A 113,255-nucleotide genomic window follows, 5' to 3' on the forward strand; every position below is an offset into this window, starting at 1 on the left:
TGGACACTAATCTGGTGAACTGGATTTGTTTCCCCACTCCTACACATGAAGCCAGCTGGGTGACATTGGGCTAGTCACAGCTCTCTTAGAGCTCTCTCAGGGTGTCTGTTGTGGGGAGGGGAAGGGAAGGTGATTATAAGCTGGTTTGAATCTCCCTTAAGTGGTAGAGAAAGTAGGCATATAAAAACCAACTCTTCTTCTTCTACCCTAGTCGGTGGCTTCAAAAGCTGCCGGAGAGGTCCAGCAGAACAAACGGGCACGCTCGGTCTATCGCCTTCCAGATAAACAAACTATTGTCTGCCTCCGGTCTTGGAAGAGCATCTGTCAGGGTTGGTTTAGGTCAATGGAGAGAGTAGGAGACCCTTTGAGCCCTGTTGAGCTCTGCTTTGTTCTATTTTTCATGAGCTGGTGACACCTTTGGATCCCTTGGGGCATGCCAGGGCTCTCCGGGGATTAACCAAGGTCCCCGTCTGCAGTACTAGGCCTCAAAGGCAAAACAATCAAAGTAAAAAATGACCCCCAAACGATGTGCCTTTGTGAGCACGGGCAGACTGTGAGCCTTCTCAGCACCACTTGATAATTACATATGAAGTTCCCGATACTGACTTGGACCATTGGTCCACCTAGCTCCAAATCGTCCACTGGAGAGCAAAGTGTGGTGTGGTGGTTAAGAGTGGTGGACTCTAATCTGGAGAACCGGGCTTGATTCCCCACTCCTCCACATGAAGCCAGCTGGGTGACTTTGAGCTAGTCACAGTCTCTTAGCCTCACCTACCTCACAAGGTGTCTACTGTGGGGAGAGGAAGGGAAGGAGATTGGAAGCCAGTTTGATTCTCCTTAAAAGGTAGAGAAAATCGGCATATAAAAACCAACTCTTCTTCTTCTTCTGAGGAAAGCAGCTCTCCAGGTCTTTTCCAGGATCTTCCGTATGAGATCCTGTAAGCAGAGACATCAGTTCTTGAACCTGGGACCTTCTGCTTACAAAATAAGGACACTGCCATGAAGCCACAGCCTTGCCTCCAGATCCGTCACTGTCAATCTCCTCACATCTTGGGGACGAGAGGTTCTGAGGCAGGAAATCCCGGGTGGGCTCTCATTTTAGAAACCCAGGACGGCTTCTGCAGGAGTTTTCTTTGCTCCCAGTGCCCACTCATTTTGTCGTCTTGTCTCTTCCAGTGGGAGGGGATCCCCCAACTTCTTGCTGCTTCAGCTATGCAACAAAGAAAATTCCACGCCACCTGCTGAAAGACTACTACGAAACCAGCAGCAGGTGTTCTCAGCCAGCTGTGGTGTAAGTAAAATCATCATATTGTTTTAGGTGATGGAGAAGGGGGAGCCAGGAGTTCTCTCTGGTTTAGCTATATCTATATATCTATATCTATCTATATATCTGCCCTAACCTGGATGGCCCAGGCTAGCCTGATCTCGTCAGATCTCAGAAGCTAAGCAGGATCAGCCCTGGTTAGTATTTGGATGGGAGACCACCAAGGAATACCAGGGTTGCTGTGCAGAGGAAGGCACTGGCAAACCACCTCTGCTAGGCTCTTGCCATGTGTTTTATTGAGTCCACCTCTTGTTGTGTCTTCCTCTTTTCCTGCTGCCCTCAACTCTTCCTAGCATGACTGTCTATTCCAGTGACTCTTGTCGTCTCATGGCGTGACCAAAGTATGACAGCCTCAGTGTAGTCATTTTAGCTTCTAGGGTCAGTTCAGGCTTGATTTGATCTATAACCCACTGATTTGTTTTTTTGGCAGTCCACGGAATCCGTAACACTCTCTCCCCACAAAACCCCCCCAAAAAGGGGTCGCCATAAGTCGTCTGTGACTTGACGGCACTTTACACACACATCTATATATCTATCTATATCTATCTATTTATCTAGCTAGCATATATATATATATATATATATATATATATATATATATATATATATATATATATATATATATATATATATATATTGCATCTCCGCAAGGGCTATGTCTCTTGGAGTATGATGGTCAGAAATCATTTGTTCTTGAAAACATTCTTTTGCTCTGTTGGTGTGTCAGCTGGTTTAGCAGAAGTGGAAACGTTTACACCCACGTGTGTCAAAAATGAACAGATGTCCTTCCTTTAACTGCTTCCATGCACAGGTCCCTAGGCACTGCAGATGACTCTTCTGCAGAACTCTGGGAGTGGATCTCTAATTGGGGTTCTGCATAGTTTAAAAAAACAAACACAGCACTAGTCTACTCTCATTAATGTTGCAATGCTACATATCCACAATAGCCTATTTTCCTAAGAGCAGCTAAATCACAGAAATGCCCAGTTACATGGGGGGGGGGCAATTAATAAGAAAATGTTGATTTTTAAAAAATTAAGTATAAAGGAGACTGTTTCTGTGTTTGGAGGGAAGGGAGGCTGTGACACCAGGGTAAGAGGACGAGGCCCCAAGTCGGATAATTCCTCTGGCTCTTTTCTGGCAGCCCTGGACCTCCGATAACAAAGCCCAAAGCTTTTCGTGCTAGGGTATGTGATGGAAACGGCTGCAGGCCTCCCTGTGCATTTCCTGTTGAATTTCAGAAAGCAACAGGCTGAAATGCTTTTCAAAAGGACTCCTCGTTTTGAAGACACACACACCCCGTCACATTCTTGGTTGGGTTTTGTAAGCATATGCTATCCACGCAGCGGTTCGAAGAGAAGGACTAAATTGGGGGGGGGTGCAGATTGGTGGATGGGATGTCATTATTCCATGCTCGGCATTGCACATTTCTTTCATGCTTACCAAAGTTGTGGGGAGTGATAAAATAGGAGGGAAGGCAAGGGACGTGAAGATCTCCAAAGAAGGCGAGGATGCTGGAAATTCGCTCAGAAGTGCAACGGGTATCAAAAGAGAATAAGAAAATAATCTTGCCTTTTTTAAATTCTCTCCAGGTTTATTACAAGGAAAGGCAAGGAAATCTGTGGTGACCCCAAGGAGCAATGGGTCCAAGACCACGTGACTCACTTGAAAAACAACGCTGCTGTATCCGGATAGAGTCTCTTCCAGTGGGGCCAAAAAGGACTGCGAGCCCGCATGATTTCCTGTCAAGTCAAGCAAAAATATTCCCTTCAATCCGCATTACCGTTTTCCTGGTTGGGGAGGGGGGCTGCAGTTACATATCGACCAACTCAGGGATTTGTGATAAAGATTTAAGTTGTTTTTGCCCAAGCCGAGGCTAATATTCCTGTTAATTATTTTATTTAAGTGAGCAGACTTTTAAAATATCTTTTTGTATGTATTTATACTTGCGTGTGTGTTGTGTTGAACGGCATCAAAAGAAAACAACATTTTCCACAATAAATATATTTTTTTACTATATTGGTTTCCGAGGTTTGATGCGTTTCCCCCTCCAAAACTCTGTACCTGACAATGTGTGGCAGAATGGCTGCTTCTGGGACATAGAAGGGTGTTTCACTGTTCTCCTTCTGAGCAGCAGAGAGAGGGGGAGGTGGGGTTTAAAAAGAGAAGAGTTGGTTGAGGAAGGGAGGCTGAGGGTTCATTCATTCATTCATTCATTCATTCATTCATCACTCTTATATCCCGCTCTCCCCAGCAAAGCCGGACTCAGAGCGGCTTCATGGAAATGTGGGTTGTGAAGAAAAATTTGGAGGAAGAGAGAGGATATTCTGGGAGGCCATTTCAGATATTGCTCTGACCTGGATGGTCCAGGCTGCCAAATTCACCCAGGTCACATCCATAGATGTAGACAAGCTGGAACGTGTCCAGAGGAGGGCAACAAAGATGGTGAGGGGTCTGGAGACCAAGTCCTATGAGGAAAGGTTGAAGGAGCTGGGTATGTTTAGCCTGAAGAGGAGAAGACTGAAAGGGGATATGATAACCATCTTCAAGTATTTGAAGGGCTGTCATATAGAGGATGGTGCCGAGTTGTTTTCTGTTGCTCCAGAAGGTTGCTCCAGAACCAACGGGCTGAAATTAAATCAAAAGAGTTTCTGTCTAGACATTAGGAAGAATTTTCTAACAGAGCAGTTCCTCGATAGAACAGGCTTCCTCGGGAGGTGGTGAGCTCTCCTTCCCTGGAGGTTTTTAAGAAGAGGTTAGATGGCCATCTGTCAGCAATGCTCATTCTATGACCTTAAGCAGATGATGAGAGGAAGGGCACCTTGGCCATCTTCTGGGCATGGTCTAGGGGTGTGTGTGTGGGGGAGGTAGTTGTGAATGTCCTGCATTGTGCAGGGGGTTGGACTAGATGACCCTGGTGGTCCCTTCCAACTCTATGATTCTATTATTCTGTTATTCTATGGATGTGACCAGGGGTGAATTTGGCAGGCAGAAGGTGTCTAGCTAGAAGAACTGAGAGATGGGGAGGGGGCAGGCCATAGAGGGCTTTGAAAGTCAGGATCCTGGAGGACATAGCAAGCCAGTATAGCAAGATTATATGGGGAGGTGTTGTGTGTCAAAACAATGAGAAAAGGAGAAGACAGTCTGTGATGGTGCTGTTGGAGAGTACAGTACGGAGTGTGAGGGTTCCTGAGAAGGATAGGTAGGAAATATGCCCTTGAGTTTTATTTAGGCTGCAAAGGTTTCAGCCACACAGTAAGTGTGTCTTATGATGTCAGGGGTCTCTAGCTAGCCCTTTCTATGTGTTACAAGTTTGGTGCTCTTGTCTCGCATATCGGGAGAGCACATGACACACAATCCTCTCTGTATGCGAAGTTGCCATATTTGGTGCATAGGGCAACATGTTGTTTTCCGTATGCGCAAATGCTTAGCCTCAATAATAGAATCACAGAGTTGGAAGGGACCACTAGGGTCATCTAGTCCAACCCCCTGCACAATGCAGGAAATTCACAACTACCTCCCCACATACACACACCCAGTGACCCCTACTCCATGCCCAGAATATGGCCAAGATGCCCTCCCTCTCATCATGTGCTGTGTACTGAAACAGCAAGACATGCACACTGCCTTGCTCACACAAAATGGCGACTGCATATATTCAGAGGACTGTGCATAGTGCGCTGTCCTGGGACTGAAAAGGACTCTTGTACTCTGGGCTTCTTTTTAAAAATCCCTTCCTAATTGTCCCCAATATGCATGGGGCACAGAAAACACCTTTAAAGGTAGATTGCTAAAATTGGAAGGGTGGGAGCAGGCCAGGGGTTGGGGACAGAGATGCATGCTTTCCCTGTCACTGCTTGAACATGCATGAAGCTGCTTCTTCAGAGTCAAACTATTGATCAATCTTGTTGTCTCTTGCAGGCAGCGGTTCTCCTGAGGCCTGTCATATCACTGGCTCTCTGATCCTTTTAGCTGGGATGGAACCGAGGACCTTTTGCATGCAATATATGCATACCGGTGAGCTGTGTCCCTTCTGCCAGTTTCCAAGTGATGCTATCCTACAGTGCACACCTAAGCCTCTGACCACAAAACCCACAGGTCACTGTGAAAGATGGAGGCAGTGGTGGATTCTTATGCCGGCGGCAGACACTGAACCACAGGAAGAATGCTGACATCTGGAAGCAGCTGTCTGAGAGCGCCATCTAGTGGTTATTGCTGAAAACCTCCTCTTGCGGAAGGAGAGGGAGAAGAGCTAGGGTTTGTGATGTATGTATGTTCCCATTCAGGTGAAGGTTGCATGGGCCTTTTCTGCATGGGCTTTTTGTGCATGGCTGTTTCCCTTGCTGTCACCCCTCCGACAACTTGGGGTCTTTGTTTTGATTACGCATGCCGTTTCCAACCGTCAGAGGTCGCCTCGCGCTCCCCCTGCATTTCCCCGCATTTTGCCCGTGTTTTCAGACACCTGTTTTATCTCAAATTTGAAAATGCAGGCAAAACGCAGGGAAACGCAGGGGGAGAGCGAGGCGACCTCTGATGGTCGGAAACTATGCTTACAGTGCATTCCTAAGGAGAGTTACTCCAGTCTAAGCCCATTGAAATGAATGGGCTTAGACTGGAGTAACTCTCCTTAGGAATGCACTGTTAATCAAAGAAAATACCCTAAGTCCTCGGAGGGGTGACTGCGAAGGAAACAGCCATGCATAAAAGGTCCACAGACTCACATGGCTGGGAGAAATTCAAGGCTGCCCACTTCTACTCCCCCCCCCCCAGCCTGACAGTAGAGTCTTCTGTGCATGAATACACAGCCATACACCACAGAAGGATGCAGAGAAGGCAAAGGAGATCCATACCGATGGGGTCACACGTGGCCTGAAGTCCCCAACATATTAGTTCTTAATATTGTCGAAGGCTTTCACGGTCAGAGTTCATTGGTTCTTGTAGGTTATCCGGGCTGTGTAACCGTGGTCTTGGAAATTTCTTTCCTGACGTTTCGCCAGCAACTGTGGCAGGCATCTTCAGAGGAGTAACACTGAAGGACAGTGTCTCTCAGTGTCAAGTGTGTAGGAAGATACAGTCAGAAAGGGGTTGGGTTTGAGCTGAGTCATTGTCCTGCAAAAGTAATGTGCTAGTCATTGTCCTGTAAGTATCAAGATAATGTGCTAATGACGGTGTGGTGTGTTAATATGGAACCATTGTATCCTGAAGTGATCTGTTAATGTGTGAAGTCCAAAGCTAATTTGCATGGCTATTGTTGACTATAGTCTTTGTTAGTCTGGAGGTTTTTTTAAGAATGAATAAGGCTTGGCTTCCTGTCCTAAAAAACCTCCAGACTAAGGAAAGACTAAGGAAAGAAATTTCCAAGACCACGGTTACACAGCCCGGTAACCTACAAGAACCAATATTAGTTCTTGTTGCCAAAGGATAATAGGCAAACAAGGTTTTGCCTTTTGATCTGCATCAGGTCAACGGCTTAAAGAGTCAACTAGGAAGCCAGTTTGCTTATTTAGAAAATCGATGTTCATGGTTATTAATCATTATATCTCGACTCAGTTAATACTACATATAAAACTATACGATGCATTTAATACGTTAATATTTAAAGTACTTAAATACAGTATGTTATCTACTGACAGCATGGGGGGTGCAGGAAGGGGCCCCCAAGACTGTGATTTGCCCTAGGTTACTTCACTGACTGTGATTTGCCCTAGTTTACTTGAACCCACCTTAATAGTGCAGTCCTAAGAAGAGTTACTGCAGTCTAAGTCCATTCATTTCAATGGGCTTAGACTGGAGTAACTCTGCATAGGGCTGCACTGTAAATCACCTTCCCACACCCTACAGATCAACCACAACCTAAATTCAGAGTCTTGTGGTTCAAGCCAGCTGGGTGACCTTGGGCAAGTTACAGCTCTGTTAGAGCTCTCTCAGCCCCACCTACCTCACAGGGTGTCTGTTGTGGGGAGGGGAAGGGAAGGTGATTGTAAGCCGGGTTGAGTCTCCCTTAAGTGGCAGAGAAAGCTGGCATATGAAAACCAACTCTTCTTCTTCTAAACCGCCTAGCCCTAAAACAGCTTAGAATAGATAATGTTGGGGTTATTGGAAATGACTGCTAACCTTTGCTGGATTGTTCTGTGGAACTTCAAATACAGGGCAAAGGTGATTGTCAACGAACCAGAAAACGAATTAAAATAAAACAGCAGCAGTTTCCTTTTCACCCTGTTTCTCCTCACCCCCACCGCCCCACCCCAGTTTGCAGTGGTTTGCCAACCCAACCAAGGAAAGCCTTCAGGCCATCATATATCATTTGGAGACAATTTCTCTAGAAAGAGATGCCATCTGACCTCAGTGGCTGCCAACTTCCTTCTGAGGAAGCGTTGCTCAGCGTTCCGTATTCGAGAGTTGAGCTCATGCTACGCAAATGTTTTCTGTCATCACCAGCAGTACATAAAGTAGCATCTTAATTTAGCGGTTTTTCTTTCCTGATGATAGCAAGATTTTACTCCTAATGTTTGTTATGAAACACTTGCCAAGAAATGTCTGCAAGACGATAAAGGGTTTGGAGCATGAAATACACTGCCCGAGGCCAGATTCGTGGGAATCGTAGCCACGATGGCCACAAAGTCATGCTCCAGCATAGGGCTCAGTGGCTGTGGCTCAGTGGTAGAGCATCTGCTTGGCATGCAGAAGGTCCCAGGTTCAAACCCCCACATCTCCAGTTAAAGGGACTAGGCAAGTAGGTGATGTGAAAGACCTCTGCCTGAGACCCTGGGAAGCCGCTGCTGGTCTGAGTAGGCAATACTGACTTTGATGGACCCAGGGTCTGATTCAGTAGAAGGCAGCTTCATGTGACTGCCACTTTTTCTACCGGGCCTTCCGCCTATGCTTTTCATACCAGCATAGTCATACAGAAATCTAGACTGTGAAGATAAAGGTGTTTTTCTATATGGAAACAAGATTTCCCTGTTGCTGCTTCAACTGCTGATAAAGCGCAGCAACCTTATGGTGAAGACATGCCATGTTTCCCTGCATTTTCCATGCCTCCGTCTCCTGCAGCAGTGCTAGGGTTGCCAACTTCAGGTTGGGACATTCCTGGAGATTTGGGGGTAAAGCCTGGGGAGGGTGGGATTTGACAAGAGGCGGGACCTCAGTGGGAGCTTCGGAAGCTGCTTTTTCCTCCAGGGGAACTGATACCTGCCATCTGGAGCTCAGTTGTAATACTGGGAGATCGCCAGGTCCCCCGTGGAGGTTGGCAACCCTATGCAGCACCTGTTCCCCCTTTTTGTTCCATAATCGTGGGGCTGCCATCAAAAAGGCCCTTCCTCCTGCACCCACCAAACGAGCTTCTCTGATCGAGGGAATAGCCAGGAGAGCCAGTGTGGTGTAGTGGTTAAGAGCAGTGGTTTGGAGTGGTGGACTCTGATCTGGAGAACCGGGGTTGGATTCCCCACTCCTTCACATGAGCGGCGGAAACTAATCTGGTAAACTGGGTTGGTTTCCCCACTCCTCACATGAAGCCAGCTGGGTGACCTTGGGCTAGTCACACTCTCTCAGCCTCACCTACCTCACTGGGTGTTTGTTGTGTGTGTGTGGGGGGGGTGATTGTAAACCGGTTTGATTCTCCCTTAAGTGGCAGAGAAAGAAATTAGGCAGTATCCTAATTCTGTTATATAAATCTGTGGGGCATCCACTTTAGTCATACGATGAGCCAGCGTGGTGTAGTGGTTAAGAGCCGTGATTTGGAGCAACGGACTCTGATCTGGAGAACCGGGTTTTTTTTTGTAAATATTTTTATTGATTTTCAATAATAAATAGGGGTACAGAAGGGAAAAAAGGAAAAGGGAAAAAAACATTACATAAATATTGTTCAACATTGATATGCCTAGTACTATCCCCTTATAGAATATAGTAATACATTACCGTCATGATAGGAAAAGTTGAGGGCAGCAGGAAAAGAGGAAGACCCAACAAGAGATGGATTGACTCAATAAAGGAAGCCACAGCCTTCAATTTGCAAGATATGAGCAAGGCTGTCAAAGATAGGACATTTTGGAGGACTTTCATTCATAGGGTCGCCATGAGTCGGAAGCGACTTGACGGCACTTAACACACACACACAATACATTAACTTACTAGCAGAGTGGATTTGATCTCCAACTTAATCCTGCTGAGAACCGGGTTTGATTCCCCACTCCTCCGCACGAGCAGCGGAGGCTAATCTGGTGAACCGGTTGGCTTCCCCACTCGTACACACGAGGCCAGCTGGGTGACCTTGGGCAAGTCACACTCTCTCAGCCCCACCTACCTCACAGGGTGTCTGTTGTGAGGAGGGGAAGGCGATTGTAAGCCGGTTTGATTCTCCCTTAAGTGGTAGAGAAAGTCGGCAGATAAAACCCCCCAACTCTTCTTCTTCCTCTCTTCATTCCTCTTAGGCAGGACAAGAGGTGTCAGCCCAGTTCCCTAAATAGGATTCCTCTCTCCAGGCTTTCTTTCCCACCCAGCTCCTTCTCCAGCTGTCCTCCCTTGTTCACAGTGGGTAACTGTCTCAGTCTGTCTGCAGTAGTAGAAAAGAGCTGAGAGTCCAGTCGCACCTTAAACACTAACAAAAACATTTTCTGGCAGGGTATGAGCTTTCGTGAGCCACAGCTCACTCTCCTCTACTTAAAGACAGATGGATTCACATTCTAGCTGTATCTGAAGAAGGGAGCTGTGGCTCACGAAAGCTCACACCCTGCCAGAAAATATTTGTGTTAGTCTTTAAGGTGCTACTGGACTCTTGCTCTTTTCTACTCCCTTGTTCAGATTAAGCTAGGGAACGCAGAGGCTGAACTACTGAGAGTAGGAGGGACCTGAACGGGGCTCGGTGCCAGTAGCCTAGGGATGCCAGCTTTCCGCCCTCCTCTGATCTGGTGACCTGTTGCGCAAACCAGCGGACGGTATCCTGTTTTGAAGACGCTCGCTGCTAACGGCAAAGCAGGTATGCTTAAACCAGCGTCGTTTCTTAGCTTAGCAGAGATAATTGGAAGTTTTAAAAAGTTTCTCAACCTGGTGGCTGCAGATCTCCTGCTGTTACAGCTGATCTCCAGCCGACGGAGATCAGCGCACCTGGGGCAAATGGCCGCTTTGGCCATTGGACTCTATGGCACTGAAGTGCCTCCCCTCCCTAAACCCCTCCAGGCTCCGCCCCCAAAATCTCCCGGTATGGCAACCCTATGTGGGGCTGTGTTTTTAGTCGCCAGTTGAAAACTGTACAGAATTATTCTGGTGAAAGAGGACGACATGTTTATCTTTGGCAATGCTTAAAAAAGTTAAAGGTGGCTTTGATTCGGAGCCCCTTCCCTTAAAGTGATTTTGACTAATCGGTTTGTTGAAGCTGGGTCCAAAACTTCTGCATTGTTTGCTGGGAGCTCCGGAAGTAACGGGGAGGAGGCGCATAGTCCCTGTATTAACCGCTATTTCTTGCGAAATACAAGGCTTGCTAAATTGATGCACTGTATTAACCGCTATTTCTTGCGAAATACAAGGCTTGCTAAATCGATGCAATACATTTTCAGTAGCAATACTTGCCTAGAGATGGAACCCTATCATTTGGCTTCTCATCTGGTCTCTTTCCACCTTTTCATAAAAAAGAATGTAATGTTTGCGATCAAAGAATGGATGGCTAGGTGTTTTATTCACAAGTAAATTAAAAGAAAAAGTGTTTCACGGAAATTTAACGGGTGTCCTTGGGCCGGTCACTACGGTTGCCAACCTCCAGGTGGTTATTCAACCCTATGCAGTCACTATGGCAAAAAACAATATTAATATATGGAGAAATAACACCATGAACTCAAATGACAATTAATTGCTTAATATATTGTGTTATAGTTTCACACAATCATGTAAATAATTTTCATATATGTTTACAAAAAATAATTTTCATACACATTTGCAGCAGTGAAAACATAATATAGTACTTGTTTACTTCACAAGTTAAAGAGTTCTTTTCTTTTAACCCAAATAAAGAAAATAAGGTACTTGTTATATACACAAGTCCAAATGAAAGATTATTTTCTTATCAACCTCCAGGTGGTGGCTGGAGATCCCCTGCTATTACAACTGATCTCCAGCCGATAGAAATCAGTTCCCCTGGAGAAAATGGTTGCTTTGGCAATTGGACTCTATGGCATTGAAGCCCCTCCCCTCCCCAGACCCCACCCTCCTCAGGCTCCGCCCCAAAAACCTCCCGCCGGTGGCGAAGAGGGACCTGGCAACCCTACCAGTCGCATACGCGCAGCCTAACCTTCCTCACAGAGACGTTATGAGGATAAAATGGAGAACCATGTAAGCTGTTTTGGGTCACCATTGGGGAGAAAAACAAGTAAAATAAAATGAGGCAATTGGTCGGTTATGAAATTAGTTCCAAAACATATATATGCAGCCTAGGGTTTTCACCTCCAGGTTGGGAAATTCTTGGGGATTTTGGGGTGGAGCCTGGGAGGGAGGGGTTTGGAGAGTAGAGGGACCTCAGCAGGGTATAATGTCTCAGAGTCCCCCAAAGCAGCCACTATTCTTCAGGGAAAGTAAGCTCTCTTATTCTCACAACAACCCTGCAGTGTGAGTTAGGCTGAGTGAAAGTTTCAGTGGGGATTTTAACAACGATCTACCCAGATCCTAGTCCAGCACTTTAACCATTATGCCAAGGTAGAAAATAGGGGGGGGGGGACGACACTTAGTGGCAGTAAACAAATATCCTTGTACATTTCCCGTTGGAAGTAAGCAAAGTCTGATGTACAAAACGAAGAAGGCCCTTGTGGAGCAGCAAAGTAAGCGCTAGTCAGATAGGAAAGTAGGGTGACCACCTTCTTCCTTTGATAAATTGTCATTCCTTGTCAATAAATTGTCATTCCTTGTCTCCAGATTGCTATTATTGAGTCTATATCCTCCAACCGAACTCTCTTTCTCTCTTAGCTACCAGTGTAGCTTGGATCCCACCTCTGCGTCTCCTCTTTACTATCAAGTATGTTAGAAGAAGAAGAGTTGGTTTTTAGATGCTGATTTTCTCTACCTTTTAAGGCGAATCAAACCGGCTTACAACCACCTTCCCTCCCTCTCCCCACAACAGACACCTTGTGAGGTAGGTGGGGCTGAGAGAGCTCGAAGAGGACTGTGACTAGCCCGAGGTCACCCAGCTGGCTTCGTGTGTAGGAGCGGGGGAACCAACCCAGTTCTCCAGATTAGAGTCCATCGCTCCTAACCACGCTGGCTCTCATTGTTAGTTCCTCTCATATTAGTTCCTGAATAAAGCTTTTTCTTGACTCTGTAATCAGTGTTCGTGGTCACTGCTGAGTAACCCCTCTGCTAAAATTTCCAGCTTCAGAGGTATCATCTCCTTGATGTCAATGTACTGAACAGAAGATAACCAGCTTCCTAGGCAACGGGTCTTTTGGGCTTCACTGGGACGGATTTGTTCAATTAACTTACCATTAATCAACCAGTTCCTTGACCTTAAGGGATGAAGTTAGGCTATTTCCAGTAAAAACAGTTTATTTTGGGCCTTTTGAACGTTTCACTTTTCTAGAGAATAGTTCAACGTAAGAGGGCAGCAGAGTGTAATGCTGCATTTTCTCTCTTTCCCGCACACAAACACAAGTGGGACATTTGTTACGTTCGCTCCGCCTCCTTCCTCCTCTTGGAATTAAACTTTAAAGTTTTTGCTTGTCTGAACTGATCCTCTGTATGAAATTACAGAAAAACCTCGGGGGTGAAGGAAGCAGACCCTTTGTTCCTAGTTACCTGCTGTTCTTGCCTTCCAAGGTTTTGCTATTCCGTTTCATAAAAAATGTGCAGATGAAATTAGGTTGCCAAAGTGACCGATCTGAACAGTCTCCTGACTGGATTTCTCTGGGCCCCCCATTGGTCTTGGCTCAGTGGCAACAATGGAATTTGCAAAGGTCTTTTTAATTGGACTGGCACATTTGAAAGAAGAAGAAGAGTTGGTTCTTATACCCCACTTTTTCCTACCTTTTAAGGAGTCTCAAAGCGCTTACAATCAATCACCTTCCCTTCCTCTCCCCACAGTAGACACCTTGTGAGGTAGGTGGGGCTGAAAGAGTTCTGAGAGAACTGTGACTGGCCCAAGGTCACTCAGCAGGCTTAATGTGGAGGAGTGGAGAATCGAACCCGGTTCTCCAGAGTAGAGTCTGCTGCTCTTAACCACTACACTTTGCTGGCACACTAGCTGGGTATTCTTGCAGGGCCAGATAGTACACCGGGCGAATGCTGGCTTGCTATTGTCCGGTGACTATGATAGGTATGTTTACTCAATAAAGGGAAAGAAGAGACAGACATTGTTACATAGTGGTTAGAGTGTCAGCCTAGAATCTGTGAGAAGAGTGTTCAAATCCCCGTTCTGCCCTAAAATTCTCTGAGCGGGTCAGTCATGTTCTCTCTCAGCCTCATCTACCTCACAGGGTTGTTGTCAGAAGATAAGGAAGGACAGCGTGTGCTTTCTTGAGCTTCTTGCAAGAAAGGCGAGATAAAATAATATACTAAATAGGCTGAAATTTCACACACCTGCAACTTAAATAAACGCAGGGTTTTAATGTAACAATACCTATTCTTCTCATGCTCTGACCACAACATCCCCTTAGACTTACTTTTTAGCCTCAGCTGCTCTGAATGAAATATGCACGATTGTTTTCTCTTGGCATTTGGCGCTTTCCTTAGATTGTCAAGTTGGGGGATTCTGTACAGGAGAAGTCTGAAGGATGTCTCACCAAAAAACAGTGTTGTCTGGGTAGACCGTCCCCTCCTCACTTGTCGGGAACTGATCTGCTCTCTTTCCTTTCTTGCAATGAAAGGCGCCGATGTACCTCTTTACAAAATGATTCAAACACTTTCTCTGCTTTGGGAGGGTGATGAATTATTTTATTTTAATTCTTTTTTCTGCATTGCTTGAGGGTGCCATCAGCAGGAAACTCCGCTGTTTCACTTCTCTCTGGCCCCGTGTGTGTTAAGTGCCGTCAAGTCGCTTCCGACTCATGGCGACCCTGTGAATGAAAGTCCTCCAAAATGTCCTCTTTGACAGCCTTGCTCAGATCTTGCAAACTGAGGGCTGAGTCCTTTATTGTGTCAATCCATCTCTTGTTGGGTCTTCCTCTTTTCCTGCTGCCCTCCACTTTTCCTAGCATGACTGTCTTTTCCAGTGACTCTGGTCTTCTCATAATGTGGACAAAGTACAACACCCTCAGTTTAGTCATTTTAGCTTCTAGGATCAGTTCACGCTTGATTTGATTTATAACCCACTGATTTGTTGTTGTTTTCTGGCAGTCCACTGTATCCGTAACACCCTCCTCCAACACCACATTTCAAAGGGATCTACTTTCTTCCTATCAGCTTTCTTCTAGCCCTGCCTCTCTGTAAAGGAGAGGAGGGGGCCTAGAGCTTGTGGCAGACAGCAGAGCGGTTTCCAAGACAGCCTGATCCGGTCCAGCTTCTGTCACTCCGCTCCACCCACGAGGAACATGAAAGCCTACGCAAGTCTCTGCACCTTGGCGCTCCTGTTTCTACTTGCTGTGTGCTCCCGGAACTCCTCTACTCAAGATCAGTTGCGCTCCATCACAATTGGAGTGGATGAAAGTGAGATGGAGCCTTTTATATATTTTTTAAACTCTTTGACCAGATCTCTTTGACCAGGAACAAGCTCAAACACAAACAAAACCCTCAAGAGTGAGAGTTGTGAAGGTGTGTGTGTGGGGGTGTGTGAAGAAGAGTTGGTTTTTATATGCCGACTTTCTCTACCACTTAAGGGAGACTGAAACTGGCTTACAATCTCCTTCCCTTCCCCTCCCCACAACAGACACCCTGTGAGGTAGGTGGGGCTGAGGGAGCTCTAACAGAGCTGTGACTAGCCCAAGGTCACCCAGCTGACTTTGTGTGTAGGAGTGGGGAAACAAATCCAGTTCACCAGATTAGCCTCTGCCGCTCATGTGGAGGAGTGGGGAATCAAACCCGGTTCTCCAGATCAGACTCCACTGCTCCAAACCACCGCTCTTAACCACTATACCACACTGGCTCATGTATCCTTTTTATTATTATTATCTAAAATAATACAAACAGATAATACAACACTAAAAGTAGCAACAATAAAGTTTAGGAAATACAATACAGTAACACATGGAGATCTTATGGCGAATGGGCTAGATCAGATTTTTACAACAAACAAAATAATCAAATTGGCACAGAGAATATGATGAGCGTTGGCTGGTGTACTTGAAAAAACTGAGATATCTATTATCTGACATTTAAAGCCAGTGGCATACTGATCACTGACCTTTTCATTCAGGTCTCATGTTTCATTGTTTCCAGAACGGATAACTGCCAGAAAAAAATGCTCCCACTACCAAAATATACTGATATTGCATGAAATATAAGCATTTCAAAAAAAAAAATTCCATGTGATTATCTCTTCCAGTTAAATTCATCTAGAGAGATTGTGGGATCTCCTCGTTTAAGAGAATAACTTGCAAGCTAGAGAAAGACTCAGCCTCCCCCACCCTCAGATACAGAAGATGTCATAGGAGAGGAAACCTTGCCCTGTAATGAGCACATATTCATTCCCTGAGTATCTTTTCATGGGGTTTTGTAGTGCTTTTAAAACCTGCAAAATCTTTTTTGCCCAGAGGCATCAAGAGGACAGAGGGAATTAGTCGTCTGTCGCAGATAGCGATGCCACCATGACAGCACCGTGATACCCCGGCGTTCAGATGCACGCTGCTTGCAAACTCCGCCCTCTACACACCTTTTTAGATGTGACTGCCGGTGCTTACATGTCTTAATATCAACAGGGATCTGAACGCATATTTTTTGGGTTCGGGTTTAATAAACTGAAAATTTTTGAATTTTTCAAAAGTCCAAATCCATTATATTCGACTTTTTGGATTTAAAAAAAAAATTCCGAGTTTATTAAACCCAAACCTGAAAAATACACCACCACTCCCCAAAAAAGGTGCACAACCCTACTAGGGATTACAGAATCAGAGACAAAAGCAACCAAAAAAACTTTTTAAGGCAAAGTATACAATAAACAATACAAAGTGTTTTACAAGGTAAAGACAAGCAGGTAATACCTACAAAAAGCAGGTGATAACGTCATTGCAGTATCCCAAAGGTCTCTTCCATTATAATGGTGCCCTCCTGGACTGTTTCATTCTACTACAGTTCTAATCTCTTTATTTTTAAAGCCCTCTTGATTTGAACATTACCGTTAGGCGCATTCTGCAGGATGGTAGAGGTGTGGGGGCTTTCCTGACTTCTTTGAGTAGGCAATTCCACATGGTAGGAACCACCACTGAGAATGCACATGAACAGTCCAGTCTGAACCCAGGACTAGCTCTGCAGGCATTTCTTTGCTGCCACTCATTTTATTTCCTCTATTCCAGGGCCAGTTTCTGCCCAAAATGAGTGCTGTTTCAGATTTGTGTCAAAGCGAATCCCACTCTGGGTTCTGGCAGACTACTATAAAACCAGCAGTAGGTGTTCTCTGCCAGCCATTGTGTGAGTAAAACCATCATACTATTTTTAGTAAAGCAGAAGGGGGGAGACATATATGCTGAGGGTGCCCCCTCTGGTTTAGCTAAAATACCTACACACACACCCTTTTTGGGCCATGAGCTGGATGGTCCAGGGTAGAAGAAGAAGAAGAGATGGTTTTTATATGCTGACTTTCTCTACGACTTAAGGGAGACTCAAACTGGCTTACAATCACCTTCCCTTCCTCACAACAGACACCCTATGAGGTAGGTGAGGCTGAGAGAGTGTGACTAGTCCAAGGTCACCCAGCTGGCTTCGTGTGTAGGAGTGCGGAAACAAATCCAGTTCACCAGATTAGCTTCCGCCGCTCTTGTGGAGGAGTGGGGAGGGGAAGGGAAGGTGATTGTAAGCCGGTTTGATTCTCCCTTAAGTGGCAGAGAAAGTCGGTATATAAAAACCAACTCTTCTTCTTCCCACACAGCTTGCTTGCCTAAAAGCAGCTATGATAAGGAAATTATTAGTTAAATGTCCAGTTATCTGGGGAAGGGGGGGAGTTAGTATGAAACTGTCAATTTTTTGAAATTAAGTATAAAGGAGGCTATTTCTGTGTTTGGAAGAAAGAGAGGCTTGGACACCAGGGTATAAAGGAGTAGTCCCAAAATCAGATAATTGCTCTGGCTGTTTCCTGGCAACCCTGGTTCAACTCACAAGGGCAAAGCCCAAAGCTTTCCCTGCTGGGGTGTGTGATGGAGACAGCTGCAGGCATCACATTATTTCAGAAAGTAACTGGATAACATACTTCAGTATTCCATCGTTTTGAAGAGCGTCCCGTCCTGTTCTTAGCTGGGTTTTGTGACGATATGCTACTGATGCCAGGATTTGGGACCTATGATTTGCAGTGGTTCGAAGAGAAGACTAAGTTTTCCAGCAGATCGGTGGGTGGGATGTCATTATTCTGTGCTCAGCATTGCACATTTCTTTCATGCTTACCACAGCTGTGGGGAGTAATACAAGAGGAGGGGAAAGCAGGGAAATTGAGATCTCAGAGGAAGGGGAGGGTGCTAGAAATTCCCCGAAGCGCAACTGGTGGTGAAAGCAACAAAGGAAATAATACTGCCTTTTCTTGGATTTTTTTTTGAGGTTTATTACCAGGAGAGGCAAACACATCTGTGCCAACCCCACAGACCAGTGGGTCCAACACCATGTCAGTAGATTGGAGCTGAGCGGAGCAGGAATGGAGCCATTTCCGGTGAATCACACGATTTCCTGAGAACAAGTATTTCTACAATAAACAGTGGTGTTGTAGTCTACTGTCTTTTTAATTTTGACTTTTTTTCCCACTCCAAAAACAATGCAAAAGAAAATTTTGTACATGACCCCCACATCACAGAAGGGCTTCCTCTGGCACATTGGAACACTTCTCAGTACTCCACTTTTGAACAATGGACTCCCTTCAATGCCTCTATGGTTGCTGTTGATGTCCTCCCCCCACCCCCACCTCCACCCCGGTCAGGGTGCTATGCTGTTAATATGGCGCAAGAACAGATGTCCCTGCTCTGAGGAGCTGACAATTTATATGGGGTGGGAGGTAGAAGTGGGGATAAAGGAGGAAAGAGCCTGCATTCATTCTCTTAAACGTGCTCAGGCTTAGCTTTGGTGTCAGTTTTACCCTGTTGCCCTTGCAATTTGCAAGGGTTTGTCAACCCAAGCAATAACAGGCTTCAGGACATATGGAATCATTTGGAGAAGGGAGCAGGGTTGCCATCTCCAGCTTGGGAAATTCCTGGAGGTTTGGGGGATGGAGCCTGGGGAGAGCAGGGGTTGGAAAGGGGAGGGACCTGAGTGGAGTATGGTACCATAGAGTCTACCCTCCATAGCTGCTGTTTTTTTTTCCAGAGGAACTGATCTCTGTCATCTAGAGATCAGTTGTAATTCTGGGAGATCTCCAGACTCCACCTAGAGATTGGCAACCTTAGAAAGGAGCCAGCGTGGTGTCGTGGTTAAGAGCGGTGGTTTGGAGTGGTGGACTCTGATCTGGAGAACCGGGTTTGATTCCCCACTCCCCCACATGAGTGGTGGACACTAATGGGGTGAACTGGATTAGTTTCCCCACTTCTACACATGAAGCCAGTTGGGTGACATTGAGCTAGTCACAGCTCTTAGAGCTCTCTCAGCCCCATCTACTTCACAGGGTGTCTGTTGTGGGAAAGGGAAGGTGATAGTAAGCTGGTTTGATTCTTCCTTAAGTGGTAGAGAAAGTCAGCATATAAAAACCAACTCTTCTTCTAGAAAGAGGTGCTATTTGACCTTCTAGAAAGAGATGCTCTTTGACCTCAGTGGTTTTCAAGCGCCTTCTAAGGAAGTATTGCTCAACATTTTCCGTTAGAGAGTTGGGTTTCTACATTGCAAATGTTTTCTGTCATCACCAGCAGTGCATAAAGCAGCAACCCTATCTTTTTTCATTCCAGATGGTAGCAAGGCTTCACTCCTTCGGTTTTAATGTTTGTTATGATGCACTTTTTTTTTTTGAAGGAGCCCCGTGGCGCAGAGTGTTAAGCTGCAGTACTGCAGTCAAAAGCTCTGCTCACGACCTGAGTTCGATCCCGACGGAAGTCGGTTTCAGGTAGCCGGCTCAAGGTCGACTCAGCCTTCCATCCTTCCGAGGTCGGTCAAATGAGTACCCAGCTTGCTGGGGGTAAAGGGAAGATGACTGGGGAAGGCACTGGCAAACCACCCCGCAAACAAAGTCTGCCTAGAAAACGTCAGGATGTGACGTCTCCCCATGGGTCAGGAATGACCCGGTGCTTGCACAGGGGACCTTTACCTTTACCTTTATGATGCACTTGCCAAGAAAACTTTGCATGACAGTAACTCTCTGCAGAGGAAGGCAATGGCAAACCGTCTCTCCTTCTCACGTGCCCTGGAAGCCCCTTGCTGGGGTCATCATATGTCGGTTGCTGCTTAACAGCGCTTATGTAGGTACATAAGGGGTTTTGATAATGAAATGCAATGTGAGAAACCAGATTAATGGGAACTGTAGCCACAATAGCAACAAAGCCGTGGTCTGCGTAGGGCTGCCACTGAATCTCCCTGTCCCTCCTCCTTTGTCTTTCACTCTAGCCTAGTGATATTGAAATCTAATACATGTAGATAAATTCATAGGGCAGTTTTTACCAATGAAATTTCTACATGTTGTTTTAAGAAGGGCCGAACTGTTACCAACAAAAGACCGTAGTGAGCCAGTAAAAAAAGGTCCCCAGTGGGGGAGAATGGGATCTGAGAATGGGATCTGAGAATGGGATCCCACTGGCTGTCCTTCCAATCGAATATGGCTCTATGGCTCTACCTGAATGTAGCTACCTGTGACGTTACATCCTTGGCTGGAGGCCTTATCTGTGTGCCCATTTGTGACGGAAGCCTGCAGAGTGACGGAAAGGAGCACAATCTGAGGAAAGTGCAGATAGAGTTTATTAAGGAACTACATACTTTATCGTAAAGATCAGAAACAGAGATAGCCTCCTAACTACATAACTAGCTGAGAGAGCAGACAGAAAGAGAGATTTCCGAGCAGAAGCCGGATATTGTCCTCACGAGTAGCCATCTGGAGACAGACAAGGAATGACACTTAAAAGGAGAGAAGGTCCTAACCTCACTATCCTATCTAACTGTCCACTTGCTGCTTCCAACAGATTCTACTTTTCAAAGATGAGGCCCAGGTTGGTGGCGGTACCCATTTTTAAGGGAGTCAGCAGCTCAGGTAGTTGTCAAATGTGCTGTGACGTGATATATAATTTGGTAACAGCGGCAGCAGCAGCCAAAACTATATATGACAAAAAAATCTAAGCAATTATTATATATCAATATTTTCAGAAATTTAAATAATAATTATCCACAATAGGAACTGCAGGTAAGTACAATGTGTACAAGATGATTTCCAAATTGTTCATAAAACAGTCCCAATGTGTGTGATATGAATTCTTCTTCATCTGTACTGGTGTATCATTGGCTCAAATAACACCATCAAGGCTGATGAGTATAAATCTGCGAAGCCACCGAAGAGTCTGAGACGGGCATTCTAGGTAGCTTTCCCGTTTCACCTTGCAGGATAAAGCTTCCTCGGTCCAATCCACATGTCCTTATTTGTTATCCATTACAACATCATAAAGATTCTTTCCAAATCATTACTCAATATATTATTTAACAGGAAGGGACAGGGATGTTGAAAGAGTCATGGAGCAAGCTAGGTGTCAAGTGGTCCCCGTGGTGCTAGCAGCACTGCAGCATTCTCATGGGCTGGACCCAGGTTGTTGTGATGCTGACAGCAGATGTTGAACATAAGAACATAAGAAAGGCCCTGCTGGATCAGACCAAGGCCCATCAAGTCCAGCAGTCTGTTCACACAGGGGCCAACCAGGTGCCTCTAGGAAGCCACTAACAAGACGAGTGCAGCAGCACCATCCTGCCTGTGTTCCACCGCACCCAAAATAATAGGCATGCTCCTCTGATACTAGAGAGAATAGGTATGCAGCATGACTAGTATCCATTCTAACTAACAGCCATGAATACCCCTCTCCTCTGTGAATATGTCCACTCCCCTCTTAAAGCTCTCCAAGAGCCTGGAGAGTTGGAGAGCCTGCTCCCATTTTCGTGATGGCTGCAGACCGTGTCCAAGCTGTACAGACCCTTAGGCGTCACTGGCGCTGCAGGGGCCATTTAACTCAGTTTGCTGCTGGCTCCACAGCAACAGCCCACCAGGAACTGTCCCAGTCAAAGGGCCAGCCCACCCTGTTCTTTGAGCATCAAGGGATTGCATTGAAATCTGAGCATCAAGAGATTGCGCTGCAATCTGAGATGTATCTTTATAGCATAATTTTCTGCTTGGAGTTCAAACACCAACACTCAGACTCATCAGGGCGGGGAGGGTCAAGAAAGAAGAAGAAAATACCCGGACGTTTCTTCTCTCACTTGAACACTGAGAGGTCACAATGGATATTGGTTTGGGATGTGTGAAAGCATCAGCTCAGCTTCCTGCAGTTGTTTTCTTTCTCTTTGTTTTGACACTCAATCTGTATTAAACATTTCCCCCCAGATATAACCACAGCTTGAACTCAGTGTATAAACAAAACAGCTAAAAGAGGATATTCTATAAATGCTATCTTTTTTTCTGGATTGCTAGCCTCCAGTTTTCCCAAGAAAAACCACACAACTCTGTGTGTGTGTGTGTGTGTGTGTGTGTGTGTGTGTGTGTGTGAGGGGAGACTGAGAAAAAAAATAACACAACCTCTGCTGCAGAAAATAAAATCCTTGTACAGGTTGAGTATCCCTTATCCGGACATCCAAAATATGGAAAAATCCAAAATACGGACATTTTGAGACGACATGCAGACATTACTCACAGGCCCGCAGCGGCGCGCCAAGCTGCTTTATATTCAGACGATGTGTATAAAGTGAATATAAAACATAAATGAATTTCGTGTTTAGACTTGGATTCCATCCCCAAGATCTCATTATGTATATGCAAATATTCCAAAATACGGAAAGATCCAAAATACAGAACACTTCTGGCCCCAAGCATTCCGGATAAGGAATAGTCAACCTGTACCTTTCTGGATTAGAAAGAGTCTGCTTTTTACATTGATGTATGAAACGAAAAATAACCGCATTTCTGGGGAGCAGTCCTTTCTGTCCGCTTGCTATCTTAGTAGGATCAGTTCAGTTATTTCCTTTCCCTAGATTTAACAGCCACCACATCCATCAACCACTTCACACTTTAAAAGGGGGAGATGAAATTTGATTTTTCCTTGACACTATAAAGAGAAAAGTTGCCACATCTCTCATGCAATTGACTGATCTATTTGACAGCAGATAACGCAGTATCCGCTTCTCAGAAAGCGTCTTTTTATCCAGGGAGTGATATATTTACTTTGTGCAATATTATTTTGTGGACATGCTAAAACAATGTGGGCTAGGGATAGGGTTGCCAGGTCCCTCTTCACCACCGGAGGGAGATTTTTGGGGCGGAGCCTGAGGAGGGCGTGGTTTGGGGGAAGGGAGGGACTTCGATGCCATAGAGTTCAGTTGCCAAAACAGCCATTTTTCTCCAGGTGTCGGCTGGAGATCAGTTGTATTAGCAGGAGATCTCCTGCCACTACCTGGCAGTTGGCAACCCTAGCTAGGGGGTCTATTTGATCTGGACAAAATGGGCATTTTTGTACTTCTGCAGTAATTTTATTGTATCGCCCTTGCGTCTCAGCTGAGTCTAGGGCATTACATCTTGCCAATAAGAAAGCTCGTCTGAACTTATGAATTTCTAACCAGCGGAAATAGTCTGGCAAGGAGAAAGTTCTGTTGAAGGGTATCTGGAAGAAGCGAGGTGAACATTTACGGTATGCGTCCTTAAACACCAATCCGAGTTCTGTATTGATCACGAGCCCTTTGGATGCTGCTTGCTCAGTTTAACAGAAGGGGGCAGCAAAGGTTAAGGTGCGTGCACACTCTCTTTTACGGAGGGGTGTATGCCAGGTGCGCACATGCAAAGTCATCGCATGTCCTTTCATTTCACTCCTCCCTCTTCGTGGAATTAAATGCTTAAAGGTTTTTTTTTTTGTCTGGACTGATGCGATACAGTGAAAAATCTGAGAGGATGAAGGCGTTGAAAATGTGAACCTGAACCAGCACAAGGCCTCCGTTTCCAGCAACCCGCGGTCCTTCTCTTCCAACATGTGCTGCCTTTAGAAACAAACAAACTCATGCATGTGAGAGCACTGTCCTTCAGTGTTACTCCTCTGAAGATGCCTGCCACAGCTGCTGGCGAAACGTCAGGAAAGACAATACCAAGACCACGGTTACACAGCCCGGATAACCTACAAGAACCAATGAACTCTGACCATGAAAGCCTTCGACAATATTTTCATGCATGTGAAATTATGCTGCTTGTCTTAAATTCTCCTGGATTTTTCTGCCCTCAGTGATCTTGGCTCAGTGGCAGCGCTGAGTGTTTTGAACGTGGCAAAGTTTTAAATTGGACTGGCACACTAAAAATGAACTGGCGTTCTGGATCCGGGTGGGTGGGACAGGAAGCACATAGTACAAATCCTACCCAGTTATTAATGGAACCTAGTTACTACGGTAGGTATAACTGGTCAAAATGGGGAAAGGATGAAGAGTCAGTGTTGTTGTGGCTTAAATCAAATCCTCACTCTGCCATAAAGTTCCCTGAGCTTCACTATGCATGGGAGGTTTTGACTTGGATTTGCTGCTCAATAGATGCACATTTTCCCCATCCGAATTCTCAAAACTCAAAAATAAGCCCCTGTGCAGAGTTTTGAGAATTCAGATGGGGGAAATGTGCATCTAGAGAGCGGCAAAGCCAAGGCAAAACCTCCCATGCATAAATTGCCTGAGTGACCTGGGGCCGGTCACTCTCAGCCTAACCTACCTCACAAGGTTGTTGTGAAGAGAAAAAAAGAGAGAACCATATATGTGGCTCAAGCTCTTTCGAGGAGTAGTGGGGGAGTATACAATCTAAAGGCTGGCAATGGGAATTTTTAAATGATGATGAAGGGGTGGATGTGAGCAAACGCTGTTACTCTGGCTGGGAAGGAGGGCAAAAGCTTTGCAAAAGAAGGAAGTCCTGAGGAGGGATTTACAGGAAAGGAAAGGGGTGCCCCCTAGAACTGGCCCAGCACGCTCTCCCTTTTGGAAATGACGTGTGGCTTTGCCTTCCTTCCTCGACCTCCCCTTCCCGCAGCCCTCTGGAAGCTTCCAGCCTTTCAATTATTAATTGCCTGCTTTGTGCGGGCCCAGCTGTGGCGGCATTAAGTCCATTAGCCTCCGTCTGGAGCAGGCCCCAAACAAAGGGGGCAGCTTTCCAGCCAGCCCATTAGAGAGGAGAGGACAGACAAAGTGGCGAGACGAGGAAGGGGTGGGCAGGAGGTGGCCCTGGTGAGCTTGCGCACAGGTTCCAAACCAAGCCGATTACAATTTTGACTGGTCAGGAATGACCCGGTGCTTGCCCAGGGGACCTTTACCTTTATACTGATGGCTGGGGTGGAGGAGGAGGGAGGACGCGTCTCTATTTTTTCGTTTACAAAAGCTTCCTTGTCTGGTCACCTGGGAAAAGGTTCCTCAATACTTAACCAAGCAGTTAACTTTGCAAACTTATTTTGATGATGCGTAGGTCCTTATAATTTTAGATCACCAAGATTCACTCCCAAACGTGTACATATAGAGGAAGAATATCACACCCCTGCCTGTTTCTTTGTGTACATATACTAAGATTAGCAGAAGGATAAAGAGAACTCTTTTTAAATCAGCCAGGGCCCCTCTTCTTCCTGTCATGTGACTTTGGCATCATGTTCTTTTCTGCCTTGTGCTTGCAACTCAGTTGGTCCCATGGTACCACCTGGGGTGTTGAAGATGGTTCTCCAGTCTGGAATAAAGTAATAAAACTTATTTCTGTAACTCACTAACTAAATTAGTAAAATCCATTTTTGCCAGTTTATCCCAATATGTGACAGCCTTTACCCAAATTTTTTGAATTCCTCCATATCTTTTCCATGTAGGAATTCTGTTAATTTGGCCATCCTCATATACATCCATAGTTTCTCCCTCCAGTCACGAATTGAAGGTTTATTCACTTGCTTCCAAACTTTAGCTATTACAATTCTTGCAGCAGCAAAACTATATTGAATTTGGGTGGGGAAAATGGGCATCTAAAGAGCGGCGAATCCAAGGCGAACCCTCCCATGCACAAATGGCCTGTGTGCCTCCACGACATTTTCCACCACCAAACATGCTCTCCAGGGGAGTCAAACATTTCCCTTTTCCCTTCTGTGGGCGTGGCTACACTAGGGGGCGTGCCTAAAGTTCTTTCCAGCGGGAAAAGGGGGAGGAGCAATAAAGGTTTAAAGGCCCTCATTCAACAAGGGCAGCTCGTCTGCCCAATAGCGGCGAGCGACTCCCGCCATCGGCCAATGGGCGCAAAGAATAATTAGTGATTCGGTGGCGGGACGAGTCCGCCGGGGGCGGGGCTTGAAACCCCTCCTCCTCCTCCTCCTCCTCCAGTCCGTCTGTCCAATAGCGGCTCTGCCCGCGTGAGCGACAGCCAGCGCGGGCCAACGGGCGGTGAGAACCGCGTCGCCCTCGCGCGAGGCGCCCTCACAGCCTGCGGTGGCTATGGAGCGGTCGGGGGGCTCTGTCAGGCACGTCCCGAATCCGCTGTCTAAAGGCTTATTGAGCCGCCGCGGTCTCTCCGGGCCGGCTTCGGTCCCAGCCGGAGGAGGAGCCGTTGCCGCTGTCGGTGGGACGGGCTTGGTGGACGCCGCCGAGAGAGAGGCGTTCGAGAGGGGGCAGGTACGGGAGGGGGCGGCGCCTGAGGAAACTTCTGAGGGGACTTAGGGAGGGGGAGGGGAGACGCTGAGGGGGAGCGACGCGTGGTGACGTAGGCGCGTTTTCCTCTTCCGCCCCCCTCCCCGCATTCCAGAAGATGCCCGTTCAGCAACTGAGTTTGGAAGGCGGTGGGGGAGGGGGAGGGGGAGGGGGAGGCTCTGATTCCCCCTTTGGATCAGGACCCGATCCCTCCCTCCCCCTGAAGGTCGTTGGTGACCTTGGGGTCAGTCACGTGTTCTCAGCCTAACCTACCTTACAGGGTTGTTGTGTCGCTCAGGGCTTCTTCAGCTTTTCCCACTCGCGGCGCCTTTTTGACGTCGCCCAGGGCATATAGGTATATAAAATAGGTATACAAATCAAACATTAACTTTAAAAATATATATTTTAGCTTTTTGTAATTTTTTTATTGTTATAATATAAAACAAAATAAACAAATACAATAACAACAAAAAAATTAAACAGAAAATACGAAAGAGTGTCAATTATAAGTATGCAAAGTTATAAAATTCAACAAAGCAAAAATACCCTTTTGACCCTCCACCCACCTTAAAAAGGGACCCATCACCTGACTTCCGCAGAAGCGTCTAAACAGTTTTGAAAATTGTTAATAGTAATAATAGAAAAGTAAGTAAACTTGTTTCTATAACTCACTAAAATAGTTGTAGGTAAAGTGGAGGTGGTGAGGACCATATGTGGCTGTTACCGCACTAGGTATTCCCAGCGATGTATCAAGAGTTTGGAAATGTTATAAAAAACATCGCTTTAAAAGGGTTTTTGGATGCCACGACTATGGTTGGAAGACGTCTTCACAGCTAAAGGGGCCAAAGTGCGAACAGTATTTTTTATAACATTTTCAAGCTCTTAATACATCGCTGGGAATACCTAGTGCGGTAACAGTTGGTCCTGAGCTCCTTGGAGGAAGAGTACGGGATGAAAACTTCATTTAAATACTTTAAATAAATAAATTGATACTGTATTTCTATCCTGCTGATTCTCTCCATGAGGCTTCTTTCCAAACAAAATTGACAACTACTACAACCATCCTTTTTAAAACACACGAAACTAAAATGGAGAGACTGCCGCAATTAAAACGAATAAATTAAAATAACTGGACCATAAATTGCCTAGAAAACAGCATCACTAAATTATTTATTTGTGATTGTAGGAAGTGTTAAGTGCTTCTTTTTTCTGACAGTCTAACCACTGCACTGCCGCTTAATATATTTCTGTCAGTACACAAATAGCTTGAAGAGGGAGATAAAAATATCTTAAAGTATGCGTAGGAAAACGCATAGCTAACACCAAGCATTTTTTAGGAGAATAGTGTGGATTATTATCTGTCCTTATATTGAGAGAATCTTTCAGCACCTGCTCCTGTTGCTTGTATGCTTATGGGCAGATGAATGCAGAGGGAGGCCACTGGAGTGACTTCAGCATTAAAACTTGTTTCATTGTAGTTTGCTTCCTGATTGTGGATATACACACCACAGAGCCATGATTCTCTTTGACCTTGCTTATAGTGTTATTTGCACCATTAACAACAGCAATCTGAAAAATTTGTGGATGGCCCTAATTTATTCCAGTGTTGAAGAGGGAAATATTTGGATTAATGAACTGGCCCTACCTCTTCTAAGTATTTTAAAGCTTGGTCAGTGATGTTGTACTTTGTATTTTAAATAATTTAAAATTATGGGGTGTATGTTATGAATCTGAACCACTGAGGAAGGCCTTGTGGCCGAAATGCATTTGGTTTTATTGACATTTTTAAAACTATTTGTATTGTATTAAAGTTCTGCTAGTTTATCTTATGTAGCCCTTTGGTATTCATACTGTTAGTAGGCTGTTTGTCAGCCTTCTTTGATTACCAGATCCAGTAAGTTTCATCAAGGTTGCTGCATCATCTGCCTCTTCAGTCCCTACCCTGAAAGCCAGGACTTGTACCCACTTTACCTCCTACCCTGGCGAAAGCATTTATAAACTTATAAAATGTTCAGGTAGCCAGTGGAGCACAGATAAATATTAACTTTGTTTGTAAAGAAATGATTCGTGATTGGCTGCCTTCAGCACCACCTCTTGACTCACAGTAATTCAGATGACGAGAGCAAGAGATGAATATGTTCGGCTTGGCTCGGCCCAGCAGGCAGCATTTACTGTTTGAGTGCATGTGTATGTGTGTCCCATCAAGTCACAGCTGACATATGGTGAGCCCGTTGGGTTTTCATGGCAAGAAATGTTCAGAGATGGTTTGCCATTTCCTGCCTCCGTGTCACAACCCTGGTATTCGTTGGAGGCCTCCCATCCAAATACTTGCCAGGGTCGACCCTTCTGAGATCTGACGAGATCAGACTGGCCTGGGCTATCCAGGTCAGGACAAAACAGAGGGGAAAATGACCAAACAAAGTTGGGTTCCCAAAAGGTTGGTTGAAAGAAAATGCAATTAAACAATGAATTATATTCATTACAAAGCGCTGTGCATATATTAAAAACAAGCCCTTATGACAACAAATACAAGGTTGATAATCTAAAACCACATACCAAACACGTTTCCCCCCCCAGTGGTTTAATACAACATATTATGCACACAGAAACTTATATTAACAAATACAATGATTTTGTATCAGCTCGGGTAAGATGTATTCCAAGTGGACTATGCTACCAGAATGTTACTAAACTATGTCTGAATTATAAAAGCACACATCCAAGGAATGCAATTTAATTATTCTTTCTTGAATGGGCTGGCATTACATTCAATATGTGCATATCATTATCAACCCAGAAAGACAGACCCATAAGGGCTTGTTTTTAATATATGCATAGCGCTTTGTAATAAATATAATTTATTGTTTAATTGCATTTTCTTTCAACCAACCTATCCAGGTCATGGCCACGAAAGCTTGGTGGTGGAAAGTGACGTCAAGTCACAGCTGACTTATGGAGATCCCTTATGGTTTTCAAGGCAAGAGACGTTCAGAAGTGGTTTGCCATTGCCTAACTCTGCATGGGCTGAGAGAGTTCTGAGAGAGCTGTGACTGGCCCAAGGTCACCCAGCATCCTTCATGTGGAGGAGTGGGGAATTGAACCCGGTTCTCCAGATTAGAGTCTGCCATTCTTAAGCACTACACCATGCTGGCTCCCATTTACTGTTTACAACCATGCAATGGTGTGGCTGCTGTCTCTCTGTAGCTGTATGAAGATGAGAGGCAGGCCAGTCTAGCAAGTAGAACATGCTAAACAAACTGCTTGTAGCGGAGCTGTAATGTTGCTGTTTGTAGATATCTGTGCATATGCATGCTTGCACGCATGGCCCTTCTACTAAGGTGTTTGTACCTTACTGAAGCTAGTATATAAATCCGTGTTGGCGAATGTATGGCACGCGTGCCGCAAGCGGCACCCCGAGCCCTCTCTGTGGTCACGCGCGGAGCCGTCGTGTCTGCCTAGGGCTGTGCCGTGTTGCCGTGGTGCGGTGCTCCTTCTCCCCAAGCCCATGCTCTCCAAGCCTGCGCTGGCGCCCTCCCTCTCCTTGCACCCAGGGCAAGCCCCTCCCTCTCTCTCAGCTGAGCCCCCGCCCGTCTTCAGTTTGGATGGGGAGGCTGTGGCCCAGCACCTTGCCACGCCCCCCCCCCCCCCGCAGCTCAGCTGTTTGTCGGCCCACCCGTCTTCAGTTTGGGGCCCCCGCCCGTCTTCAGTTTGGGGCCCCCGCCCGTCTTCAGTTTCTTCCATTCTGCTTTCCTAGGTAGGTGTTACCACATTGATTGCTCTGCCTTTTTTCTTTTTATCCCTGCTTACTCTGTCAGCTTCTCATCATCCCTTACCATCCAACTGACTCTCTTCACCCCATTCCAACTGCCTTTTCAAACATCAACATTGTTTTTTTTCCCCTTACAGAATTTTAAGCGCCGTGCTGACTCACCTATATATCTAATTCTGAACTTGGTCCCAGGGTGCAGCTGTTTTAAAAAGGCCCTTTACAGAGACAACAAGGTACTAACTTCTCAGCTGAATCCTCCACACCAGGTACAATTATCTCCTAGCAAGGAAAGAAGACAGAAAAAGATTTGTCTACCAGGAACAATAGCCACCCAGTTGGGGAGGACATTTTTAATTGGGAAAATGAAGAAAGTTAATATCCTCCCAGCCCAGTGTGGTCTGTCCCTATGGCTGCATTTTAGGGTGAAAAAACCATGTGGAGCTCTAGTAATGGATCTTCAACCTAATGTGTGGTTTGGCCTTTAGTTCTCTTGGTTTCAGTCTGAGAGCTAAATAGAAGAAAATACTTTTCTCCCCTTGAAATCTATGGAATTCAGAAGTACTTGAGGAGCTGGGGGTGGGGGACATGGTTCAACGGTAGAACACCTGCTTTGCAGTGAGTAGACAGTACTGACCTTGATAGACAAAGGTCCATGAAGCTTCAGGTGCCTAAAAGAACACAAGGGATAGATATCTACAATGCTGTGATGGAGGCTTTTTTGTCACAAGACATAAGACCAGAAAAAGTGGTTTCAATTACTAGTGATGGGGCACCTTCTATGGTGGGGGCAGCATCTGGTTTCCTACAATTCTTTGTTAAAGAAACAAAACATCAAGTCATTCAGTTCTATTGCATTATACATCAAGAAGCTCTTTGTGCCAGGGGCAGCAGCAAAAAAATTGATGATGTCCTCAAAGATGTCACAAAAATGGTGAATTACATCATGGCTCGTGCTCTGAATTGTCGACAGTTTGAAGCACTTCTTGAGGAGGTTCAGGCACAGTATAATTGTCTACTTATGTACAATAATGTCCGGTGGCTGAGCAGAGGACGAGTCCTGGAGAGATTTGTAGCCTGCTTGGATGAAATTAGGCTGTTTATGAATGAAAAAGGGCAGAAATATCCACAGCTCACTGGTATGGCCTGGCTTATCAACGTCATGTTTTTTACAGATTTTACACAACACTTCAATGTACTGAACAAACAACTACAAGGCGTAGGGAAAACAGCAGAAAGGATGTTTTGTGATATCAAAACATTTGAGAGAAAACTGCAGGTTTCTGAAAGAGACCTTGAAAGTGGGCAGCTGAAATATTTTCCAAAACTAAAAATGCATTTAGAATATTCTACATTTGCAGACAATCCTACAAGCCATCAGGAAATCTACAAGGAATTTTCTAGTATTGTAGCAGCTGCACAGGTGAATTTTAGCAACAGATTTTTACAGTTCTGTAAGATGGAGACAACCCTGTGTTTTCTTACTTCTCCAGATAAAGCCAAATTTGAAGAACTTGATCTTTCCTGCCTACACTGGTTAGATTTAGAAAATCTGGAAATGGAGCTAATAGAATTTCAAGAAACTCTATCTGGAAAAATAAATTCTATGACCTGCGTGAAACACTTGAGAAGATAGAAGGGATGACAAAGGATAGCACAGTTAGTTCTGAAAATGAAATCCTTAAAGTGTGGAATTCTCTGCCAAATAATTTTAAGTCAATGAAAGCACTTGGGATTGCTTTCCTTTCTTTGTTTGGATCATCTTATGCTTGTGAGCAGCTGTTTTCAGCTTTGAATTATATCAAATCTGACACCAGAAACAGACTAACAGATGACCTGAGTGCTGCATGTGTTGCAGCAAGGGTGAGCCAAGGGTGGACAAATTATCAGCATGCACACAACAGCAAAAATCACATTAATTGTTCAAAAGCATGCCAAATGCAAACTTTTACCTTTCAATAAAAAGTTGTTTGTATCATTGAAAGCTCTGTTATTGTGTTTTTCTTTTAAAGGCAAAAGATGTTAACGTATGAGTTGTTTTTTCTAAACTAAAACCTCAGTATTCAGGTTAAATTGCCGCATTGGCACTTGGCGATAAATGGGTTTTGGGTTGCAGTTTGGGCACTCGGTCTCTAAAAGGTTCTCCATCACTGATATAAATCATTAGGGACAAGCCTGCTCCTCAAACTGACCTCTGACTGACATACATATTAGGCAGTCAGTACTGGCTATCTTGGGAAGGCCTTGGAAAAAAGATTTCCTAATGTGCAAATTCTCTTTCTAGGTCTTACCTTGTGTTTTCTTTGAAAAGTCTGTGCTTCAGAGGCTACCAACAGATTAAGCAGCACTAACTTACTTAAAAGCCTTAACCCCCTAAGCCACCTGTTCTTTATTCCCTGTTGAAACTGGTCTTCCACCAGTTTTGCTGAGAAGCTAGATTTGTACACAGGAAATAAGGTTCTCTCAAAAGTGCTGCAGCTATATTTGTTCTGAACAGCTATTTAAAGAATCACGTTGAGACCAGCGAAGACAAAAAAGACAAATAGATTTTTTTCACTGGCAAGTGATGACATGGGAAAGCTAGACATGTCAGCTTTTATTTTAGCTGGTGTGGGATTGGCCACCCTGCCTCACCCTGTGGAGGTGTCTGTCTTCAGGATGAGATCTGAAATGCCTGCAGTTGAGGTGGTGGGAAATGCTTGCCCTACAATCTCTGACTTTCTTGTTTCATTAACAGTTATGGCAACGGGCTAAGCAAAGCACTTTAATCCTAGAGATGATGAGGTGCAAGTCTGCTTGGTAAATATAAACTGCCTTCTGGGTCAGCTCAGTAGTCCATCTGTCTCTGTATTCTGTCTGAAGCAATGACTAGCCAGGGAAGCTCCCAAGAGGATGAGGATACTCCTCTTTGTTACGCCCCAGCATCAGGTAACTGGAGGGATGTGTTTGCTGATGCATGAGCATAAAATCTCCCCCTGAGGTGAATAACTCTACTTATGCAATTAACAACAGGCATGCATTTTGTTCTGCATCTGTTACTGCCTTTGGCAACTGGAAGGTGAAGAATTCAGTTCCCAAAGATGCAGAAATTATATGCAGCCTTTTCAGAAAATGTTAAAATCCAAAGTATAGCAGAGAGGATGGGCTTCAGAGGCATCAAACACGATGTCCTTTTAACAAGGTGTGTTGAGAAGTAAAATTTTTAACTGTATTTGTATCACTAACCCCAGTTTATTTTAGATTAGTCTACAATGGACCCAAAAGAGTTTCTTGTCTTGCCTCTTGTCTAGCAGTTACTTAACGATTCAGACCCAATGCCAGCTGACAGAACAAAGTGCCTGGAGTGCTCAGCCCGCCTTAACTTGGCACTCTGTACCATTTTTAAAAGGTAAAGGTAGTCCCCTTTGCAAGCACTGGGTCATTACTGACCCATGGCGTGATGTCACATCATGACATTTACTAGGCAGACTATGTTTATGTGGTGGTTTGCCATTGCCTTCCCCAGTTGTCTACACTTTACCCCCCGCAAGCTGGGTTCTCAGAAGGATGGAAGGCTGAGTCACCCTTGAGCCAGCTACCTGAAAATGACTTCCGAGGTGATTTAACTCAGGTCCTGAGCAGAGCTTTGACTGCAGTACTGCAGCTTATCACTCTGCGCCATGGGGCTTCTTCTGTATTATTTTAGAACATCCTTAAATTGGTGCAATATAGGCAGAAAGCTACAGCTCTGTGACAACAAAGGGATGTATGGGAAGGAGGCATGAGAACCAAGGGTAGGGAGTTAAACCTGAAGCTCTGCTTGCTCCAGAACTGAGAGAGGCAAGCGATTAGCATGGTCTTCGCCAGTGGTCTAGAACAGAAGCCTTAGATAATGGGCTTTGGCTGCAGGAAAGGATCTCTTGTTAAGCTCAACTAAAGAGGAGTTCTGTAGCACCTTAAAGATTAAAATTTTATTCTTGCATACACTTTCATGGACTAGAGCTTAGTTTTCAGATACTAGACGGGGTTATATATAAATGAGATTATGGAGCAAAGATTTTTGAACCATAGGACCAAAGGGTGATGAGATGCACAGGGCAGATATCATTATGTAAAATTCAAAGCCCACAAAATCACAGACCACTCAACAAAACAGTAATAGGAAATCTCCCTTTCTAAACTTGATATGAGACAATCAACCATTCAAGGAATGAAAGGGGAGGGCTGTGGCTCAGTGGCAGAGAGCTTGCTTTGCTTGCAGAATTTCTCGGGTTCAGTCCCTGGCATTTCCAGTTACCTTTACTTAGTTACTGAAGCTGGGATATTTTGAAGTACCGTAGCAGATGCTGGAAAAAAAACTTTCTGTACCTGAGACCCTGGAGACTTGACAACATGGGCTATAATGATGTTGGGTGGAGGTATAAGAAGAGATGGCATCTGCTTTATAACATAGTGGAAAGGCAGCAGAGATTCTCATTTGGGGTCAGTAGTGTCAACCCTATGGTGGTTTCTCATATTCTGTCCCTAGGGGTGCCTTTCTAATATGTGGATTTCACAGCCTGGCGCTTGCTGTTGCAGGATGACCTAATTCCTTTGTGGCAAGACTGCAACTCTGAAAGCCTGATCTGTAAACTGCTGTGCGAATAGCCCCATTATTCTGGCAGCTGGTGTCGGCAGCTATCAGTTCTAGCATAGCAGATGATGGCAGATTAAATATTTACAATACAGAAACGAGGCAATTTACAGTAAACAAAAATCAGTGGGGTTAGGAGAGCAACTTGTTTTAAAAGTTCTCTTTAATTTGACGTAAGTGGCTTTGCATTGTCTAGAATGTGCATGCCTGGCCTAAGTGGCTGGAAAACACTGAGAAGTGTGACTTGTAAAATTCTCTGTTCTGAGAAAGTAAGTACCGGTAAGCACTGTATCACAATAGGCAGCTTGTGGATGCTTAGTTTTTGGCCTCTGGGGATCATCACCTTGAGTGGTGTAGCTGCTTAAACTGAGTGGTTTCATTGTCTATAAACCTTGTTGGTCACAATGAAGAAGACAGAGTAGCATTGAGGTTACTGGCACACTGTCAGGTTGGTTCTTAATGAGACAGGTTTTTAGTATTTGGGATTCACGCTGGCCAGGCTTTACTGCATATGCAGTTGCATCTTAAAGAGACTTGCGGTACCTTAAAGACCCACACATCTTAATTCTAGCATAATAGTTCACGGACTAGAGTCCGTTCATTAGATGCAGGAACAAGAGGCATCTTGTTGGAATAGTAGTTAGGCTCGCTTATAAGTGTTCAGTCAGCTGATGGCCTGAGGACACTAATTCAGAGCAAAACTTCTTGTTGTGACTCCATGTGGTACCTGATGTTGTCCGGAACAAGTTCCACAATGTCCAAAGTTACAACTGGACTGATAGTGATGTAGGCAAGTTGTGGGTCATGTTTTAAGGCTTTGTATACAAAGCACAATTGCCTATGCGTTGAATAATGCTACAAGGAAATAACAATGCTCTGGCTCATCAACAAGTTGATTCTATTCACCAATATACACTTATAAGGAAGAAAAATTATAATTGGGTGTGTTCAGCTTTAAGACTGTATGAGCTGTGCTTTACAGACGGTCATTGTATTGTTAATTGCTGGTGCTTGTTTCGAAAGTGTATATTGGTGAATAGAATCAACTTGTTGAATGAGCCAGAGGTTGTTTTCTCATGTTTTAAGGCTACATAGAGGTCAAATCTGTCTCTCTCGCTTATTTTGTGGTGGTATCCCTTTGTCTGGCTCCTTAGCAAGAAGCTAGTTGTGGGCAAAGAAGGGGTGTGAGTGTGCCAAAGCAAGCAGCTCAAGACATCTAGGTGCCTGGAATTTTTATTTCTGGTCCAGAGCCATGGATCCATTATGTGCCCTCATTTGTTCATTCTTCTTATCTCTCTGCCTTGCCCTCCAAAGACCTCAGGGAGGTGTGCATTGATGGGATGTCCTATTCTTTTATTGATCACCACAACTCCGTGAGGTAGGTTGGACTGGGAGAGAAAGATGGGACCCAGGTTACCCAGTTTGCTTTGTGGCCAAAGTGAGGATTTAAATCTAGATCTCCCAAATCCAGCATTGTTATTTCTTAGCAGGAGTTGTTTCAACATGATTCTTACGATTCAGAGTGTAGGAAACCCAAAGTGTTTGGAATCGGTACAAAATTACTTAGCTTTTCAGGTTGATACTGTCCTAGTGGTGACTAGCAGAAATAATATTCTGATAATATCTGAGTATTAGTGCCAAAAGGACCTGTTTTCTAAGAAGGAAGGTCCTTGAGAGGTCCTTGGCTGAGACATTATGTCCTCATCTAGGGAAGATTAAGGTGATTACTTGAAGAAATTAGGATACAGTTAATTTGGCTAATGAAACAGCCAGCCTAATACCTAGGGCTCTGGTGTACTTTGAGGGGTCTGTTCAAGCAAGGGCTGCCACAGGCCCATCATTGTTGTGGCAGCCTTCACATACACAGTGTTCAGGGGAGTTTGTGTCCATGTGAAGTTCTCTGTAGAGCTTAGTGTGCTTCAGATCACAAAAAAATGCCTTCTTTTCAGTGAGCTGTTGATTGTGTCTCATCTTGCCAGCGATGTGTTTATATTTCTTCTGATGAAGGAGAGATTTTACAAGGGAGATTCAGACTCTCTAGACTTTCTGTCAATTTCCCCCAAATCATGCAGGCTTCTGAAACCCAGGGGCAGCTAAAAGAACTGGTGCATGCCACTACTCCTGACCCATAGAGGGAGGAGGGCAGAGATAAAACGTGGCAAAGCATGACCCCTCAAGTGCCTTTCTTGCAGTTGAAGCCTAACTCTGCTTCTTGAGTTAGCAAAAGAATCACTGTAGGGCTGCAAAGGTTCAGATGGTGTGAAAAATGGAATCTGGTGCTGTGGAATTTGAACTACTCCATCCTTTGTGGAGGACTGTAACTAAAAATCTGATGCTGGTTACCAGTATTTAAGTTGGGCACTCGGGAATTTGAAATATTTCCCCCATTATCTGTCTTTCAGTAGCATATGACTTGAGTGGGTAGTTAGAGGCCCCTGTTTAGAGAGTCACCCTGGCCTTTTCCAGTTCCAGATGACTGGCAGGCACCCAGTGCAATCTGCTTCTGAAAGCATCCTTTTTGTCATTTGCCCTGCAGAGGACAACTGGATCAAAGTGAACCTTATATGCAGTTTAGCTAATCGCATCATTTCCTGTCTCTTAGAATATTCTTGGTGCCTCTGCAGTGTGTTCAGTTTCCCATAGTGCTCATTACTGAATGACTGTCCGTAGGCCATAATGATTTGAGTGAACTTGTGTTCAGTTCTAGAAGGAGTCTCTTGGGGTGTAGGCGCTCTCAGCATAAGGGTCCTGGCTGTCCTGAGACTTCCTTCAGTCTAGCTGTGTGGTTCTGCTTCTCACCAGTAGAAGGCAATAGATGATTGCTGCTGATCCCCTGGCCCTGACTTGGATGGCCCAGGCTAGCCCAGTCTCTTCACGGAAGCTAAGCAAGGTCAGCCGTGGTTAGTATTTGGATGGGAGACCACCAAGGAATACCAGGGTTGCTATGCAGAGGAAGGCAATGGCAAACCATCTCTGTTAGTACCTTGCCTTGAAAACCCCATAAGGGCTCTCCATAAGTCGGCTGCGACTTGATGGCACTTTACACACACACACACACAGACAGATGCCCGAATTGGGGGCCATATTCCAGGCATCCTAGGATTCTCTGCTGAAGCAGCTGAACATACTGAAATGAGGTTCAGAACTTCTAATCTGGGAACAGTTGATCATGAGGATGCACAGAAAGCTTTAAATGGCCTTGTTATAAATCTTTTCCTTTCACAGTCTACAAATCCATGACTGTGATTTGCTGCTGCCCTTATAACTTTAGGTTTCCCTTTATAGCTGTACATATTTTTAAGTGTCTCTCTGCCTGTGTGGTACCTGTGTTTCTGGAAAACATAATAGGCTGCGCAGGATTAGGGCTGCATAAGTTTAGTGCAAAGGTCCCATTGCTTGGCACTGTGGCTTCTCTTGCTGAACTGCCTACCTTCTGCGCAAAGCAGACAAAGTTGTATGTCCTGGGATCGGAAATTGTTTGTGTGAACAAGCATGTATGACTTCCGTGTTCTTTATTGGATTTGGATTCTACATCTGGTATGTCTTTCAGATGAATGGGATGGGTGAAGACAGAGTAGGTCAGAGGGATGCGAGGGAATTGAGAGAGTTGGTGGCTGTGGAGAGGTATCTTTGCTTGCAGCAGACTTTCTGGAGAATTGTGATGTTTTCTCAAAAGGGAAGAATGGCCTGTTGACAGCAGGACTTCATTGGCCAAACAAAATCAGACTGGGTGGTTAGAAGATGAGGGCAGTGTGAGACCATCTATTGCCTTCAGTTACTGCAGGGCAGGGCTAGGTTCCTGCAGCGTGCAAATTGGGGAGGAAGAATTACAACCTCAGTAACTAATGGATCCCTGTAAAATGTTCTCGAAGTGAAGCTTGAACTTGTGTCTGGAGTCCTTGAGGGGGCCCTAGGGTTTTGGCTCTATAGCCAAGCACATCCCCTTCACGCACCCCGTGGAGCCCTGTTCTTGAGAGGATTCAAAACCACATAGAACAGTTGTCACTGTGCTTAGCATTGAGGGGTGCAGTTGCTGTGAGACCAACTCAAAACTTGGTTATTTAAAACAGTTGTATCTTATGTTTGTCACAAATAGTGCATGATGTGGTTCATAACATTAAAGTAAAACAATGTTCATAAAGCAGCAAATAAAATAAAGCAGAACTGCTACAACTCATTTCAGAGGGCCATGAGCAAAGAAACTTCACTAAAGACTCTAAAATAATCAATAGAGAGGTAACCATAACATTTTAAAAGGGCACGCAGCAGGGAGAAGATCAGATGGAAACATATAGGATGCTCAGAAAAAAAAGCACGAAGGGGATAGAAATATCAAAATAAAATCACATGGTGGCGCAACTAACCAAAGCCTTAGGAGAACTGAAAATATCTTTGTTTGGCACCTATAGCCATGTACTTGGCTGGGATTTGTGTGGTCATTTTGTCAGCAGTATTTCAAAGGGCAGGTCTTCATTCCCTGGACTGCTGTCTTGCGATTTCCTGTTTTTCCTTGCTGCACACTTGTGTACATTTCAGGTTAGGTACACTGAGATGGAGAAAGTATTAGATGAAGGGTTATGCATGGGAATGAAAGTTGCTACTAAGGCTAAGAAGAGATGGTTTAGACCAGTGGTTCCCAACCTTTTTTTGACCAGGGACCACTAGGACTTTTTTGTTCAGTGCAGGGACCCCAAGGTTCAAAATAAAAATTCTGAGAATTTGAAAATAAACTTTAATCATAACTGTTAGTTAAACATTAAGCTTAGAATAATATTTGAATATATATTTATAATCGAGAACTTTTAATTGAAAATATTAATTTATTATGGGTTTATAACTTTGTTTCGCGGACCTTAATTTAGTTCTCGCGGACCCCTGGGGTTCCACGGACCCCTGGTTGGGAACCAGTGGTTTAGACTCTCTAATCCAATGTCTGGATGCTGCAAAACTACCAATAGCAGTTGACCAAACAAGGTTTCCTTTATAAAACGCACTTCTTTGTCACTTGCTTTCTCAGATTATCTAGTGTTACTCCAGAGCATCTCTTTGGCATTAAGGAAGTCTCAGGTCTGTTTTTTCCTGTTCTAAGTAGGAAGGGAGTGTTTTATGAAAGGAATGTGAAGTGGCATTTGTCAACGGATAAGTTGGCTACTCCCTGCTCTGACCTCTACTCTCCATGTTTGTTTGCAAAAAGAATTATCAGGAGTTTTGTTGAAGGGTTCTGCTTCTGCAGTGAAGATGTATGCATGTAAGACACACTGCACCTATGGATTAATGAAACTGAGAGGGGTGTCTTCTGTTCTGCCCTGTGCCATGCACATGCTCACTTTGTTCCGTTTGAAGTTCTTGCTATCCTGCAACTGACTTGCACTCTGGCTGTGTGGATATTCTCAGAAACAGCTCTTCCTTTTCACTGTCTCTTAGATTGTTCCCAAGAGAAGGAGGCAGTCAAGAGTGAAATCAATTGGCCTGTTGAAAGAGGTTCACTAATGACAAACATGGATGGAGAAGGTCAAAACCCTTGCGATCTGGCCGCTTTCCAAGTATCTCTTCAGGGCCATGGAGGAGCAGGGAGCCTGTAGTGCATTAAATGTGTACAGCCACAGAGCACTTATCTTCCGTTCATATTGACCGGAATTTCTGGCTTGCTGCCGATCATCTTCTTTCAAAGTCAACAAGGTGCATTCTTCACATGAGAAGTAATGTTGTGTCTCTTCTCTTCCCCACCCCCCTAACATTTTTGCTGTTTCTGTATGAGAGGGCATGAATTGGAGCCAAGCTCCTTCAGGTTTAAAAGCCAGATGCCTCAAGCCTCCCTGCAACTCCTGAATTGTGCTCAGATTTCACTTTTGATGGGGTTTTCAGCCTATCCTGACTTCTTCCACTGGAGAAGTTGCTTCAGAATTGAGTCAAGAAGCCATTTTTAGCTGATGAATGGCTGGATAATGCTGCTTTAGGTGGAATTACAGTAAGCCAAATGGCTGATCGATGTGCATCATATACAGGCCTTGGAGAGTTATGTGAATGAAAGCAGTTCTGGAGACCTGCTGGAGTCTGAATCTGGGCTGGAAATCGATTGCAGACCATTAAAGACAGCAATAAGCATACAAGACAATTCCTGATGCAGCACTCCAATAAAATGAGCATGCCTAAAAAATGCAACAATTCAGAATAATCCTCTGAAGTTTCAAAAGCACTTCTTCCTGAAGGTCAAGAAGCCAGATCACTAGGTAAAGCTTTTCAGAGAGGGGCTGCTTCTAAAAAGTCCCTTCTCTGTACTTCCACAGATCTTCGATGAGGGAATCTGTAGGATGCCTTCCCTAGTTCCTAATGGATATGAGGACTCATTTGTGCTCCCAGAAGTCAAAGTTTTGAATTGGGACCAGAAGCTGGCAGGCAGCTGATGCTATTCAATGAGGATCAGTTGAATGTTGTCTCATTATTCCCTTTGGGAGAAGAGTCAACAGTGTTCTACATTTACAGAGGTGTTGGACCAGTCATGGAGATTACAGGAGCATAATGGCTGCAAGATCCTTGCATTCTTGGAAGGGAAACCATCTGAATGGACTGAAGCGAAGAAAATGCACTCCGTTCATACCCTGCGCTTGTGGATTCCTTAGTAGTGCCAAGTCTGGGAGACTCCTAGATTACAGACCTTTCACTGCTAGGGAAATACTATTTCCTCACAGCAAAAGAAGCGCTTAACCTTGAGAAGTGATTTCCAGAAAACTGGATTTTTTAAATTAAGTGACAGGGATCCCAAGGCTACATTGTCAGTGGCAAGATTTATTTCAGTCCTTATATCCCTCAGACATTGGATTTATGCTGTTCAAGATCAATGGATCAAGGAGCTTCTAAGGCAGTGATGGCGAACCTTTTAGAGACCGAGTGCCCAAACTGCAACCCAAAACCCACTTATTTATCGCCAAGTGCCAATGCGGCAATTTAACCTGAATGCTGAGGTTTTAGTTTAGAAAAAACAACTCATACGTTAACATCTTTTGCCTTAAAAGAAAAACACAATAACAGAGCTTTCAATGATACAAACAACTTTTTATTGAAAGGTAAAAGTTTGCATTTGGCATGCTTTTGAACAATTAATGTGATTTTTGCTGTTGTGTGCATGCTGATAATTTGTCCACCCTTGGCTCATACTTCGTAAGTTTGAGAGCAACACATGCAGCACTCAGGTTATCTGTTAGTCTGTTTCTGGTGTCAGATTTGCTCACAAGCATAAGATGATCCAAACAAAGTAAGGAAAGCAATCCCAAGTGCTTTCATTGACTTAAAATTGTTTGGCAGAGAATTCCACACTTTAAGGATTTCATTTTCAGAACTAACTGTGCTATCCTTTGTCATCCCTTCTATCTTCTCAAGTGTTTCACGCAGGTCATAGAATTTATTTTTCCAGATAGAGTTTCTTGAAATTCTATTAGCTCCATTTCCAGATTTTCTAAATCTAACCAGTGTAGACAGGAAAGATCAAGTTCTTCAAATTTGGCTTTATCTGGAGAAGTAAGAAAACACAGGGTTGTCTCCATCTTACAGAACTGTAAAAATCTGTTGCTAAAATTCACCTGTGCAGCTGCTACAATACTAGAAAATTCCTTGTAGATTTCCTGATGGCTTGTAGGATTATCTGCAAATGTAGAATATTGTAAATGCATTTTTAGTTTTGGAAAATATTTCAGCTGCCCACTTTCAAGGTCTCTTTCAGAAACCTGCAGTTTTCTCTCAAATGTTTTGATATCACAAAACATCCTTTCTGCTGTTTTCCCTACGCCTTGTAGTTGTTTGTTCAGTACATTGAAGTGTTGTGTAAAATCTGTAAACAACATGAGGTTGATAAGCCAGGCCATACCAGTGAGCTGTGGATATTTCTGCCCTTTTTCATTCATAAACAGCCTAATTTCATCCTAGCGGGATACAAATCTCTCCAGGACTCGTCCTCTGCTCAGCCACCGGACATTATTGTACATAAGTAGACAATTATACTGTGCCTGAACCTCCTCAAGAAGTGCTTCAAACTGTCGACAATTCAGAGCACGAGCCATGATGTAATTCACCATTTTTGTGACATCTTTGAGGACATCATCAATTTTTTTGCTGCTGCCCCTGGCACAAAGAGCTTCTTGATGTATAATGCAATGGAACTGAATGACTTGATGTTTTGTTTCTTTAACAAAGAATTGTAGGAAACCAGATGCTGCCCCCACCATAGAAGGTGCCCCATCACTAGTAATTGAAACCACTTTTTCTGGTCTTATGTCTTGTGACAAAAAAGCCTCCATCACAGCATTGTAGATATCTATCCCTTGTGTTCTTTTAGGCACCTGAAGCTTCATGGACCTTTGTCTATCAAGGTCAGTACTGTCTACTCACTGCAAAGCAGGTGTTCTACCGTTGAACCATGTCCCCCACCCCCAGCTCCTCAAGTACTTCTGAATTCCATAGATTTCAAGGGGAGAAAAGTATTTTCTTCTATTTAGCTCTCAGACTGAAACCAAGAGGACTAAAGGCCAAACCACACATTAGGTTGAAGATCCATTACTAGAGCTCCACATGGTTTTTTCACCCTAAAATGCAGCCATAGGGACAGACCACACTGGGCTGGGAGGATATTAACTTTCTTCATTTTCCCAATTAAAAATGTCCTCCCCAACTGGGTGGCTATTGTTCCTGGTAGACAAATCTTTTTCTGTCTTCTTTCCTTGCTAGGAGATAATTGTACCTGGTGTGGAGGGGAGGATTCAGCTGAGAAGTTAGTACCTTGTTGTCTCTGTAAAGGGCCTTTTTTAAAACAGCTGCACCCTGGGACCAAGTTCAGAATTAGATATATAGGTGAGTCAGCACAGCGCTTAAAATTCTGTAAGGGGGAAAAAAACAATGTTGATGTTTGAAAAGGCAGTTGGAATGGGGTGAAGAGAGTCAGTTGGATGGTAAGGGATGATGAGAAGCTGACAGAGTAAGCAGGGATAAAAAGAAAAAAGGCAGAGCAATCAATGTGGTAACACCTACCTAGGAAAGCAGAATGGAAGAAACTGAAGACGGGCGGGGGCCCCAAACTGAGGACGGGCGGGGGCCGCAAACTGAAGACGGGTGGGCCGACAAACAGCTGAGCTGCGGGGGGGGCGTGGCAAGGTGCTGGGCCACAGCCTCCCCATCCAAACTGAAGATGGGCGGGGGCTCAGCTGAGAGAGAGGGAGGGGCTTGCCCTGGGTGCAAGGAGAGGGAGGGCGCCAGCGCAGGCTTGGGGAGCATGGGCTTGGGGAGAAGGAGCACCGCACCACGGCAACACGGCACAGCCCTAGGCAGACACGACGGCTCCGCGCGTGACCACAGAGAGGGCTCGGGGTGCCGCTTGCGGCACGCGTGCCATACATTCGCCAACACGGATTTATATACTAGCTTCAGTAAGGTACAAACACCTTAGTAGCAGGCCCATGCGTGCAAGCATGCATATGCACAGATACCTACAAACAGCAACATTACAGCTCCGCTACAAGCAGTTTGTTTAGCATGTTCTACTTGCTAGACTGGCCTGCCTCTCATCTTCATACAGCTACAGAGAGACAGCAGCCACACCATTGATGGTTGTAAACAGTAAATGGGAGCCAGCATGGTGTAGTGCTTAAGAATGGCAGACTCTAATCTGGAGAACCGGGTTCGATTCCCCACTCCTCCACATGAAGGATGCTGGGTGACCTTGGGCCAGTCACAGCTCTCTCAGAACTCTCTCAGCCCATGCAGAGTTAGGCAATGGCAAACCACTTCTGAACGTCTCTTGCCTTGAAAACCATAAGGGATCTCCATACGTCAGCTGTGACTTGACGGCACTTTCCACCACCAAGCTTTCGTGGCCATGACCTGGATAGGTTGGTTGAAAGAAAATGCAATTAAACAATAAATTATATTTATTACAAAGCGCTATGCATATATTAAAAACAAGCCCTTATGCGGCCGCAGCTCAGCTGAGAGAGAGGGAGGGGCTTGCCCTGGATGCAAGGAGAGGGAGGGCGCCAGCGCAGGCTTGGGGAGCATGGGTTTGGGGAGAAGGAGCACCGCAACACGGCACAGCCCTAGGCAGACGCGACGGCTCCGCGCTTGACCACAGAGAGGGCTCGGGGTGCTGCTTGCGGCACGCATGCCATATGTTCACCAACATGGTTCTAAGGGATAAAGGAAAGAAAACTGGATTTGGAAAGGCTGGACCGGTCAGAGTCAGGATCACACTTGAAACCCATGTGCTTCTTTTTAGAAATCTCTGCTAGCCATTTGTCTGGCTGTCTTGTCTGGTGTCATAGGTCTGCTTGAACTATCCACTGAATTAACTTGAATTATTCCCATTAATCAGGGAGCTCCACCATTCTAGCTGTATCTGAAGAAGTGAGCTGTGACTCACGGAAGCTCATGCCCTGCCAGAAATTTTTTTAGTCTTTAAGGTGCTACTGGACTCTTGCTCTTTGCTATACCCTGAAATGTGTGGCAAGCTGAGGAGGGAAGCTTTTAAAGGAGAAAAAGGTAGATACACAAGGGTGCTCTAGGTGCCCCTTGTTAATAAAATGAATCACTTCCTGGAGGCTCAGGAAGGAGCCCTCTCCTTGATTCCAGGGTTGGAACTTCTTTGCCTCTCTGGTATGTGCAGAGTGAAAGGAGCAAAATTCCTGATTACTTGCTTACTGTGGAGAGTTGGTTCTCCATAGCTGTGTTGTCCAATTGAAACTGGAACGGATTGGCTTAAAGTGGAAACTCTGTTGAAGCCAGAAGTATGTCATGTATTTCCTGGAAATACTGTGCCCATTTGTTCTAAACACGTCATCCTGCAAGTTTTCCTGCTGGTAGAGGAGCTATAATGTTGGACATGGCAACAAATATAGCTGGTTGGCTATTGCTACTTAGTGTGGAATTAGACTCGTGACTCACTTGTATGGGCCACTCCAAGGTGTTGCCTAGGATTAAAAGGTAACGGTCCCCTGTGCAAGCACCGGGTCATTCCTGACCCACGGGGTGATGTCACATCCTGATGTTTTCTAAGCAGACTTTGTTTACGGGTTGGTTTGCCAGTGCCTTCCCCAGTCATCTTCCCTTTACCCCCAGCAAGCTGGGTACTCATTTGACTGACCTCGGAAGGATGGAAGGCTGAGTCAACCTTGACCCGGCAACCTGAAACCGACTCCCATTGGGATCGAACTCAGGTTGTGGGCAGAGCTTGGACTGCAGTACTGCAGCTTACCACTCTGTGCCACGGGGCCAACTGTTAAACTGGTCTTTGTAGCTGTCTCTTTAATATTAATATGATCAGCAAGCAATGGTCAGACAGTTTTATTTAACTTAATGCGATGAAAAGCTTCAGTGTCCATTTCAGTGCATTAAACCTCCATTAAAGGAACAAGACATCCCCCCATCCAGTTGGCAACCTTGGCAACCTCCTCCAGTTCTGTTTGCTTCCTGGAGACAGCTGAGTTCCCTTTCCAAGCCAATACAGTCTGTGGCCTCAAAAGCTGCATTTCAGGGACTTTGTGAGGAATTGACACTATTGAATATTTCCTGAATAATTCATTTGCTCTAATCCTATTAGGGAGGGTAGAGAAACAGAGCCAAATTGATTTGGTAGGGAAGGAATGGGGGAATTCTTTGGCCTTCCACGGCTCAGCTGGAGGGATCAAAGAGTCGTCCTAGCCGGAGAGATACTATAGCTTAATAAACCTGTATGATAGGTATAATGTAGAAATAGAGGTGGTGGCAGGTTTTGTGAGCATTCCACCTTTTCTCCAAAGAGCACTGTGACACACAGCAGCTGAATTCTGGAGTGACTGATAGCATTCCAAGAGGTTCTCAATCTGTGTGGATCAGGAATTTCTAATGGTTCCCAGGGCCAGTTCCAAAATCGCCATAGCATGTCTTGCATACCCAAGGAATGTAGTCATACCTCTTCAAATCTGTAATGCAGATGTGCCCCCAAAGTAGTCTGGTTGGTTTAACCATTAAAGCTCTTGGGATTGTACTCAAGGGCTAAGGGTCTCTAACAGCTCACCCTTCAAAAACTGTGACCCCCCCCCATAGTTCTTTGTGTGACTCTTCTGCTACATCATTAAGGTTTGTAGTGCAAGCATGCCTTTATGCTTCTGATTAAGTGCATAAGTTGCCACATGCTGGGTGTGGCCCATGTCTGAATCCCTCCGGATGTCTTCTGCAGAATAGAAATCTTGTAGGCATTTCTAAGTACTAAAGTAGTCATGGAAAAATGAGGCAGCTTCCATAATTTTATACTTACGTGGAAGTGCCCACAAGGGCAAACGTCCAGGGAAGAAATAAGAAATTTGATAGAGGAAGAGTGGGATTACTAGATCTTTAAGCACATGGTATGTTCTTGTTGATTCATAGGATGGTAAAAAAAAAAGTTATATCGGGTACATCATAAATATTTTCTGCTTAGGGGTGAGAGAATGTTGTGTGATGGCTGAAGTGTTAAACTTGGAAGTAGGAAGGCCTCCTAGATCCCCCCTCTGTCATGAAACTTGCTGGATGGCCTTAGGCCAGTTACTCTTTCTGCCTAATCTACCTCACTGGGTTGTTGAGGTGATATAAGGGGGAAGAGAGAACCATGTACACCACCCTTAGCTCCTTGGAAGAAGGGATGGGGTAAATAATGTGTGTGTGTTATCTCCAGAGTACAGAACTGAAGATCTGTGGGCGAGTAGAGAAATAAATTATGGGGAGCGACCACTCTCTTGAAACTGACAGTCTGTGGGTTTGGATCCATTTCACAGGGATTTGGGACCTTCTGGGACAACCATCTTTTTGATAGTTGGGTAGGGTGAGAATTTCAAAGAAATCCTGGTGGCAACAACAGACCCTCCCTCAGATGTATGTGCTTGGTTCTCTGCATCCACCATTCTGGGGGAAGAAATGGCTCTCTGCTTGTGAAATGGGAGTGGTAAAATGGAAGAGGAAGAGACTATGTTTACCTAGGATTTATTTTCCTCTTGCCCTTCAGTTCCCACACTACTTTATTCTTCCCAGAGAGGTTGTTCAAGCAAATCGTGCCTGAATCAGCAGCTGCTTCCTCTACATTGATCCTGTGCAAAACTTAGAATTGTGGCTGTCTGACAAGAACAGCTTGGGCAAAAGGAGGTTAAAAATAGCCAGGGATCAATAATTACAGCGTGAGGTCTCTGCTGCTCACTCTCCTTTCCTTTAAAAAAAGGCAATATGTAGATTTGACAACACAAACAAGGCAGATTTCTGCAGTGTTCTCATAGTCCAGGAATAGGTTCTCTGCTTGCCCTTGCTGGCAGAGAGGGAAGGGCATCCATCTTCATCTTTGATCACACAGATTGTTTCCAAGGCCTCTTAGCTTTCTCCTTGTTTTGTCCCTGTACAGTTTGGCAGTTCAGATGGCATCTTGACTCACAGAATCAGAGGCTTCTCTGCGTATCTGTAAAGCAAATGAAATTCCCTACTAAAGTATTTAGCTGAGAGCCAGCATAGTTGCACCATTCAGAGGGCTGAATTAAGACTAGAGAGAGACCTGGGTTTGAATGTCTTGTTCAGCTGTGAAGTTCACTGGGTGGCCCTGAGCCAGTCACACACACTCTGCCTAACCTAGAAGAAGAGTTGGGTTTTATATGCCGACTTTCTCTACCGCTTAAGGGAGACTCAAACCGGCTTACAATCACCTTCCCTCCCCCTCCCCACAACAGACACCCTGTGAGGTAGGTGGGGCTGAGAAAGCCCTAACAGAGCTGCAACTTGCCCAAGGTCACCCAGCTGGCTTCGTGTGTAGGAGTGGGGAACCAAACCCAGTTCACCAGATTAGCCTCTTCCGCTCACGTGGAGGAGTGGGGAATCAAACCTGGTTCTCCAGATCAGACTCCATCGCTCTAAACCACCACTCTTAACCACTACATCACGCTGGCTCCTATCTCACAGTGTGGTTATTATGAAGATAAAGTAGATGAGGGGAGAAGCATGCAAGCCTGCCTGAATTCCTCTGAGGGAGGGTGGGATTAAAATGTATAAATTTTAAAAAGACTTTTCTGTTTCTGATTTCTATATTGTAATGCCATTCCAAAGGAAAAGGCTGCACTTGTGAAAATGCAGTCATACTTTTGTGTGGGGAGAAGAACTGAGACACACACCCCCTTGGAGGATGGAGCAATTGACTAGTCAGGTGCTTTATTGGAACAAAAAATCAGTCAATAGGTTGCATACTGATGGTAATAATTTAAAATAGTTATGAAACAATGAAATATATAATTTACAAAAACCGTTAAACCTTAATAGTGTTTGGCAAAGCTTTTGTAAATGTGAACAGCAAACGGCTTGTCCTCTGGACACACTGCCTCTTCTGGCCTACCCTTGCCTGCTGAAGCTGTTGAATGGAACTTGAGCCTTGTATGTTACCTCCGCACAGAGCTATATGTGGTGACGGCAGACCCACAGATCCCTGCTAGCTTGTCCTCAACTGTAACACAGTTACTTTGCCAAGAGGAGGTTGCAGAGTGTTGGTGCTGTTCTTTATGGGGAATCCCAAACGTCTTCATCTCTGATGGGCCTTCTAAGGAAATCTTGGTAAGAGTATATTGGCCCATCTCTCTTTCCTGCATGTGCACTGAAGGACTGCTAGCAGGCAAACCTCACTGATCCTCAGGATGCATAATGCAAAAAGACCTTCAGTAGGGACGGGGCGGGGAAGAACAGATGTGCCGAGAGAGCGGCAGCTGTTTGGAATTGCTGTGAGGGAGCACTGGCAGCCTTCCACTCTGGGATTGTTCTGCATCCGTTGCTTCTCCTAGTCAGCTCAGCCACTGATGAAATTGTGAAAGGGGCAGAGGGCACTTCTTTACCATCGCAGTTGGTCCAAGCTTGCTTGACCATCCTGCTGTACTAAGATCACGTGGCGGGAGAACACCGTGAGGCAGCCACAGTAAGTGGGTCAGGGTGATCCTGGCCAGAGAGCTTTCCTTTCCTCTCTTCTGGGCATGGAAACATGAGGTTGTAGGGCACCCTATTTTTTTGTCTTCTCATCTTATACTTTCCCCTCCCTTTCATAAGCTCCTCTGCACTGATCTTTTCTAGACAAAAACAGTCACAGGGATGAGAGGTACAAAATCTTACTATTTACACTAGACTAGACTTGTCTCCTGCTTCCAGTTCACAGCTAACGCCTGAACAGATTGGAGAAAGTGCTGGGTTCCTAGAGACTGGATTTGTCACTTATTCTGCTGTTATTTTACTCGTTCATGGTTCCTGGGCGTCACAGCGAATATATGGCAAATCCAGTCTGCATTTGTGCAGAGTGGCAATTCAGAAAGCTACCTTTTTGGCACAAAGGCTCCCCCCCCCCAGCTGTGCATGTCTAAAGGGGAGAGCAGCACCTTCCCACTCAATTCCTTTACATCAGCAGCAGCACTGTCTCAGCTACAGCAATTGGACAGCATTCTACATGCCTTCGAGCTATTCTCTCAGGCTGGTGCCTTGGAAACTGGAAGCGTTACAGGGCTGGCACCTGTGAACCCAGATATTTTCCCCAGCCCTCGTGATGAGGTGTCTGCTACTGCTGCAAGCTGCTGAGGCTGCTCCTCAGCCCCCTTTCATGTGCCAGATTCAAAGCGTGTGCAAGCGTTTGTGCTGTTTGGTAGGTGTGTGTGTGTTAAGTGCCGTCGCTTCCGACTCATGGCGACCCTATGAATCAGAGTCCTCCAAAATGTCCTATCTTTGACAGCTTTGCTCAGATCTTGCAAATTGAGGGCTGTGGCTTCCATTATTGAGTCAATCCATCTCTTGTTGGGTCTTCCTTTTTTCCTGCTGCCCTCAACTTTTCCTAGTATGACTGTCTTTTCCAGTGACTCTTGTCTTCTCATAATGTGACCAAAATACGATAGCCTCAGTTTAGTCATTTTAGCTTGTAGTCTCAGTTCAGGCTTGATTTGATCTATAACCCACTGTTTTTTTTTTTTTTTTGGTTTTTTTTTGGCAGTCCACGGTATCTGTAACACTTTCCTCCTCCTTGGCAGGTAGCTTGTACAAAAACCTCTCCTTAAATGACTCCCCTACATAGGAACTTGGCAAAGGCTGTACTGATGTGGGCAGAAGGAGGGGAGTATTTTCCAGCTTCTGTTTGGGGAGGAGCTGGTTCTTAGCTTGCTTGAGATTTCATAGCAAGGGAAACTGCGTATCCACCCAAACTTGGCGTGGGCATGCTGGGAGCTTTCTGCTCTTGTTCCATGCTCCTTGCACAATTTGTTCCCTTCTTCTTCTCATTGTGGCTTCCAGCTATGATTTTTCTTAAGATGCCTACAGCGGGGGAGGGTGTGTGTGTCAGTGAACACCCCAAGACATCAGCTGTTGGAATAACGAGGCAGATATTATCCAACATGCTCTTTACATTTTAAAAGCTTGTTTCTGTTCCAGAGATGCTCTTTGATCTACAAATAACTGCTTTCAGCTGATGAGAGCCAGCGTGGTGTAGTGGTTAAGAGTGGTGGTTTGGAGCAGTGGACTCTGATCTGGAGAACTGGGTTTGATTCCCCACTCCTTCACATGAGCGGTGGAGGCTAATCTGGTGAACTGGGTTTGGTTCCCCACTCCTACACACGAAGCCAGCTGGGTGACCTTGGGGCAAGTTACAGCTTTGTTAGAGCTCTCTCGGCCTCACCTACCTCACAGGGTGTCTGTTGTGGTGAAGGGAAGGTGATTGTAAGCTGGTTTGTCTCCTTTAAGACAAAATCAGCATATAAAAACCAACTCTTCTTCTTCCTCCTCCTCCTGTAACTGGTGTCATGTATGCATTTCCATACCTGTGTGTTTATGTACATAACCCTTGTATAAGCATAGAAACATTCTGAAATTGCCAGGGGGCTTAATGGATCGTGTGGGGTTCAGTAAGCACCCTCCTTCTGTTAATGTGATCTGGCCAGGGCTCGATGGGCTGTTGCCCAAGAGGGTGCTTGAGCTGGCTTCCTGTCACTCATGGGAAAAAGTGCCGCATCAGCCTTTGTGCAACGAGGGCGTATTCTTTTCACCAGTTTCTCCTTCTATTGTGTCGGATTTTAGAGTGTAAGCTCTTCTGGGCAGGGCCCTGTTTTTCCTGCTTGTTGTTTTGTGAAGTGCTGTGCACATTGATGGTTACATGGAAATGATTAAGAAAAAGTATTGGGACCAATCAAATGGTAATTAACTATGCCAGGTCCCACAGGGCCTGGGTCTTACTGGATAGAGTTCCACCAGGCTGGGGCTGGAGCCGAAAAGGCTCTGGCTGAGGACAGCCGGATTCGTCTCGGGGCAGGGAGTACCAGCGAGTTGTTATTCGCTGAGCGTAACGCTCTCTGGGGGGCATACCAGGAGAGGCGGTCTCACAGATACTGTGGACTCAGAACCTTTAGAGCTTTAAAGGTTAATACCGACACCTTGAACCTGATTGCTTCCAGAGCAATCTCAAGGGCAGCCCTGCGTAGAGCGAGTTACAGTAGTCTAGCCTGAAGGTGACTGTTGCATGGATCACTGTGGCTAAGTCAGGGTGGGACAGGTACGGCACCAGCTGCCTAGCCTGGCAGAGGTAGAAAAACAGTACATGTACCTGTTAGAAAATAGGCAGCTGCATTATGCTCTAATTGAAATTTCTAGGATACATTCAAGGGCAGCTCCATGTAGAGCACGTTGTGATAGTCTATGAGTGGCTAATGAACAGTGTCTGTATGATTAGGCACAATACTACAAATGGAGCCTCTGTTCCGAATCAGGATATCCCGACGCTGTGAAGGAAAGGGTGTGTGTGTTCTGCTTATGAGCTTCTTTGTCACCTCAAGTTGGTGGGGAAGTGACAGGATACTTGACCAAGAGGGTGAAGAGAGAAGACGAAACCATTGTGCAATTTTGCAGGGCTGCTGTTTTTGTGCCATCTGTGGGCAATGTTTGCGAATGACTGTGAGGTGGGAGCTGGGGCAAGTGCCAGTTTGTGCTGTCGTGTTTGCAACTGCACACCAGCGGCTTATCTCAGGCAATCAGCTGGAGTGTCCAGTTGTCAGGTTGCTCTGGGTTTTAGAAGGCAAGTCCCTGTAATGCTAGGCTCATTTACACAGTGCTGTAGCCAGGACTGACCTTACACCAAATATGGTGCCCCAGGCAAAGCGTGTCTTTGGTAAACCCCCACCTCCATTTTGTTTAGCTTTTGAACACCTTCTTTTAAATTTAATTTGTAACCAGTTCCATGACCTGAAGCTGTCTTGCATGAGTGCTATCAGATAAATCTATAAAATCAGAGCTGTAACATTGTATTGATTTCTGCACATAAATTGTTTCTTGTAAACTTTGTAACTTTAATAAATGTATTAGCATCAAGAAGTCGAACTGTGTACCAATACTGCATGGGCCAGTACTGGATCAGGTTTTATTATGGTCTGCATCTTACTCCATGCTCTTAGCTTGTACTACTTGCTCCTGCTGCTGAGTGGATGGCTTAAGACAGGTTCTCTTCAAATCCAGCTCCTCAGATGCTCACCTGGGTCACCCTCCCTGAGTCTAGCTTTGGCAAAGCTCTGCCTATACTTCTCAGTGGGGTTTTGCCTCTGCATTCTGCCCTTTGCTTCCCCCTTTCAGCCTCCCATTATATAGTATATTTTTAATCTTGCCCTTAGGCAGATCATGAGAGGGAGGGCACCTTTCGCCATCTTCTGGGCATGGAGTTGGTTTCACTGGGTATGTGTGTGTGTGTGTGTGTGGGGGAGGTAATTGTGAATTTCCTGCATCCCAAGAGTCATAGACGTGGGCCTTTCTGAGAGTTACTTGCAAGGAGCACAGGATTGTGAGCCCAGGGCAAAGGCACAGGAGTCTCCTCTTTAGATGAGGCTTCTTGAGTACCTTGGCGCTCGGAGTGCTGCTTTTGGGAAGGATGCAGGAGGCAGGACATGACCCTATTGCTTGACAACCAACTATTTTCAACTGATGTAAAGCAAATACTTTTTAAAAAAAACCATGAAGGCTACCTACTATCTGCAGGGGGAGGAATCCGTAGTATCGAGGGTTGCCATCCTCCAGGTTGTGGCTGGAGGTCTCCCACGACAGAGATCGGTTCACCTGGAGAAAATGGCCGTTTTGGAAGGCGGACTCTATGGCGTTATATCCTGCTGAAGTCCTTCCCTTCCCCAAACCCCATCTTCCTCAGACTTTCTCCCCCAAATTCCTAGGTATTTCCCAGCAGGGAGTTGGCAAGCCTAGTAGTATCAGTCCGGGAGGGCGTGCCTGGCGATCAGCAGACCGTCCCCCGCCGCTTAGCCGCTTTGAATGGCGAAGAGGGGCGTTCTGCTTTCTCTCCCTCTCCTCCGTTTGCCACGTGCAAGATCCCAAGAGCGAGGGGGGGGGGAGGGAAAGGGGGGCGTTAAGCCGCGAAGCGCCTCTCCTGAAGGCTCCAGAAGCTAGGGAGGAAAAGGAAGGAGAATCCCCCCCTCCCCGCCGCAGGAACACCCCCTCCGTCCCCGTGACGGCCGCCGCGCCCGCCTTTGTGCCTCCCCCCCCCCCACCACCACCACCATCCCGGTCCGAGCATCCGCGCGGGGAGAGCCCTTTCCGTCCCGTCCCACCCCCCCCCCCGCGTCCTTCCGGGGAGGGGGAAGCCGAGCAGGAGGTTTCCAGCGCCAGCGGCCCTTTGTCATTCCAGGCACGCGCGCGCCCGCGCTCTCTCCCTCTCCCTCCTTCGCTGGCGCGGCGCCTGGGCGCAACCCCAGCCGCCGGGCGAGGAGCGGCGGCCTCGGGGTCGCCGGCGTGGCCGCTCTCGGCCCCCCGCTTTCCCTGCTCGCCCTGGGCGCGCGTAGCCAGGAGCTCGGCGGGGCCAGCGCCGGCCATGGGCATCTGGGCGCCGCCGCAGTAGCCGCAGGAGGGAGCCGCCCCGCCGCGCGTCCTGGCCGGGCTCGCCGCCTCCGGCCATGGAGGTGGGCAAGATGGTAAGGGTCGCGGGGGGGGGGCGCGGTGCCGTCTCCTCCCCGTCCGGCCGAGGCTCTCGGGGGCCGGGGCGCTCCGCGGGGCCGAGCTGAGCAAGGTGGGCGCGGGAGGTGCGTCTGGGGGCCGGAGAAGCTGCCTCCGCCGGCCTTTAAAGGAGGATCTCCTCTCCCCCCCCCCTTTTACGGTCGAATGGGAAGCTGTAGGGCGGCAGGCTCGGGGTCTTTTATGGGACACAGGTGGGCGGAGGCAGGGGCGGTAAACAAGCGCATTGTCTGCGCTCGGCGGCCCTTTCTCTCGAGCGGCATCGGGGCGTGTTGGTGGCTTGTGCTCCCAGGACGAGCCCAGCTGTCGAAGCCGCGGGCGAGATCTCGGGGCGCTGGGCTCTTTTGTTTCGGCTGATCGGTTCGAGAGGGAATCCCCGGAGGCGAGCTTTCCAGACGAGCATATGGAAGATGGCAGTCGCCGGCACCCCGCCTACCCTAGATCCCCGATAGAAAGCGTGTCTTCTGGTGCTTGCTTTTGCTACTGTCCTTAGCTGCGGTCGGTCGCCCTAACTGGTCAGTCTTAACCCTAAGTGCTTTGCACTGTGGAGGGCGGCTTGTGTAGCCATTCCCCCCCATTCTGGATTACGGTGTGTTCATCCGGGTGATGTAAAAGACTAGACTTTGCCACCTGTCTGCATGCACAGGAGTTGAGCCCTAACGCATGCACGCGCACATGAAGCTGTCTTATAGTGAATCAGACCCTTGGTCCATCAAAGTCTGTATTGTCTACTCTGACCGGCAGCGGCTCTCCAGGGTTCTCAGGCAGGGGACTTTCACATCACCTACCTGTCTAGTCCCTTTAACTGGAAATGCCGGGGATTGAACCTGGGACCTTCTGCATGCCAAGCAGATGTTCTACCTATGAGCCATGGCTCCTTCCCAACGCAGGGCATGATGACCTGTCTCCACCTGGGCTTTTTCTGCCTTGTGGAAAGGGGTAAAGTTTGAGTCCCGATGGGAAGGAGCAGCTGGTGTCTTCCTTCCTTTCTGCTCCTTTGTGTGGTTATGCCCATGGGGAGGTGGGGGCTGTACTTTCAAGCATCCCACACCCCAAGGTACAGATGGAGTCAGACTTGCTCTGGCTTGGGAGTATATCATGCAGATGCCAAGAGCTTCAGGTGGGGAGGGGAGGCTTCCCGCTGCTGCATTCCAGGCCCCAGGAGACTTTTTTCCATGCACTTGTCAGTGGGGCAAGGATGGGAGCTCGCCTTCCCCCTGCAGTCATAGACAGAGCCTAGGGAATAAAGCAGTCTTTGGAGGAGCAAAGAAGTCTGGCTTAGTTTTATATTTGGGGTGGGGGAGTGATAAGCTGTCGGTGACATCACATCATGTCAGCAATTAAGCCCTAATCAATGCTTTTTAGGATAAGCAGCCTCCTGGAAAAGGGAGCCGATGGTCCCGGGAGGGCATCTCGGCTGGAGCTTAATGGAAGCAAGCTGTTGCCGTAGGCGAGTTTCAGTGAGCTTGTTCTGACTAAAGATGGGACAGAGCGAGCGGAGGCAGAGCTAATGAAAGGTGAATCCGACACCTCCTCCCCTTGAAGAGGAAGCGTATGTGTGTTCTGGTGCCTGGGCAAGTGTAGGAACATGCCAAAAAATGCATATGATCTCACCACTTAACTTCAGCGGTTGAAAATTGCCTGCACGGAGAGGTCTTGGCAACGTTTCAGAAAGATACTGAAGGGGGCAGTGAGCAGCATGTGGGGGGTGGGTGGGGCTGATGTCAAGAAGGCATCTTTGTCACCTTCCTGTCTGAATGCAGGTGGCATCCTTCTGTTGATCTGAGAGACGAAATGGGCTCGTGGGAGAAAGCACTTCCTGAAGTATTCGAGCAGAAGAGGACTTCTTGGGTGAACGCAATTGCCTCGGCCCTGGAAAACAGAGAGTTAGCTCAGGGGTGTGTGATTTGCTCATGGCGTCCCGCTTATGTCCGGAGGCAGGCAGCTGCAAACTGATGGGCGTCTGAAAGCAGCTGGTGCACCTGGGCTGCAGTTACATTGCGAAGGTCTGACCGCTTATAGCCTTCCTCTTGTACCTGAGCAGGTGGTCATGAGCTGACCGCTTATAGCCTTCCTCTTGTACCTGAGCTGTGGTCATGACCTTCAGGACTATGGTGGTGAGGCTTTGGGCACCGGATCTCTGAGGTTTCTGGTCCTGTGCTCTGGGTATCGATTTTGATTGGGCCTTTTTCAGCGTTTTTAAGGAAGGCGCTGAGGTTATTACTCCCTGATCAGGGGTCTAGGAGAAGATGTTTTCTTGTTCAAGAGGTGCTTCATTAGGGAGACATCACGCTGATTCAGTCATGCTTTCTTGGTCTAGCAGTCTTAGCTCATGGGCATTGCTTCTTCTCCGGACTTGAAGGGCTTTGTGGTACAAGATAGGAACAGGAAGCATTGAGGGATGAACTGTTCAGAATTTTGCCAAGGGGCTTCAGGAATGGGTGCAGGTTAGTTATTCCAACAACTCCTGGAAGAACCTCTGCTTCAGAGCACAGTAGAATGCAACATGGGATTCTTCCTTTCCAGTTTGGCTCCTGTTAGGCAGCACTCTGAGGAAAGCGGAAATTGATTACTCTGAATGTTAACCACTGGAGGCAGTTTCATATGTTTGGGCTGTTGAAAGGATGACTTCATTTTCCCCAGGTTGTGGGGAAGTGGCCTCTTGCCTGGTGGCCTGTGGGAAGCAAAACTCTCCTTCAAGGGACCAGGCAGGGAAGGTGAGCAGGATCAGAGGAGTATGCCTATTATCCCAGGTGCATTGGCAGGACAATGCTGCTGCAGTTGTCTTGCTTGTGGGCTTCCTAGAGGCACCTGGTTGGCCACTGTGAGAACAGGCTGTTGGACTTGATGGGCCTTGGTCTGATCCAGCAGGGCTTTTCTTAAGTTCTTAGGGTCTCTTCCACCTTCCTCTGTATGATTGGAAAGCTTCTTTGCTGTTGGAGTTCACTGCCTGAAGCATCACTGTCATTGGAATCTCTCTTTTATGGTGTGTTTTTCAGCAGCTCATGGTGGTACTTAGAGCTTGCTGGAAGTCTGTTTTGGGGGAGTGAAGAGATGTGGTGTGCTTGGAGAGAAAAGGAGGATGGTGAGGGTGCTTTCGGGGTGTGTGTGTGTGTTTCTCGGGCTCCCCAAATGACCTGGTGCTGATGCAAGATTCCCCTGAGCTCCGCTTTGTTTCTTTCGGATGAAGTCTTGACGCGGTTGCTGATCGGCGTAAGCAGAGGGTCCTGGGTCTGATGGGAAGTTCTATGATTCAGACACGACGGTGGGCGAGCCAAGCAGGGTGTGCAACTGTGGTAGGTGCATAAAAGGGCATATCTCAGTTGTTCGTTGCACACACCCCTTACATCTCTGTGCCTCTTGTGGGAATCGCGATGTCACTCTGGTGCCTTGGGAGGTGTAGCTGTGCTGCTGCTGTCTTGTTTGCTGTCTTCCCATAGAGAATACAGGGAGCTGGAGCAGTTTGATTTGGGCAGCTGCTGTCTCCCTTCTCTGTTGGGGCTGAGTGGGGGGCCTGGAAGGATGGAGGCTTGGAAGGACGGGGGGCAAAGCATGTTTTCAAGAGGAAAGGTGACTCTAAGGCGGGTTTGGGAGCTGTGTTTGTGGACAGAAGGGCCACCCTCCACCCTTTCAGCAAAACTGAGAGATCGTCACACTTTTAAAACTTTCAGTGCAGCCAGACCCAGGCTTTTACTTCATAAGTGAAATGAGGAGTGGAAGGAGATGGTGTGTTGTTGTTTTTTAACTTCACTGGACTTCAGACTTGCACAAAGATTTTAGTCTATTATTTTGTTTCCTTTAGATATGAACACATGAAGCTGCCTCATACTGAATCAAACCCTCGGTCCGTCAGAGTTGGTGTTGTCTACTCAGACCGGCAGCGGCTTTCCAGGGTTTTATGCAGAGGTCTTTCACATCACCTACTTGCCTAGTCCCTTTAACTGGAGATGCTGGGGATTGAACCTGGGGCCTTCTGCATGCCTAGCAGATGTTCTGCCACTGAGCCACAGCCCCTCCCCAGGGCAGGGAGCGCTGGAGGACCTCATCATCCACCTAGAGGAGGTATAGATTTTCGATAATGGCAAGTGTATCATCCATGCCACCCTTCATTCACACTCCTGTCCCCAAAACAAAGAATTTATTATTGTACCTTTTGGGGACAGGAGGGTGAACGAAGGGTCAGTGAGATGCACTTGCCATAATCAAAAATATAGGCTGCGTCAAGGTGGATGATGAGGTGCTCCAGCGCTCCCTACCCTGGCGTGTGAGCGTGCATGTGTGTGTGCCTTCTGAAGGAAGCTGTGGTTGCTTTCCAAGCAGCTGGGGCAATGCCCACAAAAAGGAACTCATCTGCGGTGGGCTCCTTGCCAAAGAGGAAGCTTGCAATAGATGTCATGCGGCTGGGGCATGTTTAGGGCTGTTGGACTCTTCTGCTCTTCTCCCTCACAGGTGTGTCCGTGTCTTAGGAAGAGGATAGTGGCTCAGGTCTGTAGTGCTGGCCTAGCATTATGCAGGAAGAAGAAGAGTTGGTTTTTAGATGCCGACTTTCTCTACCACTTAAGGAAGAATCGAACTGGCTTACAATCTCCTTCCCTTCCCCACAACAGACACCCTGTGAGGTAGGTGAGGCTGAGGGAGCTCTAAGAGAGTTGTGACTAGCCCAAGGTCACCCAGCTGGCTTCATGTGGAGGAGTAGGGAAACCAACCCAGTTCACCAGATTAGCGTCCGCCGCTCCTGTGGAGGAGCGGGGAATCCAGGTCACAGTCCATCGCTCCACACCACTGCTCTTAACCACTACACCACGCTGGCTCTCATTAGGGAAACATCATGCTGGAGGGCCTGCAGGGAGTGGGCTTGTTCTGCGTGTGTACATAGATGGTCAGGGTCCATTTGTCCAGCTTTGTGTCTAGAAGTCAATCTTACTCTTCTTCTCTTGGTTGTGGAATGTGCCATCAAGGTCACAGCCGACTTACGGTGACCCTGTAGGGTTTTCAAGGCAAGAGACGTTGGGAGGTGGTTTGCCGTTCCCTGCCTCCGCGTGGGGTGAGAGAGTTCTGAGAGAACTGTGACTGGCCCAAGGTCACCCAGCAGACTTCATGTGGAGGAGTGGGGAATCAAACCCATTTCTCCAGATTAGAGTACGCTGCTCTTAACCTCTACACCGCGCTAGCTCTCTTCTTCTCTTACCCACATCCAATTCCGTTACCACTTAAGTGATGTTCCTGAGAATGCATTCTATATGATTTTCACCTGTGTTTAATTTTGATTGTAATTTTAAAATAATGATGCACTGTGTAGGTCCCTCAGGGAAGGAAGGTCTCCCTTGGAACTATCAAAGAAGCAAGATAAAGGAGTTTGTTTTTATAGGCTTCTGCAGTCAGACTAAGGTTAGACTAAACATTTTCAAGGTTGTTAATGCAATATTCCTATGCATCTGTTAGCAGAGCCTTTGATTGTCTTTTTTCCCCCCAGGGTCTCCTGTGGCCCAGACAAGAAATGAAGGCTTAAGCTGTGGCCAGAAACATTCAGGTTGGATGTCTGTACAGCCTTTTTGGCTGCAAGGGCAGCCAAGCACTAAAACTGGCTGCCAAGGGGGTAGAAAGAAGGACCTTCATCACTGGTGGGGGGCGGGGGCTTGGAAGAACATATTAGGAAGCATTTGGTTGGCGATTTGTGTTTTTCCAGTAGGGAATTGCTCTTGCATCTCGGAGGCATGTGTTGTTTGTATAAGCCCAGCCATCAAAGAAGCCCCCCCTGTCTGCCCCAGGAGGCTTAGCCAATCTGACTGTCTCAGCACTTCCCTTAGAACTGAAACTAGTCGAGCAGCCAGAGAGCAGGGAGTCCCTTGAACCGGAAATAATCTTTGGGATCCAGTGCCGAGGAGGAGGTTTTTATATGCCGACTTTCTTTACCACTTTAGTAAGAATCAAACTGGCTTACAATCACCTTTCCTTTCCCCTCCCCACAACAGACACCTTGTGAGGTAGGTGAGACTGAGAGAGGTCGAAGAGAGCTGTGACTAGCCCAGGGTCACCCAGCTGGCTTCATGTGTAGGAATGGGGAAACCAACCCGGTTCACCAGATTAGCGTCCACCGCTCATATGGAGGAGTGGGGAATCAAACCCGGTTCTCCAGGTTAGAGTTCATCTCTCCAAACCACTGTTCTTAACCACTACACCACGTTAGCAGTTTCCCTCTTGTGCATCTTGGAGTTGTCACCTGCTGAGTGGTTGTAGTTGAAGTGCACTTGCTCGTAAAGGGCTGGCAAACAGGACCAGGTGCTCTTGAGATGAGTCTCCAGACATGGAGCTGAACTAGAAATGAGGAGTCTCCATTCTCGAGGGTTTTTTATGCAACCCCCATTGAAATAGACCTCCTGTTGTACTGGGGGGGGGGGTCTGTGATCTGAGCATTGATCTGCAGGCATTCACCTGATCTGCGAATTTCAAAGGCCCTCTGCAGGAGTGCTCAGCCTGTTCAGAACTGCCTGTTCCCAGCTTTGGCCAGAGCGATCCCCATTGGTTTTTCTGTGGCTGCTGGACCTTCAACATTTGTATACGGCCAGCAATTCACGTTCTCCTCCTTGCTTTCCCCAAACACAACTTTACTTTCAAGTTAATCCATCAGTGAGGCAGCCATAGATGAGAAAGGCAAAAATGATTGTTCCTTTGTTGCAGGGTTCAGCGATGGTGTTGGGCAAGCAGGAAATAGCTACTGTGCCAAATGGAATGTGACTGGCAGTAGTGAGAGAACCACCCAGATTCCTTGGTCAGGTCCTGCAAAAACATAGTGGAAGTAGTTGAGAACTTAGGTGCTTGTTAAGGAGAAGGTAGAAGAAGAGTTGTTTTTTATATGCTGATTTTCTCTACCACTTAAGGCAGAATCAAACTGGCTTACAGTCACCTTCCCTTCCCCTCCCCACAACAGACACCCTGTGAGGTGGGTGGGGCTGAGAGCTGTGACTAGCTCTCTAGGTAGAGGCAGGATGCTGGCTTTTACCATGTAAAGAAGGGGTCAGCAATCCTTCATAATGAAAGAACCAAAGTACATTAAAATTTAGAATAAGATATCAAAATAAAGTAGGTTTAACAAAGCCCATTTGCATAACTGAATTCATACAGCTTGACTGTATGGATAATTAATGTGTTGATTAATAATCTATATTCTTTAGACAGTCTTTTGTTGCCTAGACAGTTTCTTGTTTGCATTGTTTCCTCACTTCTGTAATCTAGTCTTAACCCTTTGTACGCTGGAAATTGCTGTGTAACTGAGCTGTTTTTTATATTTTGTAACCTGCCTTGAGTCTCAAGTGAGAAAGTCTGGCTATTATCATCATCATCAAAGTTCTGCAGCCCCAAACACTGTTTGTTACGAGGCCTTTATTAGGAAGCGGCACACGCAAGGTCTCACAATAAGTAATAAATGCACACAGGAGCACCTTGCAGAATTGTTTTAGCACGCTGACATAGGTCCGTGCACATTTGAAATTCCTGGCAACAGTTCGCTTTTATCATTTGCCTTTCTATAAAACACTTGCTGGTAATTTTAGCATCCACCTACTCCAGCATGCCTTAAAGATTTCATTTCCTTTTTTTTTAAGAGCCATATTTGGTTCTGCACTGAGCAACGTTTGGCTCTGCCGTAGCTTTTGGATTCTTGCTTTAGAGCAGTGGTTCTCAACCTTTTTTGCTCCATTCCCCCATTTCACCATTGTTTAGAATATAATTCCCCCTTCCCAAGATAGTCTAACTCAAAAAAACAAACGACAATTTTACAGATTGTACATAATCTGCAGGACATCACACTTTGCTGAATAGAGGTCCCAATTCCCCCCTTGTTGAGAACCCCTGCTTTAGAGTTTGTCCCAGGGATTATTCCTGATGCTGGATTCTTTCTGATTTCCGGTCTCCCAAAGTGACATGCTTGGCTGGTCTGCCTGGTGCCCTATTACCTTTGCCTTGGCTGCCTGTTTTGGGGAGTGTGTGTGTGAGATGGAGTTGGCATTTTCCTGTGTGTTGCCCCTGATAATTGCCTCTCCGGAACCTGCCTCCGTACATAGTTGCTGGAGCAGGAAGCGCCGGACAATGCTGCTCTTTCAGCCGAGCGCTGACCGCTTCCATCCCTGGCGGCTCCAGGAAACCCTTGACCCTGAGAATGCTGAGTCCTATCGATTAACCTTCCGGAAAAGAGTGGGGCGGCTCTTGAACTTGAGCAGGAGGGAGGAAATCGTGCTCGAGAATTTTGCCCATACTGTCTGTTGTCGTTCCCCCCCCCCCCCCGGTCTTATGGCACCTTAAGCAGAGTGACTTCATTCAGGGCTTGCAGCTGGGCAAAGGCATCCTCAGAGGCACAGGCTTTTCAAAGCACTCTTGCTGGCTGGCAGCGCAGTTGGACTGTGAGACTTCCACTTCCTCCCTCTCCCCAGATGATAATGCTCCTTTGTGGAACGGCAAGGGAATTCTCACGTGGCATTTGAAGCAAAGGGACCTCTGTGGGTTTGGGTGAATGTCCAACTGAATCTGGTTCAAACGCACATTTAATGTGCCAGCTGGGAGTGCTGGAGGAATCATCTGGCTCGCTGGGAGGCAGGATCCTGCTTTCGGGGCCAGCATTGCAACAGATTCCTCAACACTCACGTTGCAGGTGATCATGTGCCTGGGAGATTCTGGAGGTGGAAGGTGCCATCAAGTTGAAGCCGATTTATGGTGACCATATAGGGTTTTCAAGGCAACAGATTAACAGAGATAGTTTGCTACTGCTGGCCTCTGTGTACCAAGCCTGGACTTCCTTGGGGAGGGGTTGTGGCTCAGTAGTAGAGCATCTGCTTGGCATGCAGAAGGTCCCAGGTTCAATCCTCGGCCTCTCCAGTTAATGGGATGAGGTAAGTAGGTGATGTGAAAGACCTCTGCCTGAGACCCTGGAGAGCCGCTACCGGTCTGAGTAGATACTGGTAATACTGACTTTGACGGACCAAGGGTCTGATTCAGTATAAAGCAGCTTCATGTGTTCATGTGTTCCTTGGTGATCTCCCATCCAAGTACTAACCAGGGCTGACCCTACCTAGCTTGCATTTGACCTAATACACTGCTTGATGTATCCACATCCTTAAGAGCCCAGCATACAACAGGTGAGATAGTGAAGCTAGGTTTTAACATATAAGAAGTAAAGAAATTTACAGGGAGCTTCACTGTACTAGAAGGGCTTTTAGATATTTCTTGCGGCCCGTTATGATATGATTATATTATTAGGATGTGTGATAAGTTATAATTTTATACTGACCACTGAGGAAGGCCTTTCCAGGCCGAAACGCATCTGGTCCTTTTTGGATCTCACATTGGTCAATGAAAGAATGTACATCACAGTTGTTCATGTTTGTATTTATTGAATGTGTAAGTTTTTGTCTGTACTAGGAGTTGTATGCTTTTAATCTATATGTGCACCTTGTTAAAATTTATATATTTGTAATTTTAGCATTTTTCAGCTCAACCTCTTTGGTTTGTAATCAGCATTTTGGTAGAGTTCCATTTGGTCCCCCCCTTTTTTTGGTGTTTTTCCTTGGTGATCTCCCATCCAAGTACTAACCAGGGCTGACCTTATCTAGCTTGCAAGATCTGGCAAGATTGGGGTGGCCTGGCCATCCAGGCCAGGGAGTTTTCTAGCCGTGCCTAAGTTGGATGGACTTCTGCAGGGTGTACTGTTACTTCTGCAGCACAATTGTGTTGAGGGGGTTGGCTTTCCTGCTTAGGCAAAACTGATTTGAGCCACTGAACAATTTTCCTGGATGGTGAAGGTGTTTGGGGGATCAAAGCAGGTGATGGTGGAGTACGTTGCACTTGTATGTGAATTTTAGCTTGGTTTTAATCGTTTCGGTGATGTGTTTTTGTTTGATTGTAATGTTTTCTAAGATGTGTTTTTATTGTGTACATTTGTAATCTGTTAGCTGCCTTGGTGGCCCTAATGAGGACAGAAAGGTGGGGTATCAGTTTTGGAAATAAATCAACAAACTTGTTTGACTGAAGGAGGGATTGTTTATTTCAACATTTCTCGCTTTCCCCTTGGGCATGGCTTGTTTGGCCTAGTCACAGGTATGGTTTGCTCTGCTTTTGGTAGTCGGATGTTAGAATTCCTTTAGAATGTTTGATGGTAGAAAAGATAACCATGGTGGCCCTCATAGTCCTAGCACCATGGTTTGATACTGTAATGGGATGGATGGCATGTTTGGCTCTCATTTAGCAAGGTGAAAAGTTGAGATGCTCCGTATAGCCCTGAGCTAGTCCACAGTGAAGTTTGGTTGGCTGGGAGTTTGTGGGAGGGCCCCTTTGGGGTCAGAGTTACCTGAAGGACTGTCTCCTCCCATACTATCCAGCCTGCCAGTTCGGATATGTCCCTCAAGCCCTGCTCTGTGTGCCCTCACCTTCAGAGGTGAGGCAGGGGGCTACAAGAAACAGGGCATTTTCTGTGGTGGCACCATCTTTGGAACCCCTCCCCCTTTAGGCCCATCTGGCACCTGTTTTACTTTCTTTGAGACACCAGGCCAAAACACATCTTTTTTTTTAATCTAGGTTTTTTAATTAGGGTTTTTTGATCTTATCGGCTTTTTAATGCCCTGCTTCTGTTTTATCGAATGGATAGTTCTTAACGCTGCTTGTGTCCAGTGGCTTGTGGTGATTTTAATTGTACGCTGTCTCAAGCAGGACTCTGAAGAGGCGGCTGAATAATATCCTAAGATAAATAAATTTGTGGAACTCCCCCCCCCCCCAGGAAATGTAACTGTCTTCATGAGCCAAAAGCATGTCTGTTTGTAGGAGGCCTTGGAGTGAAATTTGATGAGGTTTTAACACAGTCATTTTTTATTTTAAAAAAACTGATTTATTTTTTTTAAAGTTGTGCCTAATTACTGTTTAGCCCTGACCTGGATGGCCCAGGCTAGCCTGATCTCGTCAGATCTCAGAAGCTAAGCAGGGTCAGCCCTGGTTAGTATTTGGATGGGAGACCACCAAGGAAGACCAGGGTTGCTGTGCAGAGGAAGGCACTGGCAAACCACCTCTGTTAGTCTCTTGCCATTAAAACCCCCCAAAAGGGGTTGCCATAAGTCGGCTGCGACTTGACGGCACTTTACACACACACAATTATTGTTCAGCATCTCAGATGTTTTATTGTAGGGTTGCCAGGTCCCTCTTCGCCACCGGCGGGAGGTTTTTGGGGCAGAGCCTGAGGAGGGCGGGGTTTGGGGAGGAAAGAAATTTCAATGCCATAGAGTCCAATTGCCAAAGCAGCCATTTTCTCCAGGGGAACTGATCTCTATTGGCTGGAGATCAGTTGTAACAGCGGGAGATCTCCTGCTACTACCGTAGTTTTATTGGTAGCCTTTAATGCAGGTAAACAGAAAAACAACGTATAAGTGAAATAAATAAATGAAATATACTGGGAGGCAAAGCAACAGAGGCTCAGGATAGGAAAAGGTTCTTGAAAGGACCGCCTCCTGTGCCCGGAGCCTTCCCCGTACCCAGATTTAAAACCAGGGCTAGCAATTCCAGACACAGCAAGAATGCAAACATGTTTTTTCCTTTAGGATAGCAGCATATGGAGCCTGGAAGCGGATTGTGCTGAGTCATTCCCTTGGGGAGGGTGAAAAGTATTGCTGATAAAATGTGTGATATTTTCTGTATTGGATACACGGCACTTATTTGTCTCCTCCAGAGTGGAGACCCACGTGTAGGAAAGTTGCACCTTCAGACTGCTCAAGCAGGCTTGTCTGTCCTTGTTAGGAAATGCTCGGCTTTGTAAACGCCTCCTGCTCCACTGAATAAAGCCCCATGGAAGAGCCATTGCTAGGAGCTCTTTATGGTCTTTCAGCCACCACCTGCAGTTTGGGAGAAAGGCTGCAGCTGCTTGTAAGGCATTGTGTTGTTTCAGATTTGTAGAACATTAGATGGCCGATCCAGTCTCACACATCATCTTCCGGTGTAAACCGGGCAATGAGGGGGATGAGAGAAGGGCAGTGTTGGAATTGTTGAATCCCTTGCAGGGAAGAAAACTGAGGATATCTTAATGGGCTAAGACACTGAATGGGATTTGTCAGGACTGGTGCATTTTGCATACAGGAAGCAGCATCTGTCTACAGGCCTCAGAAGAAGAGTTGGTTTTTTATACCCGCTTTCTCTACCATAAGGAGTCTCAAAGCAGCTTACAATCACCTTCCCTTCCCACAACAAGACACCTTGTGATGTAGGTGGGGCTGAGAGAGTTCTAAGAGAACTGTGACTAGCCCAAGGTCACCCAAGAAGAAAAAGAGCTGGCTTTTTATATGCCGACTCTCTACCATTTAAAGGAGACTCAAACCAGCTTACAATCACCTTCCCTTCCCCTCCCCACAACAGACATCCTGTGAGGTAGGTGGGGCTGCGAGAGCTCTAACAGAGTTGTAACTTGCCCAAGGTCACCCAGCTGACTTCGTGTGTAGGAGTGGGGAAACAAATCCTGTTCACCAGATTAGTCTCCGTCGCTCATGTGGAGGAATGGGGAATCAAACCTGGTTCTCCAGATTGGACACCGCTCCAAGCCACCACTCTTAGCCACTATACCACATTGGCTCTCATGTGGAGGAGTAGGGAAACCAACCCAGTTCTAGCTACTAGACCATACTGGCCCTAGGTCACCCAGGAGGTTTTATGCGGAGGAGCGGGGAATCAAACCCAGTTCTCCAGATTAGAGTCCACCTTTCTTAACCACTTGACCATGCTGGCTCTCAGAGGAAATCGAGACTGGAGCAACCTCTAAACAGGGCGTGCCCTTCCTGGTCGCCAGAGACAAAGCCAGGAAACTTGTGGTTGGCCATTACGTTGCGCTGCCAGTTCTGTCAGCAGTGACACCTGACTCCCACCCCCGCTGCCTAAAGGCAGCCCATTTCACATAACGCAAACAGTGTGCATGGATAGTGACGGGGCTGTAGTTCTTCAGAAGCTTGTCCCCTCGCCCTAAAGACGTCTGGACAAACACGGAAACATCCAAACTGTATAAAGACACAAGTGACAGGGCGACAGCCGAGCTGGCACTGGTATGTCCTGGCTGGAGAAGGATCTTGGAGGCTTGGCAGCAAGGCCAGGAGCCTACCCTGTCCTCGGGCACAACTCCCAGGTTCTCCTGGAAGCCCGAGTTTTGCTTCTTCCTCTGGGGTCCCGCACGGCCGGCCCCCATCCAGGCCAGGTTAGTTCTCGGGATGACTGGCCTGCTTGACCTTCCTCAGCTCTAGCCAGTCTCCCTGGCAGTCTCATCTGATAGCTCCACCACTGTTTTGAGTCCACAGCTCTTGGCAGCAGCTGCCGAGCGTGGCAGCTGCCAGATCCTTCCCAGAAATGGATCCAGGAATTGGCAGAGCGCAGCGGACATGGGAGGCTGATGCCAGCCATTGACAGGTGCTCGGGGGTGGCGGCCATGGTGTGTCTATTGGCTGGGGGCCCCTGCCTTTCCTGCTAATGCTTCCCTTCCTTTCTCTGAGCTTTCACACACACCCCTTTCTTTCTTTCTTTTTTTCCAGACCGTCAGCATCAACAAGGCCATTAATGCTCAGGAAGTCGCCGTCAAGGAGAAACACGCCAGAAATATCCTCTCAAATGATCAGCCCTGAAGGAGGAGGCAGAGGTAGAAACTGCCAGGGGTTGAGCTTGCAACCATCTTGCTGAAGCCGAGAGCGCCTGTAATGTCTTGGCCAAGCTGAGCTGAGTTACTTGGGGGGTTGGTTGGGGGGGGAAAGTGCTGTAAAACAGGACATTCTGGGACTCAGGGCTGCTGGAAGACTTTCCCTTTGAATCCTAGATATGGGGTTGTTGTTCAGATTTTGTTGTTGTTCAGATGCTGAGTGGAATGCTCTCTGCATGTGCTCTGAAGCACCTGCTTTGAAGTTTGAACCTGGGGCCGTGGCTCAGTTTGTAGAGCATCTGCTTGGCATGCAGAAGGTCCCCAGTTCAATCCCCGGCATCTCCAGTTAAAGGGACTAGGCAGGTAGGTGATGTGAAATACCCCTTTCTGAGACCCTGGAGAGCCACTGCAGGTCTGAGTAGACAATACTGACTTTGATGGACTAAGGGTCTGATTCAGTATAAGGCAGCTTCATGAGTTCATGTGAAGTTTAATGGATTGGAGCTCAGGCAATAGAAACGGGTTCTTTGGGCCGAGCTGGCACTCGAGCTATGGCCTGTTCCCTATAATGCGGTGAGCCATCTGCAGAGAGAGAGGAAGGCTGGTTCATGCCCAAAGAGCACTAGCAAGAGGCTGAAGGGTCTGGCGTGTTCTTTCCGCTTGCTGGAGACTATGGTTCCTGCCTTCCAGGTGAGGCTCATGAGCCATTCCAAGGTGAGGGTGGTAAGCTTGGGAGGTGGTAAGCTCTCCTTCCCTGCAGGTTTTCAAGAAGAGGTTAGATGGCCATCTGTCAGCAATGCTGATTCTATGACCTTAGGCAGATCATGAGAGGGAGGCCATCTTCTGGGCATGGAGTAGGGGTCACTGGGGATGTGTGGGGGGAGGTAGTTGTGAATTTCTTGCATTGTGCAGGGGGTTGGACTAGATGACCCTGGTGGTCCCATCCAACTCTATGGTTCCATGAAAAAGACCCATTTGCAAGCCAGACTCTCAAATTCCCTTTCAGGCTCCATATGCCACATCCTTCAATAGGGGGAAAGTACCCATTAGTAGATTGGAAGGGAGTTTCTCCGTCACTCTAGCTGGTGTCAAGATGGACATTGCAGGTGCTGCTCCTTGGCTGCCCAGGCCTCACTCTCTCTCTCTCTCTGCCTGTGGGTGTCTTTTGCCTATTTTTGTCATCCCACCCCTGAGGAATCTGTGCTTCCTTTCTTTGGCGTATCAGACTTTTCCTTAGCCTGCTCCTCACCATGCATCTTGGGGACGCACCACGAGAAAGGAGCCCACACCTTCTGGTCTGTCGTGAACCGCTTGCCTCTCTCCAGCAATGCTGTACTCTGTTGGAAATTCTGCCACGTCTTCCACAAGCTCCTCCGTGATGGACATCCCAACGTAAGGCTGGCCTTTCTCTCCCTTCTTCCCAAGCCCCTGAGGTTGTATCTGAGTGAGATTCTGGGGGTGAGATGGGGTGGTGGCAGAGGATGCCGTTCTGTTGTCCTAAAGCTCCACTCCGCATACCCTGCTCGCTGGAAGTCCGTATCCAACAAGAAGTCAAAGTTGGCCATTATTTAGAGGAGGCTGGTGGCAGAGCGCTGTTGACTGAGGATGATAGATACATGTACCGAGTATTTTTGGGGGGAGGTTTTGTGCATATCTGGACTGCCAAGTGATCCACCCTGACGAATTAGTCCTGGCTAACCTTCACAAATACTGTGTTTGCTCAAAACAAGAGTAGGGTCCCCCCCTCACAAGCCATCCAAAAAAAAACCCAAAAGAGGGAGTGAACTTTGATTTTTTAAATTGTTTTTTTAAATACAAAACAAAACATACTTGCATACCCATACATACAGTATATCAAGCCTTCCAAAGGGTGCCTTAATAACAGCTGAGCAATAACAGATCATTCTTTAAAAATGATGTCATAAAAAGTTTGTTTGCTTGAAAGCATTCTTAACTAATACATATATAGGCTACTTCACAGTGGGTAGCCATGTTAGTCTGTCTGCAGTAGTAGAAAAGGGCAAGAGTCCGGTAGCACCTTAAAGACTAACAAAAATATTTTCTGGTAGGGTATGAGCTTTCGTGAGCCACAGCTCACTTCTTCAGGTATCTTCTGAAGAAGTGAGTTGTGGCTCCCGAAAGCTCATACCCTACCAGAAAATATTTTTGTTAGTCTTTAAGGTGCTACTGGACTCTTGCCCTTTTCTACTACATATATAGGCTATCATTCTTAATATATATAGGGTTAGCCAGTTTATACGTTACTAATCAAACCACCCATATACTCTACTCTTTGTTATTTTTACCAACTTTAATTCTCATTCAAGTTACAGTTATGTCCAGTAATAATTTTAAGAAAACTTATAGTGTATAATGTTTTTAGTGAGGGAGGCAGGGGGGTGTCTTAAATTTTAGATCATCCCCTCCCTTTTGAGTAAATGCAGTACTTGAGCATGGCTTTTTCTTCCCCTTCCCATAAGCAACATCCCATAATTTTCTGACCCATAGCTTGGCTACTTGAAAATTTTGCCAGTTGCTATGTCCTGGATCATACTGCCTTGGTTGCAACGCTGAGATGGTAATGTTTGGGCTAACTGCGCATGTGTGTATGCATATGCGCACACATTATAGCAGCACTACTATTTTAGGATTTGCTGGTAGTTTCTACATTGTGTTCCATAATCCTTCTCGTACTGTTGAGCATATTGTGCTGATAGTTAAAGTTTATTTAAAATACTTGGATACGACTTTTTCACAAGTGCCGAAGGTGGTTCACAGTAACAAAGTACTTAAAACAACTTCTTTAACAATGTAATCCAGCACCAAAAAACCACCCAGAACAGCAAAAGTTGAAAACAAATACTATAGTTTAAGAACATAAGAAAGGTCCTGCTGGATCAGACCAAGGCCCATCAAGTCCAGCAGTCTGTTCACACAGTGGCCAACCAGGTGCCTCTAGGAAGCTACAAACAAGACGAGTGCAGCAGCACCATTAACTAGGAGTCTTGTATTACAACATCCTAGATTTGTTGCCTCTGATATTTCAGAGATCCTAATTGCAGTTGGACTTTAAGGGCCCAATCCGCTGTGCTGTTCTCTTGAGCAAGCCTTGTTGGAATGCATGGGAGCATTGCAGAAATTCCCACAAAGTTATGCCCCTTGTTGGTCTCCTTTTGGTTTACTGCTTCAGGCACCAAATTGCCCTGTTTCTGCTTCAGAAACATCTGGCCAGTGCCTGGCCCGCAGAAGTCCATTTAGCATTTCCTGCCTCGTCCTTCAGCGAGATACAGAGACTCTGGAAGAGCTCTTGGCTTCATTGATAATCTTTGCAAACTGTGATAAATATAATTTTTTCCAACTTCCTAGGTCTGCCTTCCAGGTTCTTTCCGGCTAAGTGGTAATTTATTCGATAGAGTATATTCAGGTTAACATCCTTGAAGCAATTTTGGGTTTAAAATTGGTTTATTCCAAGCATGCATGATTTTCCCCCCGTTTTAATTTCTATTGGCATCTTTATACTGTGATGATTTCAAGGGCTGGCCCAGTGCAGACATAATTCTTAACCATGGTTCACACTAATCGTATTAACCCTGGATAAGATACTAGTTGTACCACAAGACCAATGTTGAGCTTGTTGAACTTAAGCTCTGTCCTTCGTGGGAGTGTGCAGAACACCACGGTAAGACTTGACCATGGCTTTGTAAGCAAAGAAGCTATAGAGGCAGGGAAACAATATTAAACCGTAATTTGTGAATAAAGCGCTTAATCGTGATTAGCACTAACAACAGTTTGCAGATCCACTTCAAGCCTTGCTTTAGCATCCAATCTGTAACAGTAGTTGAAGTATTCAAATGTCATGCTTTAACCATGGCTAAGGAAAACAAACCATGGCTAAGCGTTATGGCCACACAGGGGTTCTTTCCAATGACTTTCTGGGGGGTCTGATGTTGACAGTATTAGGTCCTCTGCGGATAATGTTACTTTGATTAGCCGGTTTGTTAATCAGCACTTCCAATATTCATATTCTTTCTGACGATTTGTCACGAAGGCCTCCAATGGCTGTTCTCTCATCTCCCTTCCTCTGGCAGGTCTTGAAGGATTCCGTGAGGTACAAGAGCGAGCTCAGCGACATGAGCCGCATGTGGGTGAGTGCTTGGCTGGGTCTGGAGGGAAGGAAGCTCTCTCGGCAAGGCGCCTCCGGGGCTTCCCCAGTCCTGAGCCCAGACACCAACTGGATGCCCCTGGTTTGGAATGCTTATTTGCAGCACATGCTTGCACAAACCCTGTCCATCACTGGGAGAAACTTCTTTGCCCAGGATTTTATTTTAGGTATTTTGTGTGTGTGTGTGTGTGTGTGTGTGTATACACACGCACACACACACACACACACACACACTAAAAGGTAAAGGTAGTCCCCTGTGCAAGCACTGGATCATTCCTGACCCATGGGGTGACGTCACCTCCTGATGTTTACTAGGCAGACTATGTTTATGGGGTAGTTTGCCATTGCCTTCCCCAGTCATCTACACTTTACCCCCAGCAAGCTGGGTACTCATTTAACTAACCTCGGAAGGATGGAAGGCTGAGTCAACCTTGAGACGGCTACCTAAAACCGACTTCCATCGGGATCAAACTCCGGTCATGAGCAGAGCTTTTGACTGCAGTACTGCAGTTTATCAATCTGCGTCTGCCTATGCTGAAATTAGAGCCAGCGTGGTGTAGTGGTTAAGAGCGGCGGACTCTGATCTGGGAAACCGGTTTCGGTTCCCCACTCCTCCACATGAAGCCTGCTGGGTGACCTTGGATCAGTTGCAGTTCTCTCCGAACTCTCTCAGCCCACGCAGAGGCAGGCAATGGCAAACCTCCTCCAAAGTCTCATGGCTTGAAAACCCTACGTAGTAGCCATAAGTCAGTTGTGACTTGATGGCGCGCACACACATGTTGAAATTGGAGGCAGTGAGCAGCGGGGGCTCCCAGAAACTCCCGTCTGGGCAGTGACCACACTCAGACCTGCTTAGCTTCAGCAAGGGCGCTGCTTCATGGGCAACTCTGTACTGGGGCTTGTCCTGTTGGTCCTCATAGTGCTATCTTAAAGGTACTTTGATCAGTTGTTCATATGGGAGTCAACAGGTGAGTTTGGAGGAGGGCGGAGGGTATCCACATTCCCCTACTTCCAGCGACAGGGCATAGTCTTTTGGCTATAGCAGCTGCTGCTATAAAAAGTTGCAAGCAGCCGGAAAAGAGGAAGACCCAACATGAAATGAATAGACTCAATAAAGGAAGCCACGGCCCTCAGTTTGCAAGATCTGAGCAAGGCTGTGAACGATAGGACATTTTGGAAATATTGTCGAAGGCTTTCACGGTCAGAGTTCATTGGTTCTTGTAGGTTATCCGGGCTGTGTAATTCCAAGACCACGGTTACACAGCCCGGATAACCTACAAGAACCAATTTTGGAAATAATTAATTCACAGGGTCGTTGTAGGTCGGTAGTAACTTGATGGCACTTCACACTCACGCACACACAACACAACGGCTGCAGGCTCCTGCATGCCCATGGGTGGCAATCCTGATTTTATGGGGAGGGGCTGTGGCTTAGAGGTAGAGCATCTGCTTGGCATGCAGAAGGTCCCAGGTTCAATCCCCGGCATCTCCAGTTATAGGCAAGTAGGTGATGTGAAAGACCTCTGCTTGAGACCCTGGAGAGCTGCCACTGGTCTGAGCAGACAATATGACTTTGATTGACCAAGGGTCTGATTCAGTATAAGGCAGTTTCACATGTGTTCATGTGCTGGAGATAAGCTTTGCCATCTTCCTTCCTCCGCAGGGCCACCTGAGCGAGGGCTATGGGCAGCTGTGCAGCATCTACCTCAAACTGCTGAGAACCAAGATGGAATTCCACACAAAAGTAGGTGGCTTTTCTTCCTCCTCTGTAAACCGGCAGCCCGGACTGCACAAAGGTGTGGGGGTGCTCCTTGCTGTCTTCTGAAAGTCAGACCCAAAAGAGCCTAGGAAAGATCACAAAGCAGTAGCTGGAAACCAAAGCTGGTATGCATCCAGTTAAAGGAAGAGGTGGGGATCACCTTACTATGGATTTTGTACCGTGTGGAAACTGGATGTTGCAGCTTACTGAATCACAGGACTTTCAGGTCTTGATTCTTCTTATGTGGATGAGAGAGAGAAGAACAGTCTGGACAGAATTTGGGCAACTCATGGATCTGGCTATGTTGTTTTGGAAAGGTAGTCTGTGCTGTGCTTCTTCACACTTTTAAGATGCAGTTGTCTGGCCCTTCCTTCCTTCCTTCCTTCCTTCCTTCCTTCCTTCCTTCCTTCCTTCCTTCCTTCCTTCCTTCCTTCCTTCCTTCCTTCCTTCCTTCCTTCCTTCCTTCCTTCCTTCCTTCCTTCCTTCCTTCCTTCCTTCCTTCCTTCCTTCCTTCCTTCCTTCCTTCCTTCCTTCCTTCCTTCCTTCCTTCCTTCCTTCCTTCCTTCCTTCCTTCCTTCCTTCCTTCCTTATGTTGAGATTATACCACTGACATCAGAGTCCAGGAGCTGGGCACGCCAGAGAGGAAGACTGTCTAGATCTCCTCTCCACTGTTTCCGGTGGCACTGCTGTCCTTTCAAAGGAGTCTTTTTAGGAGACAGTTACCGATTTGCTGCGTCTTGTCTGGGTCCGTTTATCCTCTAGTGTCAGACCCAGTATCGCATAGTTGCCTGTTGGAGTTACCTTCCCCTGCTCAAATTAACCTCTGAGCCTCTCTGAGTTTGGGGCCGCTCTTTTCTACTGCAAAGTTGTTTGATCAGAGTGGGAGGGAGGGGCTTTTAGCATCATGACTGCTTACCCTCTGTTTCACTGAGCCAAAGGATCTTGTGTATGCCATGGCCTCCAGCCAATGTGTTTCCTGGTACCTGCGGTGGTTTGGAGTGGTGGACTCTGATCTGGAGAACCGGGTTTGATTCCCCACTCCTCCACCAGAGTGGCGGAGGCTAATCTAGTGAACTGGATTTGTTTCCCCACTCCTACACATGGGCCAGTCACACTCTCTCAGCCCCATCTATCTCACAGGGTGTCTGTTGTAAGGAGGGGAAGGGGATTGTAAGCCGGTTTGATTCTGCCTTAAGTGGTGGAGAAAGCCGGCATATAAAAACCAACACTTCTTCTTGCTGCCCTGCCTTTCTGACCCCTCCCTTATTTTCAAGTTCCCTTCTTCTCTGTGTCCTCATTCACCCTGTTCACACTTCCTCCTTTTTTTCTCTTCCCTTTGTTGACTCCTTTTCACATTAGTTCCTTTCCCTTTCTCTGCCCTTTTTTGTCCTCTGTCCTTCACCCCAGCATGTTCCACCTCTCCAGCTGGCTTCCAGGTGTTCTCAGCGCAGTGGGAACATACAGAGGTTGCAGGCGTGGCAGTGGGATCTGTAGCAGTGGCTGGGTTGGGTGGGAGCTCCAGCCACTTTGTCCCAAACCTGGGCAGTAGCCACACCTTGAAGGGTAACAGGCTCCTGAGCATGTGGCTTGGCTTTGTTTGTCTCTGCCAGGGGCACGTGTTTGCTTGAAACTGCTTTTCCCCAGCAGTGCCACCATGAGCAGAAAGGAAGAGGGGGAAGGACCCTCGTAGCAAGAAACAGGACTGAATTTGAGAAGAGCTGGAGGAGGATTTTACTAAATGAAAATGTGGAGGGGTGGAGTGGAAACGTCAGGTTTCATAGGGGGCTGAGAAAACGTTCAGGTGATAGCATAATTGTCCAAGCTTATGAATAGTTATCCGACTGAAAGAAATTGTGATGGGTGGTCTTTGTTACCAACTGCAATACTGCAGGATCAGGAAATCTGATAGGAGAACTCACTTGAGGTCAATAATAGGCGCCTGTAGGATTGTACAATGGATTTTGTTTGGGAGCCTTAGAGGTGGGTAAGGGAGGAGTTTCCCCAGCTGACACCAAAGAAATATAAATCCTCCTATTTGTTTGAAAAATAAATACGTTGGAGGGGAGGGCCAGGGTCTCTGTGCCCTGTTTGGTTGGCCCTCCAGGGCAACTGGTTGGCTGCTGTGTTAAACTGGATGCTGGCCTAAATGGACCAGTGGTCTGATCCAGCAGGGCTGTTCTCAGGGGGGTGTTTAATGTGCCAATTCCCCCCCTTTTTTTACTGGTAATTTTTTTTTTTTACACAAGGGAGCATTTGGGAATGACCTTCCTCCCCACACACAGTCTAAACTGGTGCAGTCCAGTTTATACCCTCAGGATTCTGTCATCTCATTTTGCTGTCTGTGTAGAGATAGCCTAGTGGGGCAGGCAATACTTGCCAGCCTCCAGGTGAGACCTGGCGGTCTCCCAAAATTACAGCCGATCTCCATACTGCACAGATCAGTTCCCCTGGAGAAAATGGCTGCTTTGGAGGATGGACTCTGGCATTATACCCTGCTGAAGGTCCCTCTTCTCTCCAAACCTTGACCTTCCCAGGGGTCCTCCCCCGAATCTCCAGGAATATTCCAACCCAGAGTTGGCAGTCTTAGGGCATTCGTTCTGCTTTAGTCACAGATTCCTGTTTCCTTACCTCCACAACTGGGAAGGCAAATGGAGTCTGGTGTCCCTTCATGTCCTTGGTCCACCCAAGTTAGCAGAACAAGAGATCTGTGAGCACACGCTAAAAAATGAGGGTAGGGCCAAATGGCCATGAGCTGGGGACGGAGGGCCACTTGTGCGTGTAACTGCTTCACTCATACACAGAGTACATTACTGGGTCAGGTCAGTGCACGATGATGTGGCTTTTGGGTTTTCCTTGCTTGTCCGTCATCGTCGCTGACTTGAAACTCCGTCTGAAACAGACCTTTGCGAGCTCTTCCTCCCAGACTTTGTGTTGGAGCCCAAGTTGTGATTGGCTTATGGCCGGGTAGTTTGTCTCGGCTGCGTCCCGTTCGGGAGCGATTGAACTGAAAACGGCGAGTATTTATAGAATGGAATCTGGGCAGCTTGTTGTGTGTTCTGGACCAGGAAGCTCAGCTCTGAGCCCCGAGGCAAGCGCTTCTCAGGCCACTGGTTGGAAGGCCAAAAGTATGTGTCTAATAAACAAGCTGACTGCAGCTTCTGCTAGCGAAAGAGAACCTACATCCACTCCTGTGGATGAAGGATGCCTGAGAAGAACAGGGGGGGAAATACTTCTGTTGACTAATGATAGGGGAACGGCTGCTTCTGAAGCTCCGGCCAAGCATCACCACACCACTGCCAAGTTTCAGGATTAATTTAGCCAGTCTTCTGATATCCTATTTTCTTAAAGCCCCCTTTTCCAGGGATAACTTTGTAACCTTCATTCATGTTGTATCGTTTCTGGGTCAGGGGTTTATTATGTGAGCACCTGCAAATAACAAATAAATGCTTCCCCCCTTTCCTGGATTTTAAAATGGACTGTAGAGGGGGATACCATCTTAAATGAAAGGGGGGGTGGAGAAGGAGAGGACGAGGCTTCCCCATGGTATACATCCATCTGCCCAGTGAGGTGATGAAGCATTCCTGAGCCTCGGTGGGGAAAAACTGTCTCTGGCTGCCGTCCCAGAAATCCGCGACATCCTCCTTATCCCCATTGGGCATCTGTACTCCTGTGAGTCCTGAGAATCATAGAATCATAGAGTTGGAAGGGACCACCTGGGTCATCTAGTCCAATCCCCTGCACAATGCAGGGAATTCACAACTACCTCCCCCCCACACACCCAGAGCCCAGAAGATGGCCAAGATGCCCTCCCTCTTAGCTCTGCCTAAGGTCATAGAATCAGCGTTGCTGACAGATGGTCATCTAGCCTCTGCTTAAAAACCTCCAGGGAAGGAGAGCCCTACATCTCCCGAGGAAGCCTGTTCCACTGAGGAACCGCTCTAACTGTTAGGAAATTCTTCCTAATGTCTAGACAGAAACTCTTTTGATTTAATTTCAGCCCGTTGGTTCTGGTCTGACATGGGGCAACAGAAAACAACTCAGCCCCATCCTCTATAAGAGTGGTGGTTTGGAGCGATGGACCTGGAGAACCGGGTTTGATTCCCCACTCCTCCACAGGAGCGGCGTTCTCTAATCTGGTGAACTGGATTTGGTTTTCCCACTCCTCTACATGAAGCCACTGGGTGACCTTGGGCTAGTCATAGCTCTCTTAGAGCTCTCTCAGCCCCAGCTACCTCACAGGGTGTCTGTTGTGTGGGAGGGGAAGGTGATTGTAAGCCGGTTTGATTATCCCTTAAGTGGTAGAGAAAGTCTGCATATAAAAACCAACTCTTCTTCTTCTCTCCCCCCCCCCACCCAAGAATCCCAGGTTCCCTGGAAACCTCCAGATGTCAGACAGGCAACTCGACGAGACGGGCGAGAACGATGTTAATAATTTGTAAGTGTCGTTGGCAGGTGGCAGCATTTGCAGAGGGCTCGAGGGTCTGTCATGACCCCTTGTTTCTGGCAGCATCTGTGTTACTTATTTATTTGAAAGGCTTTTTGGGGGGGGGGGAAAGAGGTTGCTTTCCACCATGTATAGCTCTCAAGAGTTTCCTCCTCATTGAAATTACAAATTAGCAACATCCACCTACAGAGCAGTTCAACAGATGCTTCAGTGTCTTCTCCTCAGTTCTTGGAGCCTTCTGCTGCTGTGGTTCTATTGGTTGTTCCTCCTTTGCGGGTAAAAATTCCCTCTCTCCATCCCCCAGAAATAGTTTGCCAGACTTTCCTTTGGCAGCCAGAGCCTGCCAGTCTCTGTGGGGGAGGACTTCTTCCTCTGCTCCAGCATGCGGGGGGGTGGAAGATGTCTGGCTGCTGCCTCCCCCTCTCTTGGATGATCTCAGCATTTCTGGCTAACGGCTGTAGGGCGGCGTACCTGGCCTGACCTCAAGATAGGAGCATAGATCAAGGTAGATGAAGGGCATGGGTGGTCCCACCTTTCAAGGTGACAAGAAGGAATCAAAAGTAGGAAGGCTGTTAGCTCTATTGCCAGCTCTCCTTTTCATTAGTGCTTTGCTGGGTCTCCCCGTGCTGGGGAGGGGCCATGGCTCAGTGGTAGAGCATCTGCTTGGCATGCAGAAGGTCACAGGTTCCATCCTCGGCATCTCCAGTTAAAGGGACTAGGCGAGTAGGTGATGTGAAAGAACTATGCCTGAAACCCTGGAGAGCCGCTGCCGGTCTGAGTAGACAATGCTGATCTTGATGTTACATTGTGTTTATGTTTGCGGAGGGGCCGTGGCTCAGTGGTAGAGCATCTGCTTGGCATGCAGAAGGTCACAGGTTCCATCCTCGGCATCTCCAGTTAAAGGGACCAGGCAAGTAGGTGATGTGAAAGACCTCTGCCTGATACCCTGGAGAGCCACTGCCGGTCTGAGTAGACAATACTGACTTCGATGGACCGAGGGTCTGGTTCAGTATAAGGCAGCTCATGTGTTCATGTGTTTAATGAAGCACAGGGGGCTGTTTGCTCGCACATTGGCGATACCACAAATTTATTGGGGGTGTGTGTGATCCAGCTGGTCTTGTAGACCTTACTCCACTCTTTCTCTCGTAGTTTCCAGCTCACTGTGGAGATGTTTGATTACCTGGAGTGTGAACTGAACCTCTTCCAGACAGGTAAAGCTCTGTGCCAGGAGCGGTGGGTGCTTCTGTAACGCATTAGCCAAGGAGGAGTTCCTTATTGTCCCTGCCATTCATACACTGTTGATGGGGCTCCCCATTCCCCATCCCCCGCCCCAGAAACAGAAAATTTCCAGGGAAGCCAGAGGGTATCTTGGCATTCTCTCTGTTCTCTTTTGTAGAGACTACATTACCACTGTAGGGGACAGATATACATTCTGGGTAGAGGTGGTGGCAGCCAAAGCATAAGAAAATCCCTTCATTTGCGCTTGGATGAGCAGCTCTTTGATCTAGCTCCAGGCCACAGAAGCAGCGCCTGCTCATTTTCAAAGGCTGTGGAATGAGGGTGTCAGTTTTGGGGGGTGTGGTCTGGTGAAGGCAACCTAGCCCCCAGGCTGCAGGAAGGGAGGGACCGTGGGCAACGGATCTCATCTTTCCATCCACTCCTACATGGTATATGCCCTTTCCAGTGGCTTTCCGAGGCATACTGGCTGTTTTCAGGCTGGCATGGGATCTCCCTCTGGCCTTTTACAGACTTCCACCTTCCCGTGCTCCCTTGCTGATGTCGCTTGCTAGGGTGGCAGGTCTGACGCCGTAAGGAGCAGAGCCCATTCCACTTTTCATTTCTCTTGCTGGCACAAAGGCTGCCCAGCCTTGGGTGCCCCGGCTGCTTGGTCTTCTGGAACTCTTTCCACCCTGCCTGCCACAGCTCTCAGTGCCCACAAGAGAGGTGTTTCCACAATGGGGATGGGCTGTGGCTCAGTGATAGAGCATTTGCTTGGCATGCAGAAGGTCCCAGGTTCAATCCCGGCATTTCCAGTTAAAAGGACTAGGCAAGTAGGTGATGTGAAAGACCCTGGAGAGCCTCTGCTGGTCTGGGTAGACAATACTGACTTTGATGGACCAAGGGTCTGATTCAGTATAAGGCAGCTTCATGTGTTCAATGCCTTCCGGGTTTTGGCTGCCAGCCTAAGTGACTTCAGCAGGGAATAAAATCCACCCTGCAAGCTTTGCCATAACAAGTTGTGGCCTTCTAAATAACTCTCAGGCTACGCCTTTGCTAATTCACCCGCAGTTCTGCTTTTTTGCAGTCTAATGTGCTTGTGATTGGCTGCCTTCTGCATGATCTCCCACCCCCCCATATTGTCCCCCCCTGCCCATATTTACCTCACACATTACTGTCCTCATGGAGCTTCCCTGGCAGTGTTTCCCAAGGAGTCAGCCCTGAGTGCATCGTTTTTGTGGTTCCCTCGCAGTGTTCAGTTCCTTGGACATGTCTCGCTCAGTGTCGGTCACCGCTGCTGGGCAGTGCCGGTTGGCCCCCCTTATCCAGGTCATCCTAGACTGCAGCCACCTCTATGACTACACCGTTAAGCTTCTCTTCAAGCTCCATTCCTGTAAGTACCAGGGGTGGCTTTTGTGACCTGAATTCCATTGCAGCTGACAGCAGTCTGTGGACTGCTACCGCCGCCTCCCCCCCCCTTATCTCCAGCATGGTGTAGAGGTTAAGAGCGGTGGATTGGAGCGGTGGAGTCTGATCTGGAGAACTAGGTTTGAGTCCCCACTCCTCCACATGAGTGGTGGATGCTTATCTGGTGAACTGGATTTGTTTCCCCACTCCTCCACGTGAAACCAGCTGGGTGGCCTTGGGCTAGTCACAGGGGGTTACCACACTTGTATTCCCAGCGATGTATTAAGAGTTTGAAAATGTTATAAAAAATACTGTTCACACTTTCTATGTATTCCCAGCGATGTATTAAGTGTTTGAAAACATTATAAAAAATACCGTTCACACTTTGTTTGGCCCCTTTAGCTGTGAAGACGTCTTCCAACCATTTATAACCCGTGGTATCCAAAAACCCTTTTAAAGCGATGTTTTTTATAACATTTTCACTCTTAATACATCACTGGGAATACAAAGTGTGGTAACTGCCACACTCTCTCAGCCCCACCTACCTTCCAGGGTGTCTGTTGTGGGTAGAGGAAGGGAAGGTGATTGTAAGCCGGTCTGATTCTTCCTTAAGTGGTAGAGAAAGTCGGCATATAAAAACCAACTCTTCTTCTTCTTCTTCCCCTGCCCCTTCCTTGCTGGAAGGCTACAGTGATGTCCCCGGGGCTCCCAATAGTTTTGCTCTTTCTTAGGCAGAGAGCTCTTCACCAACACCATCTCAGTAATCCTGTATCACTTAGGCCAATACTGGAGATAAGGGGCTGGGGGAGAGCGGCTTGCCTTCCAGCCGAAGTGAGATCTGAATCAGCACCTCTCTGGTGTTGCTCAGACACTTAAGCATTGCACCAATGCCTTGGAATATACAGAGTAATAAAGACAAGTTGTACCTCTGAACGTGTAGAATACCTTTCTCTTGCTGGTGGGCAAGCTGATCTGGCCCTCATGCCTAGCTTTGGGGGGCTGGGGCTTTCAAGGCAAAGATGTGCCCAAACGCTGCTGATCCCTTGTGGATTTCTCTAGGCCAATCTTCTTTTTTTCTTTCAAAATTAAGTTTATTGAATTATAAATGACTATACAGTTATGTAGTTGCCAACCAACTGAGTCACAGCACGGATTTAAGAAACAGAAGGAAATAGCAGAAATTTACCCTTTAAACAAGATTCAATATCTCATCTCTTACAAAATTGCTTGGTTTGGTTTTTCCCCCCAACATATAATAAACAGAAGTCAACTTTGAATAAAATGACTGAGGGAAAAACTGTTCCCTTCCCAAAATCTTTTATGAGTGGAAAGTTTCGCCATAAGCATTGTAAACCATACTTTCTTAAGCCATTTTTTAATATCTGGTACTTTTCTTTTGCTAACCATTGGAAAAGTCTTGATGGGTGCAGAGAAGGAATGGCAGTGTTGAAATGCGGGACAGCAGCAGCCATGTCAGCAACTACCTCTCGGACCTCTCCTCCCACCTCGACGATGCTTTAGTAGTGGGGAAGGGCTGTGGCTCAGAGGTAGAGCATCTGCTTGGCGTGCAGAAGGTCCCAGGTTCAATCCCCGGTATCTCCAATTAAAGGGACTAAGCAAGTAGGTGATGTGAAAGACCCCTGCCTGAGACCCCGGAGTGCCGCTGCCGGTCTGAGTAGACAATACTGACTTTGATCGACCAAGGGTCTGATTCAGTAGATGGCAGCTTCATGTGTTCATGCATAGTCCATACTGGATAGGCTGGCATTGCAATAGGGTTGCCAGCTCTGGGTAGTACCTGGAGATTTTGGGGGTGGGGCCTGTGGAGGGTGGGGTTTGGGGAGGGGACCTCAGCAGGGTATAATGCCATAGAGTCCACCCTCCAAAGCAGCCATTTTCTCCAGGGGAACTGATCTTGATCATCTAGAGATAGATTGTAATAGCGGGAGATCTCCAGGTGCCGCCTGGAGGTTGGCACCCCTGCATTGCTGTCGTGTTCAAAGTCTAAAGTTGAGGGGAGGGCAACAGAAGAAACGCCAAAATGTAGTGGATTGCATCAACATTGACTGCGTTTCTTTGTACAAAGTAACTGAATAATGTTGCCTCCAGAGCAAAAGGGCAGACCATGGAAGTAGCTAGAGGCTGGAACTTTATCAGTATCTTGATGGAGATGGGAAGCAGAAATCTTGGCATGTTCTCTCGCTGGTGCGCACACACATATATACCCCCTGCATGCTGTGGACCGAGGCAGCTTGGAGATCTGCTCATCCCATTTGCTGTAATCTCTTCTCCAGGTCTCCCAGCTGATACACTCCAAGGCCACAGGGACCGTTTCCTGGAGCAGTTCAAGAAGTAAGTGTATGCTGCCTGGCCCATATTCACTTTGGAAGATCTCCGGGGGAAGTTGTGTGTGGTGTATCTGTGGTTAGAACTTGCTCATCAGTTAAGCTCTGTAAGCTGGGTGTGCCTTATGTATAACTGCCTTATGTATAAGCCCTTGTTGTGTTGGGATGGTCAGTTTGAAGTTGCAACGGATGCAGAGAAATTCCCGCAGTCTGATTATTAGCAAGGGATTGGCATGAGGGGGCTGTTCTGGAAGCTTCGACACATCAGAAATCTGTGGGGAAACTGAGACTGTGCCACATAATGAAAACCTTTGAAACCTGACCTCTCTGTCTGTGTGTTAGATTAAAGCGAACTCCATTCAACTTGACAAAGACCTCCCTGCCACGATGAGTGAGGATAGTCCTTTGGGTACCATACCATGTCCAACTAGCAGTCTGCGCCATGCCAACCATGGCATAGTGATTAGAGTGTTGGACTTGGACATGGGAAACCCAGGTTCAAATCCCTGCTCTGACGCGAAGGTTGCCGGGTGACTTTGGCCCAGTCACTCTCTCAGAATGTAACCCCAACCCACAGGAAGGTTGTTACGAGGATATAATGAAGGCGGTGAGAATGATGTGAGCCGCTTTGGGCTCCCAGGGGGAGAAATGCAGGATATAAATACCTAAATTGGGTGTCAAACATAAGGCCCAGGGGCCGGATCCAGCCCCTTGAGATCTCTTATCCAGCCTGTGAGCCAGCCATGGCAGCCACCACCACCCACCCTCCATCTGGGCTGGCAAGCCCGCTGTGGGCTCGCCAGCCAAGGCAGCCACTTTCCGCAGTCCCGATCTGGGCTGGGTAGTCCACCGTAGCCTCACCAGTCAAGGCAGCCACCCCAAGTCCCGATAGGGGCTAGCAAGCCTGCTGCTGGCTTGCCAGCCAAGGTAACCACCCTCCCGCTCCCGATCTGGGCTGGCGAGACATGGCCCGGCCCAACCAAGTGACGTTTATGTCATATTGAGCCCTTGTAACAAATCTAAATAATAAATGATCTGCTGCATTGATGATTGCCCCTTGGGTTATGCTAAACCTTCGAAGCTTATGATGCGGCTGTTGCCTCCAGAGATGCCAAGGCCAGTTGCCGGTGGTAGGTGTTTGGGAAAGGGACTCCAAAGCCCTTTTCTGTGGTTTCATGCAGCAAAAAACCCGCCACGGGGATTATGCCAGCAGTGTCCCTAATTTGCCCCTTTCTACCTTGGTGGTGTGCTTTTGTTCTCCTGCTGCTGTGCCAGCTGGAAGCTAGGAGCCATGGCGGGGCTTGCTAAGTAATCACTGAAGGAAGAACCCAACTAAGGCAGAAGCAGCGGCACCAGACCTGACTGTCCCGGCTATGCTTAGGGCTCCATATCTCCCAGCTCCATGCTGAGCTTGTCGGTGCTGCCTCAGAGGACTGTGCTTTGGAGCCTCTTTTATTTACATGCCAGCCGCTGGCTTCAGACCAAAGACATTTCAGTGGGAATCAGTAAGATGAACCAAACGATGCCATTCCGGCAGGATTTGGACCCCTTGGATCGGCATTCTGTTGGCACAGTGCCAAAGTGAAAGACAAAATGTTCTGGGACAGATAAAAGTAGCACCAGCTGTACAGGAGCAGTTGTGCAGGCAGTCCAGAGGTGGATTCTGCTGGCTGGTCATGGTCTCTGGGGTGCGACAAGGTAGCTCCATCTGCCAAGTGACAGGCTTCTCTTCTATTACAATCATCTGGATCAGGAGAGCCAGTGTGGTGTAGTAGGTGGTGTTGGATTGGAGTCTAAGATGCCTGGGCTCAGATCCCCACTCTACCACGAAGCTTGATTGGGTGACCTTGGGACAGTCACTCACAAGGTTGTTGGGAATATACAACAAGAAAGTGAATGGGGGTATTAAAACATTCTAGGTGACAAAGTACGGTCTTTTTGCATGGCTTATTTGAAAGCTTGAATACACTGTGACATTTCCAGTGAAGGTATCCTTGATCAGCATTTCAGGTTTGCTTTGTAACTACTTTTGTGAACCTTCTCTTTTATGACTAAGACTCAAGTTAGAGCAGGTGAAGGCGTACACATCCATTTAGGGTAAAATTCCTGCGTCTTGGGTTCCTCTAACTGCATCAGTAATTTGTGGGTTATAGGCTTTTTGAGCTGACCGAAGTGTAGGAAAGATCAGCGCATCCACTGGCCTGATTCTGGAGCACCAGTTCACTTCGCTTCAGTTTTAAGGCGGGCAGACCTTAACCGGAGTAGCCCAGGGTGCGCTTGGACTTGACTCTTTGCTCTTGAATTTTGCAGGCTGAAGGATCTGTTCTATCGCTCCAGCAACCTGCAGTATTTCAAGCGACTGATTCAGATCCCTCAGCTGCCCGAGGTGAGACCATGCGGCCTTGAACAGATGCATCCCACTTCCAGTTTTCTCACAGCACTTGAGCTGAAGGCTGCTTGTAGACGGTGGCCCAAGCAGACCTCACGTCTGTCAAAGTTGCCTTTTATCCCCCTTGTGCTAAGATGGCAGGATTGGCTCATGATATGGAGTGTGCCTCCTCGCCGCTGTTCTGACCTTGCCAACTGCACCCCTCTTTCTGTTCTACCAGAATCCCCCTAACTTTCTGCGGGCCTCGGCACTCTCTGAGCACATCAGCCCTGTTGTCGTCATCCCAGTGGAAGCCTCGTCCCCTGACAGCGAGCCGATCATGGACCTCGTAGACATGGAAACGTCCTCGCAGCAGGTGAGATGAAGAGCCAGGAGGCCACAGTTCTGGCATGAACTGGGAAGTCTAGTCTTGATTCAAGAGAAGGGGCGGTGTAATTTGTGGTGAGTGTTTGGAGAACGCCAACCTGACAACCATGGGTAGGGTTGCCAGGTCCCTCTTTGCCACCGGCAGGAGATTTTTGGAGCGGAGCCTGAGGAGGGCGGGGTTTGGAGAGGGACTTCAATGCCATAGAATCCAATTGGCTTTGATTTTGGAGTCCCACAAAACTTTGTGGAAACCTTGTCCAAGGTCCGCCCGCTCTAAAATAACATGCCGGCTTTTAGGATATTTTATCCATTCTGTAATCCAAGTTAAACAGGCAGCATGGTAGTATAATTTAAGATTAGGCAATGCCAGCCCTCCTCTTTTCTTTTCGTCTTGAAGCACTTTAAATCTGATTCTCGGTTTTTTTCCATTCCAAACAAATCGGTTAATTTGTTTTTGCCAGTTTTCTAATATTCTGTCAGGAATGTCGATCGGCAAAAATTGAAATAAAAAATTTAGTCTGGGAAGCACATTCATCTTTATTGTCGATATCCTTCCTATCCATGAGATGTTCATTTTAGACCATAAACTCAGATCTTTTTCTATTTCTCCCCAAATTTTCAAGTAGTTTGACCTTAGAAGTGTATTGTTTTGTGAAGATATGTTGACACCCAAATATTTCACTGGTTCTTTGGTAATTCGACACCCAGTAATATCTTCAATATGTTTATCTTCATCAGTTGTTAAATTAAAAGTCAAAATTTTCGTCTTCGTTTTGTTAAGTTTATAGCCGGAATACTTTGCATATTCAATAATGTAATTATAAACATGTGGAAGTGTTTGTTCGGGGTTTTGACAGATTAGAGCGACGTCATCTGCATAGCTTTTAATTTTGTGTTCTTCATTTCCTATTATGAAACCTTTAATTTTTGGATCATTTCTTATATGGTTTGAAAGGACCTCCATTGATAAGTCAAATAGAAGTGGAGAGAGTGGACATCCTTGTCTTGTACCTTTTGTGATGCTAAATTCTGTCGACAGAGAACCGTTGATCAAAAGACGAGCTTTCTGAACCAAGTATATCGTGTTGAAAACTTTAAGAAGAGTTTCTCCACAATCCATTTGTTGTAATGTTTTAGAAATGAAGTGCCAGGAAACGTTATCAAAAGCTTTTTCTGCATCTAAAAATATCGTTGCAGTTTTTAATGATTTTGACTTTGCATATTTAATTGCACTGAGAACCAATCTCACATTGTCTCTCATTAATCTCTTTGGAATGAAACCAGTTTGATCTGGATGTACCAAGTTACCAATGTATTTTTGAAATCTTTTGGTGATTATAGAGACAAAAATTTTATAATCAATGTTCAGTAAGGATATTGGTCTGTAAGCTTGAGGAAGATATTGATCTGCAGCTTCTTTTGGAATCAGATAAATATGTGCTTCCTGCCATGACAAAGGGATCTTGCCGTGTTCGATTACCTCGTTGTAAAGAGAGAGTAAAACCGGAGTTAGTTGTTGTTCAAACAACTTATAGAATTGTGGTGTTATACCATCCGGGCCGGGTGCCTTGTCTGGTTTCAAATTATTAATGGCATCTACAATTTCTTGAGTTGTTATCTTCTGGTTGAGACTCTCTTGTTCTTCTAATGATAACTTAGGTAGTTGTGCATCTGCTAAATAAGTTGAAAGTCCATGTTCTTGCAGATTCAAAAAAAAATTCAAAAAAATTCAAAAAAACAAAGCATCAGAAGATTGCGATGTCAAAACAGCGTTATTGAAAGTGTGGAAAAGATACAAGAAGAGAATAAGCCCTTCTCCGCCATCTATAATGTCACCAATCGAAGCTTACCACGACAATGTTAAACTGAAACCGGGTGTTTACTTTACTTACAATGACATGCTAGAGCCTACGGGAGAAATTAAGACCATGATCAAGCTTCAAGAAAAATTTCAAAAGTTGAATTGGCTGACTTACCTACAATTGAGGTCCAATTTGCAAAAAGATTGTTTATACCCTCAGCCATTTCGTGAATTAACAGAATTCGAGCAGTTAATATCTAAAAATGATTCACACGTATTAGGGAAAATTTACAAGCTTCTCCTGAAATACGATACAGAAGAAGAACAAGTGAAAATAAATATGATAAAGTGGATGCAAAATTTCGGAGAAATGATCAATATGGATTTATGGGAGAAACTTTGCACTTCCGAATTGAAATACACTGTCTGTCAAGAAGTGAAAGAAAATTGGTATAAAACTTTTTACAGATGGTATCTGACTCCTAATATGCTTTCCCAGATGACAATTCCAGGGGGGAAAGGTGCATGTTGGAAATGTCAAGTGACAGACGGCTCTTATTTTCATGTCTGGTGGACGTGTCCAAAACTACAACTATATTGGAAAAGAATTCATCGAGAACTACAGTTGATGTTAGATATGAAGTTCACATTCGATCCCAAATTTTATCTACTCAGTATAGTGCCGCCAAATTTACCTTCGAAATCGCATGACGTTTTCAAATATGCTACAACAGCTGCCAGAACAGTGTTAGCAAGAACCTGGAAACAAACCCATACACCTGAAATCGATGACTGGAAAGAAAAACTCTTGGAATATGCAAGTATGGCCAAAATGACTTTCGAATTAAATCCTAAACTCAGAGAATCTACTGAGCAATTCGAGGAGAAGTGGGCGTCTTTTTATATTTATATAAAATGTAGCTAATTTAAACGAAGCATGTTTAAACACTTATAATAAACCATGTACCATATTTTCTTACTCCATCTAACTGCCAAGTAGAATATGAATTTTTAGATATCAGAAACCAGCCTGACACAAGTATAACAAACTAAAGATACTCTGTAATTATGTTTTATTCAGAAATCATCTTATAATACTGTATTGTTTTTATAAATACAACATTTACCCCTTCCCTTTTTTTCCTTCCTGTACCCTTCAATTATATATATAAAAAAACAAGTTTTTAAAAAAAAGAAGAATCCAATTGGCGAAGCGGCCGTTTTCTCCAGGTGTACTGATCTCTATTGGCTGGAGATCAGTTGTAATAGTAGGAGATCTCCAGCTAGTACCTGGAGGCTGGCAACCCTATCCATGGGCCACATTCATAAAAACAGCTAGATTTGATTGCAGTAGCACCTTAAGAGACCAACACGATTTTTGGGGGTATAATCTTTTGAGAGTCAAAGCATCCTTCGTCAGATACCTGGTGAAGGGAGTTTGACTCTTGAAAGAGTATACCGTATTTTTCGCTCCATAAGACGCACCTAGTTTTTAGCAGAGGCTGTGCAGAGAAGGAAGGGGAGGGACGGAGGGAAAGAAGAAAGGAAGGAAAGAGAGAGAGGGAGAGAAAGAGAGAGAGAGGTTCCCAGCTTCTCCCCCTCACACACATGTGCAAACCTCCCCAGCTTCTACACACACACACACACTCATGCAAGCACAATGGGGAGAAACCTCCGTAGCTTCTCCCCTGCCCTCCTAGCAAGCAAGCAAGCACCTGGCTGCACTAGCAACTGGGCGCGATTGGGAAGTCGCCTCTGCAGCTTCTCTCCCACCCCACCCCCAGCAAGCAAGGAAGGAAGGGAGCAAGGAAGGGAGCAAGCAAGCAGCCGGCTGCACGGGCGTGATTGGGAAGTCGCCTCCGCGGCTTCCCTCCCCCCCCGCCCCAGCCAGCAAGGAAGCAAGCAGGGAAGGAAGCAAGCAAGCACCCAGCTGCACGAGCAGCCGGGCACAAATGGGAAGACGCCTCTGCGGCTTTTCCCCTGCCCCCCCCCCCCCAACAAGCAAATAAGCACCCGGCTGGACGCGATTGGGAAGTCGCCTCTGCAGCTTCTCTCCCACCCCAGCAAGCAAGGAAGGAAGGGAGCAAGCAAGGGAGCAAGCAAGCAGCCGGCTGCATGAGCAGCTGGGTGCGATTGGGAAGTCGCCTCTGCAGCTTCTCCCCTACCCCCAGCAAGCAAGGAAGGAAGGGAGCAAGCAAGCAGCCGGCTGCACGAGCAGCCGTGCGCGATTGGGAAGTCACCTCTGCAGCTTCTGTCCCACCCCACCCCCAGCAAGCAAGGAAGGAAGGGAGCAAGCAAGCAGCCGGCTGCACGAGCATCCGGGCGCGATTGGGAAGTTGCCTCCGCGACTTCTCCCCCCCCAGCACACAAGGAAGCAAGCAAGCGCCCAGCTGCACGAATAGCCGAGCACAATTGGGAAGACACCTCTGCGGCTTTTCCCCTGCCCCCCCCCCCCCAAACAAGCAAACAAGCACCCGGCTGCACAAGCAGCTGGGCGCGATTGGGAAGTCGTCTCTGCAGCTTCTCTCCCCCCCCCCCCCCAGCAAACAAGCAAGCATCCGGCTGTACTAACAACCGGGCATGATTGGGAAGTCGCCTCTTCAGCTTCTCTCCCCCCCCCCCCTCAGCAAGCAAGCAAGCACCCGGCTGCACTAGCAACCGGGCGCAATTGGGATACCTCTCTGCAACAGGGGGAAGCAGCGCTCTGCCGGACAGACCGCCGGACAGACACAGGAACCCCAGCACTTTCCTCTCGGCAATTCAGCTCCAGTTACGGTAACACACACACATTCACTCCATAAGATGCACAGACATTTCCCCTCACTTTTGAGGAGGAAAAAAGTGTGTCTTATGGAGCAAAAAATATGGTACCCCAAAAATCTTGTTGGGTCTCTAAGGTGCTACTGGATTTGAATCTGGCTGTTCTGTTGCAGACCAAGATGGCTACCCTTTGAAACTATAATAATAAAAATGCAATTTTAGGGTTATAATCCTTTGTTGCTTTAATCCTTTGTGCTTTAATTTTTCTTCTGTTTTTGCTGTGGCCCTATTGAGTCATCCAACAGAAGCTGGTGGAGGAAGTATTTCCACCATTTTGTACCGTTTTAGGCTGTAGGTGGTGGAGGTCTTGTTTGTTTATATTCCATCTCAATAAAATTCTGCAGTTAGAAAACTATCACGTCAAGGGGGAAGAGTTCAGCTTACCCTTATACCTGCCATGTTGTAGGCAGGGATTCCCCTCCCCCCAGCCATGCACAATCATTCAAATATGCAGCCTTTCAGCTGCACAATTAAGTAGCACAATTAAGGAAAAGCTTTGCCCATTGATCTTGCTGATTGTATAAACTGGCCTTGGAGGTGGGCATTAAAGCATGGAGGGAATAAGGAGCATGGACTTGTTCTGGAAGGCTAGTATGCACCCTTTCTTCTGACCTGTTTCCCAGAATGCTCTTCCTCACCACAAAGGACTACTTCCTCCTTAGAAATCTGAGCCGCAGAGGACATTGACCTGACTGACGTACAAGAAATGGGGAAATGTGCTCTTTGTAGCTGGCCCAAATGAAATGCCTGCCCTGTGCGGATGGATGCCTTTGTTTATGCGCATGCAAACACTGGCAGTGTAAAGTCTGTACTTGAGTCCCCTGTCTTAAGGGTAATTAACCTCCCCTCTCTGTCCTCCTGCCCAATCACTTCATTGAAAGTTGGGGTTTCCTTAAAACTCTCTTTGTGGTTCTGCCTACATAACAACAGTTTCCTGTTTGAGTTTTCATGTGGGCTGTCCTGGGACTGTGAGAGGAAACTATTTGCATACATATTTCCTATTCAAAGCCGTGGGCTTAAGGTATTCTGGACACAGAATACCGCTTGGTGCGGAAGGCCTCCCGATTTCACATCATTCTGGAGATGAGGTCTGACTGGAGCCTGACTTTCATAGGGCTGGTTCAGACGGAGGCCTTGGCCAGTCGTGAGTAGGGGTCTTTCCCTGCTTTCAAACTGAGCGGCCTCATTGCGTAAGGAAGGGTGCATAACTAGATCAAACTGAGCGGCCTCATTGCATAAGGAAGGGTGCATAACTAGATCATGCCTGTCTGCTGCTGCCCCTGCCAGAACTTACTGAAATGTTCACCTGGTCTGAACCTTTGAGGGTGCTTTCAGCCCCCCCAACCCTGAAGGACCTCACCCCATTCACCACCCAAGGTGGAAAGAAGGTTGTAAGGCAGGGGCTTGGAGAAGATGTGCCTTCCTTCTGGAGCTCCACCCTTCAGCTGGGATAGCACCTCTGTCACAAGCTCTTAATGACTGTCAGGCCTTGCTAGGAACTGACTGCATCCACCTTGTCTTCCAGAGTCTCCCTGAAAATAAGTTTGATGACATCTTTGGCAGTTCATTCAGCAACGATCCGTTCAACTTTAACAGCCAGAATGGGATGAACAAGGATGACAAGTGAGTCGTGATCCCTGCCTTGGGGTTCTTTTCTCCGTTCCCCCACCCCTGTAATTCAAAACGAGTCCAGGAGTTTAGTGGTTTTATTTTATTTCATTAAATTTATACCCCGCTTTTACCCCAGCCGAAGCTGGGCCCAGAGCGGTTCACATTTAAAATACATTACAGTAAAATATAAAATGATAAAAATATAATATATTCCAGTAAAATCACATGAAGCTGCCTTCTACTGAATCAGACCCTTGGTCCATCGAAGTCAGTATTGTCTACTCAGACCGGCAGTGGCTCTCTAGGGTCTCAGGCTTTCACATCACCTGCCTGCCTAGTTCCTTTAACGGGAGATGCTGGGGATTGAACCTGGGACATTCTGCATGCCAAGCAGATGCTCTACCCCTGAGCTACGGCCCTTCCCCTAATACTAAATCCTAGTACTAAAACTAGTTGGCAGCTATTATTGGCGCGCAGCTTTGCAACAAGTCTGGGGAAGCAATCAGTACCCCACTCAGGATCAAAGTTGGTATAGAATAATGAGAAGGGAGGGGAGAGGGAGGACACCTATCTCACATACAGTCGCTGCCCTCAACCACAGGCTACAAAACAAGGAAATATCGTGCTGCAAAGAGCCTAGCAAAAAAAAGCACAGCACGGTGGCCAACGAATAAGCATATCAGAATATAATAGACTTTATCTATAGAGTAGGATAGGGCACATACAAAATCCTATACAAAAAGCAATAGCTGTGAAATGAATAACATCATTCACAAGTCAAAATGCAGCTATCATGCACGTGAACGCAGCAACAATATTCAAGCACAACAGTGCCAAGAATGGTTAATATACAATTCATTGGCCACTGTCCTGTGCTCTTTTTTTGTTGCTCAGCCATAGGCTGGCAGAACATCTCAGCCTTACAGGCCCAGTGGAACAGCATTTTTTAGCTGAACAGCTGAATTCCTCAGTACGCAGTTCTTGGTAGCTTTTGCTGCGTCTCTTGAGTTATCAAGGTCATACAACAGGACTGCTCCCAGGATTTTATTTTTGCTGTTCGCAGCCAAAACTGTAATAGCCAAACCCAGGCCTCTTCTGGGTAACATAGCAGGGTTATTTGGGTTCAGTTCTAGGTTCAGCTAGATGGCGTTAACATTTGGTAGGCAGCTCTCCTGGGGGTACTAATGGCTGTTACGAATTTTTCAGTCTTTTCTGTTTTATACAGAAGAGGATTAGACAAAGTCATGAAGGGTAAGTCAGTTAATGACTATTGGGGATGAAGTCTAAACAAGACCTTGGAAGGCTTTAAGAGGGGAGTGGACATGTTCATGGAGGAGAGGGCTATCCATGGGTACTAGTAAAAATGGATACTAGTCATGATGCATACCTATTCTTTCCAGGGTCAGAGGAGCATGCCTATATCTTAGGTGCTGTGCATACCTATTCTCTCCAGGATCAGAGGAGCATGCCTATATCTTAGGTGCTGCAGTTGCCTTGTTTGTGGGCTTCCTAGAGGCACCTGGTTGGCCACTGAGTGAACAGACTGCTGGACTTGATGGACCTTGGTCTGATCTAGCATGGCTTTTCTTATGTTCTTATGACCTCTGCATTTGGACACAGTATACCTCTGAATACCAGTTGCTAGGAGGCAGCAGAAAGGGAAGGCTTTGTGCTCTGGCTATGGCCCATCAAGTTGGCCACTGTGGGAAAGGGGCTGCTTAGGGTTGCCAGCTCTGGGTTGGGACATACCTGGAGATTTTGGGGGTAGAGCCTGAGGAGGGTAGGGTTTGGGGAGGGGAAGGAGGGCTTTCAATGGGATATAATGCCATAGAGTCCACCTTCCAAAGTGGCCATTTTCTCCAGGTGAACTGATCTTGGTTGTCTGGAGATCAGTTGTAATAGCAGGAGATCTCCAACTGCCACCTGGAGGTTGGCAACCCTAGGGATGCTAGCCAAACTGGACCATTGATCTGGTCCAACAGGGCTCTTTTTTATCAGTCTGTGGGTTTGGAAAAGGGTGGATGGGGCTCACCCACCCACACCCTGGGCTGAATGTGCGTCCGTGGCCACGAATGAAGATCCTTTTCCCACGTCAGCTGGAAAAGGCAAGATCTTGCTTCCACGGGATGATGCAACTTTCTCTCTTTGCTTCCAGGGACCAGTTGATTGAGCAGCTGCACAGAGAGATCGGCAATCTCAAGGGGGAGCTGAAAAACTTCAAGGCTGAGGTGAATACAAACAGACGCGCCCCCTTCACTGACTCCCTAGTGGGATGCTGGAGCCAGCTGCTGGGACAGAGGGAGGTTTGCAGGAGGCCAGAGAGACTCGAAGGAGGATTTGGTGCAGAAGTGTGGGGTTTAGACATTACCAGCACACAAGTTAAAGGAAGGCACTGGCAAACCACCTCTGTTAGTCTCTTGCCTTGAAAACCCCATAAGGGGTCGCCATAAGTCGGCTGCGACTTGACGACACTTTACACAGACACACACAGCACACAAGTTATTTTAATATGCAGATAAATGTTATACAGCATTTGAGAAACCCGAAGCACAGCCTCAATATGCACAAACCGAGGACTAAGAAATTAGGTATGCAGCTATAACAGAAATAAGAGGCAGGACCCAAATTAGCCATGTATTTCCTGCCTTCCTTTTCGCTTTTATCTGCCTCTCCCTTGGATGTGTTCCATCTGCCCATAATCTGGGGGCATCAGGTTAATGTAACTGGGGGCAGCACAGACAAGCAATGTAGGGTGTGCATCATCAGCAAAGGCCATTCTAGAGCAATAGCGATAGAAAGCCGGGGCCGCTGGAGCGTTCAGACGCTCCTCCCAGAGCACTTACTGAGGGTAAACAGCAGAAATGCTAGGGGGAGGGTAAGCAAGTGTTGTGTAAAATGTTCTGAGGCTGATGATGTTTAGCGTCTCCTACCCTACACAAACATGCACCGAGTGCACCCCAGCTTCGTTGCAATTTGTGTGTGTGTGCAAAGTGTCATCAATTCCTATATATAAAGTCTGGCCTCCCTAACCTCCCCACTGCGGGAACACCTTTTATTCCATCTGGTGCCTTCCATCTGCTCGCCTAGCTGAACTTTGCTTATTGTGATTCGTACGTTTGAGGCGCCTAGGTAATTTAGAATAATGTTTATACGATTTTATAGGGCTATTTTAAAATGTTTTAATGCTTTTATTGACTTTTATGTTCAGTTAGCCGCTCTGAGCCTGGCTTTGGCCAGGGAGAGTGGGGTAACAAATGGAAATAATAATGATAATGATGATGATGATGATGATAATTCACAGCTGAAAACCAATAGGGTTTTCAAGGCAAGAGACTAACACGGGTAGTTTGCCATGGCCTTCCTCTGCACAGCCACCCTGGTATTCCTCAGTGATCTCCCATCCTGCTTAGCTTCTAAGGTCAGGCTAGCCTGGGCCATCCAGATCAGGGCTCGTTGCGATTTAGCGGTCGACATTTCCTGAATGTAGTGTTTGGGCTACCCTTTTAAAGCGGGAATGTTACCCATTTCCAGTCATCCAGTTATCTGGTGAACACTTAGCGCTGTCACAGGTTTCACAAGGGCCTGACCTCCTCAGCCAGAGCAGTGCCAAAGCTTCGGTCACCAGGCGGCTTGTCAGTAATCCTCTTAAGCCCCGCTTTTCCCGACTCTCTATGGCCTGCAGAGTCGCCGTCTGGTGGTGCAGCTGAAGGGGCGGATCAGCGAGCTGGAGGCGGAGCTGGCGGAGCAGCTGCACCTCAAGCAGCAGGCCCTGGATGAGGGCGACTTCCTGCGGACCGAACTAGATGAGCTGAAGAAGCGGCATGAAGACACTGAGAAAGCTCAGCGCAGCCTGACGGAGATTGAGAGTGAGCGCGGTGGGACAGCCCCTGGCTTCTTCCGTCAGGGTTTCTGGGAGGAGGGGGGTGGTGCACAAGTGTGGGGATCTGATTGGCCTGTTGACTTCCCAAGAGAGACTCTCTTGTCCTGAAGACTCGGGGTGGACGACAATTGATCATCACAACTACGACTTTTTGCCATCAAGTTGCGGCTGACTTATGGCGACTCCTGGTGGGCCAGCGTGGTGTAGTGGTTAAGAGCGGTGGTTTGGGGAGGTGGACTCTGATCTGGAGAGCCGGGTTTGATTCCCCACTCCTCCACATGAGCGGCGGAGGCTAATCTGGTGAACTGGATTTGTTTCCCCCACTCCTACACATGAAGCCAGCTGGGTGAACCTTGGGCTAGTCACAGCTCTCTTAGAGCTCTCTCAGCCCCACCTACCTCACAGGGTGCCTGTTGTGGAGAGGGAAAGGGAAGGTGATTGTAAGCCAGTTTGATTCTGCCTTAAGTGGTAGAGAAAGTTGGCATATAAAAAACCAGCCCTTCTTCTTTTCAAGGCAAGAGGCATTCAGAGGTGGTTTCCCATTGCCTGCCTCCACGCCACCCTGGTATTCCTTAGAGGTTTCCCATCCAAATACTTGCCAGGGTTGAGACTGAGAGTGTGTGACTGGCCCATGACTAAACTCTTAGTGGCATGATGATACTTTAATAGTCGTAATGAAGATATGTTAGCCAAACGTAATGATTTGCATCTTTGCTCCCAATTCCTTTTTTGAAGATATTTATATAGAACAGATGGACTAACAATGTAACCGTAAGTGAGTTGGTCCTCTGTCCCTTATTAAGGTAAAAGGTAAAGGTAGACCCCTGTGCAAGCACCGGGTCATTACCCATGGAGTGACATCACATCCCGACATTTACTGAGCAGACTTTGTTTACGGGGTGGTTTGCCATTGCCTTCCCTAGTCGTCTACACTTTACCCCCAGCAAGCTGGGTACTTGGAAGAATGGAAGGCTGAGTCAGCCTTGAGCCGGCTACCTGAAACCGACTACCGTCGGGATCGAACTCAGGTCGTGAGCAGAGCTTTTGACTGCAATACTGCAGCTTACCACTCTGTGCCACGGGGCTCTGTCCTTTATTAAACCTACCCGTAATTTGAAAAGCAAATCTGGTGTCCTTTTTCAGAGGAATTTTGATGACCCAGAAGAGAGCTGTGGGGATGGTCCCCAAGGATGCTCTTTTCTGGCTGTCAGCGTATGATGAATTGAGAGTACCTGTGTGGAGCGCCCCTCCCCCTTTAGGTGATTGCCGAGGCCACAACAGGATGCAGGAAAGAGGCAGGTGAATCAGTCGCATGGGAGCGTTGCGTGTGGTGCTGGAGAGAGAGGAGGATTGAATTTCTACTCCGCTACTCTTGCACAGTTAGGTTCTGTGCTGGAATAAGGGCCGGTTGTGCCGACTCATCTTCGAAACGGGACCCCAGCTTGAACGTCCTGTTTCTGTTGCAGGGAAAGCGCAAGCGACAGAGCAGCGATACATGAAGCTAAAGGAGAAGTACAGCGAGCTGGTGCAGAACCACGCGGACCTCCTACGCAAGGTAGTGCCGTGTTCCCCTCGCACTGTCCTAGAAGACAGAAGGGCAGGCCAGCCAATGCCCATGGGCCAAGTAGCTGACGACCTTTTTCTTTACCTTTCTGCTTTTGGTGCCTAGAACGCTGAAGTCACTAAGCAGGTGACGGTGGCAAGACAGATCCAAGGGGACGCAGAACGAGAGAAGAAAGAGCTGGAGGACTCCTTTCAGCAGCTGAGCAAGCAGGCCCAGCGGAAGGTGAGGCAGTGGGGGTGAAGGGGAAGTCAGGGTCGGGTTGCCAACCTCCAGGTGGGGCCTGGAGATCTCCTGGAATGACGTGGCCTCCATGTGACAGAGATAACTTCCCCTGGAGGAAATGGCTGCTTTGGAAGTTGGACTCTGTAGCATACTGACCTCGCTTGGTTGCCACAATCTCCAGGAGTTTCACAACCTAGAGTTGGCAGCCCTACTTCAGGGTGACGATGTGGGGAGGGAGTAGCAAGAAATGAAGGCAATTGCTGAGAAGCGGGTGTAAAGATTCTGTGGTGCTTTGGTTGCAGACACAGGAGCAGGTGGAAGTCTTGGAGACGTTGAAGAGGGAGCTCGTGGCCAGCAAGCAGGAAATTCAGAACCTCAGAAGTACTATTGAGTGTGGTGCGCAGGTGAGACATTTCCTGCGATGCATCCTTTCTCTCACATGCGCACATATGTACGCAACGATGGGCATTTCAATAGCTGTAAAAAAAATTCATCCAAGCCAGTTGATGCTAAAACTTGGCAACATTTTATACTGTACTGGAACAAGCTTGGAAAGAAGGCAGCCGAGGGGAGACATGATAGAAGTCAATAAAATTATGCATGGTTTGGAGAGAGTGGACAGGGAGAAGCTTTTCTCCCTTTCCCGTAATACTAGAACGCGGGGTCATCTGCTGAAGCTGGAGGGTGAGAGATTCAAAACAGATAAAAGGAAGTATTTCTTCATGCAACGCATAGTTAAATTGTGGAACTCCCCCAAAATGTGATGATGGCTGCCAACTTGGAAGGGCTTTAAAAGGGGGGTGGACATGTTCATGGAGGAAAGGGGTATTCATGGCTACTAGTTAAAATGGATACTTAGTCATGATGCATACCTATTCTCTCCAGGAACGGAGGAGCCTGCCTATTATCTTAGGTGCTGTGGAACACAGGCAGGGTGGTGCTGCTGCAGTTGTCTTGTTTGGGGGCTTCCTAGAGGCACCTGGTTGGCCACTGTGTGAACAGACTGCTGGACTTGATGGGCCTTGGTCTGATCCAGCAGGGCTTTTCTTATGTTCTTAACTGGAATGAGAAAACATAAATAGGGATTACCTGAAAATTCATAGCAATCGTACTATGTTATGACTGCAAGCAAGGTTATTCTTGCATTCTTTTTTGTACCTTTGATTATCATTAACGTGCCATTAAAGGTTTATTGAGTGATTTATATTGATTAACGTGACAGTTGGGACTGGCGTAAGAAGCTGCCATCGCAAGCTGTAGCCTGGATCATGAGGGTGGTGAAGAGGTCAGGGTGGATGGATCTAGCCCACAGGGCTCTGGGTGGTGGTCTTTGTGCAGTTGCTAACACTCTCCTTTGGCTTGTTGGTTAGTCGGAAGCCGAGCAAAGCAGCCAGCTGGCCTGCCTGCAGGAGGAGAGAGACACCCTTGCCGAGACGGTGGCCCAGCAGGACCAGCAGAGGGCAGCCTTGCAGGCTGAAGTGGAGCAGCTCAAGGCCACGCTGGAGAGGGAGAAGGAGAACGGCAGCAAGACGCTGGAAGAGCTGCAGTGCCGCCTGGGGGAAAGGGTATGCTTTGCTTGGGATTGGTCAGAGCCGGGAAGGTGGGCTAAAGAGAGGTTTCAGAGAGAGGCTGCAATTCTTGGCTCTTTCTTCCTTCCCTTCCCTTCCCTTCCCTTCCCTTCCCTTCCCTTCCCTCTTTCTTTCCCTCTTTCTTTCCCTCTTTCTTTCTTTCTTTCTTTCTTTCTTTCTTTCTTTCTTTCTTTCTTTCTTTCTTTCTTTCTTTCTTTCCCTCTTTCTTTCTTTCTTCTTGTCCAGCCACAGCTGACTTATGGCGACCCCTGGTGGGGTTTTCAAGGCAAGAGACGTTCGGTGCCTCTGAGTCAAAACCCTGGCATTCCTCAGTGGCCTCCCAGACAGATACTAACCAGGCGTGACCCTGCTTAGCTTTTGATGAGAGTGGGCTGATTTATTTTCTTTATCATCTGCCTTTCTTGCTGAGACTCCAGGTGGATGGTGAAGTGTTGGTCAGTGCAATCAGTAGGGTGAGATGTTTAATTACGAGACCTGTAGAGAGGTCCCGAGGGCCTTGAGCGCCTTGTACCAGATATGATTTCCATACATCTTAGGTAGACCAAGTCTCATCTAGATCTAGTTACGGGATCTGCTTCTTCCCCCCACCCCAGTTCTGCAAATCAGATGGAATCTATTAGACCCCCAACTCCAAGAAGGGGGGGAAGCATTAGCTCCTTTTTGCAAAACAGTTTTAAAATGCAGTAAGTGTAGCTGCATAGTTCTGATTCTTTCCATTTGTTTATTTATTTTTACCCTGCCTTTCTCCCCAGTGGGCACCCAAAGCGGCTAACGTTGTTCTCCTTTCCCTATTTTATCCTCACATTAACCCTGCGAGGTAGAATAGGGCTTACCATGTGTGACTAGTCCAAGGTTACCCAGTGAGCTTCCACCGCAGAGTGGAGAATTTGAACCGGGGTTTCTCAGATCCTAGACTGACACTTTAACCACGACACCACACTGGTATTACTAACGTTGTATGCTGTATAAGGAAGAGGCAGGGTGTCTGTGGTGGCTCCCCATCGTTCTTTGGCTCTAGGGCCCCAACGCTATTTCTTGTTGTGTGTGAGGTTAGTCCGTTGAAAAGAGATGACAGAGCGTGTTGAATGGATGCTGTCTGGACTAGTCCAGAGGAGTCACAGTGTGCCAAGACTCCCATTTCCCAGCATGCCAGTTTTCAGGTCCTCTTTGCCAGACTCCTAAAGCCAAGCTTCTGCTTTGCATGGTGGGAACTGATCACCACAACAGGGAGAGGGTAGGCCTGGCAAAGAGCCTTGCTGCTGTTTGCCAGCAGGTTTAACTGTCTCGTCTTTCTCCGCCTGCAGGAGCGCAACACACAGGACCTCCAGCAGCAGCTCCTGGACAAGCAGTTTGCTCTGCTGCAGTGTGCCTTGGCGGAGGCTGAGCAGATGGTCCAGGATGCCTTGAATCGACTCGAGGATCCCGTTCACATCAGCTGCACGAGCTCTGCAGGTCAGCATGCAGGCGTGAGTGGGGAGATGGGCAGCGTGGTGTAGTGGTTAAGAGGGGTGGTTTGGAGTGGCGGACTCTAATCTGGTGAACCGGGCTGGTTTCCCCTCTCCACATGAAGCCAGCTGGGTAGTCTCGGCACTCTTCGAGCTCTCTCAGCCCCACCTACCTCACAGGGTATCTGTTGTGAAGAGGGAAGGTGATTGTAAGCCGGTTTGATTCTTCCTTAAGTGGTAGAGAAAGTCAGTATATAAAAACCAACTCGGCTTCTTCTTCTCCCTCTTCTTCCTCGTTGGAGATGTCCATGTTCAGCGCTTGCATGTTCCTACCCTTTGCGCTCCTGGAGGAAAATGTACACCTGTGTCATTTTTATATAACAACTCGAACCTGCGTGTGGACAGCTCCTCTTGAAGTCTGTGAAGGCCCCCTCCAAATCTTACTGAGACCTCCTGTCTTCCTTCTCTCCCCTTTCTCACTCTCTGGCTCTGTCACCATTGCAAGTAACAATCTCGAAAGCCCCCCAAATAGGAACAGTGCAGATGACGTTGTGTTATGCATATCAGCTCGAATGGCGTGGTCCTTCTTGCAGTACTGGGAAGCGTGTTTAATGCGTTTTTGCTTCTCTTGCTGCAGACTACCTTCTGTCCAGGACGCTGGCTGCTTTGAAGTGCACCGAGCAGCTCGAGGAGGCGTGCAGCCAGTACCTCACAGACCGGTCAGGTGAGAGCAACCAGGGTCGCCACTCGATTGTCCAGGCTCAAGCTCAGGTCCGGTGGCAAGGGTGGAAGGCCGTGAGAATCCCTCACCCCACTAGCACAAGTAGCAGGACCCCGGAGTCAGTGGCATTTGTTTTCCAATATGTATCAGGGGGGAACTAACATCAGTTGTAAATGGACCAGCACACAACAGTAGTGTTCTCTTGAATGCTGGAGATCTCAGTGTGCTTGAAATGCTTCCACGCTCGCCTGAACAGCAGAGGTGGGGCGGGCATAGGGTTGCCAACCCCCAGGTGGTGGCTGGAGATCTCCCTCTACAACAACTGATCTTTAGGCGACAGAGACCAGTTCATCTGGAGAAAATGGCTGCTTTGCAAGGTGGACTCTATAACATTTATGCCCCACTGAAGTCCCTCCCCTCCCCAAACCCTGCCCTCCTCAGGCTCCACCCCCAAAACATTTCCAGTTATTTCCCAGCTTGGAACTGGCAACCCTAGGTGGGCGAGGGTTTGTTGGCGCACAAGGTGAGGACTGGGTCAGTACCCCCAGGTGTCACATGCTCTCCTCCGTTTGCCCCTTAGATGTGAGCTCCCTACTGTCAAGTGTGGCTCTCTTTGCCCACCTGACTGGAGACACCATCCTGCAAGCCAGCGCCACGTCGCACATGGCCCCCATGGAGCCTGCTGACCGTGAGTATTGCAACAGTGAAGGGGGGGGGCAAGGAAAGGGATCAGGGCCTCTGAGGACCACATGGCTGAATGGCGTTTCCATTTGCATGCTTCCAGTTCTGTTGGAGGCCTGCAGACAGTGTGGGAACGAGGCCCTGCGCTATCTAGGGACCCTGAAGGACGCGGCCTCGCTAGAGAGTGCCGACTGCTCAGCTGTCAGGAACTGCCTCAGCCAGATTGCCACAATTGGAGAGGTGAGTAGAAGAAGAAGACTTGGTTTATATACCCACTTTTCTCTACCTTTAAGGAGTTTCAAAGGGGCATACAATCGCCTTCCCTTCCCCTCCCCAAAATAGACACCTTGTGAGGTAGGTGGGGCTGAGAGAGTTTAGAGAGAGCTGTGACTGGCCCAAGGTCACCCAGCAGGCTTCATGTGGAGAAACAGGGAATTGAACCCGGTTCTCCAGATTAAAGTCTGCCGCTCTTAACCACTACACCACGCTGGCTCTCTGTGTATGCTGACTATCTGCGTAGCTTCAGAAAGGGTGGAGAGAGATGGGGGAGTTCCTGGTGAAGGTCCAGGAGCAGCTTGGTGATGCTACCCTAAAGTCTAAAGGTTCTCCAGTTCTCTCTTCATATGAAGCTGGGATGGGTGGGGTGAGGCACAAGAAGAGGCTCTGAATGACCTGCTCTGTTGCAGGAGCTGCGCCCTAAAGGCCTGGACATCAAGCAGGAGGAACTGGGGGACCTGGTGGACAAGGAGATGGCAGCCACAGCGGCAGCCATTGAGACGGCTGCAGCCAGAATTGAGGTGAGATGGGGGAAAGCGTTGCCCTGCCTCCCTCCCGTGGTTGATGTCCTTCAGAAAGACTCTGGTTGGGGCAGAGAACTTGGGTTCCATCAAAGCTCTGTGGCGTGTGTGTTGGGGGGTGATCCTTGGATTCATGGTGGGTTTCCTTTCTGCTTCCTGATGTACCTGGATGTGTCAGCTGTAGTTCTGACATTTCCCCGTCTTTGTCAAAATAGGAGATGTTGAGCAAATCGCGGGCAGGGGATACCGGAGTCAAGCTTGAAGTCAATGAGAGGTTGGTATGGAGGGTTTCTTTATCTGTGCAAGGCAGCTGTGACTTGGGGAGGGAGAGGTTGTACCTGGGAAACCAGCAGGGTGGAAGGGAGTCCACCTGCCACATCTTTAGCCAGGCACATTCTAATCACGTTTGAAGAATGGGAAGGGTTCCTTGCGCTACTTGATCCTTCCTGCTCTTGCTCCTGGTGTGGACTGTCAAAATCCCTTCGTGGCAGAGCCTCCTTTCACAAGGGTGTACAGAGAGAGCCAGAAAGCACCCACCCCGCAACTCCCTTATCCTTCAGAATCTCCAGCCACCTAAAAGGAAAGGATGCTTTCCCTCCCCAAGGATAAAAGTGGATCTGGCCTCTTAGCGGCATACATTTTAGCCAAAGGATCTCCTTATTTTCAGGGTGAAGCTTTTCCTGGCCAATACTGTTGTTCTTGACCCACCCTCATTCTGCCACGTTCTCCCTCTCCCCCAGTTAACCTGCTGGGGGAAAAGGCAAGCTCTTCTCTTGCCTTAACCCTTTTGTTCCCTGACCGCCGTGCTTCTTCTGTCTGCTGTTCAGTCCTTGCAGTGGAAGGAAGAGTCCATCAGCTTGGGCTTAACCATACCGTGCCTCTGTATCTTGTAGGATTCTAGGCTCCTGCACAGGCTTAATGCAGGCCATCCAAAATCTGGTTCTGGCTTCCAAGGACCTCCAGCGAGAGATTGTGGAGAGCGGAAGGGTGAGTGCGGTGACAGCCATGCAGGCTTGTTGTTGGGCATATTTTACCGCATCAGTTCTTTTTCATTCTTATTTTTAAAGCCAACGATCTCTGCTTCTAGCAGCGATGACAGGGGAGGTAACTTGTGAAAATAGGCTGCCGCCCTCAGCCCTCATTCCTACAGACAAGCCAAACCACTGTGCTGCAAAACAGATACCGACACTGCTTGTGGTTCTTGTGTCCCACACCAAATGTGCCGAAGGCAGGGGGGTGGGGAAAGGCGGAGGCTCGTTGGGATTCAGTTGCACTGTGATACGGAAGGGAGAGCCTGTTCTTGTTCTCAACGTTCCTCCACGCACCTTCAAGTATCATAGACTGGCAGCTTGCCAGGTGGTTAGATGGTGAAGGCAGAGGGAGCCAGCGGGGATTTTACCCTGGATCGCCTAAGCAGGAAGCTGTTTCTCCTGGTTGGTGGCTAGAATGTGTAGTGCTGGGAAGCCTTTTGTAACCTGCTGGTTGCCAAGCTCTGGCCAGAGGTTTCCAGACACAGTTGTACGATAGATTGAATAGTGAGCACGGAGGGAACATTTCGAACAATTTCTTCAAACGCTGCATGCAGTACTCAGATTTCCTTCTCATCCAGGGAGCAGCATCCCCCAAGGAGTTCTATGCCAGGAATTCCCGGTGGACAGAGGGGCTGATCTCCGCCTCAAAGGCCGTAGGATGGGGAGCGACTGTCATGGTGTAAGTGGCAGGGGAGACCAACCTATGAATGTCCCCCAGAGTTTGTACGAGGCCCTCTGCAAACAATGGCTGTCGTGTGGTATTGGAAAGAGCCCAACCTGCCTGTGTACCTTTCTCCTAGAGATGCTGCTGATCTCATGGTTCAAGGCAAAGGGAAGTTTGAGGAGCTGATGGTCTGCTCTCATGAAATCGCAGCAAGTACAGCTCAACTTGTGGCTGCTTCAAAGGTAAGTTCTTCCTCCTGATGCTGGAAAGTGCCAAGCAGACCAGTGGAGCTCAGTGCCAGGATATAGGATAAAAATAGCAAACCAGTAGAGGGGGGGAGAAATGTGTTTTATGGGCTTTTTGCTTTTAGAAATGGTCTGAGAGCAACGTGACCCCACCCCACCAAGCTTCAGTGTGTGTTTAACCAAGCTTGGTCTCTAGCATATCACTTGGCTAGAGGGGACCTTTCTATGTGTGTGTGGGTAAAGAGCCGTTAAGTCGCAGCCGACTTATGGCGACCCCTTTTGGGGTTTTCATGGCAAGAGACTAACAGAGGCGGTTTGCCAGTGCCTTCCTCTGCACAGTGACCCTGGTATTCCTTGGTGGTCTCCCATCCAAATACTAACCAGGGCTGACCCTGCTTAGCTTCTGAGATCTGACGAGATCAGGCTGGCCTGGACCATCCAGGTCAGGGGACCTTTCTACCAGCAGGCAAATCTCCTTTTGTAAATTTTTATGGTCCTCTAACGGTACATTTTGGAGGCTCTTGGCTGCTGCTTTTGTCCTTTGCCGGGTGCTGTAGACAGCTCTTTTTCTTTCCTTCCCATCTGGAGCCAAGTGTCTGGATCTGTCCCATTTATTCTGGCAGGTGAAAGCAGATAAAGACAGCGCAAACCTCCGCAAACTTCAAGTGGCTTCTCGAGGAGTCAACCAAGCGACAGCAGAGGTGGTGGCCTCCACCAAGTCAGGGAAGTCCCAGATTGAGGAGAAGGGTAAGTTGTTTTCTGAGCTGGCCTTTGCTGCTGTCCTGCAGAGCTGAGCGGTGGTTTCTTCTGTGTCTCGTGCTCGCTCTAGCTGGCTGCGGAAAAGAGCAAACAAAATGATCAGGGGGCTAGAGCACCTGCCCTACAAGGAGCGGTTAAAACGCTTAGGGCTGTTTAGCTTGGAAAGAAGGCAGTTAAGGGGAGACATGATAGAAGTCTATAAAATCATGCAAGGAATGGAGAGAGTAGACAGGGAGAAGCTTTTCTCCCTCTCTCGTAATACCAGAACGTGGGGTCATCTGCTGAAGCTGGAGGGTGAGAGATTCAAAACTGATAAAAGGAAGTATTTCTTCACACAATGAATAGTTAAATTGTGGGACTCCCTGCCCCAGGATGTGATGATGGCTGCCAACTTGAAAGGCTTTAAGAGGGGAGTGGACATGTTCATGGAGGAGAGGGCTATCCATGGCTACCTGTCAAAATGGATACTAGTCATGATGCATACCTATTCTCTCCAGGATCAGAGGAGCATGCCTATTATATTAGGTGCTGTGGAACACAGGCAGGACAATGCTGCTGCAGTCGTCTTGTTTGTGGGTTTCCTAGAGGCACCTGGTTGGCCACTGTGTGAGCAGACTGCTGGACTTGATGGGCCTTGGTCTGATCCAGCGTGGCCTTTCTTATGTTCTTCATTCTCATGCTAATCTCCTAGCTAGGATCCCACGGATGCAACCGTGCTTGTTGCTAGCTGTTAACTTCTCACTCGATTGGGGTGGGTGGGGGGTGGGAGTGGATGCCTTCCATGTAGCCAGGGGAACCCCTTTAATTAAAACAATTTGTATTGTGTGATTCTGCAGCAGATAGCATGGACTTCTCTGCCGTGACACTAACACAAATCAAGCGCCAAGAAATGGACTCCCAGGTATGTATTGGCAAGGCTGAGGCAGGTTGCAGGGTGTGGGGAAGGGGCCGGAACGGCAGCTTGATGGCAGGAAAGCTCTTCTCCTCCCTGCCAGGTGCGAGTCTTGGAGCTGGAGAATCAGCTGCAGAAGGAACGCCAGCGCCTGGGTGAGCTGCGCAAGAAACACTATGAGCTGGCAGGTGTGGCTGAAGGCTGGGATGAGAATGGTAAGTGGGCTGTAAGGGGAAAAAAGAAGAAGAGTTGGTTTTTATATGCCGACTTTCTCTGCCACTTAAGGAAGAATCAAACCGGTTTACAATCACCTTCCCTTCCCCTCCCAACAGATACCCTGTGAGGTAGCCCCCTGGTTTCCTTAGCCTGCCAAATTTTGGACCATAGAGATCTGGGGGCAAGCTCTAGCTCAGCATCAATGCCTAAGCTGTAATTACAGCCTCTGCTTCAAGGGGGGGAGGCACTGCAAGATGAGGAACAGCACTTGCAAAATGTATTCCTATCCACTCTTTATTTTTACAGATGCAACATTTAAAAGTTGTTTGCCACCCACAGAAAGGGATCGATCATGTGTAAGGAGGCTGTCTTGACCTCTGGGATGGCGTAGTCTTCAGAATTTTATGCCAGTGCCCAGTGAGCCATTAGACAGGGTAGGAACAAGTGGGCAAAAGGAAGCTAGAATTCCTTTCACATATAGGGAGAAAAAATGGCCGTTGGTTTGGCCCAAAGGCCATAATTTTGCATGTCCCAGAGTGCGTTCCCCAAGTCAGAGGGGCCGTGGCTCAGTGGCAGAGCATCAGCTTGGCGTGCAGAAGGTCCCAGGTTCAATCTTCGGCATCTCCAGTTAAAGGGACTAGGCAGGTAGGTGATGTGAAAGACCCCTGCCTGAGACCCTGGAGAGCCGCTGCCGGTTTTAGTAGACTTTGATGGACCAAGGGAAGGCAGCTTCATGTGTTCATGTATGCATTTCAGAAATAGTTCTTCCCTCCAAACAAATCGCTATGTAATAGAAACAGGTTTTTTTTTTTTTAACATCCATGAGGAACTGCAACCGTTGGATAAACCAGAGCTTGAAGTGCTGACTGCTTTCCTCCTCCAGGTGCAGATTTGGCTCCCTGAGGCAACCAGAGAAGAGGCCCCTTCTGCAGATGTGGCTCCTTCCGAACAAGAACGATGAACTAGTTTGGAACTTACCGCGAAGCCTGTGCCCACCAAGACATTCCTCTCTCACGCTGGTCAGGCTAAGGTGCCCTGCTGGCCAAGCAAGTAGCAGTGAAGGCTGAAGAAGAGGAACGGTCGCTCTCTCCTAAGCAGCCTCAATAGCATTGTCCCTCCATAGCCACCAGTCACCAGCTCTTCACTCATATGTATTACAGCTTTGCAGCATCTTTGCAGAGTTGCATTCTCTCCCTCCCCCCCTCCCCATTTCCTTCTTATTTGCACAGCCTCCGAGCTGCCGGTTGGCCTGGGCTCTTGACCATACCGGGGACCGTGGTGGTCCCACTGACCATGCTGCTGTTCCTTTGCCTGTCTCTTGGGATCAGAGCCAAGATGTTGGCAGGAGATTCCGATACTGTTGAGATGGGGGGTAGCGGAGGTGTGCAACCATCGTTTTCCAGCAAGCGAGATGCCTGGGGCAAGGATGCAGGGGTGGGAAGGACCTTTAGGGGTAGCCATAACCGCACAAAGACAAATGGACTGGTCTGTGAGGTGCTCAGTCCTTGGTGCAGAAATAAGGCTTACGTGGTCTGAGCCATCCCGAGAGTTCCGGCCATTCTAAGCTGACCTCTGAAAAGCCCTTTGAAAAGGCTTTTCAGGAACTGGTGGGAAGTATTCCTTGCCTCCAGGCCCTTCCTCACTAACCCAGTGCCTGCTCCCATTTTGGTTCAGCTGAACGGACCTTTTTCCCCCCTGCTGGCTCTAAGTAGTTCACTGTGTCTCATGCCAGCCATAAACAGCTGCGAATCCAGGAGCTGGAAAAGCTGATGGGGGCGGAGGATGCTGATGGGGCTGCAGCCGCTGCATTTGTGTGTAAGGGGCTTCAGCTGCTGTTTGCAGATAATACCAGTTGCCTTTCCGCCACATGGACTTCATTGTCGAAGTAGGAGCTGCTAGAGCCAGATAGCCTGAGTACAGCTGCTCCCCGGGCCGGTCAGAGCCAGGGAGAAGGGAGCGAGGAATCTAGGATGGAGTCTGGATTCTAACATAGATTTGGCTTCTCTTTCTCACTGCTACTAGCAATTAGATGCTGTTGGGCTGAGCTGCCTTATGATCACTGTGACCCTATTAAGGGAAAGACAATGGCTCTTGGCCTGAGTGACTGGTGGAGGAAGCAAAGGATGCCCTTTTACCCAGAAGAGGTGTGTGCGTGCGCGGGAATGGGACACGCCACATCCTTGTTCACCCCGGCTCCTGAAGAGAAATGTAGGGAGGGAATCAGTGCGGGTTCCCTGAGCATCTGAAATAATTTTCAGCCCAGCTCTTGCTGTGCAGAGAGGCCTTGGGAAAGTCTTGGCACACATGGGCAGGAAAAAAAAAACTCTGAATAAAAAAGGAATTGTCTGGCAGTGGATTCCTCAGAGCTACATCTACAGCTGTCAGAACTGCAGCGTTTTTCCTCCTGACAAATCCTTTGCTGGGATAGCACCATGAGTAGCCAGAGAACATCTGGGAAGTGAGACTGTACGTTTTTCCCCCCTGGCCTACCTGATTCCCCCCACCACTCTGCCAAAAAAAACCCCAACAAATTGGTACAAACCTTCTAAGGTCAGAATCCATGGTGTCGCCTAGTTCTGTACCCCAGGTAGGGTAACATCAGCCTGAAGCTGTATAACGTCTTGCAGCCTTAGACAGCACCACCCCACATCTGGTTTCTGCAAGCCCGATGGCCTGTTTCAGCTAGGGAGTGGGACAAATTCAGGTCAGAGAAAACCCGGCAGGAGTTGACTGCGCAATGTGCCCTTAACCCCCCCTTCCTCTTAGCAAGCTATCCCTTAGAGCAAGCTGCCTCATAGGAGATGGTTTGTTTGTAGCAAGCGTCATTCATGGATCCAGAAGCTTTAGAAATGGAGACCGGAAGCTGAATAATGGAGAATGGGGCTAGCTGTGGTTCTGCCTTGCAGTGAGCAGGAAAGGACAGGGGTACTGTACTTGCTGATGAAGGAGCCATGGCCTTTGACAACGTTGAGTCCATGCCAGGCTCCCCCGCCTGCCCCCACCCCAGGTTATTTGATGAGAAACCTGCCTGTTGCACACTGCCATCCGGGGGGGGGAGTGTTTTGCTTTCCTCCTCCTTGAGGATCTCTAATTACCTGCCTACCCGTTCCAGCCTCCACTGCTCAGATAGCCTAACAAACTGGTGCCTGTTACACCCCAGGCCTTCCTGCTGCTCGACCGGCAGACCAAGAACCAAATAGCGCTCCTCCCACCGCCAGCTCGAATGAGGTCACTCGGCTGCCCGCCCTCTCCAAAGCAATAGGAACCCCCCTGTTGCCATAGCACAGGTAGAGGAGCTGATATGGTGTCGACCCCCCCCTTCCCCTCCAACTCAGCCTTTCCAGGGACACCCCCCAACTCCCCCTCCCCCCACGCCCCTGTACTACCTCAGGTTTTCAGGCTGATTTGCCACACATGTTGGGGGCAAAAAGGAAGAGGACGAGGACCAGCTGGAGAAGTTTGCCAGGACACTAGCAGAAAGGGGGCCGCTTTGGCTCAGAGTAAAATGGTTCTTCCTCAACGCTCGCTCTTTCTCTTCCTTTTACTTTTTCTTAAATTTGGGGGTGGTGGTGAACAAGCTTCGGTTAGAGCAGTTCCCTGTCAGCGGCTAAATCCGCCCACCACATGCTTTGGGCCCCCACCTATCAGTCCAGGCAGCCAGCTTTGGGTTTTATTTCTTCCAACAAAACTTTTAATTATTGTATTAAATACAAGGGTTTTTTTTGTATAATATGTTACATGTGTGTTTTCAATTTTTAAATAAATATTTCAACCCGGTTTGGTTGTTCTCGTGTTTGGAAAGGAACGGACAGAAGTTGCAGAGTCACTGCTTCTGTTTTCGGTGGCCGTTAACTGTTAGTTCCAGAGAGCCAGCGTGGTGTAGTGGTTAAGAGCGGTGGAGCCTGATCTGGAGAACCGGGTTTGATTCCCCACTCCACATGAGTGGTGGAGGCTAATCTAGTGAACCGGGTTGGTTTCCCCGCTCCTACACATGAAGCCAGCTGGGTGACCTTGGGCTAGTCACGTTCTCTCAGCCCCACCTACCTCACAGGGTGTCTGTTGTGGGGAGGGGAAGGGAAGGTGATTGTAAGCCGGTTTGAGTCTCCCCTAAGTGGTAGAGAAAGTCGGCATTTAAAAACCAACTGTTCTTTATTTTATCCTGCCTTTCTCCCTTAATGGGCCCACAAAGCAGCTGATGTCGTTCTGTTTTATCATCACAACAACCATGTGAAGTAGTTCAGGCTGTGTGTGACTGGCCCAAGGTCACCAAGCAAGCTTATGTGGCAGAGTGGAGATTCGAACCTGGATCTCCTAGGACCTAGATCCTAGTCCAACACACCATGCTGTAATTGTCTTGCTTTGAGACCAAGAGGAATCTTCCAGCGTGATCACACCATCAAGAAGGTGCGTAGCGGCCACTTTAGCACAGGTCTGAAGCAATCCCCACCTTTGGGTGCCACAAAGATAAATATAAATGCAGCTCCATTACCTTGAGTGTCCCATTCCACAACAATACAGGAAGTTGGTACATATAATGACCCCACCCCAAAAGCCACAGACTGTCAGCAGCCAATGGTGCTGCCGGAGGGGGTGTTGCTCTTAACAGAGCACCCCCCCCTTTATGGAGAGCCAGCATGGTGTAGTCGTGGATAACAGTGGTTGTTTGGAGCGGTGGACTCTGATCTAGAGAACCGGGTTTGATTCCCCACTCCTCCACATGAGCGGCAGAAGCTAATCTGGTGAACTGGATTTGTTTCCCCACTCCTACACACGAAGCCAGCTGGGTGACATTGGGCTAGTCACAGCTCTCTCAGCCCCACCTGCCTCACAGGGTGTCTGTTGTGGGGAGGGGAAGGTGATTGTAAGCCGGTTTGATTCTCCCTTAAGTGGCAGAGAAAGTCGGCATATAAAAACCAACTCTTCTTCAATGGCAGAGCCTCTGTCTAGAAACAGTAGGCATAACCTTGAGTCTGCTGTAAAACCAAGAAATAGTACTAGCTCTCCTTACTAACCTTGAAGGGAGGTGCCTACCATAACTGTATTTTTAACCCCTTTGCTGGGTTTGCTGTGGGCAACTCACTGAGTAGTTAGCACAGGGGTGCCACAACAGAAGAAAAATTGGTACAAGGTTTTACTAGAAAAGGATAGTCAGAAAAGTCATCACAAAAGCTGGCTTACTCTTCTAAAGAATGGCTGCAGGAGGTTCAGGCCAAAATTAAAAGTCTTTCATACCACCCATAGGGTTGTCCCTTGGTTTTGCAAGTTAACTATATTTGAAGTTCTTTAAACTGCAGGAAGCGGTACCACGTTCAAGGCATTTCTCTCATGCATAGGCTTTCTTAGAGGCATCTGGTTGGACACGCTGGGAAACGAGGTCTGAGGGAACATACCAAAATGTTTCCATCATCTCATCTTTTACTCTTGAATCTGAATAAAACAAAAATAGTTTAAGCAAGAAAAAGTATACTTTATCTCTACCTAGGTGTGCTTGCTGGCATATAACTTTGGCAGAGGCCTCTCCAGTTAGTACGGGGAAGGGGTGGGGGGGTGGCACCTGCAATTTTTTGTGAGTACTTAACATTTTTAACAAACTTTGCAAAATACATCATCGGGTTATTTTTAAGTTGATGAAAAAGGTTCGTATAACTGTCTCCTCAACTAAACGCTGCATTGCAGGCAAGGTTGCAAATTGATGTAACCGATTTCCGCAAGCTGACAGGACGAAAGTCTCGAAAGGATGAGCCAAGCCAGCTTTGGTTGTTCAGCCACGAATGGAGCCTCCCATGGGAAGAAGCCAGAAATTATGGGCAGAAAAAACAGGAGTATTGGCAAGAGGACACTGACACAGCATATTCCCACCAGCTGTGTGTGTGTTGCTTGTGTCTAGATGAATTTTGTTTTGTTTTTTAATTGCCAGTCCCTATCGGTAGCTTGGCTTGCTTGTGAGGTTTCCTGGCCACTGGCTTGCCGCTGCTTGGAACCAAGGTGTATTTCTGAAAGTGTGTTCTGCTGTCCAGCTCTTCTAAT

The 113,255-nt window shown here is 47.3% G+C and overlaps 3 protein-coding genes across 4 annotated transcripts in view; all 3 read left to right on the forward strand.

The window, feature by feature from the left end:
* Positions 1-1,295, forward strand: part of LOC130491356 (C-C motif chemokine 4-like) — a 1,983-nt gene extending 688 nt beyond the window's left edge. The window contains exon 2 of the mRNA XM_056865075.1: positions 1,177-1,295. Coding sequence (XP_056721053.1) covers positions 1,177-1,295 — 119 coding nt within the window. The remainder of the gene's footprint in view (positions 1-1,176) is intronic.
* A 13,531-nt stretch (positions 1,296-14,826) lies between these two features.
* LOC130491779 (C-C motif chemokine 3-like) lies at positions 14,827-18,104 on the forward strand. The gene is made up of 3 exons (XM_056865570.1): positions 14,827-14,941; positions 16,744-16,858; positions 17,975-18,104. The coding sequence occupies exons 1-3, from the start codon at positions 14,827-14,829 to the stop codon at positions 18,102-18,104; spliced, it is 360 nt and encodes a 119-aa protein (XP_056721548.1).
* Positions 18,105-26,011: 7,907 nt separating this feature from the next.
* On the forward strand, positions 26,012-108,424 carry HIP1 (huntingtin interacting protein 1). Of its 2 annotated transcripts, none has more exons than XM_056865072.1 (31): positions 26,012-26,188; positions 68,100-68,163; positions 69,450-69,592; positions 72,289-72,345; positions 74,026-74,106; positions 78,480-78,556; positions 79,715-79,776; positions 81,036-81,176; positions 83,485-83,542; positions 85,846-85,921; positions 86,145-86,279; positions 92,437-92,534; positions 94,678-94,750; positions 96,205-96,388; positions 97,869-97,957; positions 98,072-98,188; positions 98,491-98,592; positions 99,559-99,753; positions 101,082-101,229; positions 101,860-101,946; positions 102,524-102,631; positions 102,728-102,864; positions 103,311-103,421; positions 103,637-103,695; positions 104,315-104,408; positions 105,031-105,131; positions 105,253-105,358; positions 105,985-106,108; positions 106,957-107,021; positions 107,116-107,227; positions 108,112-108,424. In XM_056865072.1, exons 1-31 carry the CDS (start codon positions 26,012-26,014, stop codon positions 108,129-108,131), a joined length of 3,201 nt encoding a protein of 1,066 aa, XP_056721050.1. In that variant the 3' UTR covers positions 108,132-108,424. The 2 variants fall into 2 exon arrangements, with proteins under 2 accessions (XP_056721050.1, XP_056721051.1); XM_056865073.1 differs by lacking the exon at positions 26,012-26,188 and adding an exon at positions 54,447-54,521.
* The last annotated feature ends 4,831 nt before the right edge of the window (positions 108,425-113,255 follow it).

Source organism: Euleptes europaea, chromosome 19 (genome assembly GCF_029931775.1).
Source record: "Euleptes europaea isolate rEulEur1 chromosome 19, rEulEur1.hap1, whole genome shotgun sequence".
In the NCBI taxonomy this organism is placed as follows: domain Eukaryota; kingdom Metazoa; phylum Chordata; class Lepidosauria; order Squamata; family Sphaerodactylidae; genus Euleptes; species Euleptes europaea.

Excerpts from the sequence above, each read along its gene's own strand:
- LOC130491779 (XM_056865570.1), top strand. The coding sequence starts at position 14,827 with ATGAAAGCCTACGCAAGTCTCTGCACCTTGGCGCTCCTGTTTCTACTT. Across the intron at positions 14,942-16,743 it reads CACAATTGGAGTGGATGAAA|GGCCAGTTTCTGCCCAAAAT; the intron begins GTGAGATGGAGC and ends CCTCTATTCCAG. Across the intron at positions 16,859-17,974 it reads TGTTCTCTGCCAGCCATTGT|GTTTATTACCAGGAGAGGCA; the intron begins GTGAGTAAAACC and ends TTTTTTTTTGAG.
- HIP1 (XM_056865072.1), top strand. The coding sequence starts at position 26,012 with ATGGAGCGGTCGGGGGGCTCTGTCAGGCACGTCCCGAATCCGCTGTCT. Across the intron at positions 101,947-102,523 it reads GTACCTCACAGACCGGTCAG|ATGTGAGCTCCCTACTGTCA; the intron begins GTGAGAGCAACC and ends TTTGCCCCTTAG. Across the intron at positions 105,132-105,252 it reads TGGGGAGCGACTGTCATGGT|AGATGCTGCTGATCTCATGG; the intron begins GTAAGTGGCAGG and ends CCTTTCTCCTAG.